Genomic DNA, 144,179 nt, shown 5'->3' with positions numbered 1-144,179 from the left:
CGCCATGCCCCTCACGGAATACCTTTGGGTGTCTTCTTTCCAAAATGGGGTCACTTGTGGGGTAGTTATACTGCCCTGGCATTCTAGGGGCCCAAATGTGTGGTAAGTAGGTAAATGACCTGTGAAATCCAAAAGGTGCTCTTTGGAATGTGGGCCCCTTTGCCCACCTAGGCTGCAAAAAAGTGCCACACATGTGGTATCTCCGTATTAAGGAGAAGTTGGGAAATGTGTTTTGGGGTGTCATTTTACATATACCCATGCTGGGTGAGAGAAATATCTTGGCAAAAGACAACTTTTCCCATTTTTTTTATACAAAGTTGGCATTTGACCAAGATATTTATCTCACCCAGCATGGGTATATGTAAAATGACACCCCAAAACACATTCCCCAACTTCTCCTGAATACGGAGATACCACATGTGTGACACTTTTTTGCAGCCTAGGTGGGCAAAGGGGCCCAAATTCCTTTTAGGAGGGCATTTTTAGACATTTGGATACCAGACTTCTTCTCACGCTTTGGGGCCCCTAAAATGCCAGGGCAGTATAAATACCCCACATGTGACCCCATTTTGGAAAGAAGACACCCCAAGGTATTCAATGAGGGGCATGGTGAGTTCATAGAAAAAAAAAAATTTGGCACAAGTTAGCGGAAATTGATTTTTTTGATTTTTTTATCACAAAGTCTCCCTTTCCGCTAACTTGGGACAAAAATTTCAATCTTTCATGGACTCAATATGCCCCTCAGCGAATACCTTGGGGTGTCTTCTTTCCAAAATGGTGTTATTTGTGGGGTGTTTGTACTGCCCGGGCATTTGAGGGTCTCCGCAATCATTACATGTATGCCCAGCATTAGGAGTTTCTGCTATTCTCCTTATATTGAGCATACGGGTAATGAGATTTTTTTTTTCCGTTCAGCCTCTGGACTGAAAGAAAAAAAATGAACGGCACAGATTTCTTCATTCGCATCGATCAATGTGGATGAAAAAATCTCTGCCAAAAAAAGAAAAAGGAGGGGAAAGGCATCTTCCAGGACATAGGAGCTCCGCCCAACATCCATACCCACTTAGCTCGTATGCCCTGACAAACCAGATTTCTCCATTCACATCAATCGATGTGGATGAATAAATCATTGCCGGGATTTTTTTTTTTTATATATATACAAAGTGTTTGCCAAAGTATATGAACACCGCCACCTCCTCAGCTCATATGCCTCGGCAAACGTATCTTTTACTGCAGAGGAGAAATCTCGTCTTGCAGCGCCGCATACACCGACTTGTGTGTAATCTGACAGCAGCGCAATGCTTCTGTCAGAATGCACATCAGTGCTGCAGCTAGTCGATCGGTTGGTCCACCTGGAAGGTAAAAAAAACAAAACAAAAAAGAAAAAACCAGGCCGCAACGCAATAAATTTATTAACTTTAGAACAGAACATATTAACTTTTTTTTAACTTTTTTAACTTTTTTACTTACCGGTAATTTTTTTTTTGTTTAGTTTTTTTTACCTTTATAGAACAAACCTCTCCTTCCCCATGGGACAATGTGCAAAGCGCAAATCGCCCAAAGATGTGGCGAAGTACGTTATGCACTTTATCCCAGGTGAAAGGAGAGGTTTGCAGCAGCTGTGAGTAAAAGGGCCCTAATAGCCCTGTGTGCCTGTCCTGTGAGATGCAATCCCTATGCTAGGTGTACCTGTGTGTGGTACTTCCGGAAACACTCTCCTAAGCATAGGGCAGGGTGGTCAGGACAGTCAGGACAGAAATAGCGGGTGTCACGCCTTATTCCACTCCTGCTACAGACACGACATTTTTTTCGGGGTGGCGGTTGGGTTGAGGTACCAGCAACGACACTGGGGAAATGTCGCTCGTGTAGACGGCTAACTACACTGGTGGATGGGGCCACGGAACCTTCTGGATACAGGAGGTTCTTGATCTCTTCCTGGAATTTGAGGAAGGATCGTGTTCTCCCAGCCTTACTGTAGAGAACAAAACTATTATACAGAGCCAATTGAATTAAATATACAGACACCTTCTTATACCAGCGTCTGGTTCTGCGGGAAACTAAATAGGGAGCCAACATCTGGTCATTGAAGTCCACCCCTCCCATGAGCGCATTATAGTCGTGGACTGAGAGGGGCTTTTCAATGACACGGGTTGCCCTTTCAATTTGGATTGTCGTGTCTGCGTGAATGGAGGAGAGCATGTAAATGTCACGCTTGTCTCTCCATTTCACCGCGAGCAGTTCTTCATTACACAAGGCAGCCCTCTCCCCCCTTGCAAGACGGGTGGTAACGAGCCGTTGGGGGAAGCCCACGCGACTAGTTCGCGCGGTGCCACAGGCGCAAATCCGTTCTAGAAACAAATGCCTAAAGAGGGCCACACTTGTGTAAAAATTGTCCACATAAAGATGGTACCCCTTGCCGAATAAGGGTGACACCAAGTCCCAGACTGTCTTCCCACTGCTCCCCAGGTAGTCAGGGCAACCGACCGGCTCCAGGGTCTGATCTTTTCCCTCATAGATCCGAAATTTGTGGGTATAGCCTGTGGCCCTTTCACAGAGCTTATACAATTTGACCCCATACCGGGCACGCTTGCTTGGGATGTATTGTTTGAAGCCAAGGCGCCCGGTAAAATGTATTAGGGACTCGTCTACGCAGATGTTTTGCTCAGGGGAATACAAATCTGCAAATTTGTGGAGCCAGTCAAAAGCTGGGTGGCCTCTGGGACGGGAGGTGGTGTTGTCGCTAAAATGCAGAAAACGCAGGATGGTCTCAAATCGTGTCCTGGACATAGCAGCAGAGAACATGGGCATGTGATGAATTGGGTTCATGGACCAATATGACCGCAATTCATGCTTTTTAGTTAGACCCATGTTGAGGAGAAGGCCCAGAAAAATTTTAAGTTCGGAAACTTGGACTGGTTTCCACCGGAAAGGCTGGGCATAAATAGCTTCCCGGGTTTGCGGTTATAAATTGTGTGGCATACCGGTTTGTCTCTGCCACGACTAAGTCCAAGAGCTCCGCAGTCAAGAACAGCTCAAAAAATCCCAGGGCCGAACCGATCTGAGCTGTCTCAACCCGAACTCCAGACTAGGCGGTGAAAGGGGGAACTACTGGTGCGGCTGAAGTTGGTGACTGCCAATCAGGGTTTGCCAGCACCTCAGGGGCTCTACGGGCCTGTTTGTGCGGTGGCTGCGACGGGGTAACTACTGCACGTGCCACCTTCAACTGCTCGCTACTTCACCATGTTGTACGGCAGTGCTGGTACTAGGTCCAGGAAGGGCTGCGCTGCTGGTGTATGCCTCACCACGTGATCCGGCAGCGACAGCCCCACTCTGCTGCTCTTGAAGCGGATCCTGCGCAACCTGTGGTCTAGCGACACGGGGCCGGGTACGCCTGGTTCTATCAGGGACCTCCACCTCCTCGTCCGAACTTTGGGTCAGAGAGCCACTGCTTTCTACAGGTTCATATTCTGACCCGCTAGATTCGTCAGATGAGGGTTCCCATTCCTCATCCGACTGGGTCAGAATCCTGTAGGCCTCTTCAGAAGAATACCCCCTGTTTGACATTTTGGACTACTAAATTTAGGGGTAATCCCTGAGACTACCCAAGAAAAAAAAGCAAGCCTGTCTTAAAAAAGGGGAGGCTGGCGAAGTACCGGAGGCCGCTGCGGTTGATAAAAAATATCAAAACTGATTTTTTTATCGCCGCAGTGCGTGTAAAGTGAATGTGCAGTGATAAAAAAAAAAAAATTTTGTCACTGCGGTGGGGCGGGCGTGGGTGAACGCACGTGTGGGCGACCGATCAGGCCTGATCGGGCAAACACTGCGTTTTGGGTGGAGGGCGAGCTAAGGTGACACTAATACAATTATAGATCTGACCGTGATCAGTTTTGATCACTTACAGATACTATAAAAGTACAAATGCTGATTAGCGATACGCTAATCAGCGAATAAAAGTGACTGCGGTGCGGTGGGCTGGGCGCTAACTGACGCTAACTACCTAACCAAGGGGCCTAAACTATCCCTAAAACCTAACAGCCAATACTAGTGGAAAAAAAAAAAGTGACAGTTTACACTGATCACTTTTTGTCTTTCACTAGTGATTGACAGGGGCGATCAAAGGGTTAATTGGGGTGCAGGGGGGTGATCTGGGGCTAAGGTGTAGTGTTGGTGCTACTCACTGAAGTCTGCTCCTCTGCTGGATCCAACCGACGAAAAGGACCAGCAGAGGAGCAGAGAAGCCATATAACAGATCATATTTACTAATATGATCTGTTATATGGCTTGAGATTCGATTTTTTAAAAATCAGCAACCTGCCAGCGACGATCATTGGTTGGCAGGTTGCTGATGCAATTCTCCTCGAACTTTTGCCGGCCCGCGATGCGCATGCGCGGGCCGGCTGTGACCGAAATCTCGCGTCTCGCGAGAGGACGCGCCGGCGCGTCCAGGCGGAATGAAACAACCACCTCCAGGACGAGTCGCTGCGTTCGGCGGTCCGGAGGTGGTTAAAGGGCTTCTGTCACCCCACTAAACAGTTTTTTTTTTTTTTTGGTTACTTATAATCCCTATACTGCGATTTATGCATACATACTGTAATTAATCATTTTGGTTCAGCAGATTCTGTTAAAAACGTACTTTTAAAATATGCAAATTACCTTGCTACCAGCAAGTAGGCCGGCTACTTGCTGGTAGCAGCCGCATCCTCCTATCCTAAAGACGCCCCCTCCGCATGTTGATTGACAGGGCCAGCGGACGGGATCGTCCTCTGGCTGGTCCTGTCTGCTATCAAGATCTCGTGCCTGCGCCGTAACGGTATTCAGTCGGCGCAGGCGCACTGAGAGGCGGACGCTCCTTCGGCCGCTCCATCCTCAATGCGCCGATGACGTCACATCTACACTCGGCGCAGGCGCATTGAGGAAGGAGCGGCCGAGCGAGCGTCCTCCTCTCAGTGCGCCTGCGCCGACTGAAGACAGGTACGGCGCAGGTGCCAGATTTTGAATGCAAACAGGGCCAGCAGAGAAAGATCCCGTCCGCTAGCCCTGTCAATCAACATGCGGAGGGGGAGTCTTTAGGATAGGAGGATGCGGCTGCTACCATTAAGTAGCCGCCCTACTTGCTGGTAGCAAGGTAATTTGCATATTTTAAAATTACGTTTTTAACAGAATCTGCTGAACCAAAATGATTAATTACAGTATGTATGCAAAGTAAGTAAGACCATTATATTTTCATATATCGCAGTATAAGGAATTTAACTAGCCCAAAAAAAAAAAAATGACTTTAGTGGGGTGACAGAAGCCCTTTAAGTTTTATATAGCCTTTATTTTTGAAATGTTTCTGTTGGGATTAAAACTCACAACCATGTACATTAAAGGGCAAAAACCTTAACCACTGAGCTATAGACCTTAATGTTAAAGTGCTGTAGAAAAAAAAATCATGTATCAGGCTACTTTCACACTAGCATTTTGGCTTTCCGTTTCTGAGATCCGTCATAAGCTCTCAGAAGCGGTCCAAAACGGAGCAGTTTTGCCCTAATGCATTCTGAATGGAAAAGGATCCGCTCACAATGCATCAATTTGCCTCCGTTCAGTCACCATTCCGCTCTGGAGGCAGACACCAAAGCGCTGCCTGCAGCGTTTTTCTGTCCGCCATGTGGTGTGGAGCAAGACGGATCCGTCCTGACACACAATGTAAGTCAATAGGGATGGATCCGTTTTCTGACACAATAGAAAACGGATCCGTTCCTCATGGACTTTCAATGGTGTTCATGATAGATCCATCATGGCTATAGAAGACATAATACAACTGGATCCATTCGTGACAGAAGCATGCGGTTGTATTATTGTAACGGAAGCGTTTTTGCAGATCCATGACAAATCCTCAAAAAACGCTAATGTGGAAGTAGCCTTAGTTATTTATATACAACAGAAGTATCATTTTATATATTTTTTCGTAATTACATATTTATTTTGTGCCATACTTTTTTTTTTTTTTTTTTACAATTTGTAAAAGTATGGCACAAAATAAATATGTAATTACGAAAAAATATATAAAATGATACTTCTGCTATATATTAATATAGTACATGGGAAACTACTACTGAGGTTTTTAGCCATAATATATTTGCACCAGTTTAACATTGAGCTCTATAGCTCAGTTGTTAAGGTTTTTGCCTTTAATGTAGATGCCTACGAATTTCGAATCCTGGCAGAAACAGTTCAAAAATAGAGGCCAAATAACACCCATGTTAAGCTCCGCCAACCTTTATAACTTGTGTAAACTTGGCCGGTATTTTTTGTTGGGAAAGGTGGCAACCCTAACAGCACCTCTGCTTATGACCTCTATAGGCCCCCTCACTGCAGCAAGTCCAGCCTTAGTCGGTGCTTAATACATCAGGACGCTAGCGTCAGGACGTTCTGTGAGGTGCGCGACCCTAGTGTCACCTCCTCCTTCTTACCACACTGCTGCACAAGGGTAGAAACTAGAAAGGATTTGTTATAGGGAGGTTAGTGACGTCACTAGTCACATGCTCTTTAACCCTTTCCTGTCATGGCAATTTTTGCGTTGTAATTTTTTGCTCCCTGCCTTCCCAGAGCCATAACTTTTTTTAATTTTTCTGTTCACATAGCCATATAAGGGCTTGTTTTTTTGCAGGATAAGTTGTACTTTTTAATGCCACCATTTAACATATGATTTATTTATTTTACATAGGATGTAGTGGGAAGCGGGGGAAAAAAAATTCCAAATGGGGTGGAATTGTAAAAATCCCTGCAACTCTGCTACATTTTAATTATTATTATTATTATTTTTTTTACAGTGTTTCCTATGTGGTAAAACTTGGGCTCTTCATTCTCCAGGACAGTACGAATCTGGAGAGAACATAAATGTATAGTTTTTCTTGCATTTTAATACTGAAAAAAAAACTTTGAAAAAAAAAACTTTTTTTATCACTATATTCTGACCCCCATAACCTTTTTATGGTTATGTCTATAGATATGTTTTTATTCAATTTTCTTGAGAGATAAAGTGATGAAAAACGGCAAGTCATCCTTTTTTTTTTTCTGTTACGCGATTCACTATATGGGCTAACTTTTTATATTTTAATAATATGTGCATTTTTGCATGCAGAGATGCCCATGATGTTATTTTTTTGCTTATTTGTTTTTATTTTCATTTTGGGGAAAGGGGGGTGATTTGAATTTGAATTTTTTTTTTTCATTACTTTTTTTTATTTATTTTTACTTTTTGTTAAGTTCCCAAGTGGACTACAACTTGCTATCAGATTGCAACTGAGAAAGACTAATGGAAATTGCTCCATTATTCTATATAGAAATCACTATATCACAGTTCAGTGCTGCCACCTAGTGGCATGAATTGGGATATACTAATCATGATCCTGGAAGCCTAGAACAGGCTGCGGCTTTCCCCGATCTCCTCCAGGAGAAAGCACGCCTGAACAGGAAGCGTACGCTTTTGGTTTTCAACACATTGACAGTATCTGAGTGGTTAAATGTCCACAGTCAGCATTACCGCAGATCGCGGACATTGGCCACGGTTGCTATGGCACCATCTTTAAAAACATTAAAACATTATTACAAGATTTGGGACCCCACTTTTGATTCTGCTCAGGGCCATATTTTGTCTAAAACCAGCCCTGACCACAAGTGGTGGTAATACACAGTACAAGCTGCAGTAAATAAGGTAGGTGAGCGTCAAAACTCATGAGCAGTATGTTGTTGCTTGACATGTAGGGAATTGCTCTGAATGGACTTGATTACCTCCTACCAGGGGCGGACACAGACAGCAGAGGGCCCCTGTGCAAAGAATGTGCCCCCCCCCCCCCCAAGCCAAATTCTCAACATAACCTATTCCGTCCTAACATTACTTATTCCCCATGGTGCCTGACAATGTGCCAGTATAAAATGCCCCCATAATGTGTGCCAGTATATAAGATCGGGTCACCAGTAGATGCCCCCATAGTGCTCCCAATGTGTGCTAGCATATAAGATAGGGCCCCCATGTCTGCCAATATATAAGATAGAGCCCCAGAAGATGCCCTCATAGTGCTCCTTTCCCCCCCTTCTCCATAGTGCCCCCCCATGTGTGCCAGTATATAAGATAAGGTCCCCATAGTGCTCCTCCCCCTCCATAGTACCCCCATGTGTGCCAATAACTAAGATAGGGCCCCACATAGTGCTCCTCCCCCTCTATAGTGCCTCCCATGTGTGCCAGTATATAAAATAGGGCCCCAATAGTACTCCCCCCCTCTATGCCAGTATATAAAATAGGGCCCCAATAGTACTCCCCCCCTCTATAGTGCCCCCATGTGTGCCAGTATATAAAATAGGGCCCCAATAGTACTCCCCCCCCTCTATAGTGCCCCCCATGTGTGCCAGTATATAAAATAGGGCCCCAATAGTACTCCCCCCCTCCATAGTGCCCCCCATGTGTGTCAGTATTTAAAATAGGGCCCCCATAGTGCTCCTCCTCGTGTGCCAGTAACTAAGATAGGGCCCCACATAGTGCTCCTCCCCCTCTATATACAGGTGTGCCAGTATATAAAATAGGGCCCCAATAATACTCCCCCCTCTATAGTGCCCCCCATGTGTGCAAGTATATAAAATAGGGCCCCAATAGTACTCCCCCCCTCTATAGTCAACCAATATTAACCGGACAGAATAATATCAAAAACATCGGACCCCCAAGGAGTCATGATAATCACCAAAAAAAAAAAATGAATAAAACTAACTTACATATGTATGAAGATCCAAAAAAACTTTATTGTAAGTATATATAAACATATAAACAATACATACATATATAATAAAACAGGCAGCACAAGGCGGGACACACAGATGAGTAGCAGGACCCAAGGAGAGGCCGGGAGATCAGTGCACGAAATAACAGGGAAAAAAGAATACTAGCTGAAAAAGCATATCTCAAAACCTCATAGCAGTAACGCCCCAAACAAAGTGCAAAGGAGGCAATTGTGGAGATTGAGGGTGGAATGAAAAGGACAAAGTATAAACATACCCTGACTGGTGCAAAGACCTCTCGGCCGACTCCTGACCCAACGCCATTTTGCCAGTAGATCTGGCTTTTTCCGGGGATACGGAAACACATAAAAACATCTCCCCTATATAAAGCCCACACAGGTGAGTGGAGGAAAATTAAAATTGCAGGACCTGAATGACATCAGCACCAATGGAATTGGAGCCCCAGTACCTAAGGGCCAATCAATAGAACCAAAAGCACCTAATGGAGGCAGGACTAAGCTGACAGAGCGAGCATGTGAGCAAGCACATGACCACAGTGTCAGAGGTGCATCATACGACACACTCTGACCATCCCAGAAAAAACAATCAGTAGCCCATGTAGTCATACGGAGGAGGAGCCGAGGGCAGTGCAGTAGGTGCGGCCAAACATCTGAATGACAGCAGCATCAACAGAAAATGAGTCCTCAGACTCCAAGGGGCTGAGGACTAGTTATGCGGCAATCACATGACAGCACGTGACCGCAATGTCACGAGCGTCGCTGAGTCTACGCCCCCACTGCAGCGCCATAAGCAGTGGTGGACGCCCCACCCCAGCAACGCAGGCAAGCCTTAGTGACGGAGCGGTCACGCGATGCGCCACATGACCGCGGCGGCACATTTGAGGCTGCTCCCACGCCCGCGCTCAGAGCGGATCCGTCTAGTGGATGCACAGACGGATCCGCTCCCACAATGCAGACATAGGGATCCTCTCAAAGACAGATCCATCTGCACCATGGTTCAGAGGAGTTCCAAGTGTGCAAATTAACCAGACGGACCCGTCCAGACCCCACACCGAAAAGCCAGCGGGAGACGGACCCGCTCGAAATCGTGCCACATTGTGTCAACTTCAAACGGATCCGCGCCCACAGACCCACACTGCAGGCCCGGACGGATCCGTCTGGCTCCGCGCAACCAGGCGGACACCCGAACGCTAAAAATTGCGCCCGGGCGTCCGCCTGCCGAGCGGAATGGAGGCCAGGCGGAGCCAAACCGCTGCACTCCGAGCGGATCCGTATCCACCCAGAATAAACCGGGGGTCCACAGATCCGCTCGGGGCCGCCCGCGAAAGCCCCAAAAGCAAAACTCACAAGCGGAACCCCGAACGCCAGTGCGAAAGCAGCCCAAATGCGGATACACATACCAGCCCACAGACTCGTCTAAAAATGGGCAGATGGTCAGAATGCATAGAAACTTGTTAAATATAGGTCAGGGTAAAAAGCACCAGGTCAGTGGCTGGGAACTGGACATGACATAAGAGATATAGAATACGACAACACACAGTTAACTCCTCTTAATCCAAATGGACGGCAGATAACTACATTGCGCTGTGGACAGGTGTATTACACCCCACCACACCGCGATGTTGTATTAAGAGACCATGTTCAGACTCATTATCATCGCACCGTGTACAGTATAAAAAGTGCGTACCATATATAATAGAGAGGAATAATGGCAAAAATGTCAGTATTCCAGGACAACAGCTGACTTAGTTTGACATAAAGTGCTAATGCATAAACCAGAACTAATATATATATACATATACATAAATATTGACAGGAGCATCCAACCTGGGGGGCTGAATTATTACAATACACTGCGTTGCTGGGGTGGGGCGTCCACCACTGGTTGTGGCGCTGCAGTGGGGGCGTTGCCTCAGCGACGCTCGTGACATTGCGGTCGCGTGCTGTCATGTGATCGCCGCATAACTAGTCCTCCGCCCCTTGGAGTCTGAGGCCTCATTTTCTGTTGATGCTGCTGTCATTCAGATGTTTGGCCGCACCTACTGCACTTGCAGCGTACTCAAGTTAGGTGTAATAGTGTTCCTGGGTGTTGTAGTGCAATAGACACTAACCTGAGACGGCTGACTCTCTGCAAGGGCAGGTGATGATGAGAAATGTTCGTGACGCCAGTGCCAATTAAACGGTGGCACGCCGTTTGCTGATAGCAGGAATAATTGAGGAACCACGTGATGTTAAAGCAGAACTCAAACTTTAGTAGTCATCATATAGGGACATTAATGGAAACGCAGTTCCTTTGCAGACAGTTGATTTTCAATACAGTTGATGCAGGCAATATATGTATAGCAAGGTGACTTCAGAGTGTTAAACACAGGACTTGCAGTACAGGCAGCTTGCACTCTATTCCTGACTGATCCTGGAACATAGAAAATCTTCTCCAAGGCCCAATACCCTAGCTCTGGCGTATATCCTTGGTTTTATCTTTATCAAGTACCTCCTCTGTTGTCTTGAGTACCTCTTGCTTTTCTGAGCTTTGCCTCTGTCTCTCTCTCAGCTTCCTCAGGCTCTTTAACTGAGGTGTTCCTGCTTCTGCATAGGTGAACTCAGGAGGGGAACCTTCTCTTTGAATCTGGAACCCGGTTACAGGGACAGCAATACCCTCTCCTGGTCTGCAGGCTTCCGGCCTGGACTTGACTCTGACATAGTCTAAACTCCAACTGCTGTAGACTGGCTTTAGACTCCCACTACAGACTGACTTTAGACTAGACTGCCTTTCCTTTCCCTCACTGGGCCTTATATAAACTAGGGCTCCCTAGCTCCCTCTAGTGACTAAGAGCTGGAATGACACCCCTAGCAGGCCTGAACATGCAAGTTTCACAGTAACAGGGAAATACATAGCATTACAGTTTATAAAGATGACTTATACCAACTTCCCCATAAATAAGGGGGGGCGACAGCACACAAGTGACCCTTCTGTAGTGACGGGCATTACAGTCCCCGTACACTACATACCCCACTGCTTTAAGCTGAGTACGACCTCGTACTCCATCAGGGCTCGCCCAACTGGAATCTTTACCTGAAACAGAAAAAGAGACATGCAGGCATACATATATGTAATTCATCTGCATTTACATTCATCTCAGGTCCAATTGGCAAAAGTGAAGGTTGGTGACAAGGGGCGTCGCTCTCTTCTTCTCAGGATAGTGAATGGAACTGGGGCGCTGACCTGGCACAGCGGACTTGGGGTGAACCAGGTTAGTCCATTTGTCTTTGATGGCAGTATAATAACAGAACTACCCAGGGGTTTCCTGTGGGTGTATCACAGGCAAGGGCTCACGTGGAGGAGTCCATTCTTGCGCACAAATGTCCAGCAAGGTATTACCAGTAGCAACTGTTTGGGAGGAGACACCACCAGAATAGTCAAAGTCTCCTAAACGGACTGGCGGGCGTCCCCTGGTCATCCGGGTGGACCTTCTCAATACAGGGGTCTCCTCTTCCCTTAGCAACGAGGTAGAAGAAAGAGGAGCAACAGGAGGGTCTCCATCAGTGAGACCTTGGTCAGGAACAACAGGAACAACTGGAACAACAGGAACAACTAGATCCACTAGAGGGGGAACTGGACCCAGGGCATCTTGAACCGGCTCTTCTGGAGGTGAAGCTACAGTAGGTGCCGGAGCAGGCACCAGCAAGTTCAACCATGGTGTCAGAAGCCAATGCATGGGATCAGCGTCATACCTTAGATTACTGACAGCCTGCATAGGATCCTCGGGCTGTATTGCTGACTCTGACACAGGATATTCAGATCCAGAACTCTCGGCACTAGGTTCTGGTGTCAGGCAGAGCTTCAACCGGTTTCGGTGTACAATTTGGGATCCCTTGTCTTCCCGGGTGATCTCATAAGTGTGAGTTCCAACATTTGGGATTGCAGTGACAACATAGGGACTTCGCTCCCATTTACTGTCCAGTTTACTGGTACGGCGGTTATTCTTTAACCATACCACGGCCCCTATTGTCAAGGGTTCTGCATGGGCTGCTTGATCATAGTCTCTCTGCTGTCGGTCTCTAACATTGTCCATCCGTTCCTGAACAATGGCTTTGGCTGCATTCAATCGCCTTTGGTGCTCAGCAACCCAGTCGGTATTAGGTAATGGGTTGATGCAATCAGGTACATGTATGTCCAATGAATGATCAGCAGGCAATGTCCCTTGGCGTCCCAAACATCAAGTAAAAAGGGGTATACCCGATGGAACAATGTATGGTATGATTGTATGTGAACATGAGCTGTGGCAACAGATTAGGCCAATCTCCTCTGTTTTCAGGAGGCACGGCCCTCAGCATCTCTATCAAGGTCTGATTCATTTTTTCACATAATCCATTACCTTGAGGATGGTAGGCCGTTGTCCGGATCTTCTTACAGTTGTGTAAGCGGCACAGTTCATGGAACAGATGGGACTCAAAAGCAGGTCCTTGATCGGTGAGGATCTTTTCTGGACATCCGTAGGGCAGGAGGAAGTGCTTCCAGAACAGTTCGGCTGTAGTCTTGGCTGTCTGGTCTCTCACAGGCACCGCTACAACAAACTTAGTGAAATGGTCAATAATAGTCATGGCATAAGTATACCCTGAGCGACTAGGCTCCAGTTTCACATGGTCGATGGCGACAAGTTCAAGAGGACGAGTACTTACAATGGGTCTCAGTGGTGCCCTCTGATCATGGTGCTCACTTCGTTTTAAGGCACAGGCTACACACTCCCGACACCACTTCTCCATGTCTTCTCTCATGCCCACCCAGTAAAACCGCTGGCGGATAGTAGCCTCAGTCTTTTGGACCCCAAAGTGACCGGATTGATTGTGGTACATCTCCAACACCATACCTGCATCTCGTCGGGGTATGAGAATCTGGTGCACTCTCTCGTTGGACACTGGGTCTAGGCTTCTCCGTAGCAATAGGCCCTTTTGTATGAAGAGTTGATGGCGCTGTCTCCACAGTTTGATGAGCTCAGGATCTGCACTCTTACGCCGAATCCTCTCAGGGGCTCTGCCACTAGTAATGAAGTCCAACAACTCACCCAGCACTCTACTGTCAGACTGTAGTTTCACCCACCTTTCTTCTTTAGGATCAGGCCTACTGGAGCGTGAAGGAACTGCAGCTCTGTCATTGGTAGCTCGAGCCTGATCCTGTTGAGCAAATTTGTTATAGAAAGCCGGCATCTCTACATCTTCCCAAGCATCTCGCACATCATCAGGAGCTGTCTCTGTGGGAAGCCTGGATAAAGCATCAGCATTATCATTAGCACGATATTTTACAGAGAAATCATAGTTGGCGAGGCGAGAGGCCCATCTCTGCTCCAAGGCCCCTAATTTAGCTGTATTTAGATGTGCCAGAGGGTTATTGTCAGTGAATGCAATGAACGGGGTGGCGGCTAGATAATCCTTGAATTTTTCTGTCACTGCCCACACTAATGCCAGGAACTCTAGTTTGAAGGAACTATAATTCTGGTCATTTTTCTCAGCTCCTTTCAGGGAGCGGCTTGCATAAGCTATCACTCTTTCTTTTCCCTCTTGGATCTGGGCTAACACAGCTCCCAGGCCTCGCTTGCTAGCATTAGTATACAGATGGAAGGGCTTGCTGTAGTCTGGATAACCTAACACAGGAGGCTCGGTCAGTTTCTTTTTTAACAATTGGAACGCGATCTCTCTTTCCTCATTCCACTCAATGGGCACAGGAGTTCTAGGACTTTTCTTGGGTTGCCCCCTCAAGAGCTCCTGGATAGGATCAGCTATTTGAGCAAAATGGGGGATAAAACGTCTATAGTAGCCGGCAAAACCAAGGAAACCCCTCACTTTCTTGACGGTAGTAGGAACCGGCCAATTACGGACAGCCGCTAGCTTATCAGGGTCAGGTTGCACGCCCTCTCCGCTGACCACATGCCCCAGGTATCTTACTGCAGGTTTGAGCAGGTGACACTTGGATGGCTTTACCTTCAAGCCAAATTTGATAAGGATTTCAAATACTTCTGCCAAATGTTTCAGATGGTCTTCATATGTTTTTGAGTACACAATGACGTCATCTAGATACAGCAGCACTGTTTCGAAGTTTTTGTGACCCAAACACCGTTCCATTAGTCTCTGGAAAGTTCCTGGGGCATTACATAGCCCGAACCGTATACAATTGAATTCGAACAGGCCCATGGGAGTAGTGAAAGCAGTCTTTTCCCTATCTGCAGGGGCCATGGGTACTTGCCAGTAGCCACTTGTCAAGTCCAATGTGGAGAAATAGGCAGAGGAGCCCAGAGCAGTTAGTGACTCCTCAATGCGGGGCAGTGGGTATGCATCTTTGTGGGTTATTTGATTAATTTTCCTATAATCCACACAGAAACGGATACCACCATCCTTTTTCTTTACAAGGACCAGGGGTGCAGCCCACGGACTACGGCTGTCCCGGATTACATTAGAGTCTTTCATCTCTTGGATCATTTCTTTTACAGTCTGATATGAAGTAGGTGGTAAAGGTCTGTATCTCTCCTTGATAGGAGGATGAGAGCCAGTAGGTATGGTGTGTTGTATGGCACTCACCTCTCCATAATCAGTAGCATGCTTACTGAAGGCCTGGTGGTACTCTTTGACAAGCTGTATAATCCCTTCTTGTTGTTGTTGGGGGGTAGTCTCGTCCCCCACATGGAGCTCTTCCCACCAGGGCACTTGTGGCTGGGTAACCGACGGACGTCCGCTGACTGCAGCTGGCGGCTTTTCTGTCACTGGAAGACGAATGACGTCTTGGAAGGACACCTGGGACAGCTGGGCAACACGGCAATGCTTAGTAAGCGCAACAGGATGATCACTCAGGTTAATCAGACGGACAGGTACTTTACCTTGGGAGACGGTCACCAGGCACTTGGCAGCTCTCACATAAGGGTAATCCTCCATCTGGATTGGTTCTACCAGGGCTGGATAATCTCGGCCTTGGACTCCCAGGACAGCACGACACCATAAAAGAGTTTGAGAATTAGGAGGCAAAGTCACAGGCTTAATATCACTAATCCTGGCAGTACAAATTTCTCCTTTCCCATTAGCAAACCTCTGCTGGGCACTTAACACCGTAATAGTCTTTTGAATCACCCTCTTGGATGCAGAGGAAGCAGTGCGCAAAGTCTGGTGTAATACGGCAAGTATTTCTGAATAACAGTTTTTGAAGACATTGGTGCCTAGAATGACAGGATGTCCTCCTCTGTCGCCGGCCTGTACTACTATCACCCCCTGTTGTGGTAAGGTTACTTCTCCTACCTGCAGGGTGGGTTCCCAGTATCCATGAATCTTTACTGGTTTGCCATTGCTGGCGATAATTTCCACCCAGGATTCAGGCGGCTGGGTCAATTGGTTGGTGTCCCAGAATCTTTCAAAGGCAGGCAGCTGAATAGTAGTGACCTGAGACCCAGTATCTAATAGGGCTTCAAAGGGGACCCCGTTGATCTCTATATTGATTTTAGAATGGGATCCTACATAACGTGGCATCCAATTTGGATCCTCTGGACCTAGTGTTCTACCTCCCGAGGGGTGGTCCTCAGCCTCAGGGGTTGCCCGTTTAACTGCCAGCACGTGGATTCTGTGTGTCCCAGCTTTTTGCAGTATGTACACATGGGCCTCTTGCGACCTCTATTACGCCTCCCAGGATCCCTGGGGTGAGTCTCTTGGTAAGGAGGTGGGAACGGCCTAGGAGGTGACAGGAATTCTTCTTCTGTCATTATGGGTTTTTCCCATTCCTCTATTTTACTGCACACTTTCTCTAGACTTTTAGTGAGGTGATTTACTTGCTCTGTCAGCATGGCAATAGTATCGGTAGCTGACACTTGAACAGCTTGACCGGCCTGAGCTTGGTTAGAGATAAGCGGTTTCACCCTGCAGGCTGATGACTCAGGTGGGGTGCTCAACTCTGTAGATACTGCTGACCCCAGAATTTTTATAGCCAGTTCTTTAAAGTCCAGAAAGGCACTGTTAGGGTGCTGGGCGGACAGCATCTTTAGTTGGGTCCTTATTTGCTCACTAGACACCCCGTTGATAAATTGTTCCCTCAAGGTCTGGTCCTGATTATCAGCCTCTTTGGGATCTATCTGAATTACAGCCCCTAAAGCCTCCTGAAGTGATAGGGCATAGTCACGGAGGGACTCACCGGGCTTCTGTTTCTTGCCAAAGAAGTGCATCTTTATCTCTGAGGCAGTCCTGGTTTCAAAAGTGGCCCTGAGGCGGGTGAATATCTGTTCTAGAGTACTCCGCTCAGTAGCAGGCCAGGATAATACCTCCCTGCGGGCAGCTCCCTCCAGTTGCGCTAGCAGGATTTCCATTTGCTGATCGGCATTTATGGGGTACAGTTTGAATAATGCCAGCAACTTTTCTTTAAAGTCTCTTAGGGTATGGGTCTCTCCTTTAAAGCGGGGAAACCATGGGGCCCCGACATAGTAAGGCATGGTAAAGGGCATCATGCTGGGGGCTATAGAATGATTAGGAGCCGCAAGCTCTCCCGGGGCCGGCTGCTCGGGAACTCCCGGTTCTGACATGTTAGCTTATTGCGATGTGGCCGCTGGTGACTAAAGGGGCCGGAACAATCCCCTTCCCTCCGGTTACAAGTTCTTACCGGTATCGCCGGGCTTGCGCAGGCCAAGTCTCGAGAGATTCCGGACGTCCTGCGTACGCGATGACGTAGAAGAAGCAGGGCCGCGGCGGTGCGATGATGAAGAGGGGCGGGATTCTCTGTGTCTTTGAAGGGATCCGCCCACGAAGGTCCTCAGCAGCGCGGGAAACTTTACTCCAGGCGGCCGGTGGCCATCTTTTAGCAAAATCCGCTGTCTATTCACTGACACAAGCAGGATGATAAAAAGTCCATAAAACCACACTCCGGTGTGGCGATTTCTTTCCTCTTGATAGCGCAACACTGCACAGCGCTTTTTGGAGGTTTTAGGCACACTTTGGGTATGTTTTTCAGTCCACAAAATCCACTTTAATAAAACAGGCAATTTGTCACTTTGGTCACAGGGCAACTGTATAAGGCACAAAGTTCACGCTTCTTGCACTAGAAAGCGTGCGTATCCTGTTCGTGACGCCAAAAGAGAGGTGCAGCGTACTCAAGTTAGGTGTAATAGTGTTCCTGGGTGTTGTAGTGCAATAGACACTAACCTGAGACGGCTGACTCTCTGCAAGGGCAGGTGATGATGAGAAATGTTCGTGACGCCAGTGCCAATTAAACGGTGGCACGCCGTTTGCTGATAGCAGGAATAATTGAGGAACCACGTGATGTTAAAGCAGAACTCAAACTTTAGTAGTCATCATATAGGGACATTAACGGAAACGCAGTTCCTTTGCAGACAGTTGATTTTCAATACAGTTGATGCAGGCAATATATGTATAGCAAGGTGACTTCAGAGTGTTAAACACAGGACTTGCAGTACAGGCAGCTTGCACTCTATTCCTGACTGATCCTGGAACATAGAAAATCTTCTCCAAGGCCCAATACCCTAGCTCTGGCGTATATCCTTGGTTTTATCTTTATCAAGTACCTCCTCTGTTGTCTTGAGTACCTCTTGCTTTTCTGAGCTTTGCCTCTGTCTCTCTCTCAGCTTCCTCAGGCTCTTTAACTGAGGTGTTCCTGCTTCTGCATAGGTGAACTCAGGAGGGGAACCTTCTCTTTGAATCTGGAACCCGGTTACAGGGACAGCAATACCCTCTCCTGGTCTGCAGGCTTCCGGCCTGGACTTGACTCTGACATAGTCTAAACTCCAACTGCTGTAGACTGGCTTTAGACTCCCACTACAGACTGACTTTAGACTAGACTGCCTTTCCTTTCCCTCACTGGGCCTTATATAAACTAGGGCTCCCTAGCTCCCTCTAGTGACTAAGAGCTGGAATGACACCCCTAGCAGGCCTGTACATGCAAGTTTCACAGTAACAGGGAAATACATAGCATTACAGTTTATAAAGATGACTTATACCAACTTCCCCATAAATAAGGGGGGGGGGGGCGACAGCACACAAGTGACCCTTCTGTAGTGACGGGCATTACAGTCCCCGTACACTACACACTGCCCTCGGCTCCTCCTCCGTATGACTACATGGGCTACTGATTGGTTTTTCTGGGATGGTCAGAGTGTGTCGTATGATGCACCTCTGACACTGCGGTCATGTGCTTGCTCACATGCTCACTCTGTCATCTTAGTCCTGCCTCCATTAGGTGCTTTTGGTTCTATTGATTGGCCCTTAGGTACTGGGGCTCCAATTCCATTGGTGCTGATGTCATTCAGGTCCTGCAATTTTAATTTTCCTCCACACACCTGTGTGGGCACTATATAGGGGAGATGTTTTTTTTTATGTGTTTCCGTATCCCCGGAAGAAGCCAGATCTACTGGCGAAACGGCGTTGGGTCAGGAGTCGGCCGAGAGATCTTTGCACCAGTCAGGGTATGTTTATACTTTGTCCTTTTTATTTCAACCTCAATCTCCACAATTGCCTCCTTTGCACTTTGTTTGGGGCGTTGCTGCTATGAGGTTTTGAGATATGCTTTTTCAGCTAGCATTCTTTTTTCCCTGTTATTTCGTGCACTGATCTCCCGGCCTCTCCTTGGGTCCTGCTACTCATCTGTGTGTCCCGCCTTGTGCTGCCTGTTTTATTATATATGTATGTATTGTTTATATATACTTACAATAAAGTTTTTTGGATCTTCATACATATGTAAGTTAGTTTTATTCATTTTTTTGGGTGATTATTCCCCCCCCCTCTATAGTGCCCCCCATGTGTGCCAGTATATAAAATAGGGCCCCAATAGTACTCCCCCCCCCCCCTCCATAGTGCCCCCCCCCTCCATAGTGCCCCCCATGTGTGTCAGTATTTAAAATAGGGCCCCCATAGTGCTCCTCCTCCTCCATAGTGTAAATAAAATAAAGTGTAAATAAAAAAATAATAAACTCACATTCTTACCTCCTTGCCGCTTTCAGCGATGCGATGCAGGCCTCTTCCGGCCTGTGTCCTGTGCTGTATAGCTCAGGTGGCGTGATGACGTCATCGCGCCGCCTGCGCCGTCCTCTGATAGGTTGCAGGCCTAGTGCCTGTAGCCTATGAGAGGACTAGGGAAGGGAGACGCACATCTATCTGTATCACATCTATCTGTATCGCCGTCCTAAGGACAGTGATACAGATGAATAGAGATGAGCGCTTCCACAATGGAAGTGCTCCTCTCCCCCTGCTGCCGATAAGAAGGCGCCCCCTCCTGCTCTGGGCCCCTGTGCAGCCGTACCGGCTGCACAGGCGGTATGTCCGCCCCTGCCTCCTACAAACATGTTTATGTCCATACAAGAAAAACTGAAGGGCACTTTTATGTGCTTTTCTTCCCTAAAACAATTAGTCAACAGAGATCTATACAATACTCCTGAGGCTACTTTCACACCAGCATTTTTGCTGGATCTGTCATAGATCAGCAAAAACGTTTCCGTCACGATAACTGTCTGCATCTGTTATGAACACCATTGAAAGTCAATGGGGGACGGATGCGTTTTCTATTGTGTGAGAGAAAACGGATCCGTCCCCATTGACTTACATTGTGAGTCATGACGTTATTCTGTCTGCGATGGGGAAGCAACCAAACCGAAACGGAATGCATTCTGGTGCACTCTGTTTCATTCAGTTCAGTTTTGTCTCCATTGACAATGAATGGGGACAATACAGAAGCGATTTCATCTGCTATTGAGATCCTATGACGGATCTTAATAGTGGAAAGGGGAAGCGCAGATGTTAAAGTAGCCTGAGATTTGTATTATTTCCATTGCCAGGAGAAAACCAATCTTAAATGTAGAGTGTTTAATAACCTGCTGGAAAAATAAAATGTTGCATATAATGGTAACCTTACTACAATGACGTCACTCCCCTTTTCATCTTGATGAATTGATTGATCAATCATACTGAGAATGAGAAAAATGACTTCCTCTGCACGAATCTGCATGTTTTACTGTTAGTTTATAGATAACCAAACAGATTTAATAATTTAGGGGACAAAGCTTGTTCTCAAGCAAATCTGATAACCAGACGCCACCTATTGGTTGAAGTTAACAGTCTAAGACTTTCTAAGCTGCTTTATAAGCAAAAAGGGTATACTTGTAGTAGTTAGTTGCATGAAATGGAAAATTATTTTGAGTATGACAGACATCATTATGACTACAGATAAGCAAATTTTTCAAAAATTTGATTTGGCCGGTTAGCCAAATTTTCCCCAAAAATTTGGTTCGATACAAATTTATTCACGGCGAATTGCATTAAAAACAGCTATTTCCTGGCTGTAAAGAGCCTTTATAGTGGTGTAGAACACTGTGCCTTGCAGTAACACGCATAGGGAGTCTGCTGTGGTAGTGAAATAATACTTTGAGTCAGTATGACATGCAGATGACAGGTGTCGCACTTAGAATCACTGCACACGTCACTTATTTGGGCAGTCACGAACGAAAACTGACCAAATAACTCAAGTATGAACTCAGCCTTAGGCCTCTTTCACACGACCGTTGTGTGCACCCGTGGCCGTTGTGCCGTTTTTCCTTTTTTTTTCGCGGACCCCATGACTTTCAATGGGTCCGTGGAAAAAACGGAAAATGCACCGTTTTGCAGCCGCATCCGAGATCCGTGTTTCCTGGCCGTGAAAAAAATATGACCTGTCCTATTTTTTTCACGGCCAACGGTTCACGGACCCATTCAAGTCAATGGGTCCGTGAAAGAACACGGATGCACACAAGATTGGCATCCGTGTCCGTGATCCGTGGCCGTAGGTTACTTTTTATACAGACGGATCCGAAGATCCGTCTGCATAAAAGCTTTTTCATAGCTGAGTTTTCACTTCGTGAAAACTCAGAACCGACAGTATATTCTAACACAGAAGCGTTCCCATGGTGATGGGGACGCTTCTAGTTAGAATACACTACAAACTGTGTACAAGACTGCCCCCTGCTGCCTGGCAGCACCCGATCTCTTACAGGGGGCCGTGATCAGCACAATTAACCCCTTCAGGTGCGGCACCTGAATGGGTTAATTGTACTATCATATCCCCCTGTAAGAGATCAGGGCTGCCAGGCAGCAGGGGGCAGACCCTCCCCCCCTCCCCAGTTTGAATATCATTGGTGGCCAGTGCGACCCCCCCCCCCTCTATTGTAATAATAGGTTGGTGGCCAGTGCGGCCCCCCCCCCCTCCCTCTATTGTAATTATTCGTTGGTGGCACAGTGTGCGCCCCCCCCCCTCCCTCCCTCTATTGTAATAATTTGTTGGTGGCACAGTGTGCGCCCTCCATCGGCCCCCCCTCCCTCTATAGCATTAACAACATTGTTAGCCAGTGTGCGGCCTCCCATCTCCCCCCCCCCCCATCATTGGTGGCAGCGGAGTTCCGATCGGAGTCCCAGTTTAATCGCTGGGGCTCCGATCGGTAACCATGGCAACCAGGACGCTACTACAGTCCTGGTTGCCATGGTTACTTAGCAATAGTACAATAGTAGAAGATTCATACTTACCTGCTGCTGGCTGCTGCTGCGATGTTCGTGTCCGGCCGGGAGCTCCACCTACTGGTAAGTGACAGGGTCTGTGCGGCGCACACCAATGATCGGGGGGGGGGGGGGATGGGAGGCTGCACACTGGCCACCAATGTTGTTAATGCTATAGAGGGAGGGGGGGCCGATGGGGGGCGCACACTGTGCCACCAACGATTTATTACAATAGAGGGAGGAAGGGGGAGCGGGGGCGCACACTGTGCCACCAACGATTTATTACAATAGAGGGAGGAAGGGGAGGGGGCGCACACTGTGCCACCAACGATTTATTACAATAGAGGGAGGAAGGGGGGGGGCGCACACTGTGCCACCAACGAATTATTACAATAGAGGGAGGAAGGGGGGGGGCCGCACTGGCCACCAATGATATTCAAACTGGGGAGGGGGGGGTCTGCCCCCTGCTGCCTGGCAGCCCTGATCTCTTACAGGGGGATATGATAGTACAATTAACCCCTTCAGGTGCGGCACCTGAGGGGTTAATTGTGCTGATCACGGCCCCCTGTAAGAGATCGGATACTGCTAGGCAGCAGGGGGCAGTCATGTACACAGTTTGTAGTATATTCTAACTAGAAGCGTCCCCATCACCATGGGAACGCCTCTGTGTTAGAATATACTGTCGGAAATGAGGTTTCACGATCTAACTCATATCCGACAGTATATTCTAACATAGAGGCGTTCCCATGGTGATGGGGACGCTTCAAGTTAAAATATACCATCGGATTGGAGAAAACTCCGATCCGATGGTATAAAAGGGACTCCAGACTTTACATTGAAAGTCAATGGGGACGGATACGTTTGAAATGGCACCATATTGTGTCAACGTCAAACGGATCCGTCCCCATTGACTTGCATTGTAATTCAGGACGGATCCGTTTGGCTCCGCACGGCCAGGCGGACACCAAAACGACTTTTTTTTTCATGTCCGAGGATCCTCCAAAAATCAAGGAAGACCCACGGACGAAAAAACGGTCACGGATCACGGAAAAACCGGACCCCGTTTTGCGGACCGTGAAAATATACTGTCGTGTGCAATAAGCCTTACAGGTTGATGTTAGCGCCAAGAAGAAGCGCACTCATTTTACAACATCGTCAGCTGATTCCACATAGATGTCTACAGAACCTGTTCTATTATTTTGCCCTTCCTCTGTGATTATTTTGCCCTTCCTCTGATCCTTCAGAACAATAACCCCCCAAAAAAGGATCCTGTCTGTTGAGCATCCGCCTTCACTCGGTCAGCATTTGCTCAGTAATCCATCAGTATTACTAATGCCAAAAAAAACAAAACAGGAGAGGATCCAAAACAGAGATGACACATGAATGGAATATTTGCATGTCTTCTGTGTTTTGTACGCACTCCTGCTTTTGGCTACGAAATCACAATTCTGATGGGACCATACAGGCCTTACAGCTGATACAGACAGGATTCGTTGTGTGTCTCATTTTTCCTTTCTTCTGACAGATCAGAAGGGTCAAATAAATAATGATGTCAGCCGGCCTGAAAGGCAAAATAGTGGCCCAGTCATGAAGTGGGGAGGGTGAGAACAGCATGAGAAGTCCGCAGAGTGGCCCTATGACATAGTGGTGAGGTGAAAGCAGCATGAGGAGACCACAGAGTGGCCCAATGACAAAGTCTGGAGATGGCGGCAGCATTAGGAGGAGGCCACAGAGTGACACAATGACAGTGTGGAGGTGGCGGCAGCATCATCAGGAGGCCACAGAGTGGCACAATGACAGAGTGTGGAGGTGGCGGCAGCAGCAGCATTAGGAGAAGGCCAAAGAGTGACCCAGTGACAGAGTGGGGAGGTGGCAGCAGCATCAGGAGACCACAGGGTGGCAAGGTGACATAGTGTGGAGGTGACAGCAGCATCAGGAGACCAGAGTGGCAAAGTGACATAGTGTGGAGGTGACAGCAGCATCCGTAGACCACAGAGTGGCAAGGTGACATAGTGAGGAGGTGGCAGCAGCATCAGGAGACTGCAGAGTGACCCGGTGACAGAGTGGGGAGGTAGGTGGCAATACGAGTACCAGTTGAAGAAGGTGGGTGAAAGAAGGAGCACTTGGCATCAAATTTGTGGCATCAGTTGGGTGGCAGCATCAGAAGAGAAGTTGAGGCAGGTAGCCAGAAGAAACCGGTCTCTTTTGTCAAAGTGTTGGTGTGGCACCATGGATGATCTAGTCTGATGCATCAGGAATTGGTGGGTGGAAATCCTGGCTGATCCACGCCTGATTCATTTTGACAAAGGTCAGTCTCTCCACATTTTTGGTGGACAGGAGAGTTCTTCTTGGGGTAACTATGGCCCCCGGCACACTAAACACCCACTCTGAGGCCACACTACTTGCCGGGCAGGACAGCTTTTCCAATGCAAACTCTGCTAGTTGTGGCCACAAATCCAGTTTGGCTGCCCAGTAGTCCAGCGGATCTTCAATGTGCGGTTGCAGGGTACTGTCCAAGTATGCCACCAATTGCTGGTTCAGGTCCTGCTCCAGGTCTAGCTGCTGCTTCTGGTTAGTAGTTAATTCTCTAGGTGGGTGAAGAAAGCTGCTCATCAGTGACTCTAGACTCAAGTTGCTACTGATGGAGCTGGAACTGCTCCTACCTCCCCACTCTGCCACAGCAGCCATGGCAGAGGAACGTGAGTGCATAGGGCCCCCCGGTCAGACCTGCGAGAGAATGGACGATGGCGCAGATAGGCAGTGGCCAACTGACTACATAGGATGTCTCTATAGTAGTTCAGTTTGTCCTCCCTTTTAGGGGGTGTAAAAAAGGCCCCCATTTTGGACCGGTAGCGAGGGTCGAACAAGGTAGAGAGCCAGAAGTCACCCCTCTGCCAAATGGTGTCACAATTCGGCTGTCACTACGTGTGGCGAAACCAACCTCGCCACTGGGTGCTGAAGAAGCCTGGTTGCCAGCCTCTTGCCCCAGGATTATGGGCCCTCTATCAGCCCATGCTAAACTTAAACCCCATGGTGATTTGACTGTGTTTGTGCATCTGAGCGCTGTTTGGATATATTGAGCGCTCAGATCCAAGCCATCTGGGGATATGTTAAATGTCTATATTTACTTTAATGGTTGGGATGTTGTATATTTGAATAGTGATGTCTGTCCTATTGTCCCCACGTGTTTATTGGCGATTTCCCTTTGTCCTGAGAGATAATTGAATTACTCCTAGGTTGTCTCCAGGACAGAAGACATTGTTTACTATGTATCCTCCTGCCTGTGATAATTACATCAACCCATTGTGTAAGGTAATTGTATCACAGGCAGAGGGGAGGATTTTTGTATGGGAGTGTTTAAACTGTAAAGCTGTAAAGGATTGGCTGCCATGTCATGTCCTCAGTTCCCAACCAGGTCCACGGGGTGGTAACCTTGTTGGAAAATGTGTATAAGTCAATGCTTGTGTGTTCAATAAAGAGTTCCTGTTTTACATTCAACATAGAGCCTCGTCTCATGTGTATGGGGATTGCTATACGCTGTATACTCCTCTGGCTATAACTACTAGCTCTTGTAAGAGCTGTTCCTGCTCTCTGGATTTTCACCCACTGGAGCCTGGAGCCTCGTTGTAGGTCCAGGGTGGGTAGGAGACGTCGAGACCTCAACCAAGCTTTGGCGGTTCGTGGGGTCTGCAGTGCTTACGGTGTCAAGTGGAGTGCTTGGAGTCCTCGGGAAGCACTAGGAGCACCTATCGACGGAGGTACCCGGTCGGGGTGCCAGGAGATCCGTTACACTACGCAAGCAAGTGAGCATGCATCGGGCCATTTGTGCAAGTGACTCGGAGGGACTCCCTGCCTCCATCTCCACTGCATACTGCCATGGTATGTCTGGGTGCTCTGCCTCGTCTGCCTCATCACCCTGTAGCTCCTCTGGCTGCTCCTGCTCCTCCTCTCCTGTCACCTGTGTGTAAAAACCACCCATTTTGCTACAGATTGCTTGTGCTCCAATGTCCTCCTACTCCAGTTCAGCCCCCACAGGGCTCATGTGGCCGTGAGACCTAGGTGCCACGTCTCCAGTACCCTGACCAGCCAGATTTAGCAGCATCTGTTCCAGGACATGAAGCAGTGGAATTATGTTGTTCATTCCATAGTCCTGGCAACTGACAAATAACGTGGCCTCCTCAAAGGGCCTGAGCAAATGGCAGGTGTCATGCATGAGCTGGCACTGGCTGACATCGGAGTTACAGAGAGAAGTACTCCTGTCCAATTGGATCATCAAGAAATCGTTTATGGCCTTTCTCTGTTCGTATATTTGGTCCAACATATGGAGGGTGGAATTCCAATGGGTGGAAACGTTGCATATGTTGGGGATGCCATTCTGCTGCTGCAGCTGAAGGAGGGTTTGCTTTGCGGTGTACAAGTGGATGAAGTGCATGCAAAGGTTCCTGGCCATTTTTAGGATGTCTTGCAGATGGGTGGAAGACTTCAGGAACCGATTGACAACTAGATTGAACATGTGTACCATGCAGGGCGCATGGCTCAGCCCTCCTTGATGCAACGTCAACACCATCCTTCCCATCAACACATTCTTCCCGTTGTCGGTCACCATGTTTCCGATTTTGAGTTGTCAAGGAGAAGATTTGATTTCTTGATGAAGGACACAGAGCAGTTCCTCCCCTGTGTGACTCCGTTCGCCTAGGCAAATGCGGTGCTGAACAGTGTGACACTGCCGTGCCCTGCACATGTGGTATGCTGGAGGAGCACTGTGAATTGTCCCTGCAGTGGAGGCTGAGGACATGGTGGAGGATGAGGAGGCAGAGGTCGGACATTGTCGCAGGACCAGTGACGTGACAATGTAGAGGTGGAAGCGCCGTCACCTGGCCAAGTTGCTGGTGTGGCTGTGCAGGAACCACATTCACCCAGTGGGCCATAAAGGACATGTATTGTCCCTGACCATTGTTAAAGCTCCACACGTCGGCGCTGCCGTGCACTTTGGCAGACACCAACAGGCTCAAGGACTGGCCCACCTTTTGTTCTACATGTGTGTGCAGGGCTGGTACTGCCTTTTTGGCAAAGAAATGACGGCTTGGGACTCTCCACCTCGGCTCGGCACAAGCCATCAGTTCTCTGAAAGGTGTAGAGTCCACCACTTTGAAAGGGAGGGACTGCTGCACCAGCAACTTAGACAGGAGCACATTCAGCTTCTGCACCGATGGATGAGTTCATGCATACTGTTGTCTCTTGGCAAACACTTAGGTGATCGATTGCTGCCGGAATGACTGACGAGAAGTAGGAGGAGGAGCAGGAGCATCAGGACCAGCAGTTGATGGGAAGGACAGACAGCTCCCTTAGGTTGAGGTGGTGGAGCCTTGACTGCCTGCGACCGGGTGCGTGCCACTGGGTGATGCAGCGGTTGCTGCGGCAGGCTGAACCACCACATCGGAGCCACGGTTCTCCCAGGCCACTTTATGGTGACGCTGTATATGTTGATGCAGGGCCGTGGTGCCAACATTGGCACCCTGACCACGCTTTACCTTCTGCCCACAGATTCTACATATGGCCATGTTCACCTCCTCCTGCGGCTTAACAAAAAACTGCCACACCGCCGAGTAGGTGATTTTACCCCCAACACTATGCACTGATTGACTGCTACCACCACTGCTTCCGTGAACCCGTGCACCTCTACTTTCCAGGCATGTAGGCTCCTGAGAAGCAGGTGGTCTACCTCAGGCACGTTTGGCTACCGACCTCCCACTGCTGCCACCCTGCCGACTCCCGGCCACGCTAGCAACTTGCTGGCTCCACCGCTGCCTCACGGGCAAGTTACCACCCTCTTCATGATGATGAAGCCCCTAATTCACCTGGTTCCCAAGTGTGATCAGCTACATTATCATCATCGAGTACTGTCTGCGCGTCACTGATGTCCTCCTCAACGGTCTCTGGGTCAGGAGCCTCGCAACACCAGCTCCCACACCACTCTCCTCATCACTACTTGCCCACCTAGCAGAGGAAGCGGTGAATGTCTCCTCCACATCTTGGCTGCCCAGTAGCTGCTGACTGTCCTCTAGTGGCTCGTCCTCACTGTATAGTGGGCTGAGCACACAGCATATAATACTTCTCTGGCTGGAACAGAAAAGGACAGAGTCAGGTTGAGGACAGGTGAAGGCACAGGGCCTGCTCCCGGGCCGTGCCAACTAAGGGTTGTGTCTGACGAACCCACCGACTCTTGGCTGGGGGTGTCTGATGTCACTTGGGACAAAGTGGATGACTGATTCAACCATTCAAGAAACGCTGGGTTGCTGGTCAAGACACGACCGCTAGATGACACCGGGAGCTCAGGCCTCTCGCCGTGACTCCTGATGCCACGCCCCCTTAGGCCTCTGCCACTCCCCTGTGCAGGGCCTGGCACTTCTGTCTGACATACTGTTAGATCAAATAAATAAATAAAAAAGAAATTAAAACACCTCAAAAAAGTCTGTAATTTTCTCACTTCACCACACAACGGCTAATGAGCCCTTTTTTCCCCCCACTAATACATGCCAAAAAGGGCTGTAATTTTCTCACTTCACCACACAATGGCAAATACTTTTTTTGTGCCACTAATACACGCAAAAAAGGGCTTTAGAACATATAACTGCACCGCTGAACGGCAAATAGGCCCTTATTTTTTTCCACTTATACAAGACACAAAAGGCTTTAGAATATATAACTGGACCGCTGAATGGCAAATATATTTTTCTTTTTTCCACTAATACACGACAAAAAGGGTTTTAAAACATATAACTGCACTGCTGAACGGCAAGTATATTTTTCTTTTGCCACTAATACACGACAAAAAGTTATTTAGAACATATAACTGCACCGCTGAACGGTAAATCATTTTTTTTGTGCCACTAATAGACGTCAAAAAGGGCTGTAATTTTTGCACTTCACTACACAATAAGCCCTTTTTTTCCCACTAATACAAGCCAAAAAATTCTATAGAACATATACAGTCAGGTCCATAAATATTAGGACATCTACACAATTCTAACATTTTTGGCTCTATACACCACCACAATGGATTTGAAGTGAAACTAACAAGATGTGCTTTAACTGCAGACTGTCAGCTTTAATTTGAGGGTATTTACATCCAAATCAGGTGAACGGTGTAGGAATTACAACAGTTTGCCTATGTGCCTCCCACTTGTTAAGGAACCAAAAATAATGGGACAGAATAATAATCATAAATCAAACTTTCACTTTTTAATACTTGGTTGCAAATCCTTTGCAGTCAATAACAGCCTGAAGTCTGGAACGCATAGACATCACCAGACGCTGGGTTTCATCCCTGGTGATGCTCTGCCAGGCCTCTACTGCAACTGTCTTCAGTTCCTACTTGTTCTTGGGGCATTTTCCCTTTAGGTTTGTCTTCAGCAAGTGAAATGCATGCTCAATCGGATTCAGGTCAGGTGATTGACTTGGCCATTGCATAACATTCCACTTCTTTCCTTTAAAAAAACTCTTTAGTTGCTTTTGCAGTATGCTTTGGGTCATTGTCCATCTGCACTGTGAAGCGCTGTCCAATGAGTTCTGAAGCATTTGGCTGAATATGAGCAGATAATATTGCCCGAAACACTTCAGAATTCATCCTGCTGCTTTTGTCAGGAGTCACATCATCAATAAATACAAGAGAACCAGTTCCATTGGCAGCCATACATGCCCACGCCATGACAATACCACCACCATGCTTCACTGATGAGGTGGTATGCTTAGGATCATGAGCAGTTCTTTTCCTTCTTTATACTCTTCTCTTCCCATCACTCTGGCACACGATGATCTTGGTCTCATCTGTCCATAGGATGTTGTTCCAGAACTGTGAAGGCTTTTTTAGATGTCGTTTGGCAAACTCTAATCTGGCCTTCCTGTTTTTGAGGCTCACCAATGGTTTACATCTTGTGGTGAACCCTCTGTATTCACTCTGGTGAAGTCTTCTCTTGATTGTTGACATTGATACACATACACCTACCTCCTGAAGAGTGTTCTTGATCTGGCCAACTGTTGTGAAGGGTGTTTTCTTCACCAGGGAAAGAATTCTTCGGTCATGCACCACAGTTGTTTTCCGTGGTCTTCCGGGTCTTTTGGTGTTGCTGAGCTCACCGCTGTGTTCCTTCTTTTTAAGAATGTTCCAAACAGTTGTTTTGGCCACACCTAATGTTTTTGTTTTTTCAGCCTAATGATGTCTTCCTTAACTGATAGTGACAGCTCTTTAGATCTCATCTTGAGAGTTGACAGCAACAGATTCCAAATGCAAATAGCACACTTGAAATGAACTCTGGACCTTTTATCTGCTCATTGTAATTGGGATAATGAGGGAATAACACACACCTGGCCATGGAACAGCTGAGAAGCCAATTGTCTCATTAATTTTGGTCCCTTAACAAGTTGGAGGCACATATGCAAACTGTTGTAATTCCTGCACCGTTCAACTGATTTGTGGTGGTGTATAGAGCCAAACCTTTTAGAATTGTGTCGATGTCCCAATATTTATGGACCTGACTGTACCTGCACCGCACAAGGGCAAATAAGACGTAGAAATATTTCCTTGTAATAATCCCTAATGGCTGTATCAAACAAGATTGGTTTGCTGGAATTACAGACTGTATAATGGCAATTTGGATCCCCAGTCAGAGCAGCAAGGTGTAATCGGATTGTTCCTATTACCCAGGCTGTAAGCTCCCCTACTGAACCCTGTTCTACATAAATGCTGTGGAATGAATTCACCCTATTAGGGTTGAGCGAACCCGAACTGCAAAGTTTGGGTTCGTACCGAACTTTGCGAGTTCCGGTACCCGGACTCGAACCCAGACTTTTTCACTGAAGTTCGGGTTCGGTGTTCAGGTGATTTTATTATTTTCCATTATAACATGGTTATAACGGAAAATAATAGCATTCTTAAGACAGAATACTAAATAAAATGGCCATTTAGGGGTTAAAAATAATAAAAAAAAAAAAATCACCTCATCCACTTGATCGTGCAGCCGGTATCCTCTTCTTTTTTCAGGACCTGCAAAAGGACCTGCGATGACGACACCGCGCTCACCAGATGGTGAGCACGGTGGCATCATCGCAGGTCCTGCTGAATGAAGATAGAAAGACCTGTGGTGACGTCACCGCGCTCACCACGTGGTAAGCGCGGTGACGTCATCGCAGGTCCTTTTGCAGGTCCTGCAGAAAGAAGAGGATACCTGCTGCGCGATCAAGTGGATGAGGTGAGTTTTTAAAATTATTTTTAACCCCTCAATGGCCATTTTATTTAGCATTCTGTCTTATTTTCCGTTATAACCATGTTATAATGGAAAGTAATAAAGTGAAGTTCGGGTCCCCATTGACTTTATTGGGGTCTGGGTTAGGGGTCAAGTTTGAGTGGGTCATCTAGAAGACCCGTATATGGATCAGTCTTTATACATGATCAAACTCAATTTCATATTTCTATATTCACTGATAGTCCATAACTTTTTCCCTTGTATCTTCATGTAGCCACATGACCCATTATCTCACACATTCATTTTTTATTTTCCAATTCTTATCTCTATCTTGTGTTTCATCTGCGTCTTACTATACATACTATTTCATTTTAATATAATTTACTTTGCTGCATGTATATTATTATATATATTTTACTGTCCCTTCTATGTATAGCATAATCCAAATTTTTGTACACATCACCATGCGGTTTTTATGCATTTTTTTTTTTTGGTTATCGGTTAACCTCTATATATACATACAGCTAAAGAGTATGAGGGGATATCAAATTGAGGGACTATTTTGTTGGAATATACAAAATAAAATGTAGACCCCAAACAAAATTTTGATTCCAGATAAAAACTGATCCATATATGGGTCTTTAAATAATTCCACTTTTACAAAATGATGTAGCCTAGCTTTGGGCTTGTTTCAAATAGAAAAGAAAATAATGGCACATTTGAAAAAGAAATTTGTTGATATATTTATTTGGAGTTTTAAGAATATTATATGTTAATTTGAATGTGAACACACATTTTTAATAACAGATAACAAAAAGAGAAGAAAAAATGCATGAAAACCGCAGTGGTGATATGTGTACAAAAATTTGGATTATGATGCTATACATAGAAGGGACAGTAAAATATATATATATATATATATATATATACTGTAAATAATATACATGCAGCAAAGTAAATTATATTAAAATGAAATAGTATGTATAATAAAATGCAGATGAGCCGCAAGATAGAGATAAGAATTGGAAACTAAAAAATGAATGTGTGAGATAATGGGTCATGTCGCTACATAAAGATACAAGGGAATAAGTTGTAGACTAAGTTGTAGACTATCGGTGAATATAGAAATACAAAATTGAGTTTGATTATGTATAAAGACTGATCTATATATGGGTCTTATAGAATAGATGACCCACTCGCAAGTTGATCCAATCCTGCCCGGTCAGTTCGAATAAAAGCCCGCAAAAAAGAAAGCAAAGCCATAACTAATATGTAATCTACTGAAGAACGAGCCGGTGCTCCGAAACGCGTTTGGTAAATATTTACTTATTTTATATATTTTTAAACCTCTTTATATACGGTTAGGACCGAAAGAGAAACTACGGTATACAGAGATGCCGATCATGGAGGGAACCTACTGCCATGGGACTGTTTGAAGCGAAAAGCAAAAAGATACAGTGCTGCAGTCTGAAGTAGTAAAACTATCTGGAAAGAAACAGCAGCTGAATCGCAACATACCAACTGACTGCGATATAAGCCCTTGGAAGGAACAACTTGTTCAGTGCTGAGGCAGAAGGGGGAGGGGTAAGTGCACAATCCCATGCATCTCAGGAACGCGCGTCTCTCAGAGTAAGTGAACAATCTTTTTGTTACCTCATTGGTGTTATGAACCCTCAATGAATCAATAGAAGGAGTAAGTGCCTATTGGGGACTGACATCTATTTGTATGTGGAACGCTGACTGTAGCATTGATATTAATATATGGATTATCAATATACTTGAGGTGAGAGTCCGCAGCTTGGACATAATACAATCATGAATTATTGGGACAAAATTGGAACTGGAATATTTTTCACCAAATACCAGAAACTATTAATTGAGATATAAATCATGTGGATAGATTTTTAAATATTCATTTTGACTGTATATATACTTTTTTAACATGCTTTTTTATTTTATACATTTTTATAATTTTAAGATTATTTTATTATGTGTGATTAATAAATATGTGGTCCTACATTCAGTACTAGAATGAGGAGTGCACACCTATTCTTTTTTCCTTTATTCTACTACATACTGGGACTGGGTGACTCAGTAAGGAAGTGAACCCCCACTATTCAATTTACCTCTGGTAATAGCCCCTAATCTTAATTTACGTTGAGTTTCTTTTATTATTTTTAACCCCTCAATGGCAATTTTATTTAGCATGTTATAACGGAAAATAATAAAGTGAAGTTTGGGTCCCCATTGACTTTAATGGGATTCGGGGTCAAGGTCGGGTCCCGAATCTGAACTTTGACCTGAAGTTCGGCCGAAACCTGGCGAACCCGAACTTCCACGGGTTCGTTCTTCCCTACTCCCTATCCTTTCCCTACACCTGAACTTGAACTTGTAAATCATTTTTTTTAGCACAATGAAGTCTTTCCTAGCACTGTCCCTAGTCCCTGCTGACATCTCTCCCTGCACTAAGTACACTGGAAAATGGCAGAATCCAATATGGCTGAGGCTATTTATAGGGCTGTGACATCACAGGGCTGGCTGGCTGCTAATTGGCTGCATGCCTGGCATTGTGGGTGATCCCATAGTTCCTTGCTCCATGTCCTCAGACGTGCAGCAGCCATTTTAGGAAAAAATTTGATTTGTTACCACAAAGCATGAGGAAATTCGGATTCGGTGCGAATAAATTTTTTCCTAAAATTCGGATGGAATTCCACTTTGTCAACTTCGATTCGCTCATCTCTAATTAAAACCCTCACTGGCTGTGATGGTGACATATGATTTAGGCCTCACGCGACCTTATCTGAAAATTGCAGATCAGCAAAATATGAATGCTGTCCGTGTGTCGTATCCTTCTTCTTTTTTTTTTGCAGACCCATTGACTTCATATAGAAAAACTGTGCACATATGATTTAGGCCTCACGCGACCTTATCTGAAAATTGCGGATCAGCAAAATATGAATGCTGTCCGTGTGTCGTATCCTTCTTTTTTTTTTTGCAGACCCATTGACTTCATATAGAAAAACTGTGCCGTATGTATTAAAGGGCGGTCTAATATATCACGTTCTGCATCTTATTGAACTGCAGACACATTTGCAGTTACAGTGGGATGCGAAAGTTTAGGCAACCTTGTTAATCGTCATGATTTTCCTGTATAAATCGTTGGTTGTTACGATAAAAAAATGTCAGTTAAATATATCATATAGGAGACACACACAGTGATATCTGAGAAGTGAAATGAAGTTTATTGGGTTTACAGAAAGTGTGCTATAATTGTTTAAACAAAATTAGGCAGGTGCATAAATTTGGGCACCACAAAAAAGAAATGAAATCAATATTTAGTAGAGCCACCTTTTGCAGAAATTACAGCCTCTAAACGCTTCCTGTAGGTTCCAATGAGAGTCTGGATTCTGGTTGAAGGTATTTTGGACCATTCCTCTTTACAAAACATCTTTAGTTCATTCAGGTTTGATGGCTTCCGAGCATGGACAGCTCTCTTAAAGTCACACTACAGATTTTCAATTATATTCAGGTCTGGGGACTGAGATGGCCATTCCAGAACGTTGTACTTGTTCCTCTGCATAAATGCCTTAGTGGATTTTGAGCAGTGTTTAGGGTCGTTGTCTTGTTGAAAGATCCAGCCCCGGCGCAGCTTCAGCTTTGTCACTGATTCCTGGACATTGGTCTCCAGAATCTGCTGATACTGAGTGGAATCCATGCGTCCCTCAACTTTGACAAGATTCCCAGTCCCTGCACTGGCCACACAGCCCCACAGCATGATGGAACCACCACCATATTTTACTGTAGGTAGCAGGTGTTTTTCTTGGAATGCTGTGTTATTTTTCCTCCATGCATAACGCCCCTTGTTATGGCCAAACAACTCAATTTTAGTTTCATCAGTCCACAGCACCTTATTCCAAAATGAAGCTGGCTTGTCCAAATGTGCTTTAGCCCACCTCAAGCGGCACTTTTTGTGCTGTGGGAGGAGAAAAGGCTTCCTCTGCATCACTCTCGCATACAGCATCTCCTTGTGTAAAGTGCGCCGAATGGTTGAACGATGCACAGTGACTCCATCTGCAGCAAGATGATGTTGTAGGTCTTTGGTGCTGGTCTGTGGGTTGACTCTGACTGTTCTCACCATTCGTCGCTTCCGTCTAGCCGAGATTTTCTTGGTCTGCCACTTCGAGCCTTAACTTGAACCGAGCCTGTGGTCTTCCATTTCCTCAATATGATCCTAACTGTGGAAACAGACAGCTGAAATCTCTGAGACAGCTTTCTGTATCCTTCCCCTAAACCATGATGGTGAACAATCTTTGTCTTCAGGTCATTTGAGAGTTGTTTTGAGACACCCATATTGCTACTCTTCAGAGAAAATTAAGAGGAGGGAAACTTACAATTGACCCCCTTAAATACTCTTTCTCATAATTGGATTCACCTGTGTATGTAGGTCAGGGGTCACTGAGCTTACCAAGCCAATTTGAGTTCCAATAATTAGTTCTAAAGGATTTGGAATCAATAAAATGACAACAGTGCCCAAATTTATGCACCTGCCTAATTTTGTTTAAACAATTATAGCACACTTTCTGTAAATCCAATAAACTTCATTTCACTTCTCAAATATCACTGTGTGTGTCTCCTATATGATATATTTAACTGACATTTTTTTATCGTAACAACCAACGATGTATACAGGAAAATCATGACGATTAACAAGGATGCCCAAACTTTCGCATCCCACTGTAGTCTATTATTTTATACATATAGAATTACTGTGCTGCAGTATTAAAGGGAGTTCTAATATATCGCGGTCTGCATCTTATTGAACTGCAGACACATTTGCAGTTAATCTCTTATTTTATATATAGAATTACTGTGCCTTAGTATTAAAGGGCAGTCTAATATAAAGCCATGTGCTGATACAATCCAGACATCTAACGACATCACAGAACTCAATAGAAATATAGGCTGGCTCACAGTATTTTTGCATTAAAAAGTTTTATTAATACACTAAATCAAATGACTTGTATCATCATACAACATACATACATACATGAATACATGTGTAAATATAGGTATATAAGTATACACATGTATTCATATAGGTATACACATGTATTCATGTATGTATGTTGTATGATGATACAAGTCATTTGATTTAGTGTATTAATAAAACTTTTTAATGCAAAAATACTGTGAGCCAGCCTATATTTCTATTGATTTAATCCTTTTTTCAGCTGGTAACTGAAAGGCTGAGCTCCAGTAGTTTGCTGGTGGAGCCTTTTCTAATTATTTGATAATAGCTTGACATCACAGAACTGTTTTTGCTGAAAGCCACTGGTACTTCGAAGATGGTGGACGCAGACCTCTTGGGGTAAAAAAAAACTCTTAGCATGGAGGAGTGTCATTGGTTATTTGAATGAACCACACAAATTGCTCCACCAACTCAGCCCAAATTCATTGTAGCTAATACGTTCTATTAGCAAATTTTTTATCTGCGTTGTTATTGCAATCATTTATGGTTAGAACTGCAACGGTATTGCTAGACAATACCCTCCACCAAATTTTTAATGTCAAAAGTTGCCATGTGAACATACCCAAAAGGAATAATACCATGAGACCTACCACAATGACCCTCCACACACTGTCCAACTCTGGATACACATTATTAGGGCTCATGCACACAAACATTTTTGTTCCGCACCCAATTTTTTGAGGGCCAGATGTGGACCCATTCATTTCAATGGGCCTGCAAAAGATGCGGACAGCACATCCGTGTGCCGTCTGCAACCGCATGTCCGTTCTGCAGCCCCACAAAAAAATAGAACATCCTATTTTTGTCTATTTTACGGACACAGATAGAACAGTTCTATAGAGGGCAGGAAGTTCCGTTACTCAAAATGCAGAACACAGACACGGCCGGTACCCGTGTTTTGTGGATCCACAATTTGCGAGATGCAAAAATGGCAATAGTCATGTGCATGAACCCATATTGAAATCCTCTAGGATCTGAACGGGATGCTGAGATCTTCCTTTTATTAACAAATTAATTTCTTTTAGAAAATCAGAAGAGTACCATATGGTGTATGTGTGTGTGTGTGTATGGCATAAACTGCTAATTTTTAACGCAGTTGGCCTATCTTATACATCAGGGCATATTGTTAGGATATGCCCCAAATGTCTGATGGGTACGGGGCCCACCTCTTAGCGAGTAAATTAGTCTTTTAGTCTGCTGCAGTATTACAGTCATGGACCCCTATGATGAACTACGTTGAGTGAGTAACCAGCACCTGACACTCCTGCTGCCGCCACCATCCCCACTTTGTCATAGGGCCACTTTTATCATGGTTACTTCCACCCTCCCCACTGTATCATGAGGCCGCTGCTGCCACTGTCCCCACTCTGTCATGGGGCCACTACTTGAATCTTGGGGCACTGCACGGTTAAGTCCACAGCAATAAATTAGACCTGACGCTTTGACCTGTAATACTGACGAACAGTAAGTCTACAGCTAACAGAAGGGATTAGTTCTGAATCTTGGTGCTCTGCACAGTGATGTAGGCGGCGATAAATTACAACTACCTGTAATACTGACAGCACAGTACCTACCGAATAGATTAACTATGAATGTGGGTGCACTTGAACGTAGAGCGCACAGCGATACCCTCTCCCTGCACTCTCCATGCAGTTTAAGTTCCAAGCCTTCACACTGAGCTTGGGCCAGCAAGTGGGATGCATATGATTAGGCAGAGTGGCCTGGGTATAACATATTTATCGCGATCCATGATGAATTAATTCGGAATGAATGGGATTTCTTGAAGAATTTCAGTGAATTGTCGAAATCGAATTTTTCTAAACTTCGGTCATCTCTATTAGTAGTCATCTGCATACACAGAAATTCATGGAGGACACAAATTATTTCCTCCCAGTATACTTCTTTTCCCTATCAGACTGTTTGAAGCGTGCAATGTCACAGGTTTCCATCACAATGGCCTAAATGTGGGAAGGAAGCTTCTACATTGAGCATCACTTCATCACTTTGAGCACTACACTGCGTGCAGAATTATTAGGCAAATGAGTATTTTGACCACATCATCCTCTTTATGCATGTTGTCTTACTCCAAGCTGTATAGGCTCGAAAGCCTACTACCAATTAAGCATATTAGGTGATGTGCATCTCTGTAATGAGAAGGGGTGTGGTCTAATGACATCAACACCCTATATCAGGTGTGCATAATTATTAGGCAACTTCCTTTCCTTTGGCAAAATGGGTCAAAAGAAGGACTTGACAGGCTCAGAAAAGTCAAAAATAGTGAGATATCTTGCAGAGGGATGCAGCACTCTTAAAATTGCAAAGCTTCTGAAGCGTGATCATCGAACAATCAAGCGTTTCATTCAAAATAGTCAACAGGGTCGCAAGAAGCGTGTGGAAAAACCAAGGCGCAAAATAACTGCCCATGAACTGAGAAAAGTCAAGCGTGCAGCTGCCAAGATGCCACTTGCCACCAGTTTGGCCATATTTCAGAGCTGCAACATCACTGGAGTGCCCAAAAGCACAAGGTGTGCAATACTCAGAGACATGGCCAAGGAAAGAAAGGCTGAAAGACGACCACCACTGAACAAGACACACAAGCTGAAACGTCAAGACTGGGCAAAGAAATATCTCAAGACTGATTTTTCTAAGGTTTTATGGACTGATGAAATGAGAGTGAGTCTTGATGGGCCAGATGGATGGGCCCGTGGCTGGATTGGTAAAGGGCAGAGAGCTCCAGTCCGACTCAGACGCCAGCAAGGTGGAGGTGGAGTACTGGTTTGGGCTGGTATCATCAAAGATGAGCTTGTGGGGCCTTTTCGGGTTGAGGATGGAGTCAAGCTCAACTCCCAGTCCTACTGCCAGTTTCTGGAAGACACCTTCTTCAAGCAGTGGTACAGGAAGAAGTCTGCATCCTTCAAGAAAAACATGATTTTCATGCAGGACAATGCTCCATCACACGCGTCCAAGTACTCCACAGCGTGGCTGGCAAGAAAGGGTATAAAAGAAGAAAATCTAATGACATGGCCTCCTTGTTCACCTGATCTGAACCCCATTGAGAACCTCTGGTCCATCATCAAATGTGACATTTACAAGGAGGGAAAACAGTACACCTCTCTGAACAGTGTCTGGGAGGCTGTGGTTGCTGCTGCACGCAATGTTGATGGTGAACAGATCAAAACACTGACAGAATCCATGGATGGCAGGCTTTTGAGTGTCCTTGCAAAGAAAGGTGGCTACATTGGTCACTGATTTGTTTTTGTTTTGTTTTTGAATGTCAGAAATGTATATTTGTGAATGTTGAGATGTTATATTGGTTTCACTGGTAAAAATAAATAATTGAAATGGGTATATATTTGTTTTTTGTTAAGTTGCCTAATAATTATGCACAGTAATAGTCACCTGCGCACACAGATATCCCCCTAAAATAGCTAAAACTAAAAACAAACTAAAAACTACTTCCAAAAATATTCAGCTTTGATATTAATGAGTTTTTTGGGTTCATTGAGAACATGGTTGTTGTTCAATAATAAAATTAATCCTCAAAAATACAACTTGCCTAATAATTCTGCACTCCCTGTATGTTAACATAGTTGTGAAAGGAAGCTGATCATTTCTACTGTCACTTTAGTAGAATTGGACTTCTATGGTCTCAGCCAGATCTCTTTAATGGCAAAGCACTATGCAGCATGATCTGCCATGGTATCTGTAGATATCCTATATCAGGGATGGTACTCTGGTTGTTCAGAAACTACAATTCTCAGAATCATTGTTTCACTTCTATGGGAGTTATAGGAATAGTGTGCATGCTGGGAGTTGTAGATTCACAGCAGCTGGAGTGCCGAAGGTTGCTGATCCCTGCCCTATATTGGGGATTTAAGACACTTTCCTGTTTCGCGGTCCACTGGGGCACCCAGGAATTCTCGTGGGACTCGGCCTGTGGGGGACCCCATTAGAGAAGTGGGACAGGTCACGCATGTGCCTGCGGAATGTTCGGTTCTGACTCCTTTGCGGGCGGACACTGTACCGGCGCCCGTGCCAACGCTATTGTGTATCCATGCTGGGCCGCTTGAGTGTTTGCGTGCACGTTTGAGAGGAGATTCGCAAAGGGTTACGCGGCCGAACGTATGCGCATCTTATTCGCTATGCCGGCCGCTGACGGTGAATATACCTATACATAAACTCTAGTAGATTAGAGGGCAGGAATGGGTTAAGTGATCAATGACCAGCCAAGGCCGCACAAGTGTCAGGGATTAGGATAATCATATGGCCTATGAGGAATAGACACATGGCACTCTGTCATTGGCTAGCGGGTGTTTAAGAAGTGATCTCCCTGGCTGGTCAGTGCCCGCTGTTGTGTTGACAACCCGGGTGTATGTTGCTGTTCACATTCTTCCAGACTACCTGTGCATGACCTCTGACTTCCTCAATCCATCTCTAGAGGCTGCCTGTGGGAAACTTCTATGCGGAACAGTTTGTCTCGTGTTGGACCTCGGATCAGACCCTGGAAATGTCTCGTCCCTAGGTACTACGTTACACGGACTATTTCTGTGCATATGAACTTTGGCCTGGTCTGGCTGTCCCTTGTGAGCTTTCCTGCACAAGTCATTATTTGGATTGATTACCTGCATATGATTTCTGGTCTGGACTGTACTGCCGTCATTTAATAAATCTACCATTGTTTAAACTGTCTGGTTGTTTGGGGTTCTGCACCATTACATGGGATATCTAGAGGTTAAAAGCATGGAGTTTGTGTGTGGTTGATTTCATTAGTTAAATCCTTTTTAGTTAATCCTTTAAAGGGTTGCATGGTGACATTAAGGCCACAGGCACCACACTGGTGATTTTGATTTTATAATGTGTGCCTGGTTGTGCCGGGTGTGCCTAGGCACACCCTAATCAAGCCTTATGGCCAGTGAATACTAATGAAGCGCTTCCATTTTGGAAAAGCTCATTAGTACCGGAGGACCAGGAAGCTGTGAATACTCTTTGCTTACCGCTTCCTGGTCCTTGACTGTCGGCTGTGCAGGGCTGCGCACAGCGTGAAGCGCTTTGTGATGTCACGCTGTGCGCACCAGTTCAGAGTGCACAGCCTAGAGCCGACATCAGGAGGAAGAAAATCGCAGGCAGTGACGAGCGGCGGCGTCCAGGAGCAGAGAGGTAAGTGTTTTTTTTATTTTATAAAAAATGAGGCTGCTGGGGGCATAATGGGGGCTAATGAGAGGCATAATGGAGGCTAATGAGAGGCATAATGGGGGCTAATAAGAGGCATAATGGGGGCTAATGAGGAATATGGGGACTAATGAGGCATAAGGGCTGATGATGGGGGCTAATGAGGCATAAGGGCTGATGATGGGGGCTAATGAGGCATAAGGGCTGATGATGGGGGCTAGTGAGGCATAAGGGCTGATGATGGGGGCTAATGAGGCATAATGGGGGCTAATGAGGCATAATGGGGGGCTAATGAGGCATAAGGGCTGATGATGGGGGCTAATGAGGCATAAGGGCTGATGATGGGGGCTAATGGCTATATATATATATATATATATATATATATATAGCCATTACTCACCTAAAGAATTATTAGGAACACCTGTTCTATTTCTCATTAATGCAATTATCTAGTCAACCAATCACATGGCAGTTGCTTCAATGCATTTACAGGTGTGGTCCTGGTCAAGACAATCTACTGAACTCCAAACTGAATGTCAGAATGGGAAAGAAAGGTGATTTAAGCAATTTTGAGCGTGGCATGGTTGTTGGTTCCAGACGGGCCGGTCTGAGTATTTCACAAGTTGCTCAGTTACTGGGATTTTCACGCACAACCATTTCTAGGGTTTACAAAGAATGGTGTGAAAAGGGAAAAACATCCAGTATGCGGCAGTCCTGTGTGCAAAAATGCCTTGTGGATGCTAGAGGTCAGAGGAGAATGGGCTGACTGATTCAAGCTGGTAGAAGAGCAACGTTGACTGAAATAACCACTCGTTACAACCGAGTTATGCAGCAAAGCATTTGTGAAGCCACAACACGCACAACCTTGAGGCGGATGGGCTACAACAGCAGAAGACCCCACCGGGTACCACTCATCTCCACTACAAATAGGAAAAAGAGGCTACAATTTGCACGAGCTCACCAAAATTGGACTGTTGAAGACTGGAAAAATGTTGCCTGGTCTGATGAGTCTCGATTTCTGTTGAGACATTCAAATGGTAGAGTCCGAATTTGGCGTAAACAGAATGAGAACATGTATCCATCCTCTGATGGCTACTTCCAGCAGGATAATGCACCATGCAACAAAGCTCGAATCATTTCAAATTGGTTTCTTGAACATGACAATGAGTTCACTGTACTAAAATGGCTCCCACAGTCACCAGATCTCAACCCAATAGAGCATCTTTGGGATGTAGTGGAACGGGAGCTTCGTGCCCTGGATGTGCATCCCTCAAATCTCCAACTGCAAGATGCTATCCTATCAATATGGGCTAACATTTCTAAAGAATGCTATCAGCACCTTGTTGAATCAATGCCACGTAGAATTAAGGCAGTTCTGAAGGCAAAAGGGTGTTTGGTGTATGGTGTTCCTAATAATTCTTTAGGTGAGTGTGTGTGTGTGTGTGTGTGTGTGTATATGTGTGTGTATATATATATATATACATACATACATACATACATGCATGCATACATACATACATACATACATGTGTGTTTGTGCTTTAGGGTGCACATATATGTGTATATGTGTGTGTATATATATATATATATATATACATACATACATACATACATACATACATGCATACATACATACATGCATACATACATGTGTGTTTGTGCTTTAGGGTGCACACCCTAATGCAATAGGCTGCGCACGTCTATGGATGTGAACATGTTGCATTGATGGTAAAAGTAACTTGTAGCTTTCTATTTTGTGCCAGTCATAAAGGATTTTAAAAAATTATGCATATGGTCATGTTTAGATGACTGTCCTTTTAATCCCCTATCAGCATTCTCCCCTCCATATATTTAATTCTCATTTACTTTATATAATTTTTTTCTATCTCAGTTCCACTGAGACTCTTGGTTTAATGTTGGTAGAAGGTCAGATATGGTTTATTTTGTGAGTAATATTGTAGAATATTGTTCACAGAGGAAACATTGTAGCTTCAACACAGACGTCATATAAAACCGTCTCATTGAACAAGTGTCTTTGATGCCTAGTGTCACTAATAACAATACAGGTTGTATGTTCTAAATGGCATTGGAGATATAAACTGTGACTGGTTACTTCAGTCGGTAAAGTCATTGTTCTTGTGAGGCAGGTTTGAAATTGGACACAAGTGGGATTTATGAATCATAATAAAGAATGTCATATTCTAAGCAATCATTTGTGTGCCTGCTATGTAAAAAAATAAAATAAAATATTATCTGACATGAACACTACCAGCATATTGCCAGTGAGAGAAGTCCACTATGTATACAGTTAGGTCCATACATATTTGGACACTGACACAAATTTTGTTTTTATTACCTGTTTACTAAAACATATTCAAGTCATAGTTATATAATGGACATGGACAGAAAGTCTAGACTTTTAGCTTTCACTTGAGGGTATCCACATTAAAATTAGATGAAGGGTTTAGGAGCTTTAGCTCGTTTACATGTGGCACCCTGTTTTTAAAGGGGCTAAAAGTAATTGGACAATTGACTCAAAGGCTGCTTCATGGCCAGGTGTGGGCAATTCCTTCATTATTTCATTATCAATTAAGCACATAAAAGGCCTGGAGTTCATTTGAAGTATGGTGCTTGGATTCTGAAGATTTTGCTAAGAAGTCAACATGCGGTAAAAGGAACTCTCCATGCAGGTGAAACAAGCCATCCTTCCTCTGCAGAAACAGAAAACCCATCCAAGAAATTGCTACACTATTAGGAGTGGCAAAATCTACAGTTTGGTACATCCTGAGAAAGAAAGCACTCAACAATTCAAAAAGACCTGGATGCCCACGGAAGACAACAGTGGTGGATGATCGCAGAATAATTACCATGGTGAAGAGAAACCCCTTCACAACAGCCAACCAAGTGAACAACACTCTCCAGGATATAGGCCTATCAATATCCAAATCTACCATAAAGAGAAGACTGCATAAAGGAAATACAGAGGGTTCACTGCATGGTGCAAGCCACTCATAAGCCTCAAGAATAGGAAGGCTAGATTGGACTTTGCTAAAAAAAAAAACATCTTAAAAAACCAGCACACTTCTGGTAGAACATTCTTTGGACAGATGAAACCAAGATCAACCTCTACCAGAATGATGGAAAGAAAAAAGTATGGCAAAGGCATGGTACAGTTCATGATCCAAAGCATACCACATCATCTGTAAAACACGGCGGAGGCAGTGTGATGGCTTTGGCATGCATGGCTGCCAGTGGCACTGGGTCCCTAGTGTTTATTGATGATGTGACACAGGAAGCAGCCGGATGAATTCTGGGGTTTTCAGAGACATACTGTGTGCTCAAATCCAGGCAAATGCAGCCATGATGGACAATGACCCAAAACATAAAGCCAAAGCAACCTAGGAGTTTATTAAAGCAAAGAAGTGGAATATTGAATATTAAATGGCCAATTCAGTCACCTGATCTAAACCCAATAGAGCATTTCACTTGTTAAAGCCTAAACTTCAGACAGAAAGTCCCACAAACAAACAGCAACTGAAAACTGCTGCAGTAAAGGCCTGGCAGAGCATTAAAAAGGAGGAAACACAGCATCTGGTGATGTCCATGATTTCAGGCAGTCATTGCCAACAAATGGTTTTCAACCAAGTGTTAGAAATGAACATTTTATTTACAATTATTTAATTTGTCTAATTACTTTTGAGCCCCTGAAATGAAGGGATTGAGTTTAAAAAATGCTTTAGTTCCTCACATTTTTATGCAATCATTTTGTTCAACCCACTGAATTAAAGGAAAAGTCTGAACTTCAACTGCATCTGAATTGTTTTATTCAAAATCTATTGTGGTAATATACAGAACAAAAATTAGAAAAACGGCATCTCTGTCCAAATATATATATAGACCTAACTGTACAAAAGTACCTATTGTAGATGGGTGGGGGGTCACAAAGAAGGCAGTAACCCTAGTCAGAGGCAAGAATTGTATAATGGCAGTGGGTGTAGAACAACTGTGTCAACCAACAGATTTGGCTTTGGGCTACTCCTAAAGGCCTTATCCTGGCAGTCCCATGGACTTCACCCTTTAAAGAGGACCTTTCATGGGTAGAGACATTATGAAATAACTATTATAGCAGCATATGTAGGGCATAGTGCAGAGATGTAATATCGTTTACTAGTTTGTCTGGGCTCCGCTCCGTTCGCTCACTATGCTCCCGTTCACTTGTCCCGCCTTGCATGCTAATGAATAGGATCGATACAAGAAGGAGGAGACTACCCCATTAATCAATGGGCGTCTCCTTCTTTCTGGCTGTAGCGCTGTCCAATCGCAGCGGAGAGCATCACAGCCAGGGAGAAAAAAAACTCACTTTCTCCCTGGCTGTGACGCTCTCTGCTGTGATTGGAACCGCGCTACAGCCAGGGAGAAGAAGACGTCCATTGAGAAACAGGACAGTCTCTTCCTCCCTGTACCAATGCTATTAATTAGCATACCAGGCGGAAAAATTAAACTGGGGGCATTGCGGGCGAACGGAGCGGCGCCCAGACAAACTAGTAAGCGATATTACATCCCTGCACTATAGCATACTAGTTATTTCATAATGTTTGGACCCATGAAAGGTCATCTTTACCCTCTGTACAGGGATTTGGACTTTGCTGCAGGGGAACCACCAGGCATTTACTTCACCCCCTATATAAGAGTTGGCAGAATATTCCAAAAAGCAGTGAGTGGATTCCAGTCTAGAGAACAGAATCACAAGTATGTAGCTGACAGCCAGCTCATCCTGGACCTAGCACCACCTAAAGCTAGAACATCACCAAGGCGGACCAGATGCAAGAGAGATGTAGGGAAGAAAGACCTGTAGAGGTGATCAGACTTACAAATGACTTATTTGACTCTGCCTGAGCACATTACACATAGTTTGGACCACCTGTGTACATCTCCATATTTCAAGCAGGGTTGCCAACTATTCACAAATTTCTGGACAGTCCATAAAAATAGCTGACTTTTTTTACTGTGTCCCTGAAAAAAATAGATGTGTCTGTGATTTTTTTTTTGAGGCTGGTGGTACTTGACTAGATTATTTTGGTGGTAATTATTATTTCACAGCTGGTAATGAGTTCAGTATATTGAGCTATAGACATGTATTACTTACTTACAATCTTTATAATTCATTATGGTTTTCCAATTTGTCCTTAAAAATGTTAGCTGTCCTTGATTTTGGGATAAGTTGTCCAGAAAAAAGAAAAATTCTGGTTGGCAACCCTGACCTCAAGGTGGAAGAGTGGATTACCAACCTGTACAAATAATGCAGCAGAAGTGTATGCCTGCCATGGAGGGGAACGCCCTTACTGGTTGCAAGATATTGCTTAAAGAGGTTCTCCGGGAATTAATAAAATTAAAATACTTAAATATTACCTTATAAATATATTCCCAAATACCTTTCATTATTTATAATGGCTTGTTTTGTCTGGGGAGCATCAGGGGAAACAAAATGGCTGCTGTCCAATCAGTTCACACAAAACCTGTCCTGATAACACATGAGGGCAAGTTACTTTACAACACTGAGGTAAAGAGCTGCCTCATCCTCCTCTCTGCTCTACTTGTCAGGGATTATGATCCTGAATAGAGATGGCCTTGCGGTTTGCCCGGCGGTCTTTTCGCGACAAATTTTGCTTGTTCACTATTCGCCGAACATGTGTACATATGGCGATGTTCGCATGCGCCATATTCTTTTGCATTGCGCCAAACTTTGACCCATGACACATCCATCAGGTGGGACAGGACAGCCAATTGAGAGGTTTCAGCACATGGATACACCCCCACCCTATAACAGAACCCGTTCTGGCGGCCATTTTACATTGTGTGTTTTGCCAGTGTAGGGAGAGGTTGCTTTGTGGAGCAGGGACAGACTGTTAGGGACACCAAACGCTAGCTAATATGGCCACAAAATTCATTTTAAGGACTGGTATAGGTGTGCTATCGATAGGTATGACATACTGAGGGGTGTGATATACAGTACTTATAATATACTTTCTAATATAGAAAGTATATTATAGTGCATTTGTATTGTGCAGCAGTTGTGCGGTTCTGCTGCGATACCGCAGCTATATAGAAGGACAAGCATTATTAAAACAACTATTTGCAACGGGTGTGATATACCTGTTGCCCCCAAAAAAACTGATTGAGGGGTGCGATATATCCCTGCTTCCACAAAATATTAATTCAGGTGTTCTATATACCTGTTTCCAAAATACTGATTTGAGGGGTGGGATATACCTGCTTCTACAAAATACAGATTGACGGGTTCTATATACCTGTTTCCAGAAAATACTGATTAAGGGGTTTGATATACCTGCTTCCACAAAATACAGATTGAGGGGTGCGATATACCTGCTTCCACAAAATACTGATTGAGGGGTGAGATATACCTGCTTCCACCAAATATTGATTCAGGTGTTCTATATACCTGTTTCCACAAAATACTGATTGAGGGGTTGGATATACCTGCTTCTACAAAATACTGATTAACGGGTTCTATATACCTTCTTCCACAAAATACTTATTGAGGGGTGTGATATATCTGCTTACACCAAATATTGATTGAGGCCTGCGATATACCTGCTTCCACAAATACTGCTCTTCTCTAGGGACTTTGGCACAGGGTCATTTTGAAAATGACAGGCAGAGGAAGAAGCAGGCCGTTCCGCAGGGGTGGTAGGGGTCGGCAGGTGCACCAGGCCGGAGCCTAAGTGGGAAGTTGGAGAAGGTGCGTGCGATTACGTCAAAAGACGCACCAGAGTTGGTTGAGTGGCTCACTCAGCCTTCTGCTTCTGCACCCTCCTCATCCTTTGTATCAGCACCCTCCTCACTCTCTGCTGTGTGCACCCCCAAAGACACCACCACCACGCAGTGTGGGCTGTTTTTTTAAAGTGTCAGCTGCTGACAATAGTGTTGCCATCTACAGCGTGTGCTGTCAACGCATAAGTCGTGGTAAGCCCAACACTCACCTAGAGACAACCGCCTCAAGAAGGCACCTGGCCTCCCATCACCGAGCCAAGTGGGAGCAACACCGTCATAACCCACAAAGCCACACTCCCAGCACTCCGCGTCCTGCCTCTGCTCCTTCTCTTCTCTCCTCCCATTTGTCCTCCACTCCACCTTCCACTGTGCCGTCATCGCGTTCATCTGGCAGAAGGCAGGCTTCTGTGGCCCAGGCTTCTGTGGCCCAATGAGCGTAAAATATTTATGACGCCGGATAACCCTCTTGTCAAACGGCTGAGCACTGGCTTGTCGGAACTGCTAGCCCTCCAACTACTGCCATATAAAGTGGTGGACTCGGAAGCCTTTAGAAAATTTGTGGCCATTGGCACACCGCAATGGAAGGTCCCCGGAAGGAAATATTTCTCCCAGAAGGGCATCCCAGAGCTATATGGCCACGTTCAGCGGCAAGTAAATATATCTCTGGCACACAGTGTCGGTGCCAAGATACATCTGACCGCAGACACGTGGTCTAGCAAACACGGCAGGGAAGGTGCATAACTTACTGCCCACTGGGTGAACCTTCTGACGGCCGTCAAGCATGTAACCCGTGGCAGCTGTGTGGATTTGGTGTTACCGCCACGGATTGCATGCAGGCCTGCCTCTTCTTCTTCTTCTTCTTCTCCTCCTCCTACTCCATCCTCTGTCTCCTCCTCGGCTGGCTCCTTTTTTTCCACTGCTACCGCCTCTTCCGCTGCACCCCCCAACCTATTCGATGTGCCAGGTGAGACGTTGCCATGCTGTGCTGCGGCTGTTGTGCCTGGAAGTCAAGAGCCACAATGGTCCTGCACTGCTTTCAGCTCTGTGGTCACAGGCCGATCAGTGGCTAACCCCGCTCAATTTCACAGTTGGTAAAGTGGTGTGCGGCAACGATGCCAATCTGCTGAGCACGCTGAAACAGGGCAAAATGACACACGTGCCGTGCATGGCACACGTCCTGAACATTGCCTAATACCCCGGGTCCAGGACATCTTGCAGCAGGCCAGGAAAATCTTTCGCCATTTTAGAAGATCGTGTCATTTATAAAGCCGTCGATGAGCAGGAGCTGGAAGATGAGGAAGTTGCAATGCTGAATGAATTCCCAGAAGGGGGGCTACTCCTTCTGAGACAAGTCAGTAGGAGTCTGAAGAGGTGTTAGAGGAGGGAGGAGGAGGAGGAGCAAGAAGAGCAGGCTTTGAGGGGGACTTTAAACTTTTCGTGGATCCCTGGTGTTGTCTGTGGATGGGGGGAGGAGACGGAGGACGACATCCTCCTGGGCGATGAGCAGGAGCCAGGGCGCTCCATCGCTTCCAATTTAGTGCAAATGGGGGCCTTTATGCTCCAGTGTTTGAAGAGGGACCCCTTTGTAAAAAGCATAAAGGGCAAGGACCAGTACTGGGTGGCAACGTACTTAGACCCCCGGTACAAACACAAAATGGCAGGCATGTTACCAGCATCACAGAGGGCTGTCAGAAAGCAGCATTTCCAGGCCTTGCTGCAAGAGATGCTGCATTATGCTGTTGCGGGCTCTGACAGAGGAATTTCCACCCACAGCAAAACAGGTGTGGGTACCAATCCTACCGCGCCTGCAAGAAGAGGGCGGGTTAAAGATGTGTTGGTCACTTCGCATATGAGATCACTCTTGCAAACAACCCATCGACAGCCGCCCTCCGGATCCAGCCTCAGGGAACGCCTAGACCAACAGGTGTCTGACTACATCGGGCTAACAGCCGATGTGGACGCTCTGAGAATCGAGGAACACCTGGACTACTGGGTGTGCAGGCTTGACCTGTGGCCAGAGCTGGCACAATTTGCCATGGAAATCTTGGCTTGCCCCTTGTCGATTGTCCTGTCCGAAAGGACATTCAGCGCAGCACCGATTAGTGCACTCGCCTAGCTCAAGACAGTGTGGACTACCTCACATTTCTAAAAATGAATGAGGCATGGATCTCGGAGGAATTCAACACCTGTGACGACCACGTGTAATTGAATTTCCTCATGCCAACCCACACATATCCACCACCACACAGAACAAAGAATGGTCCTTGTCTTATGTATATACAGCAGCATAAAAGGCCTTTTCTGTCAGGTGAATGCCTAATGTTTGGGGCCTATATTCCACTGGCCAGCAGTAAAATTGTTATCCACTGACAGTCTAATATACCTCCAGCCATATAATCACTTGTTCTTTTCTGTCTAGTGAATGCATAATTTTTGGTGCCTATATTCCACTGGCCTATAGTAAAATTGTTATCCACTGACCGCCTAATATATTGTACCTCCAGCCACATAATCACTTGTTCTTTTCTGTCCAGTGAATGCATAATTTTTGGGGCCTGTACTCCACTGGCCTGCAGTAACATTGTTATCCACTGACCGTCTAATATACCTCCAGCCACATAATCAATTGTTCTTTTCTGTCCAATGAATGCATAATGTTTGGTGCCTATACTCCACTGGCCTACATTCAAATTTTTATGCACTGACCTGCTAATATTCAGGTGAATGCCTAATTTTTGGGCCCTATACTCCACTGGCCCACAGTAAAATTGTTATCCACTGACCGTGTAATATACCTCCAGTCACATAATCGTTTGTTCTTTTCTGTCAGGTGAATACCTAATTTTTGGGGCCTGTACTCCCGTGGCGTAAAATATTTTTCTTCTAGGCTCCAGCAGGGCACATTTTTGAGAGTTTCCCTTTAAGACGCATGAAAATGGCCCCTGATTAAAATACGTATTTTTTTGTGGGAATTTTTGCCATTGTTCCCCCTCTAGTATGTCACTGTCCATTTTGTGGGACTATTTGTGCACTTCTAGTAAGTATTTGGTGGCTGCAAATAGGACCTGAAGGTTTTTCAGGTTCGCCTGCCATTAAAATGAATGGGGCCCGCCGTGAACACCACTGGTGGTCATGCTTGCACACTATAGGAAAAAGCGCCGGCCTGTCTGGTGACAGGGACCATGGGATTGCACATAGGCTAGTGCTTTTTCGTATAGTGTGCAAGCAGGACCACCACTGCTGGTTTGCAGGGTGGTCGTAACCATGGAAACAAGCAGTGTAAAATGTGATGGAAAAATGAATCCAGCCAGCAAAGGAAGCAATATCGACAATCACAATACATTAGTAAGTGGCTTGTATTAACTTTATCTACATAATAAATGCTATTTCCTGAAGTGAGACAACCCATTTAAGTTCAATAGAAGTGAATTGGAGCTACGGGAACAGTGTAGTACAGCAAGATATGCTGTTTCTTTAACTCAGGAGAAGTTATGTGAGTGATATATACAAATCAAATTCATTCCAACAGCAGCGAGGAGCTGGCCCCCCTAGACTCCCTCCGTGATTGACAGGAGCAGACATCTCGCCTGGCCCTGTCAATCTCACACCTGAGCCAGAAAGACTCTGCTGCTGCCACCTGAGCAGCTCAGATGCCAACCGTACATTCACTGCGCACTTCTGGATGTACCCAGACATGAGTGGTGCATACATAGTCAGTATCTGCGCTGCTCAGGAGGCAGCATCAGATCCTCTGGGCTTGTCCCTCTACTCAGAGCAATGATGCAGAAGCATGATAGACGGGGCCAGGCAACTCTGGCCTTGTCAATCAAGGGGGAGAGGGGAGTCTCTTGAGCAGTGGGAGAGCCCCTTGCTGCTCAAGGAGGCTGAATTTTGAATGAATTTGATTTGTATGAATTGATATGCTCATCACTACTCAGGAGTTACTGAAACAGCGTAGCTTGCTGTACTATGCTGTTTTCTGTGGAAGTTACAGAAACATTATAGCATGGCTTCTTGGCTAAGCTCGACCACCTGTGACTACCGCAAAGGATGTGTATTCTGAGACCCAGCCATGAATGGCTGAGATGAGAATGACCCTTGAATTAAGTTAGTTAGGAAATTGAAGAAATTAACTTGCAATTACCAAAGATTGTAGTGCTGAAAATGTTTGCATTTAATAGTGAAAGCTTGATTACACATAGTATACAGAATAAACAGAATAAAGCCTCCTGCACACGACTGTATGGTTTTACGGTCCGTTTTAAACTGATCCATTTTTTTGTTTCAGTAGTGTTTCCGTTTCTGTTCCGTTTTGCCGTTCGGTTTTTCCACTTGGTTTCCGTTTGTGATCCGTTTTTTGCGGATCGGAAACGGAAGCAGACAATAATGTTTAAACAGTGAGTACATAAAAAAATTGGGCTGGGCATAACATTTTCAATAGATGGTTCCGCAAAAATGGAACGGATACGGAAGACATATGTATGCATTCCGTATGCATTCCGTATTTTTTTGCGTAACCATTGACTTGAATTTTCGGGCAATAATAGGACATGTTCTATCTTTGAACAGAACATATGGAAATAGAAGGCATACGGAGTACCTTCCGTTTTTTTTTTGCGGATCTATTGAAATGAATGGTTCCGTATACGGAATGAACATACACAAATCACTGCAAAAAATGCACCAAAATGATATGCAACTGACAATACTAGCTAATTCCTCATGCCGATGTTAAAAGCTGAGAAATTTGCCAATATCTTCCAGTCAGGAACATATGGGAGCCCCTCATGCACCACGTCACGGTGTCTCAGCACGCATGGGGTCCTACCACTAAAACGCCTGTGGTGTGTGAACAGGGTCTAAACAATGCTAGAAACCAACTCACAGCCAGGCTCTCACATGCCTCCATAGTGGTATCACCAATGCACTGTGAGGTAGAATAAAGCTGTGAGCCGCACCCACAACAGACCATGTGACACAGAAGCTACCAGGTGCAAAAGAAAGTTACCACCACAATGAAGTGGCACATTCCATACACATAAAGACAAAAACTCACTGAAAAAAGTGGCCTAAACGGGTGGAAATGCTCCAAACCCAGACACTGTAGCGTGTCTATAACCGGGGGAGCAATTCCTCTGCATGCGGTCCGCAGATAACGGCAATCCCCAGCAAAAAATGCGTACAATGGAGGATGCCGGGGCGGACCGCATGCACCACAAGGACATCTTACACAAAATGATACATTGTGCAGATGAAAAAATATACATACAAAAATCACTGCAAAAAATGCACAAAAATGATACGCAACTGACAATACTGGCTAATTCCTCAAGCCGATGTTAAAAGCTGTATACGGAATGCAAAAAACGGAACATAAACGAGAAATAAAAACATTCGTGTGCAGGAGGCCTAAGATGGTGGATTATGTAGGGTACACTTAAATTCTCCTTGTTGGGTCATGAAATTACACATATCTAAGTAGGAAAGTATAAAGTTAGATTTGTTGAATATTTTTACAAATTAAATTTGTTCCAATTGCCCTGAAAATTGGTATATAAAACCCTCTACTCTCCTATGATAAATGTTTGCATTTTCTCTCCCACCTCTTCCCTTTTAGGCTGCGTTCACACGGGCGAGATTTCCGCGCGGGTGCAATGCGGTAGGTGAACGCATTGCACCCGCACTGAATCTGGACCCATTCATTTCTATGGGGCTGTTCAGATGAGCGATGATTTTCACGCATCACTTATGCGTTGCGTGAAAATCGCAGCATGCTCTATATTCTGCGTTTTTCACGCAACGCAGGCCCCATAGAAGTGAATGGGGTTGCGTGAAAATCGCAAGCATCCGCAAGCAAGTGCGGATGCGGTGCGATTTTCACGCATGGTTGCTAGGTGACAGTCTATAAACTGTATTACTTTCCCTTATAACATGGTTATAAGGGAAAATAATAGCATTCTGAATACAGAATGCATAGTACAATAGGTGATGGACCATGTGATTGGAGCATGAGATCTGACGTCACCAAAGGTCCTTTAGCCCACAACTCATCAGTAAACTCAACTCAAAGGTCCTTTAGCCCACAACTCAAGTAAAGAAGAGACCGGGAACTTCGAGATCAAGAGGAGAAGGTGAGTTAATGAGTTTATTTTTTTAAACCCCTCCAGCCCTATTGTACTATGCATTCTGTATTCAGAATGCTATTATTTTCCCTTATAACCATGTTATAAGGGAAAGTAATACAATCTACACTACAACTAACCCAAACCTGAACTTCTGTGAAGAAGTTCGGGTCTGGGTACCAGTGTCGGTTTTTTATCACGCGCGTGCAAAAAACATTGCACCCGCGCGATAAAAACTGAACATCGGAACGCAATTGCAGTCAAAACTGACTGCAATTGCATTCCTACTCGCGCGGTTTTGCCGCAACACATCGGGACGCATCCGGACCTAATCCGGACACGCTCGTGTGAACCCAGCCTTAAGCTCTTAAATGCATTGACAGCAATAGCAAATAATGTCAGAGTGACATTGACACATACAGTTGCAAGAAAAAGTATGTGAACCCTTTGGAATGATATGGATTTCTGCACAAATTGGTCATAAAATGTGATCTGATTGTCAACTAAGTCACAACAATAGACAATCACAGTCTGCTTAAACTAATAACACACAAAGAATTAAATGTTACCATGTTTTTATTGAATACACCATGTAAACATTCACAGTGCAGGTGGAAAAAGTATGTGAACCCTTGGATTTAATAACTGGTCGAACCTCCTTTGGCATCAGTAACTTCAACCAAACGTTTCCTGTAGTTGCAGATCAGACGTGCACAACGGTCAGGAGTAATTCTTGACCATTCCTCCTTACGGAACTGTTTCAGTTCAGCAATATTCTTGGGATGTCTGGTGTGAATCACTTTCTTGAGGTCATGCCACAGCATCTCAATCGGGTTGAGGTCAGGACTCTGACTGGGCCACTCCAGAAGGCGCATTTTCTTCTGGTTAAGCCATTCTGTTGTTGACTGACTTCTATGCTTTGGGTCGTTGTCCTGTTGCAACACCCATCTTCTGTTAAGCTTCAGCTGGTGGACAGATGGCCTTACGTTCTCCTGCAAAATGTCTTGATTAACTTGGGAATTCATTTTTCCTTCGATGATAGCAATCTGTCCAGGCCCTGACGCACAGTTGGGATGAGGTTTTGATGTTGGTGTGCTGTGCTTTCTTTTTCTCCACACATAGTGTTGTGTGTTTCTTCCAAACAACTCAACTTTGGTTTCATCTGTTTACAGAATATTTTGCCAGTACTGCTGTGGAACATCCAGGTGCTCTTGTGCAAACTGTAAATGTGCAGCAATGTTTTTTTTGGACAGCAGTGGCTTCCTTTGTGGTATCCTCCCATTAAATCCATTCTTGTTTAGTGTTTTACATATCGTAGATTCGCTAACAGTGATGTTAGCATATGCCAGAGACTTTTGTAAGTCTTTAGCTGACACTCTAGGATTTTTCTTCACCTCATTGAGCAGTCTGTGCTGTGCTCTTGCAGTCATCTTTACAGGATGGCCACTCCTAGGGAGAGTAGCAGCAGTGCTGAACTTTCTCCATTTACAGGGAGTGCAGAATTATTAGGCAAGTTGTATTTTTGAGGATTAATTTTATTATTGAACAACAACCATGTTCTCAATGAACCCAAAAAACTCATTAATATCAAAGCTGAATATTTTTGGAAATAGGTTTTTAGTTTGTTTTTAGTTTTAGCTATTTTAGGGGGATATCTGTGTTTGCAGGTGACTATTACTGTGCATAATTATTAGGAAACTTAACAAAAAACAAATATATACCCATTTCAATTATTTATTTTTACCAGTGAAACCAATATAACATCTCAACATTCACAAATATACATTTCTGACATTCAAAAACAAAACAAAAACAAATCAGTGACCAATATAGCCACCTTTCTTTGCAAGGACACTCAAAAGCCTGCCATCCATGGATTCTGTCAGTGTTTTGATCTGTTCACCATCAACATTGCGTGCAGCAGCAACCACAGCCTCCCAGACACTGTTCAGAGAGGTGTACTGTTTTCCCTCCTTGTAAATCTCACATTTGATGATGGACCCCAGGTTCTCAATGGGGTTCAGATCAGGTGAACAAGGAGGCCATGTCATTAGATTTTCTTCTTTTATACCCTTTCTTGCCAGCCACGCTGTGGAGTACTTGGACGCGTGTGATGGAGCATTGTCCTGCATGAAAATCATGTTTTTCTTGAAGGATGCAGACTTCTTCCTGTACCACTGCTTGAAGAAGGTGTCTTCCAGAAACTGGCAGTAGGACTGGGAGTTGAGCTTGACTCCATCCTCAACCCGAAAAGGCCCCACAAGCTCATCTTTGATGATACCAGCCCAAACCAGTACTCCACCTCCACCTTGCTGGCGTCTGAGTCGGACTGGAGCTCTCTGCCCTTTACCAATCCAGCCACGGGCCCATCCATCTGGCCCATCAAGACTCACTCTCATTTCATCAGTCCATAAAACCTTAGAAAAATCAGTCTTGAGATATTTCTTGGCCCAGTCTTGACGTTTCAGCTTGTGTGTCTTGTTCAGTGGTGGTCGTCTTTCAGCCTTTCTTACCTTGGCCATGTCTCTGAGTATTGCACACCTTGTGCTTTTGGGCACTCCAGTGATGTTGCAGCTCTAAAATATGGCCAAACTGGTGGCAAGTGGCATCTTGGCAGCTGCACGCTTGACTTTTCTCAGTTCATGGGCAGTTATTTTGCGCCTTGGTTTTTCCACACGCTTCTTGCGACCCTGTTGACTATTTTGAATGAAACGCTTGATTGTTCGATGATCACGCTTCAGAAGCTTTGCAATTTTAAAAGTGCTGCATCCCTCTGCAAGATATCTCACTATTTTTGACTTTTCTGAGCCTGTCAAGTCCCTTTGACCCATTTTGCCAAAGGAAAGGAAGTTGCCTAATAATTATGCACACCTGATATAGGGTGTTGATGTCATTAGACCACACCCCTTCTCATTACAGAGATGCACATCACCTAATATGCTTAATTGGTAGTAGGCTTTCGAGCCTATACAGCTTGGAGTAAGACAACATGCATAAAGAGGATGATGTGGTCAAAATACTAATTTGCCTAATAATTCTGCACACAGTGTATAGACAATTTGTCTTACCGTGGACTGATGAACAGCAAGGCTTTTGGAGATACTTTTATAACCCTTTCCAGCTTTATGAAAGTCAACAATTCTTAATCGTAGGTCTTCACAGAGCTCTTTTGTGTGAGGCATCAGTCACATCAGGCAATGCTTCTTGCGAAAAGCAAACCCAGAACTTGTGTGTGTTTTGTATAGGGCAGGGCAGCTGTAACCAACACCTCGAATCTCATCTCATTGATTGGACTCCAGTTGGCTGAGACCTTACTCCAATTAGCTCTTGGAGATGTCATTAGTCTAGGGGTTCACATACTTTTTCCACCTGCACTGTGAATGTTCACATGAAGTGTTCAATAAAAACATAGTAACATTTAATTCTTTGTGTGTTATTAGTTTAAGCAGACTGTGATTGTCTATTGTTGTGACTTAGATGAAGATCAGATCACATTTTATGACCAATTTGTGCAGAAATCCATATATTTCCAAAGGGTTCACATACTTTTTCTTGCAACTGTAGCTATGGGTAAACATATGTTTGACGGTCATATTCCAAAGCTTCCAAAATTTGTCTCTTATCGGGTGCAGATATTGTTTAAACACACACAGTGTTATGGGGGAAAAAAGTGGCTTGTTGGGACCAAGTGTGAGAGCCTGCCTTCTGCTCTAATGGCCTGGGACCTGCAGAAATGCCGATCCAGGCTGTTTAAACCCTTAGATTCTGTGGTCAATAGTGCCCATGGCTTGTAAGCGGTTACATAAGGAGTGGACTACCATCGACACCCCACAAATGAGTTCTCGGGGTGCTGATGTCTGTGCACGCAGGCTGTGGCCTAATTAAAGCCCCAGGCCTGACTCCAGCGTGTTTGAGCAGACCACGCCTCTCTAGCGAAGCCTGCTAGTGGATGTCAGTATAGCACTGCATGAACAGTACAATGTATTTTAGAAGCGAACAAAAGATTGGCTATTATAGTAGGACTATTAAAGAGTTAAAAAAGTAAATAAAAAAATTCCAAGTTAAAAAATACACATTCTTTCCACTGAAAAATGCTTTTCGATGGGGAAAAAAAGCAAAAATAAAATCTAATAGAATAATTTTGATATTGAGAGGCTCACACTATATCGTGATGGACACAGAGGGTTCACTAACTACGACAGGCTGAATGCAAGGACAGTCTCCTGGACATTGCCAGCACCTCTGCAAACCAGTGTACTTTTTCAAAAAGCATTGCACAACTAGATTTATCACATGCGCCATGTAGGGAGCATGTGTTATTTACCCTAAATGCAGCACACCAACGATGTTCCTCCCATTGTCACTGAACACCTTGCCCAGTTAGAGTTGGTGGAGAACAGCAAGCGGGGTGTTTGCTGCTTGATACACTTTAGCAAGTGATCAGCTGTGTGGCTACTCTCACCCAGGCCAATGAACTCTAACATGGCATGCCATTGCTTCAATTTACACGTATGATAGGAGGGAGGAGGAGTGGGAACTATGCTCTGCCCTGCTGCTGTTGGGGACAGGAGGATGTCCACGTAGGAGGAGGTGGAGAAGATAGCCACTAGTGATGAGCGGCAGGGGTCATATTCAAATTTGCGAATATTTTGTAGAATATTCGTTGAATATTCGCAAATTCGAATATTTGTTAGGAGTAGTGTTGATTGCGAATTTTCGTAATGCAAATCTTTATAATGAGAATTTTTGTAATGCGAATTTTCATAATGAGAATCAATGAGATCGTGAAAACTCAGATCCGATGGTATATTCTAACCCCCAGGCATTCCCATGGTGACGGGCACGCTTGTCGGATAGGAGTATGCCAAAGTGGAACAACTGTACAGATAAAAAAAAAAAAAAGACGAATATTCTAGAAAACAAATTAATACATTTTTTAGAATATTCGCAATATTCAAAAATAAGAATATATAGCAATATAGCGAATATTCGAAAAAAAAAAAAAATATAGAGCAATTTAGCTATTATAGTGCTATAATCTTCTTTGTCTAATAGTTGTAATTTTTTTCTCATCTGAAGTTCAGATTGGAAAAAAATTACAACTATAAAAAAAAAGATTATAGCACTATATTAGCTAAATTGTTCTACATTCGTTTTTTTTTTTCGAATATTCGCTATATTGCTATATATTCTTGTTTTAGAATATTACGAATATTCGAAAAAACTAATATATAGCACTATATCGAACATTCGTCTTTTTTTCCATCTGAAGTCATGATTCCTCCCTGCTTAAGTTACTGCTGGCGAACACTGCGAACTTGCCATCACTGATGAGCAGCATCACCAGTTCCCGTGCTGACCATAATAGAAGCAGATCTGGCCCTGGCAGTTTTTGGGGAGTTTTTGCCTGTATGATGCCTCTGCTCTTTATTGCTTCATTGCTGTCACCACCCTCCTCCGCTGATGTTACCTCCTCCTCAGCACCCTGATCTTGTTCCCAGATCCTGTACAACACAGAGTCATCATCATAGTCCTCACCCTCCCTGCCACTTTTATCAGACTGTGATATGTCATCATGGGCTCCTTCGTCCCCTCCCGATTCATAGCTCTGTATTTGTCTTGAGTTCCACTGTTATTACCACTGCCCCTACTGCCACCACCTTGGCTAGATGTGCCACTATTACTACCATCACCACCAACACAGCTATGCATGGGGTCCCCTGCCTCCTCCTGAACCACCTCCTCATGACTGTCCTAACAATGACTGTTCTGATACAACTCATCAACAGTTAGACTCTCTTCACCATCTTCCATTGTGTGTGGTGTGGTTTTGTTGCCTCTTTTTTTAGGAAAAAAGAAGGTGTCCTACTAGGTGGGGACAGTGAAGACAGAGAGGATGCAACTGAAAAGCTTCTTTGTGGTTGCAAGGAGGAGGAGCCAAAGGAATGCTGGTTCCAATGCACAGTGTTAGACTCAGTCCACAATCTTATCCTTTTGGGGGGGGGGGGGAATTACAGCTGCCTTTTCAGCAGAATGCTATTAGGGTGCTTTACTGGCATTGAACCCATGTAGAAACTTTTATTATAAAATTAATATAATATTTTTATAATATTTTTATAATATTTTAATAATAATATGTTTCTCTGCTCATATAAAAAAAAGTTAGTTTTTTCTTGCAGGAGGTTGGTTTTTGTAATGTAAAATGGCTAGGCTGAATTATAGCAACTCTAAGCACAGTGACAAGCCCCTGTGACCAACTCTCAATCTTTCCCTCACCTTTCCCTGATCCCTATAATTTACACTATTATGTTTCTATTCTTTCCCTATAGTCTCCCTGTATTGTCTGTAATCACACTACAATTGTTGCTTGTGGCTCTGTGCACTGTGATCTATTTTATTTTATTTTTTATTTTTTTTGGGGGGGGGGCACAAACTTCAGACAAACACCTTCCTAGTCAGTAGCTGAATACACTATGTATACCAATATTTGTGAAATTGGTAATAAATCTGATTGATTTAGAAGCATCCTTATATTAAATACTTCACAAGTCTGTGATGGGTCTTATTGTTCTTCAACAATATCGTACTTCATATACTTAGGCTCGTTACAAACAGGGTATGAGCACCTTCTTCAATTGACCAGCAGCTTGATATACACATGAGAAACTCCTCAAAAGCACACGTGTCTTTGAAGTCTTTTTAAGATTTCTCATGCATGAAGCAGAACCACAAATGCCCAGTTTCTTTGAACATACTTATCTGACAAAAGATGACTGTAAAGCAAGGCCTCAAGGATTAACCACCCTTTCAATTAAAATCAGTATGAGAATTAATTTGCACTGCAAGAAATTCTTATTTTATATGCTTGTTTTGTCTCTACCAGTGTTATGTTTCATTCATATTTATTGACATTTTATATCTAACAATGGGAAGTATGAATAAGGGACATCCAAATGCATAGTGTTAAAGCCCACTGATTGACCTCTAAGGCCTACTTCACATGAGCAATACAAAATGTATTGGGGCTGGGGTCTGTTCAGTTAAAAACTCATGAGTTTAATCAGTTTTGTCTGATATTGCGTTCAGTGTTTCATCTTTTCCGTCAGGATCGCATCTGTTTTACATCCGTTTTTCACGAGTGTGAAGAAAAACTAAAGAATGACACACATGTCCTAGCAACCATCAGTGAAAAACTCATCCGGATGCATTTTGTTTTTTTAATGCAAGCCCCATTCATTTCTGTGGGGCCAGTGCACAACATAGAACATGCTGAGATTTTTCCTCAATGCAAAGATGATGCATGAAAAACGACACTTATGTACACAGACCTATTAAAATGAATGGGTCAGGAGTAGGACCCCTATTCTTCAGTATTTCTTTACTCGTATAAAAGACGCATCAGGAACTGATTGCATCCAAACAGAAACAATGCAAGCTCTCAATAGATCTGCAGAAAACACTGAAGCAAATTTAGTGAAAGACAGGTTCTGCATCACTTGTGTGAAGGAGGCCTAAGATTCATGCAGGTCCTTAGACGGTAAGGAGGCTGCAGGTATGTGAGATTGAAAAACAGCTCCCATTGCTTGAATACTGTTTGTGTGTGGATTAAATTAAATGTTCTGGACTGACGCTCTGCTGTTTGGCCACAAGATGCTGCTGTTTCCTAGGCACAGCTTACTGACAGCATATACATTTCCCTATTCATAAGAGGTGTGTTTTTATCAGCATGGAGAAGGAGCAGCCATTTTAGAATCAAGCTGAGAGCTGTGTGTGAGCAGAGAAGCTAAGGGATCCAGGAGTGAGAGGACCTCCTCTATGACCACAGCTGCAGCTGAGTGAAGTTGATCGTTGTCCAAGACTCAGATCCTGTCTGGGGAAAGAAGGATTGTCTCCAGGAAGGCTGACAAGAGCTAAGGAACAAGCTGCATACCCTGTGGGACCTCATGTTTGCTGGAGAGACTGGTTGTTCGGTTCAGAGACATCAGTGGATAAAGAGCAGACCCGGGTCGGTAAGATCGTGCACGCATCACACTGCAGTGTTGGCACCTAGAGACTTAGACCAGGCCTGTAGCTAGATAGTTAGGGTCTCTGCTTTGTGTTAGGCCTAAAGTGTTGCTACTGCACTACAAGGACTCCATTGCTAAAAGGGACATTGCACATTTGGGAGCTGATAAACACCCTAACAAACTCTATTCAGTTCAGCGTTTTGCTCAGGAGAAATAATCTGGAACGTGCTACCGGGCTAGTTATGGGAGGGGGAATAATATAGAGCACGGTAAGCTTGTGAACTGTTGTGTTGCACCGCAGGCCAGCCCGGACTAAGCACCCAACTAATTGTTTGTGTTTGTTTCAGGATAATAATAGGTACGGCGAGGCAGTTTTAGTTGTGCCCACCAGTAGGTAAATTACCGTGAAATTTCCGCTGGCATCCATCAAGGGGCGCCGTGCTTTGTGGGCTGGGTGTATGTAAACATATTTTATGTTCTCAGCATTTCTGGTTGTGTTTATTATTATCACATGTTAGTAAAATTCAGTTTTTGCAAAAGCTGGTGTCAGAGTTGCTTTCCTCGTTCGTGACTTTGCTGTATCCTGGGGAGCCCACCCTGGTACACGGCTTACAGGTATGTCAAAGTTTTAGAATTTTTAGTATAGTTACAAGATGTATTTATTTATATAGCACCAACATATTCTGCAGCACTTGACAGACATTGTCATCAGCATGTCTTTGGAGGAAACCAACACAAAGACAGGGAGAACATACAAACTCTACGCAGATGTGGCCCTTGGTTGAATTCAAACTTAGGACACCAATGCACCAGTTTTAACCACTAAACCACCGCACTTATAGATGTCTAAAAGCTTTACTTTTATTATGATCCAAATTTATAGTCTATCTCTTAATGAGCTTAAAAATCAGCATATGTTGTCCTTGGTCGGATTTGAATTTAGGACCCCAGTGCTGTAAGGCAGCAGTGCTAACCACTGAGCCACCGTGCTGCCCCAGACAAACAATCGCTATTAGGGCTCATGCACATGATTGTTGCCGTTTTTGCGGTCCGCAAATTGCGGATCCACAAAACACGGATACCGGCCATGTGTGTTCTTCATATTGCGGAATGGAACGTCCTACCGTCTATAGAACTGTCCTATCCTTGGTTTCTATGAACAACTGAGACAGTTTTCCTTTACATTAGTTTTGATACATCTCCCTCATACAGCTGACTTACAGTGTAATCTAATCTTGCTCTTTTGCAGTTTATCGATAATAGACACAGAAACTGTGGGGCAGACGTATTAATTTATTACAACATTGTGCTGGTGCAAATACACGGAGAAATATGAAACATGGCGTTGATGAAGCTTCTGCGCAATTCTTTTTTGTCAGAAAATGTGGGCAGCACTTCAGGGTAACATCAAGCACAATTAATTTTTTAATGCTTTCTACCACTGTGACATTAGTGTTAAACATCTCAAAAAAAAAGGGCTAGTGCCACCAAAAATATTCTACATTTTCAAACCAGCACCTAGATCTGTCACATACTTGTTTGCCCTCCGGGGACAAGTCCGGGCAAAATATGACGGCATAGCAGGCATCGCTCTGTAGCTATGGCAACTAGCCCGGCCGAGAGTGGGGCTGCTCGACCTATAAGGGAGCCAGGAGGACAGACCAATCAGGCTCTGTGCCAGTGTTACATGCATCCTGAGGCGGGCTATTTCAATGGTTTCTACCACCTCGTTTTGTCATATTTAGCTGTCAGACACTAGCGATCCGCTAGTGTCTGCTCTACCAAACAATGCTATTATAATAGCTTTTTGTGCAGCCGTTTGCCTAAAAAACGAACTTTTATTGATATGCTAATGAGCCTCTAGGTGCTATGCGGGCGTCTTTTCAGCACCTAGAGGCTCGGTCTACTCACCTAAAATGCCGCCCAGCACGTCCCTCCAGCCCGCCCATCTCCTCTGGAATGCGATCCTCCCTCTGAGCCAGCGGACGAATTCTCGCGCCTGCGCCGTGCGCGTCTGTATTCGGCAGACATCTCCACTGCGCCTGCGCCGATGACCGAGATGTCTGTGCAGGCAGCGGTCAGACATTCACTGCGCCTGCGCCGAATACAGACGCGCACGGCGCAGGCGCGAGAATTTGTCCGCTGACTCAGAGGGAGGATCGCATTCCAGAGGAAAGGGGCGGGCTGGAGGGATGCGCTGGGCGGAATTTTGGGTGAGTAGACCGAGCCTCTAGGTGCTGAAAAGACGCCCGCATAGCACCTAGAGGCTCATTAGCATATCAATAGAAGTTCGTTTTTTAGGCAAACGGTTGCACAAAAAGCTATTATAATAGCATTGTTTGGTAGAGCAGACACTAGCGGATCGCTAGTGTCTGACAGCTAAATATGACAAAACGAGGTGGTAGAAACCATTTAAGCAGGGAGCTGCTGCCCACAGGTGCCTGCGAATGGTTTTCTATGCTTTACTAGCTAGCTGTGTGTTTGTTCCTCTGGATTACTGACCTTTGCCTGCTGACTTGGACGCTGCCTCTGATTACTGATTCTGCCTCTGACGTGACCTCCTGGTATTTGACTCTGCTAGTTTGTGACCTCGTCTCTACCTGCTGACCTTGTCTCTGATGTTTTCTCCTGCTGTGTGTTTGTATCTGATTTTGAATCCTGATCCAGTCCTGGTTTTGCCTGTCTGGTTTTCACCTCTTTCTGTCTTACTATTTTCCCATTTTGGTTTAGGCCCTTGCACTTAGCTAAGAAGGGATTGTCATCCACTTCTGGGGCGTCGGTTAGGATGAATGGTGCAACTAGGTAGGGATTGTGGGGTAGGTGGAGTACAGGGCTGCACTGTTCCCTACCCTTTCATGACAATCTGATTACTTTTGTAATTGCATGTACCATATTTTTTGCCCTATAAGACACACCTAGGTTTTAGAGGAGAACAATAATAAATAAATATTTTCCATTACACCTCAGGTCAGACCAGCAATCAGACCCCCAAAGTTATTCAGACCTCAGATCAGACCCCCAATGTCAATCAGACCTCAGATCAGACCCCCAATGTCAATCAGACTTCAGATCAGACCCCCCAATGCATCAGATCAACCCCCCCCAACCTTCAGCCATCTATCAGCACCCATATGTCAGCCATTAGCCCCATATATTCAGCCATCAGCCATATATTCAGCCATCAGCCCCCATATGTCAGCCATCAGCCCCCATATGTCAGCCATCAGCCCCATATATCAACCCCTATATGTCAGCCATCAGCCCCCAGTGCAAATAAAATGAAAAAACTCACTTACCTCTCCTGCTCCTGGACGCCACCGCTCCTCACCATCGCAATGACATGTTTGCTGATGCCATAAATGCATGTCTATGTCGTAAAGAAACAATTTCCTTTAGGGTCCATTCACACGTCCCCAGTCCCCAGTTTTGCGGATCCGCAAAACACCGGGCCGGCACCCCAATAGAAATGCCTATTCTTGTCCGCGGCTGCGGACAAGAATAGGACATATTTCATTTTTTTGCGGAGCCGCAGACCGGCGGTTTGGGGCCGCAGACCGGAAATGCGGATGCGGACAGCACACTGTGTGCTGTCTGCATTTTTTCTGTCCCCATTGAAAATGCATGGGTCTGCACCCGTTCCGCATAATTGGGGGACGGATCCGGACCCAAAGTGTGGACGTGTGAATGGACCCTTAGGCCTCATGCACACGACCGTATTTTTTCACGGTCCGCAAAACGGGGTTCCGTTGGTCTGTGATCCGTGACCGTTTTTTCGTCCGTGGGTCTTCCTTGATTTTTGGAGGATCCACGGACATGAAAAAAAAGTCATTTTGGTGTCCGCCTGGCCGTGCGGAGTCAAACGGATCCGTCCTGACTTACAATGCAAGTCAATGGGGACGGATCCGTTTAACGTTGACACAATATGGTGCAATTTCAAACGGATCCGTCCCCCATTGACTTTCAATGTAAAGTCAGGAGTCCCTATTATACCATCGGATCGGAGTTTTCTCCAATCCGATGGTATATTTTAACTTGAAGCGTCCCCATCACCATGGGAATGCCTCTATGTTAGAATATACTGTCGGATATGAGTTAGATCGTGAAACTCATATCCGACAGTATATTCTAACACAGAGGCGTTCCCATAGTGATGGGGACGCTTCTAGTTACAATATACTACGAACTGTGTACATGACTGCTGCCTGGCAGCACCCGATCTCTTACAGGGGGCTGTGATCCGCACAATTAACCCCTCAGGTGCTGCACCTAAGGGGTTAATTGTGCATATCATAGCCCCCTGTAAGAGATCAGGGGCTGCCAGGCAGCAGGGGGCAGACCCCCCTCCCCAGTTTGAATGTCATTGGTGGCCAGTGTGCGGCCCCCACCCCCGGCCCCCCCTCCCTCCCTCTATTGTATTATCATTGGTGGCCAGTGTGCGGCACCCCCCCGCCCCCCTCCCTCCCTTTATTGTATTATCATTGGTGACGAGTGTCCCAGTTAAATCGCTGGGGCTCCGATCGGTAACCATGGCAACCAGGACGCTACTGCAGGCCTGGTTGCCACGGTTACTTAGCAATATTACAATATTAGAAGCATCATACTTAGCTGCTGCGCTGTCTGTGACCGGCCGGGAGCTCGTCCTACTGGTAAGTGACAGGTCTGTGCAGCGCATTGCTTAATGATCTGTCACTTACCAGTAGGAGGAGCTCCCAGCCGGTCACAGACAGCGCAGCAGGTAAGTATGATGCTTCTAATATTGTAATATTGCTAAGTAACCATGGCAACCAGGCCTGCAGTAGCGTCCTGGTTGCCATGGTTACCGATCAGAGCCCCAGAGCGATTAAACTGGGACTCCGATCGGAACTCTACGCTGCCACCAATGATCGGGGGGGGGGGAGGCCGCACACTGGCCACCAATGATATTAATACAATAGAGGGGGGGCCGGGGGGGGTTCCGCACACTGGCCACCAATGATAATACAATAGAGGGAGGGAGGTGGGGGGGCGGGGGAGGCCGCACACTGGCCACCAATGATAATACAATAGAGGGAGGGAGGGGGGGCGCACACTGGCCACCAATGATAATACAATAAAGGGAGGGAGGGGGGGCCGGGGGAGGCCGCACACTGGCCACCAATGATATTACAATAGAGGGAGGGGGGGGCCGGGGAGGGCCGCACTGACCACCAATGAAATTAAAACTGGGGAGGGAGGGGGGTCTGCCCCCTGCTGCCTGGCAGCCCCTGATCTCTTATAGGGGGCTATGATATGCACAATTAACCCCTCAGGTGCAGCACCTGAGGGGTTAATTGTGCGAATCACAGCCCCCTGTAAGAGATCGGGTGCTGCCAGGCAGCAGGGGGCAGTCATGTACACAGTTCGTAGTATATTCTAACTAGAAGCGTCCCCATCACTATGGGAACGCCTCTGTGTTAGAATATACTGTCAGATATGAGTTTTCACGAAGTGAAAACTCATCTCTGAAAAAGCTTTTATGCAGACGAATCTTCGGATCCGTCTGTATGAAAGTAACCTACGGCCACGGACGCGGATGCCAATATTGTGTGTATCCGTGTTCTTTCATGGACCCATTGACTTGAATGGGTCCTTGAACCGTTGTCCGTCAAAAAAAATAGGACAGGTCATATTTTTTTGACGGACAGGAAACACGGATCACGGATGCGGCTGCAAAACGGTGCATTTTCCGATTTTTCCACGGACCCATTGAAAGTCAATGGGTCCGCGAAAAAAAACTGAAAACGGCACAACGGCCACGGATGCACACAACGGTCGTGTGCATGAGGCCTTAGTGTGTACCCAGTCAAATAAAATGTTCACTTAAACCTGCTCAGGTCCACAACAATTTGTATTTATTATTGCTACAGGCAGGCAAAATATATGTTTCACTAAAGAAGCAGGTTACTGACAATACTGTAGCTTTTTATTGTAGATTTTTAATTTATCTTAAGTAAATATTGTTAGTGCACAACTCCAGGGACACAATTGCATTTTTAACCCCTTAGTGACATGACTAATTTTAGCCTTAAGGACCGTTAACATTTCCCCACTCTGTGTTCCAGCAGTCATAACTTTTAAATTTTTTCTTCTAAAATGAATTCTTGATTTTGTGTTAGGAGTTGTACTTTTTTTAGGAACCATTTTGGGGTAACTTATTATTTTATTTGTAGAGGGAAAGATAAAAAAAAACAGCATGTTAACATTATTTTGTGGAATTCATTCATGGTATTCACTGTGGTATACATAACATAATAACTTTAGGGTCCATTCACACGTCCGTTTTTTCTTTCCTGATCTGTTCCGTTTTTTCTGGAACAGATCTGGACCAGATCTGGACCCATTCATTTTCAATGGGTCCTGGAAAAAAACGGACAGCACAATGTGTGCTGTCCGTTTCCGTTGTTCCGTTCCGCATGTCCGTTTAAATATAAAACATGTCCTATTCTTTTCCTGAAAAATCGGATCCTGGTACAATACAAAGTCAATGGATCCGCAAAAAACGGAAGACATACGGATGTCCGTTCCTGGAAATTACATTTTAATTTTTTTTTATTTTTTTTTTCCAAGAAATCCAAACAACTTTATTTGCTTATTGAAATTTATACATGCTTCCGTTTTTTGCGGATCTGCAAAAAACGAATGACATACGGAAACATTTTCAGGAACAACGGATCCGCAAAAAACGGACAGAAAATCGGATTATAGAAAAATACTGACGTGTGAATGTAGCCTTAGGCCTCATGCACACGACCGTTGTGTGCACCCGTGGCCGTTGTGCCGTTTTTCGTTTTTTTTCGCGGACCCATTGACTTTCAATGGGTCCGTGGAAAAATCGGAAAATGCACCGTTTTGCAGCCGCATCCGTGATCCGTGTTTCCTGGCCGTGAAAAAAATATGACCTGTCCTATTTTTTTCACGGCCAACGGTTCACGGACCCATTCAAGTCAATGGGTCCGTGAAAGAACACGGATGCACACAAGATTGGCATCCGTGTCCGTGATCCGTGGCCGTAGGTTAGTTTTTATACAGACGGATCCGAAGATCCGTCTGCATAAAGCTTTTTCAAAGCTGAGTTTTCACGTGAAAACTCAGAACCGACAGTATATTCTAGCACAGAAGCGTTCCCATGGTGATGGGGACGCTTCTAGTTAGAATACACTACAAACTTTGTACAAGACTGCCCCCTGCTGCCTGGCAGCACCCGATCTCTTACAGGGGGCCGTGATCAGCACAATTAACCCCTTCAGGTGTGGCACCTGAAGGGGTTAATTTTGCTGATCATGGCCCCCTGTAAGAGATCAGGGCTGCCAGGCAGCAGGGGGCAGACCCTCCCCCCCCTCCCCAGTTTAAATATCATTGGTGGCCAGTGCGGCCCCCCCCCCCTCCCTCTATTGTAATTATTCGTTGGTGGCACAGTGTGCGCCCCCCCCTCCCTCCCTCTATTGTAATAATTCGTTGGTGGCACAGTGTGCGCCCCCCATCGGCCCCCCCTCCCTCTATAGCATTAACAACATTGGTGGCCAGTGTGCGGCCTCCCATCTCCCCCCCCCCCATTATTGGTGGCAGCGGAGTTCCGATCGGAGTCCCAGTTTAATCGCTGGGGCTCCGATTGGTAACCATGGCAACCAGGACGCTGGTTGCCATGGTTACTTAGCAATAGTAGAAGATTCATACTTACCGGCTGCTGCGATGTTCGTGTCCGGCCGGGAGCTCCACCTACTGGTAAGTGTCATTGCTAAATGAACTGTCACTTACCAGTAGGAGGAGCTCCCGGCCGGAAGCAGACATCGCAGCTCCCAGGTAAGTATGAATCTTTTACTATTGTACTATTGCTAGTAACCCGCTGCCACCAATGATCGGGGGGGGGGGGGGGGGTAGATGGGAGGCCGCACACTGGCCACCAATGTTGTTAATGCTATAGAGGGAGGGGGGCCAATGGGGGGCGCACACTGTGCCACCAATGAATTATTACAATAGAGGGAGGAAGGGGGGGGGCGCACACTGTGCCACCAAGGAATTATTACAATAGAGGGAGGAAGGGGGGGGGGCCGCACTGGCCACCAATGATATTCAAACTGGGGAGGGGGGAGGGGGGGGGGGGGGGGGTCTGCCCCCTGCTGCCTGGCAGCCCTGATCTCTTACAGGGGGATATGATAGCACAATTAACCCCTTCAGGTGCGGCACCTGAAGGGTTAATTGTGCTGATCACAGCCCCCTGTAAGAGATCGGATGCTGCTAGGCAGCAGGGGGCAGTCATGTACACAGTTTGTAGTATATTCTAACTAGAAGCGTCCCCATCACCATGGGAACGCCTCTGTGTTAGAATATACTGTCGGAAATGAGGTTTCACGATCTAACTCATATCCGACAGTATATTCTAACATAGAGGCGTTCCCATGGTGATGGGGACGCTTCAAGTTAAAATATACCATCGGATTGGAGAAAACTCCGATCCGATGGTATATTAACTCCAGACTTTACATTGAAAGTCAATGGGGACGGATCCGTTTGAAATGGCACCATATTGTGTCAACGTCAAACGGATCCGTCCCCATTGACTTGCATTGTAATTCAGGACGGATCCGTTTGGCTCCGCACGGCCAGGCGGACACCAAAACGACTTTTTTTTTCATGTCCGTGGATCCTCCAAAAATCAAGGAAGACCCACGGACGAAAAAACGGTCACGGATCACGGAAAAACGGGACCCGTTTTTGCGGACCGCAAAAAAATACGTTTGTGTGCAGGAGGCCTTATTCTGTGGATCACTACAAATATGATAATGCCAAAAAAATATTAAATATTTAATTTGTAGAGGGGAGGGCTACTTTAATGCCTTATATCCAGGGATTGGTAGCAGCTAGAGATATATGTTTTAAAACTGGCATTCCAAGCTTTCAAACAAGACCAGAATCACAGTATTATCTCCGCTACATCAGAAGATATAACTGTTTTAAATCAGGTTGACAGTGAGTGCAGCTGAAAGTGAAAGTATTAGTATTATTGAATCTTTTTATGCGTTCTTTACGACATAAGCAATAATGATGCAAGCAGGTTAGGCTACTTTCACACTAGCGTTCGGGTGTCCGCTCGTGCGCTCCGTTTGAAGGGGCTCACGAGCGGTCCCGAACGCATCCGTCTGGCCCCAATGCATTCTCAGTGGAGGCGGATCCACTGAGAATGCATCCGCCTGCCAGCGCTCAGCCTCCGCTCCGCTCAGTGAGCGGACACCTGAACGCTGCTTGCAGCGTTCGGGTGTCCGCCTGGCCGTGCGGAGGCGAGCGGATCCGTCCAGACTTACAATGGAAGTCAATGGGGACGGATCCGCTTGAAGATGACACAATATGGCTCAATCTTCAAGCGGATCTGTTCCCCATTGACTTTCAATGTAAAGTCTGAACGGATCCGCTCAGACAACTTTCACACTTAGAAAATTTTCTAAGTTTTAATGCAGACGCATCCGTTCTGAACGGATGCGAACGTCTGCATTATCGGAGCGGATCCGTCTGATGAAACATCAGACGGATCCGCTCCGAACGCAAGTGTGAAAGTAGCCTAAAACATATGTTTCTCTCAAGAATCAGGCTACTCATAATACTGTAGCTTTCCTTTGGAATGTTTCATTCTCTGCATAATATCACAAATCGATATAAATGTATTCCTAAAATGTTGCATGACTAGGGTTACCGTTATTGGAAACCTCAGTGTGTATACCGACTTGTGATGTTATGCAATGACTGAAAAGAAATGGAAAAATTCCAAAGCAAAGCTACAGTATTGTCAGTAACCTGCTTCTTTAGTGAAACATATTTTTTTGCCTGCCTGTAGCAATAATAAATACAAATTGAAGGAGTTGTGGACCTGAGCAGGTTTAAGTGAACATTTTATTTGACTGGGTACACACTAAGGGTCCATTCACACGTCCAAGCTTTGGGTCCGGATCCGTTCCCCAATTATGCGGAACGGGTGCAGACCCATTCATTTTCAATGGGGACAGAAAAGATGCAGACAGCACACAGTCTGCTGTCCGCATCCGCATTTCCGGTCCGCGGCCCCAAACCGCCGATCTGCGGCTCCGCAAAAAAATGGAACATGTCCTATTCTTGTCCGCAGCTGCGGACAAGAATAGGCATTTCTATTGGGGTGCCGGCCCGGTGTTTTGCGGATCCGCAAAACACTGGGGACGTGTGAATGGACCCTAAAGGAAATTGTTTCTTTACGACATAGACATATGCATTTATGGCATCAGCAAACATGTCATAACTACTACAGGGGTTTATTACCAATGCATGTGTCATTCATTATGAAGTCACCCTCAGTGATCTTTAATAAGTGCAATATCCCTTACTACAGGGTACTAAATGGACACGTCAACATACATTAAAATTTGCCCAATTAAATATACCAGTGACTCTAGACAATTGGTAGAGACTGAAACTTAACACCATTTGGATTGCCTTGGTTCCTTAATTTGCATATCTCTAACCAAAAGTTACAGCTTCAGGTCCAGGGTATTTTGGGCCTACAGGACCCGACAGTGTATAAAACCTTTAGAGCATGTCCTATTCTGAACAGTCTCGCATCAGACTAGTGGCCCAGCGGTGGGCAACCTGCAGCACTCCAGTTGTTGTGAAACTACAACTCCCAGCGTGCATACTTGCTCTTCTCAGAACTCTCATAGAAATAAATGGAGCATGCTGGGAATTTTAGTTTCACAACAGCTGGAGTGCCGCAGGTTGCCCACCCCTGGTGCAGCCCAAGATTTCCTCAGACTGCACTCATAGAGCTCAAAGCTGCTGGCGTATAATTTATTATAGTTTGTGGATGAACCACTGCCGATAAAACATATGGCTGTCTAGTCTACATACAGGCTAGTGTATGTCTAAGATTAATTATGCCAGGTAAAAATATTGTGTTGAAGTCAAGTAAAATCTTGTTTAGACTCATTCACTTGCTAACGTCATGTTATTACTGTATGCTACACATAGGTTTACTAACTAGGTGACTTACATAGGAGGGGCTATTGGCTATTGTGCCCTACATGGCCAATAAGTCCAGTATATGCTCATACTTAGCTAAATAATTGAGGGTATGAAATTGTGCAATGGCCCACTTTACCCATGCTGCGTATACCTCTGATACACCTAGTGTTATGTTCACTGTGGAATTTGCAGCAGATATCCAAGACAAATCCTTTTTGTAGTTTTGAATGCTGCAGATACGACCACAGATTAGCTCTATTCAGTAGTACCTAACCCCTATGAAGACACGGAACACAATTCCTGCACAGTTTCTACACGGAAACTGCACCAAGAAAGGACATGTTGTTTCTTGATAAGGCTTTGAAATCCATGTGGAAAAAAGTCTGTGGCCGCATGAATACTAGCCTAGATCCCCACTGAGGAACATGGGACACGGATCTGCTGTGGTTTTCTTGTGGACTTACACAACAAAATGTGTTAAAAGCCAGTGAGAACATACCTATACAGTTTTTAGCCTTATCACCCACTTCATAATAAATATTGCACCTATAACTTTGCTGAAACCACATAGGTGCAGCAGGGTTTCTCAGAACCTTTGGATTAAATCAACTCTGCTAGTTTTTTCCAGTATGCAGAGTATGAATCCCAAATTAGTGCGGATCCATAGAAAGTATTTGAGATTCATACTCTACATTGTTGTGCATTTTCATACGTATACAATATTATCTAATGACATTATAATCAAAATGAATGCTCATCTCATTGCCGTTAAGAATAAAATCAGCCTGAACCAAAGGTTTGTTATGTGGCTGAATTCATGGCAAGTTCAGTTTATATCAAAAAATTATAATTGTGAACATAAACGGACATTGTATTTCAAAGTTATTGCTAAAGATATGAGACCATCTGTAAGAAGTAAGTCAACTCCCTAAGACGTCTGTCTGGAGGGAACAAGGTTACTTGATAAGGAACTCATATCCTTGAGGCACACCTGCTGTATGAGGTTCAATTTATACATTCATAATTATATTATATATATATATCTGCATGGTATATTTAGTTTACAACATATGTTAATCAATAATTCACATAATGTGTTATCTATGTGTAACAATGTATCGATTTTATATATATGTCATACCATGTATTTACCATTTAGAAGGTATTGTAGAAGATACAGTAACAAGTAAGTTTATGTTAATTGGGTTTCTGGGAAAAGTAGATGCCATTTCAAAATAATAGTTATTCATGGATGAAGATAAGTGAAATGTACAAGTTCCGATACCAAGCATCAAAGCCGATATATAAAATTTTCATCAAGTCAACCTATATTTCAAAAAGATAGGAGAAGACAGTCAACTCCAACAAGTCCAGGATATAGGTAATTAAAAGTGTCAGGAAAAGACCTTCCTCAATAATTTATGGTAAGGAAGGTCAACAAGTTCATGTGAACATATTATTAGATATTTAATTTTAATGCTTAAAAGTTATGTTCATCTACAATACCGCAGTGCCATCTGGAGGTAGATGGACGACATTATATTATTTCATTATTTGTTCTATACCATATTAGGAATTGATACAACGTCATGATGTTATTAGCATGCGAATACACCCACCCTACCTGATTGGGAATCCCTAATTTAAAGGGGATGATTCTTAGATAAGGGGGGGAATAATTACTCGTGTGCGGAGTAGCATGAAAAGCTAGCAAGAGAAAAAAAACGAGAGCTGGAGATTAAAAAAGGAAAAGAGAGAAGTGGAGCTCTCTAGAGGGGTCTATCGAGATGAAAGCCATAATGAGATGCGCTATGATGGACCACCCAGCTTTCCCAGGAGCAGAAGTGAGATTCCTACTAGGAATTGGTAAGAGATACAGAAAATGATATTTCATTTTATTAAGACTAATTTGATAGTGTGGGTGAAATTATACCATCTAGATTGGCGAATAAATAAATGATTAAATAAATTGAGCATCTCCATATTGAGATGTAGTCTTAGGATATTGTGAGGCTTCATTCTACCTGCAGAAGAATCTAGACTCAATCTAGCAAAGCATTAAATAATTGCTTATATATATATATTGATAGAACATTCTTCGCCAAGCTAAGTGATGGATTCCCACAGGAAAGATTTATTTCAAATCCTTTCCATTTAAGATCCTAGATCCCTGTTATTTGTCTTAATAGTCTTACCAAAGTTATATATATGAAAATAGTCCAGGATGGGGCAGAAGGATACAGTTATCTCTTCTAAGTTATATCCTTGGGTGGAAGTGCCCATCTTGAAGCCATGTGATGTGTAGTTGGTTAGAGGGGGGTGGAATGTATTTAGCATTCTATAATGATGTCTAGGATTAGACATGCCCATCCTGATATCATGAGGTTTTCTCTGAACAGAAGTAATGTATATAACTTATGTTCCTACTTTGATATCCTAACCTAATAATAGCTTGGTTATAATGTGACAAGTTATTTCCACTCACATGTATTGTTAAGCTTGTAATGCTTTATATTAACGCTATATATATATATATATATATATATATATATATATTCATTTGCATGTATCATTGTGTTTATTTACTTATATATGTTTATAATCTTGTAACCAATAAATCTGCATATTTTTTATAATACCTGTGTATTATTGTATAATGCAGAACTACATGTTTATCATTAACATCATCTCACGTCAAAAAGAACTTATTTATCTGAGGAAATAGTCGGACTCAGATGTGAATTGTATCAATTAGGTTGTCTACAATTCACCAGGTCATGATTTTAAGAATTTATGACAAATTTTATAAATTTAATTTTTTTTATGGTTAATTATTTTTATGACCATAATTAATAATTCTTAATTGAATTATTACCCCCCGACAACATGCTGGAAAAGCTGAGCAGAGCAAATTAAACTTGGAGGTGCAGAGTACTCTGAGAACTGCTGCTACACCTTTGTGGTTTCAGCAAAGTTTTAGGTCCCCTTTAAAAGAGATCAGTTTGTAGGGCTAGCTTAGCTGAATGTAATAATGCCTTTCACTTAGGCCTCTTTCACACGGGCGTTGCGGGAAAAGGTGCGGTTGCGTTGCGGAAACATGCACAATTTTTCTGCGAGAGTGCAAAACATTGTAATGCGTCTTGCACGCGCGTGATAAAAATCGGCATGTTTGGTACCCAAACCCGAACTTCTTCACAGAAGTTCGGGCTTGGGATCGGTGTTCTGTAGATTGCTATTATTTTCCCTTATAACATGGTTATAAGGGAAAATAATAGCATTCTGAATACAGAATGCATAGTACAATAGCGCTGGAGGGGTTAAAAAAAAAATAAAAAAAGAATTTAACTCACCTTAATCCACTTGATCGCGCAGCCCGGCTTCTCTTCTGTCTTTTTCTTTGCTGTGTGCAGGAAAAAGACCTGTGGTGAGGTCATCACATGGTCCGTCACATGATCTTTTACCATGGTGATGGATCATGTGATGACCGGAGTGACGTCACCACAGGTCCTTTTCCTGTACACAGCAAAGAAGAGAAGCCGGGCTGCGCGAGCAAGTGGATTAAGGTGAGTTAAATTATTTTTATTTATTTTTTAGCCCCTCCAGCGCTATTTTACTATGCATTCTGTATTCAGAATGCTATTATTTTCCCTTATAACCATGTTATAAGGGAAAATAATAATGATCGGGTCTCCATCCCGATTGTCTCCTAGCAACCGTGCGTGAACATCGCACCGCATCCGCACTTGCTTGCGGATGCTTGAGATTTTCACGCAGCCCCATTAACTTCTATGGGGCCTGCATTGCGTGGAAAATGCACAATATAGAGCATGCTGCGATTTTCACGCAACGCACAAGTGATGCGTGAAAATCACTGCTCGTGTGCACAGCCCCATAGAAATGAATGGGTCCGGATTCAGTGCGGGTGCAATGCGTTCACATCACGCATTGCACCCGCGCGGAATACTCGCCCGTATGAAAGGGGCCTTAGCGATCTGTTGCTCCATTCTGTAGAAAATGTATTGTTAATCTATATGCAAATGCACAGTTAAGTGCACCAAAGGTAAACCCAAGTCACTATGTGCACCCTTGCTCCTCCTGCTTCCTCTGCCAGCCCCTACCTCTCCTTTCTAATTGACAGGGCCAGGCGAGTTGACTATGCAGGAACCTGACCCTGCGAATCAAAAAGAAGAGGGAGGGTTGGCAGAGGAAACAGGAACGTGCACAGAGTGGCTTGGGTCCACCATCAGTGCACTTAACATTTGTATGTGGATTACGTACTCTTTCTCTAGAATTAAGCTACTAGCTCTACAAACCACTGTGAAAGGTCTAACTGTGATCTTCCTGGTGACAGACTACCTTTAAACATAGCACATCAGTTATTTTTTATTTTTTTGCTGTAGCATGGGATATATATATATTTTTTTGTATTACTAATATTTTTAGGGAATTGGAGGTAGACACTCCTTCCATGCAATTATATTAGGATATAATAAAGATTTAACAATGTAAGCCAGGTCACTTCTGTGTTCTCTAAGTGCAAATTGAGATTATGCTTTCCTCTATGAGAGCTTACTTGAATTCTATCTCCTGCTTTAGTATAGTGCTATATATATTTCTAAAATGCAGTCCCTGTGGTAAAGCAGTAAGATGAGGGCCCTGAGAAAAAAACACTGGTTGATGAACATGATTGTTTTTTGCTGGGTGAAAAATAATGTTACTTCTGGGAAAGATATACTGGGAAAATGGTGCCTGCTTTGCTAGAATAAACTGAGCACATTACAAACCAATATGATGCATAGGAATGAGGACAAAATAAAATACCACTAAAACCAGAGCATCACATGGCCTCTTCTAAAGAGTTTTCTTGGTCTGAGGATTTTGGAGAATAATTGCTGGCTAGACAGTACCTAATCGTATGTCCAGTACTCCTACAAACATTATTAGAAATGCATAGAAATGCATAATGTAAGTCCGGTGTCTGCTTTTCTTTCAAGAAACCCAGTGGTTAGCTAATTAATTGCACTGCTTGATTTAGTACTGCTTGACATGAATGGAATTCTAGATGCTCTCAACACTGATAAGTAATTATTACAATAAATTGAATATTTGTTTGCATTGTCTAATGTTAGGCTGTGTATTATATTTGTACATTTAACCACTTAAGGACCACAGGTTTATACCCCCCTAAAGACCAGGCCCTTTTTTACAAATCGGCACTCCACAACTTTAGCGGTTTATTGCTCGGTCATGCAACTTACCACCCAAATGAATTTTACCTCCTTTTCTTCTCACTAATAGAGCTTTCATTTGGTGGTATTTCATTGCTGCTGACATTTTTACTTTTTTTGTTATTAATTGAAATTTAACTATTTTTTTGCAAAACAATGACATTTTTCACTTTCAGTTGTAAAATTTTGCAAAAAAAACGAGATCCATATATAAATTTTGCTCTAAATTTATTGTTCTACATGTCTTTGATAAAAAAAAGTTTGGGTAAAAAAAAAATGGTTTGGGTAAAAGTTATAGCGTTTACAATCTATGGTACAAAAATGTGAATTTCCGCTTTTTGAAGCAGCTCTGACTTTCTGAGCACCTGTCATGTTTCCTGAGGTTCTACAATGCCCAGCCAGTAGAAAAACCCCACAAATGACCCCATTTCGGAAAGTAGACACCCTAAGGTATTCGCTGATGGGCATAGTGAGTTCATAGAACTTTTTATTTTTTGTCACAAGTTAGCGGAAAATGATGATTTTTTTTATTTTATTTTTTTTCCTTACAAAGTCTCATATTCCACTAACTTCTGACAAAAAAATAAAAGCTTCCATGAACTCACTATGCCCATCAGCGAATACCTTGGGATGTCTTCTTTCCAAAATGGGGTCACTTGTGGGGTAGTTATACTGCCCTGGCATTCTAGGGGCCCAAATGTGTGGTAAGGAGTTTGAAATCAAATTCTGTAAAAAATGGCTGGTGAAATCCGAAAGGTGCTCTTTGGAATGTGGGCCCCTTTGCCAGTGGCGTACCTACCATATAGGCAGACCACGCAGCTGCTATGGGGCCCGTGAGGAAGAGGGGCCCGCAGTGGAGGAAAGGCCCCGCCCCCTCATTTCTCCTGTCTATCGTTCTAAAGCTAAAGGACCTTTGATGATGTCATCACAGGTCCTGTAAGGGAACTGCACAGTGTAAAGTGTAGTTCCCAGGTTAGAACAGTGCATCTGCCAGGACCTGTGATGACATCATCTTCAGCATCACAGGTCCTGCAGGATCTAGCAAAGGAACTGCACCAATGATGGTGTAGTTCCTAGGTTTGAAAGGTACATCTGCCAGGACCTGTGATGACATCATCACAGGTCCTTCAACCCCTAACAGCAAGTATTAGAAGTTCACAATCAACTCTGCATTGATCCATACAGACTGGAATGGAGTGGTAAGAGGAGGTCCTCCACTTTTTATCATTTACCCCCCTCCCCCCATGCCCTGTTTTACTCATTGCTCACTCATGTATAATACTTCAGACAGTTACAGTGACCACTACCTCATGAACCTCACACACAGTGACCATAATGTATAACTGACCACATATTTCTGTAAACACTGCATCTACAGTATTATACCTTGTATGCCTCACATCAATACACTGTTCTGTATGCATATATTACACAGTATTAGAGATGCAATATGTACAGATACTGTATATAGTATATACAGCAGTGTACTGATATGTGAGGTACGAGGTATAATAGATGCAGTGTGTACAGATATATAGTATATACAGCAGTGTACTTATATGTGAGATACGAGGTATAATATATGCAGTGTGTATAGATATATAGTATATACAGAAGTGTACTTATATGTTAGGTACGAGGTATAATAGATGAAGTGTGTACAGGTATATTGTATATACAGCAGTGGATTGATATGTGAGGTACGAGCTGTAATTTATACCTCATACCTCACATGTCAGTAGCTGCTATATATACACAATATATCTGTACACACTGCATCTATTATACCTCGTACCTCACATATTACACTACTGTATATACTATATATCTGTACAGACTGCATATAATATACCCTGTACTGCACATATCAATACACTGCTGTATATACTATATACCTGTACACACTGCATATATTATACCCTGTACCTCACATATTAATACACTGCTGTATATACTATATACCTGTACACACTGCATCTATTATACCTCTTTTGTGTGCCAGGGCTGTTTGGTAATCCCAATCCGGCCCTGATGGCATAAATTATAAAACGCAGCAGCAAGCATAGTTCATGGAACAAAGAGAGAGGCCTGGAATGGGTAGTGGGAGGGGCTATAAAAGGGGAATGGGGGCCCAATTTAGATTCTTGCTATGGGGCCCAGTGCTTTCTATGTACGCCCCTGCCCTTTGCCCACCTAGGCTGCAAAAAAGTGTCACACATGTGGTATCTCCGTATTCAGGAGAAGTTGGGAAATGTGTTTTGGGGTGTCATTTTACATATACCCATGCTGGGTGAGAGAAATATCTTGGCAAAAGACAACTTTGTATAAAAAAATGGTAAAAGTTGTCTTTTGCCAAGATATTTCTCTCACCCAGCATGGGTATATGTAAAATGACACCCCAAAACACATTCCCCAACTTCTCCTGAATACGGAGATACCAGATGTGTGACACTTTTTTGCAGCCTAGGTGGGCAAAGGTGCCCAAATTCCTTTTAGGAGGGCATTTTTAGACATTTGGATACCAGACTTCTTCTCACGCTTTGGGGCCCCTAGAATGCCAGGGCAGTATAAATACCCCACATGTGACCCCATTTTGGAAAGAAGACACCCCAAGGTATTCAATAAGGGGCATGGCGAGTTCATAGAATTTTTTTTTTTTTGGCACAAGTTAGCGGAAATTGATATTTTTTATTTTTTTCTCACAAAGTCTCCCTTTCCGCTAACTTGGGACAAAAATTTCAATCTTTCATGGACTCAATATGCCCCTCACGGGGCATACTGATGTCGTTTTTTGCGGACCCATTAAAATGAATGGGTCCGCATCCTATCCGCAAAAAAAAAAAAAATGGAACGGACACAGAAACAAAATACGGTCGTGTGCATGAGGCCTATGTTTAAAGCCTTTAGCTCCTGAAGTTAAAAGAAGCCTGACAATTGGTTTGGTGCCACTAAACCACAAGCAAGTAGCTATGCAGCGGGGGGTTAGCTTTCCAAACCTCTCCATTGCTAAAGTGACTGTAGAGATGAAGGTAAAGACAGTACACCTTGCTTCAATGTGCATGCCGACATCTAACAACCAATATCCGACAGAGGCAGACAATGCTGCTGCTATAGGGCCTTTTAGAGAGGGGACACAAGTTTGGTTGGACCAATTTCCTTTACTATAGGGTGGCGAGAACTTATGCAGATCCTTAGGAGAGTTCTGCACTTTTAATTACAAAGGGGATGAGATTTGGCCCAAGAGTCAAAGGTGTGGGAAAAAATGTGTGGAAACTCTGCACCATATTGGGGACCATTTTGCTCTTTGCAATGGTGCCTCCTCTTTTCTATGTACACCACTGCTTGTATATTTTATTTGTATCAATGCATTCTTTAACTCCATATCAACCAGAGTATTCAGTCCTAAATGACCAGCATAACAACTTTGGCTGTGCGGAAGACCATAGAACCTATAGAAGTCCTAATAATGGCCCTTGGAGCTCACATACTGTATATTCAGGAATTATAGTATAAGCAGGATATTGCTGCATTTGTGGGAGGGGAGGCTGAGTACAAGGCTATTCATACGCACCTGTGGGCCCTGGCTGGCTGATTACTAGGCTATTTATAGGCACCTGTGGGTCCAGGCTGACGCCGATTCAGCTGATTTCACTACCTCTGAGTCAGCTCTAGGATACAGCAGCATGGTGTGGAGGCTCCTTACGGCTGGGCGACGGCAGAATGTCTCAGGAGGGCGCTGGTATTCATGGTAGGATCGGAGTTGTTTGCACGGGACCCACGCTGCGGTCTGCGACATGTAGCGCTCTGGGTTGAAGCAGAGTTTGGGCGCTAATGGTCAAACCATGGTTGTTAGTATTGTTTGTCTGGCTATTCAGAGGCCTGGTGGGGCCATTGCGTACAGTTATTGGGGTAGCATGTGCTTAGAGTGGGCATGGTTGTGTGTTTTCCGATACCTGGTTTACATGCGGGACGCGTGTCTGCAGTTGGCTCAAGCTATGCACACTGTGTTAAGTGATGGTAAATATGGATCAATGGTCGATTTAAAAAAAAACAAAAAAAAAACTGCAGCATTGTGTGGCAGCTCGTTCACATCTGGGTAAACAGCAAAAGGTGCCCTGTGAATGCTGGCGCTCACAGTAGCATCGACCTTGCTGCACAGGACTCGCACTGCGGTCCGCGATTTGCAGTGTTCTGGGACGTAGGGGGTTTGCGCTAATGGTCGAATGATTGTGGTTAGGGTTGGTACCTTCAAAACTACGTCTGTGTGTCTGCATTTACATTTTGTCCTATACACCATCCACTACTAGAGCTGCGTTCATATGTCCGCTGTTGCGTTAATACTCTGCTCACTTCAGATTGCTTTCATACGGCTGCATTATACCATGCTCTTCATGCTCGTACTCAGAGCTGTGCCCATACCATGTTTTAGACCCCACTCACTTCCAGAGCTGCATTCACCCACTTGTTCTTACATTACGTGTTATACTCTGCTTCCACTTGAAGCTGCATTTCTTTTCATTTCTACATCATGGTTACTTACTATTCTTACTAGGGCAAACAGCACACCGCTCTGATACTACTCTTCTGATAAACATAGCTGCTTTCTTTTCAGGCTTACGTTTCTTTCCTTGGTGGTTTGTTACATTCCATAGGTCTACTTTTTCTGTTCACTTCAAAAAAAAAAAAATAATTTGTGGTGTTCTTTACTCCTGGTTTGAATTCACTAAGACTGGTCTCCTGACTTCTGGTTCGTATTCACTCAGATTGGTATCCTGCCCCAGTTAACCAAATGGCTCCCCAGCGGTCAGTGGGCCAATAGGAGTAAGGCCCTACTATATTTTCACAGTAGTTCATTCATTTTGTCACGATAAGGGTCTTCTCTTAGCGAATTGCAATGCCTCTGGCTCTTGTTTTTCTCCCATCTGTTTCAGTATTGCGGTTGGTTTAATGGTTCATGGCCTTGGGGGCCCGATGACCGTTCATGTTCGTTAGGTGTACAATATGGTTGTAGGCTGGTTAGCGTCCTAGGTTTATTATCGGAGAGGGTCATTGGTTATGTGAGTCCACAAGTCATACTGGTGCTGCATAAGTGGTTTATATTTTATAAAAAAAAAAAAATTAGAGTCTCATGCATGGCTTCTCCGTCTTTAGTCTCACGCATGGCTTCTCCGTTTTTAGTCTCACGCATGGCTTCTCCGTTTTTAGTCTCACGCATGGCTTCTCCGTTTTTAGTCTCACGCATGGCTTCTCCGTTTTTAGTCTCACGCATGGCTTCTCCGTTTTTAGTCTCACGCATGGCTTCTCCGTTTTTAGTCTCACGCATGGCTTCTCCGTTTTTAGTCTCACGCATGGCTTCTCCGTTTTTAGTCTCACGCATGGCTTCTCCGTTTTTAGTCTCACGCATGGCTTCTCCGTTTTTAGTCTCACGCATGGCTTCTCCCGTTTTTAGTCTCACGCATGGCTTCTCCCGTTTTTAGTCTCACGCATGGCTTCTCCCGTTTTTAGTCTCACGCATGGCTTCTCCCGTTTTTAGTCTCACGCATGGCTTCTCCCGTTTTTAGTCTCACGCATGGCTTCTCCCGTTTTTAGTCTCACGCATGGCTTCTCCCGTTTTTAGTCTCACGCATGGCTTCTCCCGTTTTTAGTCTCACGCATGGCTTCTCCCGTTTTTAGTCTCGCGCATGGCTTCTCCCGTTTTTAGTCTCACGCATGGCTTCTCCCGTTTTTAGTCTCACGCATGGCTTCTCCCGCCTTTAGTCTCACGCATGGCTTCTCCCGCCTTTAGTCTCACGCATGGCTTCTCCCGTTTTTAGTCTCACGCATGGCTTCTCCTGTTTTTAGTCTCACGCATGGCTTACTCCGCCATTAGTCCCTAACGGGTGACTCCGCCATTAGTCCCTCTCGCGCATGGCTTCTCCGTTTTAGGTTTACACATACGGCTCAGCCATTAGAGTCTGCCGCGCATGGCTCAGCCATTAGTCTGCCGCGCATGGCTTCTCCATTTAGATTTTACACACAAACTCCTCCATTCGAGGCCGGCTGCGTGGTCCCACCACAAGTAGGTTCCATGTCTTTTCTGCCTTCAGACCCGCTCGCATGGCTCTGTCATCTGTGGCTCGCAATACAATTTCTTGTGGTGGCTCGTGTCATTAGAGCCTCACTCACATTATTGTTTTCTCTAACTTTTAATTTCTAGGTTGTTAGGTATAAAAGGAAATCGTTGTTTTCTTTATAAGCCGTCATCCCGAGCCTGCCTTTGCGGACATTACCTTCTCCCAGGCAGACTTCATCTACAAACTCGGGCTGAGGGTGTTGGTGTCCGGCCTAAGTCCTGGGTATCGGTCTGTGTTCCAGTAGGAGGTACAGTGATAAGGCGCAAATTACGAAGTCTACCACGTCTACAGACACGACAATGCATATCACGACTACAGGCACAGTATACATAGTTTATCACGACCTTAAGCTTATTTTCTGTTACAACCGCAGGCATGGTGTACGTCTGTCCTTATTACAGGCAACATTAGCTCGTTAATCAAAATAGGCATGTATTCCTGTTTGTGGTTCCCCAGGCCTGGTGAGTTTACACATTTCTATTAATCTACTACTAGAGTAAGACGGCGTACGCCATGTTCTAATTTTTGGCTCCTTTTATATAAAAAAAAAAAAAAAAAAAAAAGAATAAAAGTGTGGCCTGGGGAATAAGTAGCGGTGAAGTATTTTGCCACCAGGAACAGTTGGTGTCCTATCAGGGCCCTTGGTGAATGTTGGAGTTAATTTAGGCCCTTCCAACAGATTCACCATTGTTTGTTTCAGTCTGCAGCTCTCAGGATTCAGTCCTTCTCGTTGTGTGGTCACGTGTTAGTGTACATAGGAGTAAATCATTTCTGGTTACCGGCCACTCGTTCAATCACGTCAGCATTAACCATCTCCAAGAACGATGTGCCGATGCACAAGACAAAGAGGTAAGGTAGATGGAAGTCACTGTTATATACGGTCTATTCCGCACCTTCATCGTGAAAGGTCTTTTCGTTCAAAGTGGGTGTCGTAACGGTATATATATATATTTACTCTAAACTAAGGTCTGCTCTTTTTGGCCACTTTAGGCTGCCCTTCCACAGCAGTTATGGCATAATTCTACTGCTCGTTGTAGATAGGGTTAGATAGGTTAGGTCCACCTTTCTGATAGCTGATCCGACCACAAGTATAAGCAGGATATTGCTGCATTTGTGGGAGGGGAGGCTGATTACAAGGCTATTCATACGTACCTGTGGGCCCAGGCTGGCTGATTACTAGGCTATTTATAGGCACCTGTGGGTCCAGGCTGACGCCGATTCAGCTGATTTCACCCACCCACCCACACCATCTTACAGTCACTTCACATTAGGGGATGCCCACTTTAGGCTGTCCTTCCACAGCAGTTATGGCATAATTCTACTGCTCGTTGTAGATGGGGTTAGATAGGTTAGGTCCACCTTTCTGATAGCCGATCCGACCACAACTATGGCTTAAAGAGAATCTGTCAATTCCGAAACATTTTACAAACTAGAGGAAGTCATGTATAGTGTCACTGACGCTGAGTCCAATTATGTAATTTTTATCTTCATACTCATTTGCATTCTGACTCTTTGCTCCTACAAACCAGCAGCAAAATGCTTGGGCACATAATGGAGAGTACTCAAGGAGGAGTCCTCTCAATGCATTTTTACTGCTTGGAGCACAGTGTTGGAAACCAGGTGGGTATGAAGATAAAAATTACATAATCGGACAGCACACTTACACTATATACAGCATAGTCTAGTTTGTGGCTGACAGATTCCCTTCAATTGCACAACAACCCGACGGTTGCAAAAACAACTTATATTAAGCACGTATCAACCAGTGGCGGATCCAGAGCCTGGTCTCAGGAGGGGCACTTCCAGATTATGTTCTGTCCACCTCCACAAAACAATGGTGCTTATAGAACAGATTACACAGTGTACAGGTAGACTGTACATTGTGTGGCACAGTGTAGAGGTATACTGTACATTGTGTGGCACAGTGTAGAGGTATACTGTATATTGTGTGGCACAGTGTATTCTATATGTGTATAACATAAACGTATTTCACATGAAAACTTACAATTACTTGGCTTGGCCCTTGGGGATCTCGGACACCACTTCAACACTTTGGCCAGGGGGCTCGGTGGAGCTGATGTTGTGTTTCTATCCTAAAGAGAAAGATTTCATAATAAGGATTTGGAGACGGGGCAGAGGGATAGCACAGCAGGGAGAGGCTGGTGCTGCTGCTAGAGGGTCATACCATGTGGGAGTAATAAAGTCCACCATAATGCCCCCCCAATAGAAATAATTCTTCTTATGAGCTAATATCCCCATAGTGCCCCCATAATGTGCCAGTATAAAATACCTCTATATAGTGCCCCCAGTAAATGCCCCTATAGTGCTCCTCTACCCCCTTCATCCTAGTGTCCTCCATAATGTACCAGTATAAAATGCCCCATATATAGTGCCCCAGTAGATGCCCAGTGTCCCCCATAATTTGCAAGTATAAAATACCCCTTCTTAGTGTCCCCGTAGATGACCCCATAGTACTCCTCTCCCCCCTTCTCCATAGTACCCACCATAATGTGTCCCAGTATAAAATGCTACTGTTCAGAGCCCCCCATATAAAATACCCCTTCTTTGCGGCCTCAGTAGATGCCCTTATAGTGACCACCAATAATGTGCCAGTAATAAGTGCAGCCAGTAATAAGTGCCCCCAATAATATGGCAGTAAAATGTGCCCCCATAGATGCCCCCATCATGTGCCAGTAACAAGAGCACCCCCCATCATGTGCCAGTAATAAGAGCCCCCCCTATCATGTGCCAGTAATAAGAGCCCCCTCCCCCAATGTGCCAGTAAAAGTATTATACATATATATAAAAAATAAAAAAAAACACTTATACTTACCTCCATGTTAGCGATGCAGGCCTCTTCCAGCTTGTGTCCCGCGCTGTGGAACTGCAAATCCCAGAATGCACAGATAATACATTAGAGTAGAACTACAAGTCCCACACTACAGGAGAAAGTGCAAAATATCTGTAAGGGAAAGCATCTGGCAAGAGTTGTACCTGAAAAAATAATGGTGTAAGGCCTGGTTATTATAACAGTGGCTGCTGTGTGCCACTGTTCTCCTGCTTACCGCCGTGGTCCTGGGTGCAGTGTTCAGTGGTGATCTGCTGCCTGTGCTTCCCCATTCCCTGCTGCAGTCCTTGGGTCTGTCCATGTAGGTACTGTTCTGGGATCCACTCCACAGTTTCTTCTCAGCCGTGGCTACACATGCTTGCTGCCTCTTCCCTACAGCACTTCCTTAAGGTCCGATGCGCGTCACTTCCTGTGCTTCATGGGTTAGATCATGTGACCTTGCTGACCAATCCTAGCCCTCCTGCATATACAGTCGTGGCCAAAAGTTTTGAGAATTACATAAATATTGGAAAAGTTGCTGCTTAAGTTTTTATAATAGCAATTTGCATATACTCCAGAATGTTATGAAGAGTGATCAGATGAATTGCATAGTCCTTCTTTCCCATGAAAATTAACTTAATCCCAAAAAAAACTTTCCACTGCATTTCATTGCTGTCATTAAAGGACCTGCTGAGATCATTTCAGTAATCGTCTTGTTAACTCAGGTGAGAATGTTGACGAGCACAAGGCTGGAGATCATTATGTCAGGCTGATTGGGTTAAAATGGCAGACTTGACATGTTAAAATGAGGGTGATGCTTGAAATCTTTGTTCTTCCATTGTTAACCATGGTGACCTGCAAAGAACTGCGTGCAGCCATCATTGCGTTGCATAAAAATGGCTTCACAGGCAAGGATATTGTGGCTACTAAGATTGCACCTCAATCAACAATTTATAGGATCATCAAGAACTTCAAGGAAAGAGGTTCAATACTTAAGAAGGCTTCAGGGCATCCAAGAAAGTCCAGCAAGCGCCAGGATCGTCTCCTAAAGAGGATTCAGCTGCGGGATCGGAGTGCCACCAGTGCAGAGCTTGCTCAGGAATGGCAGCAGGCAGGTGTGAGCGCATCTGCACGCACAGTGAGGCGAAGACTTTTGGAAGATGGCCTGGTGTCAAGAAGGGCAGCAAAGAAGCCACTTCTCTCCAAAAAAAAACATCAGGGACAGATTGATCTTCTGCAGAAAGTATGGTGAATGGACTGCTGAGGACTGGGGCAAAGTCATATTCTCCGATGAAGCCTCTTTCCGATTATTTGGGGCATCTGGAAAAAGGCTTGTCCGGAGAAGAAAAGGTGATCGCTACATCAGTCCTGTGTCATGCCAACAGTAAAGCATCCTGAGACCATTCATGTGTGGGGTTGCTTCTCATCCAAGGGAGTGGGCTCACTCACAATTTTGCCCAAAAACACAGCCATGAATAAAGAATGGTACCAAAACACCCTCCAACAGCAACTTCTTCCAACAATTCAACAACAGTTTGGTGAACAATGCATTTTCCAGCACGATGGAGCACCGTGCCATAAGGCAAAAGTGATAACTAAGTGGCTCGGGGAAGCAAAACGTTGACATTTTGGGTCCATGGCCTGGAAACTCCCCAGATCTTAATCCCATTGAGAACCTGTGGTCACTCCTCAAGAGGCAGGTGGACAAATAAAAACCCACTAATTCTGACAAACTCCAAGAAGTGATTATGAAAGAATGGGTTGCTATCAGTCAGGAATTGGCCCAGAAGTTGATTGAGAGCATGCCCAGTCGAATTGCAGTGGTCCTGAAAAAGAAGGGCAAATACTGACTCTTTGCATAAATGTCACGTAATTGTCGATAAAAGCCTTTGAAACATATGAAGTGCGTGTAATTATATTTCACTACATCACAGAAACAACTGAAACGAAGATCTAAAAGCAGTTTAGCAGCAAACTTTGTAAAAACTTATATTTTTGTCATTCTCAAAACTTTTGGCCACGACTGTATATAAGTGTCTCAGCCCCTTTCCCAGATGCCTGAGTGTCAAGGTCCTGCAAAGGTTGCTGTTGTCTGTGCATGTGCCCCTGTGTACTTAACCCGTGCTTGTGTTTCTGGACTTCTCTACCTGTTTGATCCCTGCCTGCTTGCCTTGACTCTCCTATTGCTGATCCGGACTGCCTGACCTGTACCTGTGCTGCCTGCCCTGACCTATTGCTTGTTTGACTTCACCTCTGCCTCATCCTCCAGTCCTGCACAGTTGCTCCTGGTTACGACTCGGCCTGCTGACTACTTCTGTACCTCTGGTACCTTGCTCAGATACCTCTTGGTCCACCTGGACCAGTTGACTCATGTGCCAATCCTCCTCAAGAGGTAGAGATCTAGTGTTACCCTCAAGAAAGTCTATCCCCACCCCCAGGGGTACTGTGAAGAATGAGGGGTTTACTTAGACAACGCCCTTAGAGGAGGTAGTATGTGGGGTACAGTGAGTTCACACCCACTGGTTCATGACAGATATACAAGTGCCTTGCAAAAGTATTCACCCCCTTGACTTTTTTCTTATTTTGTTAATTACAGCCTTAAGTTCAATGTTTTGTTAATCAGAATTTTGTGATGGATCAGAACACAATTGTCTAAGTTGGTGAAGTGAAATGAGAAGCCTATATAAATAAAACTATTGTTTAGAAATAGAAAACAGAAAATTTTCATGTGCGTATCTATTCACCCCCTTTGTTAGGAAGCCCATAAAAAGCTCTGGTGCAGCCAATTGCCTTCAGAAGTCACATAATTAGTGAAATGATGTCCACCTGTGTGCAATCTAAGTGTCACATGATCTGCCATTACATATACACACCTTTTTTGAAAGGCCCCAGAGGCTGCAACAACTAAGCAAGAGGCATCACTAACTAAACACTGCCATGAAGACAAAGAAACTCTCCAAACAAGTAAGGGACAATGTTGTTGAGAAGTATAAGCCAGGGTTAGTGTAAGGAAATATCCTTATCTTCCCCTTAATGTGTACCCCAGGTACAAGACTTCGGTATTCAGCTTGATTTGATCCTTATTTATCTGACGTCAGTGATAATGAAGCAAGACACAGTGCTGTGCAATTTCAAAATGACTCTGTATTTTATTACCCTTTTAGACATACACTGCGTGCAGAATTATTAGGCAAATGAGTATTTTGACCACATCATCCTCTTTATGCATGTTGTCTTACTCCAAGCTGTATAGGCTCGAAAGCCCACTACCAATTAAGCATATTAGGTGATGTGCATCTCTGTAATGAGAATGGGTGTGGTCTAATGACATCAACACACTATTAGGTGTGCATAATTATTAGGCAACTTCCTTTCCTTTGGCAAAATGGGTCAAAAGAAGGACTTGACAGGCTCAGAAAAGTCAAAAATAGTGAGATATCTTGCAGAGGGATGCAGCACTCTTAAAATTGCAAAGCTTCTGAAGCGTGATCATCGAACAATCAAGCGTTTCATTCAAAATAGTCAACAGGGTCGCAAGAAGCGTGTGGAAAAACCAAGGCGCAAAATAACTGCCCATGAACTGAGAAAAGTCAAGCGTGCAGCTGCCAAGATGCCACTTGCCACCAGTTTGGCCATATTTCAGAGCTGCAACATCACTGGAGTGCTCAAAAGCACAAGGTGTGCAATACTCAGAGACATGGCCAAGGTAAGAAAGGCTGAAAGACGACCACCACTGAACAAGACACACAAGCTGAAACGTCAAGACTGGGCCAAGAAATATCTCTAGACTGATTTTTCTAAGGTTTTATGGACTGATGAAATGAGAGTGAGTCTTGATGGGCCAGATGGATGGGCCCGTGGCTGGATTGGTAAAGGGCAGAGAGCTCCAGTCCGACTCAGACGCCAGCAAGGTGGAGGTGGAGTACTGGTTTGGGCTGGTATCATCAAAGATGAGCTTGTGGGGCCTTTTCGGGTTGAGGATGGAGTCAAGCTCAACTCCCAGTCCTACTGCCAGTTTCTGGAAGACACCTTCTTCAAGCAGTGGTACAGGAAGAAGTCTGCATCCTTCAAGAAAAACATGATTTTCATGCAGGACAATGCTCCATTACACGCGTCCAAGTACTCCACAGCGTGGCTGGCAAGAAAGGGTTTAAAAGAAGAAAATCTAATGACATGGCCTCCTTGTTCACCTGATCTGAACCCCATTGAGAACCTCTGGTCCATCATCAAATGTGAGATTTACAAGGAGGGAAAACAGTACACCTCTCTGAACAGTGTCTGGGAGGCTGTGGTTGCTGCTGCACGCAATGTTGATGGTGAACAGATCAAAACACTGACAGAATCCATGGATGGCAGGCTTTTGAGTGTCCTTGCAAAGAAAGATGGCTATATTGGTCACTGATTTGTGTTTGTTTTGTTTTTGAATGTCAGAAATGTATATTTGTGAATGTTGAGATGTTATATTGGTTTCACTGGTAAAAATAAATAATTGAAATGGGTATATATTTGTTTTTTGTTAAGTTGCCTAATAATTATGCACAGTAATAGTCACCTGCACACACAGATATCCCCCTAAAATAGCTAAAACTAAAAACAAACTAAACTACTTCCAAAAATATTCAGCTTTGATATTAATGAGTTTTTTGGGTTCATTGAGAACATGGTTGTTGTTCAATAATAAAATTAATCCTCAAAAATACAACTTGCCTAATAATTCTGCACTCCCTGTGTGTGTGTGTGTATGTGTGTGTGTGTGTGTGTGTGTATATATATATATATATATATATAAAAAGAAAGTCCAACGGGAGCACCAACCTGACAAGCGGGTGCAATGTCCAAAAGGGGCAACGGCAATCCCCAATAGTATAATCAAATAGAAAGCAGGACTGCACTCCAAAATGGCTTGAGAAAGGCTCGCAAGAGCTGAAACGTCGCAAACTTTGCCATAACATGGGTGAATAAACAGCTTTGATTTTTTCATCACATTTTGGAGTGCAGTCCTGCTTTCTATTTGATTATATATATATATATATATATATATACTTATATACTGTGTGTATGTATGTATGTATGTATGTATGTGTATATATATATATATATATATATATATATATATATATATATATATATACTCAATGACGTGATGTTTAAGTTAAACAGTAACAACACATGTTTTTAGCCAGATAATTATCTTATCTTCTACCAGAGTCCAAGGCTATTCATACATACGAGAAAAACCTCTTAGTAATAGCTATCATATGGACTTTAACCTGCTACGTGTCCATGCTTGCGTAATATATTAATGTATGGAACATGATGTAATATAAGCTTATATAAAAAAATATATGATTTGGACTGAAATAGAACCCTTCAATCCTCTTTAAAACCCATTTACATATTTCTATATAATGTGAGTTTTTCATTTTGTTCCTTTCTAGTTTTTTCCTTAGTTTGCTTGTAAGCCTTTAGGTATTCCATGTACCCTTCAGGAGTATAATCCTGAGGCTTTGTTGGGGTTGTTTGCCTCTTCTACCTCTACCGGAGTATAGAGGGATGTTGAGTGTATTCTTCTTTCGGCCACCTTTTGACATACGGACAGAAGGGAGGGCACACACTGCAGACAACAACAGAGACACACTATTGCAGCGACCACGGCGAGTGCCACTCCTAAAACATATCTTATTTGACCAAAGTCAGGTATCCAGCCAAAAAGCCAGTCCCACCAACCTTGGTCAACATCTTGTTTTATATGTTTTATCATCTCTTCTACTTGGCCTATTTTATCTTATATTCCACGGGAGTGATCTGTTAAATTGGAACAACACATCCCTGGCACGCTGAGCATCCTATACCATGTTAAAGCAATAAATAGTCAATAGTTGCCCTATTCTGCAAGATAGCCTTTTTATATGATTGTATATCCAGCAGCATATCTTGCAGAACTGCACTAGTGACATCTATCTGTTTTACCATACAACAGGCAAGTTTTGATATTGTCCTGTGGCTATATATGGCCAACCCTGGTACTCCTATCAAAGATACCCCTTAACTTATGTATTCTGCTCTAGAGAGGAGATTCACATTATAATCACAATTTTCTGGTAACTGTAGGGAAGTGTCTCTCGTGTGTCGTGTCTGCATTGCTGGGAATAGAGGTATCATTGCTAATGTCAACCTGGCTATTGTACAGGGTCTCTCTGTAATATTGGCCGGTATATATGTGTGACTAGTATTTCCATATATATATTAGTGTATACTATCTTTTTACAACTTTCTGGATTTCTATCATATTACTTTGCAGAGTCTCATATGTAGAACAGTTATAACAAGCATGATAAGGATTTACATATCCATATTTAACATCATGATCCTGCAAATCTGTGTCATTTGATTGGGAACGTAGGAGCCCTGTCCATACAGCTACTGGGGTGGGGACTGCAATTATCAAGGCACTACATTTCAGCCATCTCAAGGAATTTCCCGACTGCGTCATCTCGTTGGGGGTCAAGGCTGTCTGCCTCCGTTAGTACCCCTTCTGTATCTTCTTCGAGGTCAAGGCTGTCTGCCTCCGTTAGTACCTCTGGGCCTCGTTGGAGGTCAGGGCTGTCTGCCTCCGTTAGTACTTCCTGTCCTTCAAGACCAAGGCTGTCTGCCTCCCGTTCCTGCCTCCTCTCTTTCTCTCACAAGCTTCACTCGGGTGGCGTGGATTCAAATTGGAGATTGTTCAGTCAGCACAGCTGTTCTGGTTACTGCAACGACGGTAGTAGGTGGGCCATATACGAAATCACCTTGAGCTCTTCCTTTCTTCAGTGTTTCGACCACCATCTCATCCCCCACCCTGTATGGGTGGGTGGGTTCCTGTGGAAAAGAGGGAGATTTACAAGCAACTTTGTCCTCAGTTTTGTTAAGTACCTGTATCAATTTGGTGACATAGTCTTCCCTAATCTGGTCTATGTCGCCTTCCTGTACCACTAGGGGGTGACTTGCCCAAGGAGTTGGAAAGGGCCTACCCATAAGGATTTCAATGCTGTTATGTCCTACTCCGTAGAAATGTGCTATTAAGATGGAAGCACTGTATTGGGGGAATGCATAACTTCCCCTCTTTGCAGACAAATTCTAATCTTGTCTTAGGATTTTTCTGCAATACTGGATAATACCAGTCTTACTGTTCCTGTTCAGTGGCATACCACTGAAGATCCGTAAGCATTTGCAACATCTCAGGGGTTGGAGGTGCCAAGCATGGCATCTCCCAATGGTTACACAAACCTGTGAGGTTGCTTTTGGCCACTCATTTCGCCACCTTATCTGCCAGCGCATTGCCCTGTGAGACATGATCCTTACCATCTGCTTCTGTGAATCCTCTCCTCTGCCAGATCATACCATGGTCCCACACTACCCCATGTGCGTACCTATTCTCAGTATAAATGGTGACAGGTCTATCAGTATGTAGAATACATGCTCTAGTGAGTGCAATGAGCTCAGCTGCCTGCTGTGAGTGTGGATGCCCTTGAGTAGGCCTACAACATCATGAGTGGTGTGCAAAATGGTGTAATGTCACATTGTGAAAGGAGTTGCCAACTCTACCATCATAGCACAGGCTGCAAGAGAACAGACATGCCGGCATCCCTTGAACAGAGGTGGGCATTACCTTTGAGAAAAATACACAAGGACGCAACTTGCCTCTGTTTTCTTGTGTCAGTACACCCGCCATGGTTTAACAATTTTGGCGTGCAAACATGTGGAAGGGCATATTATAGTCAGGGAGGCCCAGCCCTGGACTCGACATGAGTAAACATTTCAGATAATCAAATGCATTGTACATTTCAGAAGACCATTTAATCAAATATGGATTTCCATCCAGAGTGGCTTGCCTCAAAACATTGTCAATAGTGGGAGCAATCAGGAATCCATTGTCTACAGTAATTTATCATACCAAGGAAAGATAACAACATTTCTTTCTTGGTGTGCGGGGCGACCAAACCCGCAATAGACTGGACTCTTTCTGCGCTGATTCTCCGTTCACCTTTTGTGAGGACAAAGCCCAAGTATTCAACCTGCATTTTACACCATTGCATTTTCTTAAGTGTCACTTTGTGACCATATCCTGACAATCATTATAACAGTGATAAACCATCCTGAATGCTGGCCTCCGCTGACATGCTACACAGTAACAGATCATCGACATATTGCAGCAGCACAGAACCTTGGGGGGGTGTACCATGGCTCTAACATCGCTTGGAGGACTATGCTGTACACTACAGGTGAATCAGCATATCCCTGGGGTCTGCACCAGGTCAGTTGGCGTCCGTCAAAGCAAAAAGTTGTCTGGTTATCTTATCAACTATGATAGAAAAGAATGCATTTTTCAGATCTATCACACTGAACCAAACAGCGTCTGCTGGAATGGCAGATAATAATTAAGTGACATCAGGTACAACAGGGGCTATAGGCACAGCAATGATTTTGTTGATGGGCCCCTAAATCCTGTACAAAGCGGGTAGCACCATCTGCCTTTGTCACTGGATTCACAGGCGTGCTGTAGGGTGAAATCACCTCTTCCAGGATTCCCTTTTGTAGGAATTCTTTTATCATTGGCCTAAGTCCGTCAAGTTTCTCTTTTGACAGCGGGTATTGTTTCTGGAACACTGAGATGACACCTGGTTTTGCAGTAGCTGTGTAAAGTGTGCAATCTATGAATCCTGTGTCATATTCATTTGAAGACCATAATGCAGGGTTAATGTTATTAAGTTCTGGGTGGTCCTGTATGTTTGCAAGAATCAGTGGCACTGGTGTAGAGACTGGAATGAGATCTGAGTGTACTCTTATGCCCTGATTCTTTGCTGATACCTGCAAGTCAAGCTTAATGAACAAATCTCTCCCTAACAGGCTGACTGGGCAATCTGGTATAATGCTGAATACATGATCTGTGACGTATTCACTGTCCATGGTCTCGAGTGGTAGTGAGTCCGTTTTAAAAGGTTTTGTCAAAACCCCATTAATTCACATAGAAGGCTCACACTTCCTTCCTCCCACTCTTAGTCATCTAAGTCCACCCCTTTTCAGTCGGACGCTGTGGTCCTCCTTTTTGTCTGTCATTAGTATCCTAGCTGTCCAAAAGAACAGAGCTCTGATGTTTAGCACAACATGTAACTTCAAATATTGAAACAAACAGATCTGACAATACAGACATGAACACACAAAGGGCCCATAAAAACTTTTCATTGACTTTAATAAAAAAATGTACAGCTTGATCAATGCTGTTGGCACCAATAAAAACCAAAAACTTCCAAAAAATAAATAAATAAAATTAAATGCGCATATTATATAAAAACAAATACTGTATTCCATACACATTCACATACATTTTCATGTACTCATTTCACAAACTGCTCATAACCTCGCCCTCGTACATAAAAACTGAATTGCACCCACAGCTCTCAGGCTTCTTACATTTTTTAACTCCACTACAACTCAAAGCCATACCCATTCACATTCCACTGAATCATGTATCTTCCGACACAGTCAAACAATTTCTTTGTTTCATTCCAGAACTCGCAACACAGACAAACACAGCTTTCCTGGAAACAGATAGCCACACCACACACAGTTTATTTGCTGCGTTTTCCAATGTCTTCTGGTTTTCCCTCTGTGGTTAATCAACTCTTATAAGAAGACAATATACATGTTATAATCAGTCATTTTGTTAAAAGCTGGATTCCCTGGGGAAGAAAATGACCGAACAATTCTTCATCTTGTATAATATATTACACATTACTTACTCTGCCCGCTTCCCTTATCTCAGGAATGTGTTTGTGTGAAGGCGGGGGAAGTGGATTTCTATAGCTCACACTAGAACTAGATACATACAATTCTTATCCATTAACTGATGCTGTCGGAAGTCTACGTGGAGACGTTCTTTTTTATGGTAAGCATTAGTCTATCAGATTGTTAATAAATGTGGAAATAATTAGACTGTCATTCTGGAGAACCAGTAGCCCTGCCTCCAATTTCCAGCAATCCCCACATCTCCAGAAATTAATAACGCTTTCTGAGTGTTTTTGCTTACATGCTACGGCTACTGGGAGTGAAGACTTTTGTTTAAATTCCTCTATCTCCTTTCTGCATATAATCGATATCTCATGAAGGGTCAGGTTCAAAATACGGTCAGGCGGCAGTGTCGCCTAAGCATAGACCCTTGACCATGTCCATGTGATATATGCTATTGTCTTCTTCCCTGGGAAAGGGGTCTACTGCTTCCATTGCCTCTGTCCACCCTGCCAAATTATCTACCCATGAGTTAACAAGGTAATACTTTGAAGAACTGACTCGGGCAACATATTGTTTACATGTTTCTTCTGGTTTAGGGTATTCTATCTTAGATTTTTGACTACCCATTATTAAAACTTATTTTCTTACAAAAATAATTCAAAACACAAAATGTTAGTCTTGGGACGACAGCTGTACACTTACGACCCAGCTTGTCACTTCCTCTTATATAACTATTAGACAAAACAAGTTATCATGCAAAACTTCTACAATTATCTTAAGAATCAAATCAAGCTGTTAAACCTTCTGTTTCCTAAACAGATCTTTTACGGGACTCCCGGAGCCCACTGAAGTGCACTTTCCTTGTTACTGGATTCCCTGAATCCTAAGGCAAAAACTCCCTGAGTTATGATTACTGTATCCCTGACACAGTACTTCGAAGTCTATCTAAGGGTCCCTTATGTACTTACTTGAATCGAGATGTGGTCAGTGCCCCTGGAATGGCCTAAAGGACAAAAAATCAGTGTCTCTTCACAAACATCAGGGATGACCTTCCGGACGAAAGCCCCCAAATGTAAGGAAATATCGGTATTCAGCTTGATTTGATCCTTATATCTGACGTCAGAGAGAGTGATAATGAAGCAAGACACAGTGCTGTGCAATTTCAAAATGACTCTGAATTTTATTACCCTTTTAGACATTATATATATATATATATATATATATATATATATAGCAAGAAAAGACACCGCAGCACATCCGTTGGTGAAAAGTAGTGGATCTTTATTCACCCTTGCGACGTTTCAGTCCACTTGCTGGGACTATTATCAAGCCTTGATAATAGTCCCAGCAAGTGGACTGAAACGTCGCAAGGGTGAATAAAGATCCACTACTTTTCACCAACGGATGTGCTGCGGTGTCTTTTCTTGCTTTATATCGCACACCTTGGTAAGGTGTTTACACCGCTGGCACCCATCGGTTTGTTACAAGGAGTGCTGCCCTGATTCTACACAGTGTATATGTAATATATATATATATATATATAGTATGTGTGTATATATATATATATATATATATATATATATATATATATATATATATATTAGTACTCAATGACATGATGTTTAAGTTAAACAGTAACACATGTTTTTAGCCAGATAATTATCCTATCTTCTACCAGAGTCCAAGGCTATTCATACATACGAGAAAAACCTCTTAGTAATAGCTATCATATGGACTTTAACCTGCTACGTGTCCATGCTCGCGTAATATATTAATGTATGGAACATGATGTAATATAAGCTTATATAAAAAATATATGATTTGGACTGAAATAGAACCCTTCAGTTAGGTTATAAAAAAAATATCCAAATCTTTGATGATCCCCAGGAGCACCGTCAAATCTATCATAACCAAATGGAAAGAACATGGCACAACAGCAAACCTGTCAAGAGATGGCCACCCACCAAAACTCACGGGCAAGGAGGGCATTAATCAGAGAGGCAGCACAGAGACCTAAGGTAACCCTGGAGCAGCTGCAAAGTTCCACAGCAGAGACTGGAGTATCTGTACATAGGACGACAATAAGCCGTACGCTCCATAGAGTTAGGCTTTATGGCAGAGTGGCCAGAAGTAAGCCATTACTTTCAGCAAAAAACAAAAAGGCATGTGGGAGACTCCCAAAATGTATGGAGGAAGGAGCGATGTCTGGCGCAAACCCAAAACATCACATCACCCAAAGAACACCATCCCCACAGTGAAACAAAGTGGTGGCAGCATCATGCTGTGGGGATGCTTTTCAGCAGCCGGTACTGGGAAACTGGTCAGAATTGAGGGAAAGATGGATGGTGCTAAATACAGGGATATTCTGGAGCAAAACCTGTACCACTCTGTGCGTGATTTGAGGCTAGGATGGAGGACCACCTTCCAGCAGGACAATGACCCCAAAACACACTGCTAAAGCAACACATGAGTGGTTTAAGGGGAAACATGTAAATGTGTTGGAATGACCTAGTCAAAGCCCAGATCTCAATCCAATAGAAAATCTGTGGTCAGACTTAAAGGGTTTCTGTCACCCCAATTTTCGCTATTAACCACCTCAGCCCCCAGTGCTTAAACACCCTGAAAGACCAGGCCACTTTTTACACTTCTGACCTACACTACTTTCACCGTTTATTGCTCGGTCATGCAACTTACCACCCAAATGAATTTTACCTCCTTTTCTTCTCACTAATAGAGCTTTCATTTGGTGGTATTTCATTGCTGCTGACATTTTAACTTTTTTTGTTATTAATCGAAATTTAACGATTTTTTTGCAAAAAAATGACATTTTTCACTTTCAGTTGTAAAATTTTGCAAAAAAAACGACATCCATATATAAATTTTGCTCTAAATTTATTGTTCTACATGTCTTTGATAAAAAAAAAATGTTTGGGTAAAAAAAAAATGCTTTGGGTAAAAGTTATAGCGTTTACAAACTATGGTACAAAAATGTGAATTTCCGCTTTTTGAAGCAGCTCTGACTGTCTGAGCACCTGTCATGTTTCCTGAGGTTCTACAATGCCCAGACAGTACAAACACCCCACAAATGACCCCATTTCGGAAAGTACACACCCTAAGGTATTCGCTGATGGGCATAGTGAGTTCATAGAACTTTTTATTTTTTGTCACAAGTTAGCGGAAAATGATGATTTTTTTTTTTTTTTTTCTTACAAAGTCTCATATTCCACTAACTTGTGACAAAAAATAAAAACTTCTATGAACTCACTATGCCCATCACGAAATACCTTGGGGTCTCTTCTTTACAAAATGGGGTCACTTGTGGGGTGGTTATACTGCCCTGGCATTCTAGGGGCCCAAATGTGTGGTAAGGAGTTTGAAATCAAATTCTGTAAAAAATGACCTGTGAAATCCGAAAGGTGCTCTTTGGAATATGGGCCCCTTTGCCCACCTAGGCTGCAAAAAAGTGTCACACATCTGGTATCTCCGTACCCAGGAGAAGGTGGGGAATGTGTTTTGGGGTGTCATTTTATATATACCCATGCTGGGTGAGAGAAATATCTTGGTCAAATGCCAACTTTGTATAAAAAAAATGGGAAAAGTTGTCTGTTGCCAAGATATTTCTCTCACCCAGCATGGGTATATGTAAAATGACACCCCAAAACACATTCCTTAACTTCTCCTGAGTACGGAGATACCAGATGTGTGACACTTTTTTGCAGCCTAGGTGGGCAAAGGGGCCCATATTCCAAAGAGCACCTTTCGGATTTCACAGGTCATTTTTTACAGAATTTGATTTCAAACTCCTTACCACACATTTGGGCCCCTAGAATGCCAGGGCAGTATAACCACCCCACAAGTGACCCCATTTTGGAAAGAAGAGACCCCAAGGTATTCGCTGATGGCCATAGTGAGTTCATGGAAGTTTTTATTTTTTGTCACAAGTTAGTGGAATATGAGACTTTGTATGAAAAAAAAAAAAAAAAATCAGCATTTTCCACTAACTTGTGACAAAAAATAAAAAATTCTAGGAACTCGCCATGCCCCTCACGGAATACCTTGGCGTGTCTTCTTTCCAAAATGGGGTCACTTGTGGGGTAGTTATACTGCCCTGGCATTTTCCAGGGGCCCTAATGTGTGGTAAGTAGGTAAATGATCTGTGAAATCCTAAAGGTGCTCTTTGGAATATAGGCCCCTTTGCCCACCTAGGCTGCAAAAAAGTGTCACACATGTGGTATCTCCGTATTCAGGAGAAGTTGGGGAATGTGTTTTGGGGTGTCATTTTACATATACCCTTGCTGGGTGAGAGAAATATCTTGACAAAAGACAACTTTTCCCATTTTTTTTATACAAAGTTGGCATTTGACCAAGATATTTCTCTCACCCAGCATGGGTATATGTAAAATGACACCCCAAAACACATTCCCCAACTTCTCCTGAGTACGGCGATACCAGATGTGTGACACTTTTTTGCAGCCTAGATGCGCAAAGGTGCCCAAATTCCTTTTAGGAGGGCATTTTTAGACATTTGGATACCAGACTTCTCACGCTTTGGGGCCCCTAGAATGCCAGGGCAGTATAAATACCCCACATGTGACCCCATTTTGGAAAGACACCCCAAGGTATTCAATGAGGGGCATGGCAAGTTCATAGAATTTTTTTTTTTTTGGCACAAGTTAGCGGAAATTGATATTTTTAAAATTTTTTCTCACAAAGTCTCCCGTTCCGCTAACTTGGGACAAAAATTTCAATCTTTCATGGACTCAATATGCCCCTCACGGAATACCTGGGGGTGTCTTCTTTCCGAAATGGGGTCACATGTGGGGTATTTATACTGCCCTGGCATTCTAGGGGCCCTAAAGCGTGAGAAGAAGTCTGGAATATAAATGTCTAAAAAATTTTACGCATTTGGATTCCGTGAGGGGTATGGTGAGTTCATGTGAGATTTTATTTTTTGACACAAGTTAGTGGAATATGAGACTTTGTAAGAAAAAAAAAATAATAATTCCGCTAACTTGGGCCAAAAAAATGTCTGAATGGAGCCTTACAGAGGGGTGATCAATGACAGGGGTGTGATCAATGACAGGGGGGTGATCAGGGAGTCTATATGGGGTGATCACCACAGTCATTGATCATGCCCCTGTAAGGCTTCATTCAGACGTCCGGATGCGTTTTGCGGATCCGATCCATCTATCAGTGCATCCGTAAAAATCATGCGGACATCTGAATGGAGCTTTACAGGGGGGTGATCAATGACAGGGGTGTAATCAATGACAGGGGGGTGATCAGGGAGTCTATATGGGGTGATCACCACAGTCAGTGATCACGCCCCTGTAAGGCTTCATTCAGACGTCCGGATGCGTTTTGCGGATCCGATCCATCTATCAGTGGATCCGTAAAAATCATGCGGACGTCTGAATGGAGCTTTACAGGGGGGTGATCAATGACAGGGGGGAAATCAATGACAGGGGGGTGATCAGGGAGTCTATATGGGGTGATCAGGGGTGATCAGGGGCTAATAAGGGCTTAATAAGTGACGGGGGGGGGTGTAGTGTAGTGTAGTGGTGCTTGGTGCTACTTTACTGAGCTACCTGTGTCCTCTGGTGGTCGATCCAAACAAAGGGGACCACCAGAGGACCAGGTAGCAGGTATATTAGACGCTGTTATCAAAACAGCGTCTAATATACCTGTTAGGGGTTAAAAAAAAACACATCTCCAGCCTGCCAGCGAACGATCGCCGCTGGCAGGCTGGAGATCAACTCTCTTACCTTCCGTTCCTGTGAGCGCGCGTTCACAGGAAATCTCGCGTCTCGCGAGATGACGCGTATATGCGTCCAGGCGGAATGAATCAACCACCTCCAGGACGCGTCTGTGCGTACAGCGGTCCGGAGGTGGTTAAACAGGCTGACATTATAGATGTGAAAATGTCACCTGAATTTAACTCGGCATTTCTTTTATTTAAAGGGGTTATCTGACTTAAATAAATCTATTCTAATTGCATTTATTGTAGACCAGTGAAAGGTTATGAAAGCGATTTTAAGAATCTATCTATTACTATTTGGCCAGTTCAGTTCTGGGTCATGTGACCCCCGACGTCAGCAAGCCTGCTCTGCTGATGTTTAGTTTACAGGCTTTTCCCTGCTTGAGGGAGTGTCCAGGCTCTGTAAACGAAACGTCAGAGCCTCTGGTGCCCTCCCCCCTCCAGCTCTTCTAACACTGCCTCGGCTCAGAGCCTCTGGTGCCCGCCCCTCTCCAGCTCTTCTCACACTGCCTCGGCTCTGGTATGCGATCGCTCATGTGCAGTACATACCAGAGCCGAGGCGATATCTTCTCCGGCAGCAGGGAAGGGGGGCATTAGTATAGCATGTAGCAGAGCGGTGTGTGTGTACAGGGTGTGTAGTATAGCATGTAGCAGAGCTGTGTGTGTACAGGGTGTGTAGTGTAGCAGAGCTGTGTGTGTGTGTGTGTACAGGGTGTGTAGTATAGCAGAGCTGTGTGTGTACAGGATGTGTAGTATAGCATGTAGCAGAGCTGTGTGTGTACAGGGTGCATGCAGCAGTGTAGCATAGCAGGAAGTCTGGTAGGGACTCGGTGACACGATTCTTTTAACTAATAAACTCTCAGACAATTCTCTGAGTCCCTGCAATAACTATAGCCACTACATCAGTCTGCTCCACTGCATTCACTGCAGCAGAGCTGTGTTTGCCAGGAGCGAGTCCCTCCAGACCTTCGGTTCACTTGAGAGCCGACTCAGCAAGTGAACCAAAGATTCGATGAGCTGAGCATGCGCATTGATCTTCAGTTCACTTGCTTCTGCCGGCTCAGGAAGTGAACCGAAGATCCGATTCATGAAAAAGATCCGAACTTTCCATCTCTAGCTGCAATGTGACAGGAAGATCTTCTGCCAGTGTAAGCTAGAAGATCATGTTTGTTTTTGTTTTTTTGCAAAGTGCAGAGCAGGGTGAAGGAAAGGTCAGGTTGTTCATGCCCAGAAATATTCATGAGGCAGAGCTCAGGCATTGTTATACACCCCCTCAGCATGTACTTCAGCATGTAAACAAAGCAATGACAGAACCATGAAAAGGTGTAAATATGGGTTTTAACTTGATGAAATCTAGCTTAACCAAATTATATGTATATCCTGATGGATTTTAAGTTTTTTTATTTTTTTTTTATTAACTCGGATAACCCCTTTAAGTATGCCCCTGCAGGAGATTGACAGGGCCAGGCCAGCGTTGGTTCAATACAGAAGGGTGTGGAAATTAGGTGGGCAAAAGGAGCCTTTAGGAGCAGGTGCAAGGCCCCCCCCCCCTGTTCCTAGAGGGTCATTTGCATATAATCAAAGTTAAAATTAAATGAAAACGGGGGCATACTTAAATAAAATAAATTCATGTGACATTTTCACATCTATAATGTCAGCCTGTTTAATAGCGAAAATTGGGGTGACAGAAACCCTTTAAAGATTGCTGTTCACAAGTGCAAACCATCGAACTTGAAGGAGCTGGAGCAGTTTTGCAAGGAGGAATGGGCAAAAATCCCAGTGGTAAGATGTGGGAAGCTCATAGAGACTTATCCAAAGCGACTTGGAGCTGTGATTGCCACAAAAGGTGGCTCTACAAAGTATTGACTTTAGGGGGGGGGGGGAATAGTTATGCATATTGACTTTTTCTGTTATTTTGTCCTATTTGTTGTTTGCTTCATAATAAAAAAAATAACTAACATCTTCAAAGTTGTTGACATGTTCTGTAAATTAAATGATGCAAATCCTCAAACAATCCATGTTAATTCCAGGTTTGGAGGCACCAAAATACGAAAAAAGTCAAGGGGGGTTGAATACTTTTGCAAGGCACCGTATAAAGGTTCAGCAATGAGCAATTACATACCAATTTACCAGGCAAATCTAGGCAGTAACCAAACCAAGAGTCGGATACAAGGCAGTTGTATAGTGACTGCCCAAAGTTAGTAAATAGGGGAACATGAAGTAACAGACAATGTTTATTTGTTTGGCTTTCAGATTTAATTTTGCTCCACATTTTCATGACAGATAGGGCTTTTTTTTTGTTTTATTAAGGGTAAAGTACAAAATGTGACACTAAAACAGTTTTAAAGTGGGTGTTCAATCTTGTTTTGGTAACTGATATGTAAGATGTATAGTTTTGGTTGAGCAAGTTGATGTGGACAATCTGCCCAATGTGTCCAATATGACTTTGCTGAGTAATATCAAGCTGAGACACAAGAAATAGCAGAGTCAGTCTGAAACGCAGGCTATAGACAGACTGGTATACAAAATGGTACTGACATACTTGAAACACAGAATAGCCAACCTTGGCAAATAAAATAGCAGTAGTGGTGGAAACCTGCTGGGAGAAGTTTGGGAAGCCTACATTTGAAAAGATGGGACCAGGCCTGACTTGGAGGCAAAAGACCAGAAGAGCTAGCACCAGGTACTTCAGATTTGACCAGGACCACACTTGACCAGGAAGTTAGTAGACAGGCACTATGTCAGTGAAAGAGGAAGAAAGGAGGGTATATATAGTGGGTTAACACATTACAAACAGCCTTGCAGCTGAACACAGCATCAAATAAGAGTTCCACCATTGCACTGTTTCTGGAATGAGGTGAGGTTCAGTGAAAAAAGCTAGAGTACTGTACATTCACCAATGGACCAGTATCCTAACGGATGTGCTTATCCCATAAGAGCAAAGCATGCCTTCCACAGTGTAACGAAAGATGCAGTAGTTATTTTGAAGTTTTGTACTATTGCAGGGGAAAAGAAACTCCTGTCATGACATTAGTCATTGGTAGTTCTGATCTGTGTCTGAGAAGACCCAATAGGTATGCTGGGAACACCCGTCAATCACTTGATCATTGGTTTCTGACAGAGGCAACAACATTGCTGCCGCCTCTTTTTACTAGAAAGCGCTCATTGAGCAGTTTGTATTCTGGAAAAGAGAAGACACATGCAGCAATACATAGTCTTTGCCATCTTTTCAGTGTCCTCGACTGTCTCAGAAATCCATACACTGGTACGACTCTGGTGGACGTGACTTAAGGACCAGCGATGTACATGTACGGCGAGCTGATCGGGTGGGTGCAGTAGCTGTGCCCGCCCGATCAGCGGCACGGACCCGGCAGTCACTGACAGCCAGGTCCCTGCTGCATACGCTGGCATCGGTGAAAACACAGATGCCGGCATGTTAACCCCTTGTATGCCGCAGTCAAAGCTGAACACGGCATGCAGAGGGTTCGCACAGGGTATGGGTGCCCTCTGCTTCCCCATCGGGTCCCAGCACTGCAGTGGCGGGGACCGATGGCAGAGAACGCAAGCCCGATGCCTTCCATAGGAATCAGAGCTTGCCTTCTACGGAAGCCTTTGAGATCCAGCCCTTAGGCTGGGTCTCACAGGCACGCTATCAGCGTAATGCATTCATCAGACCCCAGAAGTTGAAGTCCTGGAGTGGGACAAAAATAAAAAGTGTTTTTCATAATAAATAAAAAAATCCCAATCTAAAACACATACAATTGTGAAAAAAAAAGAAAACCAGACATATTGGGTATTGCCACATCTGTAACGACCGACTCTACAAAAATATCACATGATACACCCCCCTCACCTGAACACCGAAGAAAAAATTAAATAAAAACTGTGCTAAAACAATCATTTGTTTGTCACCTTACATCACAAAAACTGCAACACCAAGTGATCAAAAAGGCTTATGCCCCTCAAAATAGTACCAATCAAACCATCCAGTGGCGTAGGGATTGGGGCCCTACGCCACTGGGGGCCCGCCCGGGCAGCCTTCTGTTTTGTTTTTTTATTTTATTTACATACACTTGACTAGTGCCGTCCGTGGGCGGTCTGCGGCCGGGGCCGGCTTGGGCCTGGCTGGGGAGAAGGAGTCAGGAGCAGAGAGCAGGGCACGGGGCCAGGCAGTAGATGAGAGAGGCCGCGGTGGAGCGGGCCGGAGTCACGGGGTGTACTACCTGGAGTCTAGGTGGGAGTGGTCCCGACTCCCGCCGCGGCACTAGTCAGATTCCCGCCGCAGCAGTGTCTGACTGAGACTGACTGAGTGTGTCTCACTCATTCTCACTGCTGCCAGCCTGTGCCTCAGCCTGCCTGCGCTGTGGGACCGGTCCGAGTCCGACCCTTCTCCAGTCTGCTCGGTACCGGCCGGTGCTCCTGCCTCCTCCTCAACTGGTCTCCACTCCGGCGTGCGGTGTCCACTGTCTACAGTCCTGCCTCTGTGCCTGCCCAGTGTCTGCTGTAACAGCTGTTGCTGTTCTGACTGCCTCAGCCTCTGAAAGTAAGTGAAAAGAATTGTGAGAAGAACTAAGAAGATTATGATGAGAATGATACTGAGTGATGATGTTGATAATGATGATCTGAATTCTGAAGTTAAAAAAAGCTGCCTGAAGTGAAGGCGGGGGCCCCTGCCTTCTTCCTTCTCTTATGGGGCCCCCAAGAGAAGCAAGGGGGCAGGGGCCCCCGCGCCCTCCTTATCATTGCAGGTATGCAGGCAGCTCTTTTTAACTTCAGAATTCAGATCATCAGACTCTCACTAATTACAAATTTACAGCACACACACCCCTGTAGTGTCCACCATCAGACAGGGAAGGGAAGAAACCCCAGAACTAGAGTGTGCCCCCCAAAAGAAGGAAGGGGTGCCCTCCTTATCACTGCTGGCATCTCTTTTACTTCAGATCATCAGACTCTCACTTACTAATTACAGCACACACCTCTGTAGTGTCCACCATCAGACAGGGGAGGGAAGAAACCCCAGAACTAGAGTGTGCCCCCCAACTGGGGTTTCTTCCCTCTCCTGTATGATGGTGGACACTACAAAGGTGTGTGCTGTAATTACGCGCTCCTTCCTTTTGGGGGGCACACTCTAGTTCTGGGGTTTCTTTCCCCCCCCCTTATATGACAGACTAAGGGTACTTTTACACTTGCGGCAGGACGGATCTGGCAGGCTGTTCAGCCTGTCGGCTCCATCCTGCCGCTATTTCGCTGGACCTCTGCTCCGTCCCCATTGACCATAATGGGGATAGGGGCGGAGCTCCGGCGCAGCATGGCACTGCGCAGTGAGAGGCTACTGGACAGAAAAGTCGGACTTGCAGTACTTTTCATCCGCCAGCCTTTCACCGCACACTGCCGTGCTGCACCGAAGCTCCGTCCCCATCCCCATTAGTCAATGGGGATGGAGCGGCGGCACGGCAAAATAGCGGCAGGACGGATCCGACAGGCTGAACAGTTACTCACATATTTTTTTTTTAAAAACTATGGCTCTCAGAATATGCAGACAGTAAAACATGATTTTTTTGTTTAAAAAATGATTTTATTGTGTTAAAAGTGAATTTTTTTTAAAAAAGTAGACATAATAGGTATCGCCGTGTCCGTAACAACCAGGTCTAAATATCAAATGAACTAACCCCTCAGGTGAACACTGTAAAAAAGAATTAAATAAAAAACGGTGTAAAAAAAAGCTATTTTTTGTCACCTTACATCACAAAAAGTGCAATACCAAGCGCACCTCAAAATCGTACCAAGCAAACCGTCATCTCATCCTGCAAAAAATGAGAACCTACCTAGGACAATCGGCCCAAAAAAGTTTAAAAAATGCTGTTATTGTGTAAAACTTAAATAAATAAAATAAGTAGACCTATTAGGCATTGCCGCGTCCGTAAGAACCTGCTGTATAAGTATATCACATGAACTAACAGGTGAACACCGTAAAAAAAAAGCCATTTTGTATCACCTTACATCACAAAAAGTGTAATACCAAGCGATCACAAAGTCATATGCACCCTAAAATAGTACCAATCAAACCGTCATCTCATACCGAAAAAAATTAGCCCCTACATACTATGGCTTTCAGAATATGGAGACACAAAAAAATATTTTTTAAATGCTTTATTATGTAAAACTGAAACAAACAGCCAAAAAAAGGAGTAATATTTGGTATTGTCGCGTCCGTAACAAACTGTTCTATAAAAATAGCACATGATCTATTCTGTCAGATGAACATTGTAAAAAACAAAAAATAAAAACTGCCAAAACAGCTATTTTTTGTTACCTTGTTTCACAAAAAGTTTAATATAGAGCAACCAAAAATCATATGTACCCTAAAATAGTACCAACAAAACTGCCACCTTATCCCGTAGTTTCCAAAATGGGGTAACTTTTTGGGACTTTCTACTCTAGGGGTGCATATGACATGGCAACTTAAAATTATCCCATTAAAATCTGCTGGGATATGGCATCTAAAAACCATGTGGAGTTCCTTTTCTTCTGCGCCCTGCCGTGTGCCCATACAGCAGTTTAGGACCACATGTGGGGTGTTTCTGTAAACCGCAGAATCTGGGTAATAAATATTGAGTTTTGTTTGGCTGTTAACCATCGATGTGTTAAAGAAAAAAATTGATTAAAATGGAAAATCTGCCAAAAAAGTGAAATTTAAAAATTTGATCTCCATTTTCCTTTAATTCTTGTGGAACGCCTAAAGGGTTAACAAAGTTTGTAAAATCGGTTTTGAATACCTTGAGGGGTGTAGTTTCTACAATGGGGTCATTTACGGGGGTATCCACTATGTAGGCCCCACAAAGTGACTTAAGACCTGAACTGGTCCTTAAAAGTGGGTTTTGGCAATTTTCTTATAAATTTGAAGAATTGCTTCTAAACTTCTAAGCCTTCTAACGTCCTAAAAAAATAAAATGACATTTCCAAAATGATGCCAACATAAAGTAGACATATGGGGAATGTTAAATAATAAATATTTTATGAGGTATCACTTTCTGTTTTAAAAGCAGAGAAATTGAAATTTAGAAAATTGCGAATTTTTCAAATTTTTGGGTAAATTTGGGATTTTTTTCATAAATAAAGGTGAAATATTTTGACTCAAATTTATGACTATCATGAAGTACAATGTGTCACGAGAAAACAATCTCTGAATGACTTGGATAAATAAAGGCGTTCCAAAGTTATTACCACATAAAGTGAGATATGTCAGTTTTGCAAAATTTGGCCTGGTCAGGAAGGGGGCAAATGGCCCAGATGGCAAGTGTTTAAAGTGAAAAATGGCAGGGTCCTGAAGGGGTTAAAATGTATGACCTCTGGCAAAGTGAAATTCATCATCACTAAAGTCTCGCAAGACTTTGATTTTTAAACTTGAAAACCATTTTGAAACAGGAATCCGAAGTCATATTCGGTACCTGTTGGTACCTCAGTACTGAAGCTGACTTTGACTCAAAGTTTTAAAGTTCTAAAATCGAAGTCCGAAGTTATTCACTGTAGCCCATATACAGTATTTGAATGCTGTACAGAGACAAATCTCCTTACAGCATTTGAGCAAATTTACTTAGGAACTTTGCAGCAAAAAGCATCTGTGTTGGCCCTATGTTTATATGTGCCCACATTGGTAAAAAAAATAATGAACTTTAATATATGCAAATGAGCCTCTAGGAGCTCAGCTCTCTCTACAACTGCCATGTCCTCCTTACTTTGACACCTAGTCCTGATCTCCTAAAGTCTATCAAGATGCATAGGTTGCAGCAGTTGCAGAGAGAGCAGAGCCTCTAGGTGTAACGGTAACACCCCCATTGCTCCTAGAGGTTCATTTGCATATATCAAACTTTTCATTTTTCTCTGCAATGCAGGCACATATGAACATGGGATCAACACAGAGGCCTTCAGATACAGTACCAAGAGCACATGCAACAGGTCAGACAGTTTCATATGTACAAATCTGATGACAGATGCCATTTGAAGGATAACTGGAGTACATATCCTTGGGTCCTGATTTATCAAACTGGTTTTGTCTTTTGGAGTAAATTATGACTTTTCTGTTTTACTTCTAAAACAAACTGATCAATAACGTATGGCAGGCCAGAAGTCTAGCTGCTTGTGAGCGTTCCTGTGGAGTAAGGCCCCTTTCACACGGGCGAGTATTCCGTGTGGGTGCAATGCGTGAGGTGAACGCAATGCACCCGCACTGAATCCGGTTATAAGGGAAAATAATAGCATTCTTTAATACAGAATGTTTAGTAGAAGGTCAATTGAGGGTTAAAAAATAAAAAAAATTAACTCACCTCCTCCTCTTGATCGCGTAGTTGCCAATCTCTTCTTACTTTTTAATCATGAGCTGCCGGCTAAAGGACCTGTGGTGACCTCACATCACACGGTCCATCACCGTGGTGATGGACCATGTGATGAGCTCAGTGACGTCATCACAGGTCCTTTGACAGGTCCTGAAGAAAGAACAGGAGAGCGGCAGCTACGCGATCAATTGGAGGAGGTGAGTTAAATTTTTTTAAAATGTTTTTTTACCCTCAATTGACCTTGTACTAAGCATTCTGTATTAAAGAATGCTATTATTTTCCCTTATAACCATGTTATAAGGGAAAATAATTACATCTACACAACACCGAACCCAAACCTGAACTTCAGTGAAGAAGTTCGGGTCTGGGTACCACATTCAGTTTTTTTATCACGCGTGTGCAAAACGCATTGCACACGCGCGATAAAAACTGAACAACGGAACGCAATCGCAGTCAAAACTGACTGCAATTGCGTACCTACTCGCGCGGGTTTGCCGCAATGCACCTGGGACGCATCCGGACCTAATCCGGACACGCTCGTCTGCAAGGGGCCGAAGGGGTTTTTGGCCTTATTCATTACAAAAACACAAGTCTCAAAAGATGGTCTCAACTTCAATCCACTCCTGACCTGCTGTGGCAGGTGAAAATAAGTCAGAATGTGATAGTTTGTCTGTTCTAAATTCCACAAGTGCTGTGCGCCACTTTTACGCATACAGCTGGAACATAAGGATAGCAGCCCCATTGTTTGGTTAATGTGAAACACTGAAAATCTATTATGTTTAGGGACAGTGTGACTGTTCCAATGTTTACATTCAGGAAAAGAAGCATCATGTACTGTATGTTGGATTTCAACATGCCCGATCCTATCTTTCCTAAACAGATGTGGCTTTGTGTGAAAGGGAACTTACCAGCATGATCTTGGTGACAGGTTCCCTTTTAAATGTATATTTTGTTCTTTGTCAAGAAAACAATTACATTATATACAGTATGATCTTTTGAATATTTAAATGTTTAGTTTAACAAATGCCTAAATAATTATTTATCACTAGGGGTGCACTTCAGAACTATGAAATTCATTAACATTTATCTACTAATTACTACTACAATTATATCTTTTCAACATTCTAATTTCTGTTTTTGAGTTTTAATAAAGGAGCATAGTGGTTTATTTTATGATTTGAGGAAAAATAATTTACTGTAGAGTCTTGGCTAAAATGTGGAAAAGCACTTAATACATAATCTGCTTGATATTGCTTGTTCCCATCAAAAATATAATTATAAGGCTTTCTATAAGATTTTGGAGTGCAATTGTAGGACATTTTGTCCTTTCATTCAGCAAAGCATTTATGAAGTCAGACACTCCTGTTTGATGAAAGAGCCTGGCTTGCAATCTCCAACCTAGTTAATTCCAAATTTGTTCAGTAGGGTGGAAATTAGGGCTCTGTGAGGGCCGCTAAGTACTCTCACACCAGTCCCACATCTGCGTTTTTAATTCAGTTTTTGAGATACAGCAGAGGATCTCAAAACCTGAATTTTTAGGGCCCATTCACACGTCCGCAAATGGGTCCGCATCCATTCCACAATTTTGCAGAACGGGTGCGGACCCATTAATTCTCAATGGGGACAGAAAAGATGTGGACAGCAGTATCTGGTTGTATTAAATCAAAATTGAACAAACCTGATCAGGCATGAAAATTATTTTAAGTAAACGGGCGCCTGATCCATTTTTTTCTGTAACAAAAACAGTTCAGGCACCATTGACTTAGGCTATTTTCACACTTGCGGTAACCTTTTCCGGCAGGCTGTTTCGGTGGGGGGAACAGCCTGCCGGATCCATGCTACCGCTAGTCCACCGCACTGCCGGAAGTCCGCTCTGGCCCCAGTCACTATAATGGGGACGGACCGGAGGTCTGGCTGCAGCATGGCAAACATGCCGAGAGGCGGCTGGAATAAAACTGCAGCATTCTATTGTGTCAGATTGTGTCAGAAAAAAAGGATCCGTCCCCATTGACTTGCATTGTGGGTCATGACGGATCAGTCTTGTTCCGCATCGGTATGGGAACGCAACCAAATGGAACGGAATGCATTTTGGAGCTACGTTTACGCTTTGTCCCCATTGATAATGAATGGGGACAAAACGGAAGCGTTTTTTTTCCGGTTTTTAGATCCCCTGATGGATATCAATACCGGAAAATAGAAATTCTAGCGTGAAAGTAGCATTAGGCTACTTTCACACTAGCATTTTTGCTGGATCCGGCAGAGTTCAGCAAAAACGCTTCTGTTACTGATAATACAACCATCTGCATCCGTTATGAACAGATCCGGTTGTATTATCTGTAACATAGCCAAGACGGATCCGTCGTGAACTCCATTGAAAGTCAATGGGGGACAGATCCGTTTTCTATTGTGTCAGATTGTGTCAGAGAAAACGGATCCGTCCCCATTGACTTGCATTTTGGGTCATGACGGATCCGTCTTGCTCCGCATCCCAGGACAGAAAGCAAACTGCAGCATGCTGCGGTTTTCTCTCCGGTATGAGAACGGAATGCATTTTGGAGCATTCCGTTCTGTTCAGTTACGTTTGCCCCCATTGACAATAAATGGGGGCAAAACAGAAGCGTTTTTTTCCGGTATTAAGACCCTATGACGGATCTCAATACCGGAAAATATTAATGTAAGTGTGAAAGTAACCTTACATTGATTTTCATGCCTGATCAGGTTTGTTCAGTTTTGCAAACCGGACACACAAGCGCTGCTTGCAGCGGTTTTGTGTCCGGCTCTAAAACGCAACTGAACTGAACTGATGCATCCTGATCTATTTTGTTCCCACTGACAATGACTTGTGACAAAACTGATCAGTTTACATCGGGTTTTGAGATCCTCTGCCGGACCTCAAAACCTGAATTAAAAACACAGAAAGTAGCATAACTAAACCATGCCTTTAGTTCATGGACCTTGGTTTGCGCAGTGGGGAACAGTTATGGTAGAACAGGAAAAGTTGGAAGACAGTATGTTGAACCATTAACATTTCTCTTTCCTACAACTATGGGACTGGGCCAACCCCTGAAAAAACAACCCTAGAGCTTCATTCCTCCACCACCAAAGGTTACAGTTGGCACAAAGCAGTCAAGCAGGTAACATTCACCTGGCATTTGCCAAACCTTTACTTGTACATCAAGATCCCAGATAGAGAAGAATGATTTCTCATTCCACAGAACGTTTCCACTGCTCCAGAGTCCAGTGGTGACGTGGTTTACACCACTCCATCTGACATTGAGCAGAATATTGCTTGGTGATTGAAAGCTTGCATGCAACTGCTCAGCCATGGAAAGCCATGCCATGAAGCTCTTGGCACACAGTTTTTGTGCTGATCTTAACGACAGAGGAGGCAGTTATTGAGTCAGCAGAGTGTTGGTGACTTTTATGTACTGTGTGTAACTTTACGTGGTCTACCACTTTGTGACTTAGTTGCTGTAGTTCCTAGATGCTTTGGGCCAGATTTATCATTAGCTCAAGTCAGAATAATGGAGTGAAAAAGTAAAAAAAAAATGCGCAAACGCTAAAACTTTTTTTTCTGCTCTGCACTATGCTCGACAGTTTTCTGAAAGTGGGCGTGTTTTCTTATGTAAATGAATCTCTAGACAGATTTACTATTGGGACTATTTAAAAAGTCGCTAAAAAGTCGCAAAAAAATGCGCAATTTCACTCCATTGAGGACCATGCTCATCTTATGAGACTTTTTAATAGAACATGTGACTTTTTCGTAAAGACGTGCGACTTTTGTAAAGCTGCTTACTGACGAATAAACTGCTACCGTCAAACCACATTTATTACAGTCTTAAAGGGCCGATCATAAATCTGACTTGGCTAAAACTGACTTTAGCCATATGTGAAAGTGGAGTGAGCTGTCAGAGTCATGATAAATCTGGCCCTTTGACTTTTCAATAATGCTATGCACACTTTTTTGTAGTTATGTGTACGGGGCTGTGTGAGGGCTAATTTTTTGCGGGACGATCTGTTCTTTTCATTGATACCAATTTGAAGTGTGTGTGACTTTTTGATCACTTTTTATGGTCACATGACGAAATGTGGGAAGTGCTGACAAACCCCGACTGCAGCAGCTTGTGGAACCAGGAGGGGCTGTGTGTGCCTGCAAGCAATCCAGTGAGGTAGGATGTGCTGCAGTCCTGGAGTACACAGAGCTTCATGGGGAGCAGGTGAGGGCAGCATATGGAGCTCATATATGAGGGGGCAGGTGGAGCACTCAGGGGCAGTGGGGTTCAGGTGGAGTGGAATCTAGGGCAAATAAGGGGGTTTATAGTACAGATCTGGGTGTATTCTGCCATGATGTGTGTGTGTGTGTCTGAGGGCCATGATGTGTGTGTGTGTGTCTGTCCCTTGGTGTGTCTGTCCCTGTGTGTGTCCATCCCTGTGTGTGTGTGTCTGCGTCCCTGTGTGTGTGTGTGTCTGCGTCCCTGTGTGTGTGTGTGTCTGCGTCCCTGTGTGTGTGTGTGTCTGCGTCCCTGTGTGTGTGTGTGTCTGCGTCCCTGTGTGTGTGTGTGTCTGCGTCCCTGTGTGTGTGTGTCTGCGTCCCTGTGTGTGTGTGTCTGCGTCCCTGTGTGTGTGTGTCTGCGTCCCTGTGTGTGTGTGTCTGCGTCCCTGTGTGTGTGTGTCTGCGTCCCTGTGTGTGTGTGTCTGCGTCCCTGTGTGTGTGTGTCTGCGTCCCTGTGTGTGTGTGTCTCCGTCCCTGTGTGTGTGTCTCCGTCCCTGTGTGTGTGTGTCCGTCCCTGTGTGTGTGTCCGTCCCTGTGTGTGTGTCCCTGTGTGTGTGTGTGTCCGTCCCTGTGTGTGTGTGTGTGTGTGTGTGTGTGTCCGTCCCTGTGTGTGTGTGTGTCCGTCGCTGTGTGTGTGTGTCCGTCCCTGTGTGTGTGTGTGTGTGTGTGTCCCTGTCCCTGTGTGTGTGTGTCTCTGTCCCTGTGTGTGTGTGTGTGTGTGTCCGTCCCTGTGTGTGTGTGTGTGTGTCCCTGTCCCTGTGTGTGTGTGTCTCTGTCCCTGTGTGTGTGTGTGTGTGTGTGTGTGTGTGTGTGTGTGTCAGTCCCTGTGTGTGTGTGTCTCCGTCCCTGTGTGTCTCCTCCTCCCGCTGGCCCCTTCTGCTGGTGAATTCCTGCGCCGTAACATTCCTCGATCAGCGCAGACGTCCTGAGTGAAGGACGCGCGCTTGCCATCTCCTTCCTCAGTGCGCCTGCGCCGATTACGTCACACTACACCCGGAAGAGAAGACTTTTTAGCCAAAAATAAGTTAAATACAATGATAAAAAAAAAATTCTCCAAAGGTGTACATAGCTTTTAACCCCCTAAGGACTTAGGACGTACCGGTACGGCATGTTTCCCGAGTCCTTAAGTACCCATGACGTACCGGTACGTCATGTGTTGTTCCGATCGGAACCCGGTGCCTGCTCAAATCATTGAGCAGGCACCTTGGCTAAATGCGCGGGGGGGACCCGTGACCCCCCCCCACCGTGTCGGCGATCGCCACAAATTGCAGGTCAATTCAGACCTGCGGTTTGCGGCTTTACCTGCGGTTTGCGGCGGCGTGTTGCGGTGCCATCGGGACCCCATGCGGCTGTAGGGGGGACCCGATGGCATGGAAGGCAGCGCGATGCCTAAGAAAGGCATCGCGCTGCCTTCCGGTGATGGAAGCTGTATGAGTAATACACACAGTATTACTCATACAGCCAATGCATTCCAATACAGAAGTATTGGAATGCATTGTAAAGGATTAGACCCCAAAAGTTCAAGTCCCAAAGTGGGACAAAAAATAAAGTGAAAAAAAAGTTGAAAAAATAAAGTTTCAAGTAAAAATAACCAAAAACTTCATTTTCCCCAAATAAAGTTAAAAAAAATTGTTAAAAAATAGGGAAAGAAAGAAAAGTATACATATTAGGTATTGCCGCGTCCATATCGACCTGCTCTATAAACATATCACATGACATAACCCCTCAGATAAACACTGTAAAAAATAAAAAATAAAAACTGTGCTAAATAAACCATTTTATTGTCACCTTACATCACAAAAAGTACAACAGCAAGTGATCAAAAAGGCGTTTTCCCACCAAAATAGTACCAATCTAACCGTCACCTCATCTCGCAAAAGATGAGCCCCTACCTGAGACAATCGCCCAAAAAATAAAAAAACTATGGCTCAGAATATGGAGACACTAAAACATCATTTTTTTTGTTTAAAAAAAGCTGTTATTGTGTAAAACTTACATAAATTTAAAAAAAGTATACATATTTGGTATCGCCACATTCATATTAAAATATAAAAATATAAAAATATCACATGACCTAACCCCTCAGATGAACACCGTAAAATAAAAACTGTGCTAAATAAACAATTTTTTGTCACCTTACATCACAAAAGGTATAATAGCAAGCAATAAAAACGTCACACGCACCCCAAAATAGTGCCAATAAAACCATCATCTCATCCCGCAAAAATCATACCCTACCCAAGGTAATCGCCCAAAAACTGAAAAAATTATGGCTCTCAGACTATGGAAACACTAAAACATGAATTTTTTTGCTTCAAAAATGAAATCATTGTGTACAACTTACATAAATAAAAACAAAAGTATACATATTAGGTATTGCAGCGTCCGTAATAACTTTCTCTATAAAAATATCACATGACCTAACCCTTCAGGTGAATACCGTAAAAATTTAAAATAAAAACGGTGTAAAAAAAGCAATTTTTTCACCTTGCATCACAAAAAGTGTAATAGCAAGCGATCAAAAAGTCACACGCACCCCAAAATAGTGCCAATAAAACCATCATCTCATCCCGCAAAAATCATACCCTACCCAAGGTATTCGCCCAAAAACTGAAAAAGTTATGACTCTCAGACTATGGAAACACTAAAACATGATTTTTTTTCCTTCAAAAAAGAAATCATTGTGTAAAACTTACATAAATAAAAAAAAGTATACATATTAGGTATCGCCGCATCCGTGACAACCTGGTCTATAAAAATATCACATGATCTAACCTGTCAGATGAATGTTGTAAATAACAAAAAATTAAAACGGTGCCAAATACAGCTATTTATTGTTATCTTGCCTCACAAAAAGTGAAATATAGAGCGACCAAAAATCATATGTACCCTAAACTAGTACCAACAATACTGCCACAATATCCCATAGTTTCTAAAATGGGGCCACTTTTTTGGAGTTTCTACTCTAGGAGTGCATCAGGGGTCTTCAAATGGGACATGGTGTCAAAAAAAATAGTCCAGCAAAATCTGCCTTCCAAAAACTGTATCCCATTCCTTTCCTTCTGCGCCCTGCCTTGTGCCCGTACAGCGGTTTATGACCACATATGGGGTGTTTCTGTAAACTACAGAATCAGGGCCATAAATATTGAGTTTGGTTTGGCTGTTAACAATTGCTTTGTAAAAATTATTAAAATGGAAAATCTGCCAAAAAAGTGAAATTTTGAAATTGTATCTCTATTTTCCATTAATTCTTGTGGAACACCTAAAGGGTTAACAAAGTTTGTAAAATCTGTTTTGAATACCTTGAGGGGTGTGGTTTATAGAATGGGGTCATTTTTGTGTGGTTTCTATTATGTAAGCCTCGCAAAGTGACTTCAGACCTGAACATGTTCCTTAAAAATTGGGTTTTTAAATTTTTTTAAAAAAATTCAAGATTTGCTTCTAAACTTCTAAGCCTTGTAACATCCCCAAAAAATAAAATATCATTCCCAAAATGATCCGAACACGAAGTAGACATATGGGGAATGTAAAGTAATAACTATTTTTGGAGGTATTACTATGTATTATAGAAGTAGAGAAATTGAAACTTGGAAATTTGCATTTTTTTTAATTTTTTGGGTAAATTTGGTATTTTTTTATAAATAAAAATAATTTTTTTGGACTTCATTTTACCAATGGCCTGGATAAGTCAAAGCGTTTTAAAGTTATCACCACTTAAAGTGACACTGGTCAGATTTGCAAAAAATGGCCGGGTCTTTAAGGTGAAATAGGGCTTAAGGGGTTAATATAAAGCACATTATATTGTGATTGTCTATTTTGCCTCCTTTGTTGCCTTAATTCACTTTTTAGTTGCATTATACACTGCTCATTTTCAGCAGTTATGACCACCCTGCTATCCAGCAGCAGTGACCGTGCTTGCACACTATAGTAAAAAGCGTCGTCCTCTATGTTCGCCGGGACTGTGGGAGCACGCCTAGGGACACATATGAAGCAGCTCGTGTTCCAACCACCTTGTGTCTGTGCTACAACAGTGGTGGTAACCCCTAGAAATGATTTGGACATTCACAATACATTAGTGTTTTTTATTAACTTTATCTACATGATAAATGCCACTTGCTGAAGTGAGACAATCCCTTTAAAAAGCACAATGCGCTATATATACAAACAGAGGGATTAACACCATGATATGTGCTGTCCCTGAGTAACTCCCATGCAGGTCCCTACAGAGAGAGAAAACAATATAGACCAGCTAAGCCTTAAGGGTAACAACAATATTAAAGATTAAAGGGGTATTCTAGAGATGAGCGAAATTTTTCTAATAGAACCGGATTTGATCCAAATTTTACATAAATTTGTCCGCCAAATGAATGCAAAGCTTTTCTGATTCGCTTCAGATGAATCACAAAAAAATGCCACCCAGCACCATTTTACTGTTCATGTTGGCAGGCAAAACCACGAGGGAAGAAGGATGGTCACATGAAACTGGAAGGAAGTGCAGGGAGGGCTTACCCTGATTGGCCATTCTGCATTGTAGTTGCAACCTGGAAGGATGTTGTACTGTGGCTCTGTCTGCCAAAACACAATTGCAAACATTAGCCACTAATATAATGTAATAGGGACAGTATAGGAAGATTATATGGAGATAATAGGAGATATATTTCAGAATTTTGGGTGTATTAAGGAGTGTGATCAGGGAAAGAGAGTGAGGGAGTGATGGACTGGTCTGGTTACTATCAGGTGTATTTGCTGGCAGGCCACTGTCAGCTCAGCTTCTAGCAACTAGTTCTACATTACAGAACATTTTTTTAAGTTCCTTTCTACATTTCATAGACTTATTGCCATACAAATTACAATATTGCAATGCTGAGAAATTGCCAATTTCTCCTAGAAACCAGTTTCTATTTACCATTTTTAGTTGGGCATCTCAGTGCCTTCATAGCCGTGTTACTGAATGCGTTGTACATTGCTGCAAGATAAAGGATAGATATAGCAAACACATTTTACATCAGTAACGCAAATTATAACCATGTTACTGAAGGCATTACTGCATCAGACAGTCACACCTGTGTTTTAGTGATAGCATGTTATTACAGGGAAAAAAATTCAATTTACCGCAATAATATGGCAATCATGACACCATTATCATAGTCGTGTTACTGAATGCATTGCACATTGCTAAAATAATCACAAAACACAGTATGTGGTGGTCAAACTGACAATGTCTGATATTGGTAAATAGAACAAAAAATCCCTATCCAGGAGCATGCCACTGCTGAAAGACCAATATTCATTAAAACTTAACTTTTATTCATCTTCAATTATGATCAAACTCCAAAAATATAAAAACAGAAACCCATAGTGGCATATAAAAACCGTGCATGAGATGAAAAAGGGAATGGTCTTACTGGAGACTATAGAATCTGGCCACATGAATTGTAATCATCTCCACAGGGGTTATGAAGGGATATAAGCTCACTTCGTAATAATCACTACTTACCCTAAACTTTTCTATTTTTCCAGATAATGGTGTATCCGCCATATCTGAGTACACCCTCTGGAGTTTCCCTGTCAGCTACCTACAGCAGAACCCTGGATGCCACCGTAACTTGCTATTATTAATACCAGTATGAGTTTATTTTTATATTTTTGAAGAATTGTCTTAATTAAGGAAGAATAAAAGCTAAGTTTTAATGAATATTGTTTTTTTAGCTGTGAAATGCTCATGGATAGTTATTTGTTATACATTGCTGCAAGATAACGGGTAGATACAGCAAATGCATTTTACATCAGTAATGCAAATTATACCCATGTTATTGAAGGCATTGCTGGATCAGAGCATGTAGTTCAAAGATGTTTCACTGCAAAAATTGCAGTCACACAAGTGTTTTAGTGAAGGGCTGGTATTACTGTATCTGACTGTGTAGTCCAAACAAGTTTCACTACAAAAATCTATTGCATTATTAGCATTGTAAATTGTCAATACCAGTGTGCAGTGTGGTTGTGGAAGAGTAGGGTTTCAGGAAATTTAAATGTAACAAAGCTGTTGTTTAATAATCTGTTTACCAAACTGGCCTCATAATACAATATCTGGAAAATGGAATAGTGTAAAAGGAAAGACCCATGACTTGTCTTCTTAGAGTCAGAATGTGGGTAGCAGTAGTAGTAGTAGTAGTAGTAGTAGTAGTAGTAGTAGTAGGCCACAGTTCTCCTTGGCTTATGAAAGGTGTAACTTTATTATTGAGGACAAAGAGGATGAGATTATGGACTGGATGGCTCTCTCCTCTTCTCAGTCACAGCAGGATGATGTGGAGATCACTTCTGAGTCTGACACTGTGACTTGGAGTCAGGGGTTACAGCTAGAGATGAGCGAATTTTTCAAACATTCGATTTGCCGGTTTGCAGAATTTTTGGGAAAATAATTCTGTTTGATCCGAATATATTCGCGGCGAATTACTTAAAAAAAAAAACGTCTATTTCCTGGCTGCAGTAGAACAACAAATCCCAGCAGCTGTGTCTTATGCAGGTAAGTTTCTTTTATTTCATTCCAGAAAATGTCCTATAACCAGGACGCATTTCGGCATGCAAGCCTTTCTCAACAGGTACATCCAACAGAAAATCACAAACTATATATAGGTCTAGTACCACCCACAGGGACGTCCTCACCCTGGTGGGTAGTGGTTATCAATATGTCAATCAAACAAACAAAAGCAGTAACAAATAAACATTTGGTAGAGATTGTTTCTACCTTGTTGCAGAATCTAAACATCTTTCCATCACGAGGCAGAGGTCTAAAAGGGATACATAAGAGAATATCAGATATATGTATATGTATAGACATAATAAATGCATAACTTCATAGTCTCTATTCAGGCCCCTTGGGTGCAGCGTATCAAGGGTGTGTATCCAAAAGGCCTCTCGTTTAAGGAGAAGCCTCTTGATGTCACCCCCTCTCCTTGGTCTCTTCACCTGCTCCAATACTTAAAACCGTAATTGTGAAACAGTATGTTTTAATTTGTCAAAATGGTTGGGAACTGGCAACATCAGTTTTTTTGTTCTAATATCGGACTTATGCCTACTAATCCGGTCCCTCACTGCCTGCATTGTCTCACCCACATATAGTAGGCCAGAAGGGCATTTGATGAGATATATTACATGTATTCTTATATAAATTTATCCTTATTAAGGAGGGGTCAACGGGTTCACGGAAGCAGCGGCGGTAGCAGTCAGTTAGTGCATAGTGTTTTCGGTAAAATCACCTACTCTGCGCTGTGGCAGTTTTAAGTACAGCCTCCGGAGGAGGTGAACATGGCCATATGTAGAATCTGTGGGCAGAAGGTGAGAAGTGGCCAGTGTGCCAATGTTGGCACCAAGGCCCTGCGTCATCATATGCAGCGTCACCATAAAGTGGCCTGGGAGAACTGTGGCTCTAATGTGGTGGTCCATCCTGCCACAGCAACCGCTGCATCACCCAGTGGCACGCCATACCCGATTTCAGGCAGTCAAGGCTCCACCACCTCAGGCGAAGGGAGCTGTCTGTAGTTCCCATCGTCTGCTGGTCCTGATGCTCCTGCTCCTCCTACTCCTCGTCAGTCATTCCGTCAGCAATCGATCACCGAAGTGATTGCCAAGAGACAACCGAAGCTGAACGTGCTGCTGTTTAAGTTGCTGTTGCTGTAGTTCTCTCCAATGCAACAATGTAGAAGAAATCACTGAGAGAGTATGCGGCACTCACCGAAGTATCAAAAGTGTTGCTCTTTATTATTCCTTCATTCAGGACAGAGTAGGTGGGGTGCTGGGGCGGACAGGCTCCTGCAGATGATTAGCGGCTACGGCCGTTTCGCGCAAAACACTCTTTGAGAGAATACGAGAACATGTCAATTCCGTTCGTTCAGGTAGAGGATGTCCCCGCCTGATTGAGCACATCAGGGCCGCGCATGGCGGCCGTCCGCGTTGTCTTTCCTTTGCAGGGGTGGAACAGGTTCGATCCATCCCTAGGGGAGGGGATCGTCACCGGCTGCTCCTGCAGAGGGAAGCAAGGTGGATTCTTCTCACCAAAGCCACTGGCGCGGCAGGGCTGAACGATAGGAATGACATGTCCGTGTTCCTTTAAGAGTGGGATGCCAGGAAATCCATTTTTTGGTGTGAGCCTGTTTTTGGATAATAGGCCTCAGGTCCCTTTAAGAGATTAACCCCCTCGCGCCTAGCTTTCATTTTATGGCGCTGCATAAACTAAGAATGTCACTATATAGAAGCAAAACATTGCATGTGGAATGATTGAATTGCTAATGCGATTAATCCAACCTTTGGTGCTTATTTGTATATTTGTTTTTTCTTTTCTCCCGTCACATGTATGTTTTTAACGTCATTCACTGGCAGCGCACAGCTGTTGCACATGATACCAGCTGTGTGGCGTCACCTTTATAATGCGCAGTATTGCGCGATGACGAGCAGAGCGGCCAGAAGAAGCGCAATACACCGTGCGAAATGGCCGTAGCCGCTAATCTGCAGGAGCCTGTCCGCCCCAGCACCCCACCTACTCTGTCCTGAATGAAGGAATAATAAAGAGCAACACTTTTGATACTTCGGTGAGTGCCTACTCTCTGTGATTTCTTCTACATTGTTGCATTTGATCCTGCCTCTCCTTTTCATGCTGAGCACCACGTATGAAGTATATGTTTACTGCATTGCTGACATTTGAGCCAGCACACGGGGCCGATTTGATTTACCTGATATATGCAGTGCCGCCATATTCTACTCTTATTCGTATTGCTGTAGTTCTCTCCCTGTGCCCTCTATCATATATGTAAAGTGATGCATTTCTATGCAGTGTTAATGCTAGTGAGCCTGGGTGAGAGTAGCCACACAGGAGATCAGTTGCTTAAGTACATCAAGCAGCAAACATCCCACCGGCTGTCTCCCAGTTCAACTGGGCAAGGTGGTCAGTGACAATGACAGGAACATTGTGGCTGCTCTGCATTTTGGGGAAATAAAACATGGTCCCTGAATGGCATATGTGATAAATTTAGTCATGCAATGCTTTTTGAAAAAGTACATTGGCTTACAGAGGGGACTGGCCATGTCCTGTAGACTGTCCTCAGCATTTCAGCCATTTCTATGTGGAAAGTAATGCCCTACTAAACTTGCAGCGACACAACGGTATACTGTTACACCGTTTGATCCATGTAATTTCAACTCACTGGAATTCCACCTTGCAAATGCTAAAGCATCTGTACTGAAGCTGTAAATGATTTTGTTATGCACCAGACCACCTCAGCAGGTGTAGTGCTATGGAGCCGGGGTACTGTAAGTCTGGACATTTGCCCCTGTTTCCCCTATGCAAAGTTATAAACTTCTTACTTTATTTCACTTAAAAGGGTTAACTTGCACTGTTTAATACTGTTTAACTGCATTTTATATGTATGTTGTGATATATATCCTGTTCATTTACACTGTATTTGAAAGGCTCTGTGGAAGGGGTTAATGAATACTGAGAGACTTTTGGGACTTTGAATAAGAAGCTACCATAGGGTTTAAGGAAGAGCATGTTTTGGAGGGAAAATCCAAACTTGTTTGCCACCAAAACCAGACAGATTGGCCTTTTGAATGTCTGGTTTTAGCTATGTTATGTCTGGAAACTTGTTTTTGTCTGGAAAAACTGCTGTGTCATTGCCATTGAGTATCATTGAAACTCTAATGTAAGTCTATGCCAGATGGGAGTGGTAACTTTGTAATTGTTTGTGCTGGGTTTCTCCACTCCACCCCTCCCACTAGAAGCTTGCAGTCTAGCTAGAGCTAGCAACACGTGGAGGCAATTTGACAGTGTCGAGGGGACCCAACGTGTTGTTGGGGCCACCCCAAACCCATGTGTTTAGGAGCATGTGTTGTTTTGGCTGAGGCCAATAAATAGATCTGCTCATGTTAATGGTGCCCCATCATGCCTCTGCAGCTATCTTCCTGCTTGCCATCATGTTCTGTGCCATATTGCTGCTGCTGCCACCACGTGCCACCTCCTCTAACTGCCTACTTACCATCATATTCTGTATCATATGGCTGCTGCTGCTGCTGCTACTGCCATCATGCCACTGCTGTTGCCTGCCTGCCCACCATCATGTTCGCTACTATATGGCTGCTGCTGCCATTAAGTCACTGTCGCTATCTATCTGCCTACCTGCCATCATGTTCTGTACTGTATGGCTTCTGCTACCACCATCATGCCACTAACGTCTGCCTGTTTACCTTTATGTTCTGTACCATATGACTGCTGCTTCCACTGATGCCACCACTGCAGCTGCTATTCCCTGCTGCTAATACCCTACTGCAACTTCCATTACCCCTACTGCTACTACCATTATTGCTACACAGTCACCACTACTACACTACTACTACAACAACTACTACTACCCCTAAACAGCTGCACACGCATCTACTGCCTTGGCTATTTCATGCTATGCTGCTACTGCTGCTGCTTCTATTGCGGCTACATGCCACTATTACCCTAACCTTTTCCTGTCCACATTGTACTGCTGCCGCTCCCAATTAAAGGGAGAATTTTTCCATGTTCGTTCAGAAAAAGCCATTCACTTTGAGAGGGGCTGCTGCACACAAGCCGATCGCCAAACGGGGGAGCCAGTGCATTACCATAAACATGCGCTTACGGTATTTAGCATTCTCAGATTCCGTGGTCAGGTTTGACCACGGCATCTGAGAGGTTAAATCTCCGGAAACTGCATTATCTCCAGTCGCAAACATTAGCCGCTCAGGAACGGGCGCCTTCTTTAAAGACCAGTCATGTGACATAATAGTACGTCACATCTCGGGAAAGGGTTACATATAGATATGGAAAATTTTAAATAAAATCATCAGAAATACTTAAAAAATATGATTAACATAAAAATGTTTAACATAAAAACATAAATAACAGGTCATTTTCTGACACATTCCCTTTAAGACCGTCAAATGTGTTTACGCATAGCTATATATATGTCAGTGTCACTTAATTCATAAAAAATGAAAAAAAAAATAACATCTTTTTATTACAAAATTCTGTAGTCTTTCACTGAGAAGACCAGAGGGTGTTATATACCAATTTTCTGTTCAATTAGAGCAACTTTAAATCATGATTTTCTGGTTCAGCTATTTTTGGAAGTCCCATGGCAGTCAATGGAGAGCAAGCTGTGCAAGCATGGCCAACTCTCCATTCAACAATACGGGACTGCTAGAAATAGCCAAGCCAGCTCGGCTGTTTTTGGAACTCCCACAATGGTGAATAGAGGGTGGGTGCGCTCCCTTCACTTCGAGGGCCTCTTCTGAAGATAGGAGTGGGTGACAGAGATGGGACTCATACCTACCTGACATTTGTGGCATATCCTAGTGATGTGTCACAAATGTTGATGGGAATCCCATTTTAACAGCAGAAGGTAAAACAGGAATTAGGTTTTTGCAGGTGTCTAGCACATTATTAGAGTATATTGGTAGTTTTCTACCCCCATAGTTATAGCATGCACCTGGTGGCACTACCACATCCTTCTATCATGGTGTCAGTGAACAAAATTTTCAGTGAAGAGATCACCATTCAAATCAATAAAAGACAAAATAGTTTTAGAAAAGAGTCAATGCTTTTTCTCTGAACAGTGATACATTGCAAGGAAAATGAAAATATCACCTCAAGACTAAAATAAATTCTATTTGGAGAAAATGACATACTGGAAGCATTTACTTCAATTCAGTTCATCTTCTCTATATCAAGTGAAGAGATCTGAGGATGAAAGGAAAAGTCTATTTAATTCTATATTGGCTTTGTTGTGAAATTGCTTCATGCTATAAATTCTTATACTAGGATTGTGTTTAGAGAAAATATTGATCTTCCTCTTATGTTCAATATGACATTGAAAAAGGCATCTCAGGGTCAGTATGGTTAGAAGGTGTCTCTTTAGTAAATAGAGTTAAAGGTAACCTGTCTCACTAAATATGTCTGAGCTGATGTCTGAGCAGGTATTTAAATAAATGAAATCCAACTTATTCTGAATCTTTTCCCACAAAACTATACATCAATCTGCCTAGCTCTTTCTGCTCTATAACATATAGAGCAGAAAGAGCTAGGCAGATTGATGTATAGTTTTGTGGGAAAAGATTCAGAATACGTTGGATTTCATTTATTTAAATACCTGCTCATTTTGGGCTTTGAAGTCAGGGAGGAGGTCCTATCAGTTATTGACAGCCTTCCCTCTGACTGCCTCGACTTCAAAGCCCAGAATGAGCAGAGATTTAAATGAATGAAATAAAACTTTTACTGAAACCATCCCCACAAAACTACATATCAATCTGCTCTGCATCTCCTGCTGTATAACATGCTGTCTCTGCACCGTGCAGGCAAATGTGTCAACTCTGCTTTCTCTCTCTGCTGTGCTAAACTTGGCTTGGGTCTGGTTACTGGAATTTCGGTCGGTTCTGGTATCCCTGGATTGGGGTGCCTTCTGTTGTTGTCCCCTTCCTGACAGTAAGTAAATTAGCAAGGAGTCATAGTGCTCTATGAGCTGCTTCCATTTTGAGAGACTCCTGCCGCAGCAGAACTTTTTCCGCTTGCTGCTATATCTTCTGCACATCTGCCTTCATTGCAAGCTTAGCTTAGACTGCACTGGCCGCTAAATGTTAGGCACGTCTGGCTTTGACGATGCCCAGGCTTAGACTGCTCTAAACTAGAACTGAAACCCCTCCCTCTGGTAGGAAGCAGAATTGGCCTACTTCTGCCCAAAGGGGGGGGAATAGAATGGTGAGTTCCATTCTGTCTAGAGATCTCTCCCTGCCAGATACACACCACCACCTGCTGGTAAACCAGGCATATTACATGTACAAACCAGTTGCATAACAATAATATCAATGCACAATGGTGAAGGACCTGGAAATAAATGCAAAGGTGATATTCATGTAAACCATTCAAGACAGTAACGTAGTGCAGAAATGGTAATACCATTCTGGGGCTTTACACCTCCAGATTGTTTTTAATTTTTATGGTGACAGGTTCCCTTTAAATTATTTACTTTTAAGTAAGCGAATATCATGTAAAATGAGAGTAGAAAGTTTTTACAAAAACAACTCTCATAACTTGGTTTGGCAGTACCTTCCCTTATTCGATTATAGCAAAAACAATTAGCACTCAAGGTATATTAAATCTGGCAATATTTATTGTTAAAAAAAATAAAATAAAAACACTGTTGACCAATGGTAGAGCCAAATAACTCATAATATAAAATAAGAAATCAGAAAAGGCACATGTTACCTTAAATATGAAATGCTATTTCAATATATACTGTCACAATAGACAGTGTATACCATAGTACTATTGATGTTAATTAAATTCCCAGTTAGTGGACTTGGTTCATCATTCTTTCAGGAAGGAGCCCAGAGGGGCGTCACTCTTGCAGGAAGGAGCCCAGATACGCCTCCTGTCACAATGAGTCCACCCACCCCTCCTACATCACATTCAAGCTATAACTCTGCCCCCCTTCCCCCTGCTCCCAGCATGAGGGCGGGCTTGGGCTCCTTCCTGCAAGAGTGACGCCCCTCTGGGCACCTTACTGGCTCATTGGCATACCAAATAAACTGGATTTTTGGAAGACAGAAAACATCTATTGCTGGAACAAAGGCACATCTAGAAATCAGGTACTAAGTGCTATTAGGCCATGGCGTTACTTCAATAGCGATTATCCTGGTGACAGATTTCCTTTAAAGGGGCAGGGCACTGTGGATGACACTGTTAAGGAGTGCTGTGGAGGTCACGGTTCAGGGGGCAGGTAGGGTGGCCATCCAGGCCACCCTCAAAAGAAGGACTTAAAAAAAAATGCCCCCAGGTCCTGCTAAGTCACGCCCTGACCTGGTTAGGTCACCCCCCTCCCACTTTGCAGACAGCGGTGATTGAAAAAATGAAGGTAAAAATCTATTCTGTCAGCTGCAGGGGTGGGAGGGAGGGTGACTTTCTCCCTGCAGCTCACAATCAGACAGCACAGTGCTGCTATCGGAGAGTGAGCTGTTCAAAAGGACATCCCTGTGTCCATCCAGGCCCTGTGCCGGACAGAGGACGGAGTCTGAAAGCCAGACTGTCCTGCCTAAAACCGGACCTCTGGCCACCCTAGGGGCAGGCTGCTGTGGACGTCACAATTAACGGGACCGTCCGCTATGGAGGTCAGTGTTAAGGGGCAGATTGCTGTAGAGGCCACTGGTAAGGAGGGGGGAGGGTGTTGAAATCACTGTTAATAAGACGGGGTACTGTGGAGGTCACTAATAAAGGGGCGGCTGCTGTGGATGTCACTGTTAAAGGGGATGGCACTGTGGATGTTACTGTAAAAGGGGCAGTCGCTGTGGAGGTCTGTTAAGGGGTCCGGGAATGGTGGAGGTCACAGTTAAGGGGACTGTAACCTATAGTCAGTGTTAAGGGGCTAGTGCTGGAGAGGTCACTGTTAAGGGGGTGGGCCCTTGTGAAGGTCACTGTCAAGGTAGTGGAGTGCTGTGGAACTCACTGTTAAAGGGGCAGGCTGCTGTGAAGGTCAAAGTTAGGGGGGTGGGCTGCTGTGGACTTCCCATTTTAAGGAGACACGGCACTGTGGGGGGGGGGGTCAGTGTTAAGGAGGGGTCTGTGGGGCAGGGTACTGTAGATGTCACTGTTATAGTGGATACTGTCTATCTTAACAACACACACAAACATCAAATTAACCCCTTAAGGACCCAGCCATTTTTCCCCTTGAGGACCAGGCCATTTTTGGCAAATCTGACATATGTCACTTTATGTGGTAATAACTTTAAAACTCTTTTACTTATGCAGGCCATTCTGAGATTGTTTTGTCGTCACATATTGTACTTTATTACAGTGGTAAAATTGAATCAAAGAATTAAATTTTTATTTATAAAAAAAATACCAAATTTACCAAAAATTTTGAAAAATATGTAAATTTCCAAATTTCAATTTCTCTACTTTTATAATAGATAGTAATAATTCCAAAAATAGATATTAATTTACATTCCCCATATGTCTACTTCATGTTTGAATCATTTTGTAAATTCCATTTTATTTTTTGGGGATGTTAGAAGGCTTAGAAGTTTAGAAGCAAATCTTGATTTTTTTCAGAAAATTTCCAAAACCCACTTTTTAAGGACCAGTTCAGGTCTGAAGTCACTTTGTGAGGATTACATAATAGAAACCACGCACAAATTACCCTATTTTAGAAACTACACCCCTCAAGGTATTCAAAACTTTGTTAACTCTTTAGGTGTTCCACAAGAATTAATGGAGAATGGAGATGAAATTTCAGAATTTCACTTTTTTGGCAGATTTTCCATTGTAATGCATTTTTAACAAAGCAAGGGTTAACAAGCCAAACAAAACTCAATATTTATTGCCCATATGGACTGCTTACATCCAGCCGGCACATCATTGCAGCTATCAAGCTCTATAGCTATCAAGCTTATTGTATCGTTTTTATCCCCTGATGAATCTGTCCTCTACTTTGTTGTCGCAAATTATACGACTCACTTCTTCTTCTTTTGTGTGGCTCCAAATCAGTTAGGATTATAAGTATGAGCTCATACAACTTTCTCAATGAGACCAATACAGGCTGGTATCATGGAAAATATGCATTACTTTATTCCAGTCACATACACTTATATAGGCAATATGAGGTAGACAAAAAGGGTGGTCCTAAATGAAAGTTTATTGGCTCTGTGACAAAAAGGGAGTAGTTTACTAACTTTATTGCTGAGTTTCATTGGCACATTTGAAACTAGCAGCTTAACTCCTCCTTTTGCCCCAAAATATCTTACAACAAAGAAAAATGTACACAAGGCTCTTAATTGATTTTTGCCATCTAGTGGAGAAAAATGTGTACTACAGGAGAGAGAGAAATAAATAAAGTCCTGTGTCTCAGAAATCCCTCCTTTTTGCGGTAAATAGATACAAGATGAATAAGCAAAGTGAGGTACTCTTCCAACGCCTTAAACGGCGAAGAGCTGGACTTTCCTTATTGCTTCACCAGGTCCCCCCAACTCCCTTTCGGGTTTGCTTTCATCTGGTTCTATTTATTCCGCAACTATCAGCAAGATTTTATTTGTCTTAGGACGGAATCGCGTTCCTCAAAGAGGTGCTCAAAATAATCTTCGGTTTTGTCAGTGTTTCAATGCATGTACATGGTGTTTGCAGGCATGGTTGAATTGAACATTTTAAAAACATTTTTTCTAAAACAAGGAACTACACAACACCCTATTAATGGTCATGGGCAGTGTTGTTCGGAATAAAGGTGCAGCAGGAACTTCCAATCATCTTGCAGATGCCTCCTTTTTCCGCTAGGATCATGTCGAAGGCCAGTCGTTTCTGTAACGCCATCACCGATGAAGAGCTCAGTTGTTCCGCTATTCCTTTTACCGCATCTCGGGTATAATTTACGAATCTCTGTTGATTATAATACAAATAATACAAATAGTTAATCCAGCCTACATTTTTATTTACGCCAATTATGGGAAATATTGATTCTAAACCAGCAGCTATCTGGTTTCTAGCCTTGAATTCATCAGGAACTCCTCTAGGGACTCCTATAGCATCTATGTATACATGAGAGTCAAAAGATGTAAGGAGTGACCTCCTTAGCTGTGACCGGACACTGGTTTGCTTATTGACTTGATCCCACTCAAGAGTCGAAAATAGTACATTGGCCAATCCATTCCATTCGTATCCTGGGTCGGAGTTTCAGGTCTCTACGCAACCACCAGATATCCGAATGTTGATAATCTTGGTGGACAAACCATTTGTCAGGGTATACGTCAGATTCACTACTTGTCTCATTTAGATAGATGTTATAGGAATAATATCCTGGAGGGAAAACACCAATGTCTTTGCCTGTACCATTGCGATGGAAACAGGTATAATTTCCAGGGTAAGGCGTTATACCGAAACCCATATGGTCTTTCTCATGAACAATAGGATAAAGTAATTTTAATGTCCTGCAGCGGGAGGTGTCATTACTTGGAATAGTTTCAGTATATATCTTAAGGATGCACTTGAAACCCTCAGGATCGGTAACCTCATTCAAAGGGAAAGGTACCGTACCCAAATGAGGTCGAGCTACAGCACATGCTATGCAGTTGGATCGCTTCTGGGAAAGAACTGTATAGCGGATCCACTCTAGCCATACATTTGTATCTGAAAACCCTGTCTCTAAGGCCATTTTGTCAATCATGGGTGAAGCTGTAGGAGATACAAATGCAATTACACTCTGATTCCCTTGTATTAGTATTGCTATAAATACGGAATCTGGGACTTTATCTGACTGTGCCTTTTCCCCTGTACAATATAGAATGAACATTAAGGCATGCAAAAATATTACGGCCCTTGCAGTCATTCCAGCACTTGAGGTTCTGATACTTTTTTTTGCAATGAGATGCGTGGACCCAATTAGGCTTTCCTTCCAACTTGACAACAGTGGCGGTGGTTAACAGTACTTGATGTGGACCCTCAAAACGTGGTTCTAGGACTTTCTGCATGTGCCATTTCACCACTACCCAATCTCCTGGTTGTAGAGAATGAGTTGCCTCTATGCTGTCTGGATCTGGAAGAGAAGCAAAAACTTGGGAATACACATTAGACAGTCTGTTTGTAAGACAGATAACGTACTTTGAAAGACTACTATGCTGCATCTGGAGTTGTTGTGGAAAATAGAGCCCTAATCTAGGGGCATTCCCAAAGAGTAGTTCATATGGACTCAGGCCTGTCTTCCAGTTAGGTGTATACCGGATGGAGAAGAGTGCCAAAGGGAGACACTCTGTCCATGGCTTATTCAGTTCAGCTATAGCCTTCTGTATTTTTGATTTAATTGTGCCATTGAGTTGCTCTACTCTACCGCTGCTTTGTGGGTGATATGCAGTATGGAAGGCTTGTTCAATACCCAGGGCTCCCATAATTTCACGCATGACCTTCCCTGTAAAGTGAGAACCTCGGTCACTCTCAATTGTCTCTGGGAACCCATACCGGCAAACTATCTCATTCAGAAGTTTCTTGGCTGTGTTTTGTGCAGTGGCTTTGGCCACAGGATAGGCTTCTGGCCACCCTGAAAACAGATCTACACATACCAAGACTTATTCTAGGGTCCCTACTTTGAGTAGTTGGATGTAATCTATTTGCAGTCTTTGGAAGGGGAAATCAGGCCTGGGAGTGTGCCTCAAAGGTGTTTTTACCGTCATTCCTATGTTGTGATGGGCACAAATCATACAAGCCTGAGAGAATTTGGCTGCAGCTACACTGAATCCTGGGGCATACCAATGATTATGAACAAGAGCAGTCATCGCAGTTTTGGACAGGTGAGAATTCCCATGAGTGGCCTGGGCTGTGACTGGGAACAAGGCACGGGGCAAACACAGCTTTCCTCTAAATTCCCATGTTCCTTTTGGGGTCATCACAGCTCCTTTCTCTAGCCATACTGCCCTTTTCTCTTTGGTTGCTTGAGACTGTAAGGCTTTGAATGTTTCATAGTTGACTGGCAGGGAGATTTGCTGTTGTACTGCTGCTATCCCTACAGGATCATCTCTGGGTTTCTGTGCAGCAGCTTTTGCTGCCAGATCAGCTCGATGATTTCCTCGAGCTTCAAGGGTTTTTCCTGACGAATGGCCTTTAATTTTCATAATGGCCACCCTCGTTGGCAACAGCAGAGCATCCATTAGGGCTTTCACCCCTTTGCCATTTTTAATTGGCTTGCCATTTGCTGTAAGGAAGTCTCTAGCCCTCCAAATTGGACTATAATCATGGGTGATCCCAAAAGCATACATAGAATCTGTATAGATGTTTGCAGTTTTTCCCTCCGCATACCTGCAGGCCTCTTCCAAAGCTTTAAGTTCAGCTTCCTGTGCAGACATGTGAGAGGGAAATGCTTTCACTTTGATTGTATCGTGCTGAGTGACAACTGCATACCCAGTATAAAACTTCCCCTGGACACCATACCGCGATCCATCCACAAAGAGCTCTAAATCTGGGTTTTCTAAGGGAGTATCTACCACGTGATCAAACCCTGCTGTCTCTTGGGACATTAATTGGAGACAGTCGTGTTTATCTTCCGGGTCAGGAATATATTCAGCTAGATGACTCATACTACTACTCCCTCCCCCCTCCAGAGGCAGCAGAGTAGCTGGATTCAAAGTTGTGCACCTTTTGATGGTGACATTTGGTGGCATAAGTAGTGCACATTCTAGTCTAAGGTGTCTGGCGGTGGACAGGTATTTAGGCTGTACTTGTGTGAGAATGGCCGAGATGTCATGAGGGACAAAAACTGTGATTGGATAATTGAGCACAATCTCAGGGCTTTTGTCAAGCATGAGTTGTACAGCCACTACCGCACAGACACAAGATGGCGCTCCTCTAGCCACTGGATCAAGTCTGGCAGAGTAATACGCCACTGGACGCTGTTGGCCAGCCCTAGCTTGTGTGAGAACAGCTGAAGCATGGCCAAGACATTCAGTGCAATAAAGTCTGAAATCTTTATAGTAGTCTGGTAGACCCAATGCTGGTGTGGAACTGATGATTAGTTTTAATGTATGAAAGTTCTCCACGGCCTTATCTGTCAATGAAAAAGGAAGAGAGGTGAGACAATCATACAAGGGTTGCAGAAGAGCAGAGGCATTTCTGATCCAAGGCCTACAGTATAAGACTAGACCCAAATAAATTCTCAGAGCCCCCACAGTAGCAGTCATGGGTAAGTCCTCTGGATTGGGGATTCTACTCATCATGGCCAGCATCTCACTAGGGGACCAAGGGCGATACACAGGCTCATCAGGGATGTCATTTGGACCTCTGAGAGGAGCAGCTCCAGGGGTTAGGTGCCTGGGCGTACGATAGGGTAGATTTGGTCGGGGTGGATTTGGCGTAGATGATATAACAGGGGAAACTGGGTGCATCAGATTTCGCATATCCAACAATGATGTTGAAATCCCCACACTTTCCTGTGATAGAAATCCACTCAAGTCTGAAATCAGACTTAAAGTGGGTGCATCCCTAGATTGAGTAGACTGGTCTGGAATATTTCTAGTAGGCATCATAGGGGCAATTACTGCAGGCACATTTTTAACTGTTGGGACATACAATTGGGAAGGGTTATTTGCAGACATCACTGGATATAATCCAGTGCTGGGAACTGATAGGAATCATGCCCTGTCTTTGAGATCTACAAACAGCACACATGTTACTCGTTTCAGCATTTTTGTGTCTGCACACACACTCCCATCCCCCATAAGGAGGGGGGTTGGTGTCATAAAGAGGGAGTTTCGGGGGATGGGGAAGGGATGGAAGGAGCAGAAGGCACAGTGGGAGGTGCTGATAAGCACATTCCAGAACATGGTGTAAAGGAGGGGCTGACAGAAGAAGCAATAGTATTGTTTGATGAACCACAAGACCCAGGATTACTATTGGAAGTTACAGCAGATGTGGTGGGGGAAGGGATGCCACATGGTAGACTCTCCTGTTCTTCGTTCCCTACCACATCCAAATCCTCCATCTTACTATACCAATATTGTCCATTCTTCTCAATTTCTTTCAACTTTCCATCAGTCACATCTGTGGACAACTTCCACCATAACTCTGCTTGCACCAGCCTATTATTATCTCTCAACCAACCTTTCTTTTCCTGCAATATATTTTTCCATAAACTTTTATTTAATCTTCCAGTTTCAGGCATACCAATTGCATGCATGAACTATTTTAACTTAGTTACTGAAACTTTTCCTTCTCTTTCTCTCATCAACTGAGCTGCTGTTAACATCTCCTCACTTTGTCCTGCAACATTAGACTTACCCATTTTATTGTAGGGCACCAACTTAATATCTGGTTGCTATTAAACTCACTAACTTAATAATAGCTCAACAGTATTGATCCCACAATTTCTCTTGTGCAGGGCACCTACTTAATTACCTCCAATTGCTTATTACTACTATGCAATTGGTGTTAATCCTGCACACTCATGAGGACCCCTGGTCACTACTCATGAATCTCCAAACACTCTCGTTAGAGCTTGGTTGGGATCCAATTCTACGTCACAGGATATCCGACTCAGCTGTTTAACAACTTCCGTTTAGTTCCAGCATGTCCTACCACACAAAAAAGGAATATTTCAACAGGTTCTTTCGCTATAATAGACAGATCACCTATAATTTGAACCCTTCTATCACGATAACATCAATTTAACTCTTGAGAATCCACTTGGGCAAAAGACTCAGAGGAGGTGACATCAACTTCGACAGAGGAAACGCGTCGGGATGGTATACCTGGAAAGTAGTATGGTTACCGCTTGGGAGCAATACATTTAGGAAGGGAAAGTTATTGCTAGGGTCAGCCACCGATAAGTGGGGCCGCTCCCTTTGGGGCGATTCTTCTGCATCTAGGCGGGAGACTCCTCCGCTTTAAGTCAGGGCTTGTAGGGATTTATCTACCACTACCCAGCCAAAGCCCCTGATTAAGAAGTGACACGTGGACTTGGAGATCCAGGGGGTAAAATATTGTTGTATCTAAAACCTCTGGACCTACCCTACAGTGTCTGATCCAGCAATAAAGCGGAAGAGACAAGGTGAAAACCATAAACTGAGTCACCCACAAAGACGACTTTCCCTCCAACCCTAAAGTTCAGAGCCACCACATTATCCTGGATTCAACCAGCATCAAAACCGTGGGTATGAATGTAGCATAAAGAATTGCATTTGCCATTCATTTAATGCAGCTTTTCCTCTCTATGTGACTTTCCAGAATACCTTTGCAGTCAATTTTATGAATTATTTTTGTGGGACTTATTTTAAGAAGTAAATATAAAAGTTACGGTTTAAGTAGGTTAACTTTTTTCCAGTGATAAAAACACTCCATATGTGGTTGTAAACTGCTGTAGAGGCACACGGCATTGCACAGAAGGCAAGGAACGCCATATGGTTTATGGAAAGCAGATTTCACTTGGATAATTTTAATCTGCCATGTCACATGGCAGAACCGCTGATAAACCCCTAGAGTTGAAAAAAAAAACAATTTTGGAAACTACGGGATAAGGTTGCAGTTTTGTTGGTACTATTTTAGGGTACATATCATTTTTGGTTCCTATATATTACACTTTTTGTGAGGCGAGGTAACAAAAAATAGCTGTTTTGGCACCGTTTTTATTTTTTGTTATTTACAATGTTCATCTGACAGGTTAGATGATATGGTATTTTTATAGAGCAGGTTGTTACGGACGCGACAATACCAAATATGACAACTTTTTTTTGTTGTTTCAGTTTTACATAATAAAGCATTTAAAAAAGTTAAATTTTTTTTGTGTCTCCATATTCTGAAAGCCATAGTTTTTTTTTTAATTTTTGGGCAACTGTCTTATGTAGGGGCTAATTTTTTTTGGTATGAGATGACTGTTTAAGTGGTATTATTTTGGGGTGCATGTGACTTTTTGATCGCTTGGTATTACACTTTTTGTAATGTAAGGTGACAAAAAATGGCTTTTTTGACACCCTTTTTATTTTTACTTATTTACGGTGTTAACCTGAAGGTTTAGATCATGTAATATTTTTATACAGCAGGTTCTTACGGATGCGGCAATACCTAATATGTATACTTTCTTAAAATTTATTTATGTTTTACACAGTAACAGCATTTTTTTATAAAAAAAATCATGTTTTAGTGTCTCCATATTCTGAGAGCCATAGTTTTTTTTTATGTGATTGTCTTAGGTAGGGTATCATTTTTGCAGGATGAGATGATGGTTTGGTACAATTTTGGGGTGCGTATGACTTTTTGATCGCTTGGTATTACACTTTTTGTGATGTAAGGTGACCAAAAAATGGCTTTTTTGACACCATTTTTATTTTTTGCGGTGTTCATCTGAGGGTTTAGATCATGTGATATTTTTATAGAGAAGGTTGTTTCGGACGTGGCAATATCTAATATTTATGGTTTCTTTTATTTATTTAAGTTTTACACAATATCATTTTTGAAACAAACAAAAAAATCATGTTTTAGTGTCTCCATAGTCTTAGAGCCATAGTTTTTTTTATATTTTGGGCGATTGTCTTAGGTAGGGGCAAATTTTTTGTGGGATGAGATGATGATTTGATTGGCACTATTTTAGGGTGCGTATGACTTTTTGATTGCTTGCTATTACACTTTTTGTGATGTAAGGTGACAAAAAATTGGCTTTTTTTACACCATTTATTTTATTTTTTTACGGTGTTCATCTGAGGGGTTAGGTCATGTGGTATTTTTATAGAGCAGGTTGTTATGGATGCGTCGATACCTAATATGTCTATTTTTTTATTTTATTTACATTTAACACAATAAAAGCATTTTTGAAACAAAAAAAAATCATGTTTTAGTGTCTCCATAGTCTGAGAGCCATATTTTTTTTATTTTTTGGGGAGATTGTCTTAGGTAGGGGCGCATTTTTTGCGGGATGAGGTGATGGTTAGATTGGTACTATTTTGGGGGGCATACGCCTTTTTGATCGCTCGGTATTGCACTTTTAGTGATGTAGGGTAACAAAAAAATATTTTTTAGCACAGTTTTTATTTTATTTTATTTTTTTGACTGTGTTCATCTGAGGGGTTAAGTCATGTGACTTTCTTTTCTCTATTTTTAAAGACAATTTTTTTTACTTTATTTTGGGAAAAGGATGCTTTTTCTTTTACTTGAAACTTTGAATTTTTTTTATTATAAAAAACACATTTTTTTCACTTTTTATATTTGTCCCACTGTGGGACTTTACATTTAAAGGGTTTGATCACTGTTTCAATTCAGTACAATAGGAGAAAAGAAAAAAAAGAGGTTGAGTGGTTCCACCAGGGCTAAAGGCCCTGGGAAAAAGGCACCAGAAGGGTGGAGAGGATAATAGTGAGGATAGAATAGAATAAAATAAAGAAGCACCACAATCTAAGTGCCGTTCAGTAGAGATTGAGGGAAGGCAGCACAAGTGTTATGGGGAGATGAAAAAAATACTTTTCATTCCCAATGGGAAGATGCAAGTAGTAGGTGAACTAGGTCTGGTGGTACCAGAGTAAATGGATCCAACCGTGACCTAATTCAAAAAGAAAACACTATAGACGGTGCCACTCCCAAGAGTGTGGAAGAGGTGGATGTAGTAAGTAATGCCCCCTTGTCTCCGGAGGGTGGTGGTAATACAGAATATTCTCCAAAGGAGATGTTGTAATTCTGAAAGTTTGACTACTCACTTCACAGGGGGGGGTAGTCACAGGATAAAGCTAAAGACACCCGTGACTAGCTGCCCCCCTCGCCAGGATCGCATATCAGATGGTACCAATTGATGGCAGCAAACACCAAGGCTTCTGATCAATGTAGTTTATTACAGTAAAAAAATGGCCCAACGCGTTTCGGAGGTCTCACAACCCTCCTTCAGGGGTATTAAGAAAAGAACAAGACATAATAATAATTATATATACAATATAAATATATAACATACAGAAATAAAGGAGAGATTATTCTGATTAAAAGTATGTTTAAAAAAAAATAATATACTGTAGTGCAGGGACAACTAAAATATGAGTATACACTACAGTTCAATTAGAAGACAAACTATCATGCAGTCAACTTAACAGTACTGTATACTATTTATAATATAGATATATGTTTCTATATTTTCTAAAGGATTTCTATAGGTTTTTTTTTTTTGTTCTAAGGGGATCCCTCAAGACAGGTCATCACCAAGAGCAGGGTTAGTTTCTAATTTGAAAAATAGATGGGGTATAATATAAGATCCAAAATCTACCTTCAGGGTCTTTTTACAAGGTCTCTAGTCCTTTAGGAGAAGATGCTCCTTCTATATGTGCTTCCCCTTTAATGGACACTTAAATAAGATATTGGGAATGCACATGGGGGTGGCGTCCATGGGGAGGAGGGCCCGAAACTGGAAGTAGATGCTATCCAGTGACAAGTCGATAAAATTCCCTAATATAGATCAAAATAAAATTTACTGAATGGACTCAGGGAATAGGTGAACATACCTCCACCGGGGGTCCTGGGGTAAAACTAAGGGTGAGGGCCAAGAAACCAGCACCCATTCGCCGACAAACCGATGTGCGCTCCAGTGTGGAACGCACACTGACTTCCGGTCCACGGCCCGCAGTGCAACTTCCTGCGCGTTCCACGGTGGAACGCACAGCGCCTTCCGGTGGGGATCGTGGCGCTGTCATGCGTTCCACTGTGGGAAGCACAGCAACCTCCGCCCAGGATCGCATCATTATCACCCAGGACCGTGGCACAAAGGCTGGATCCCAGGACTAAAAAAGATTTGAACATCCAACATGTATATGGGTAGTATAGTAGAAAAAAATGTATGTATATATATATACGTGACATATCAATATAATCCTCTATAGGGGAAGAGAGTGGGATAAAAATGATAATAATCGATGGGGTTAACTAAACTATTAAAACAGATAACTACTAGTAAAAAGATTATTATATATTAGTGAAATGTATATGTGACATAAAAAAATCTTATACCCATATAAAAATATACATAAAAAATATATATAAAAAAATATACACTGCTCAAAAAAATAAAGGGAACACAAAAATAACACATCCTAGATCTGAATTAATTAAATATTCTTCTGAAATACTTTGTTCTTTACATAGTTGAATGTGCTGACAACAAAATCACACAAAAATAAAAAAAATGGAAATCAATTTTTTTAACCCATGGAGGTCTGAATTTGGAGTCACACTCAAAATTAAAGTGGAAAAACACACTACAGGCTGATCCAACTTTGATGTTATGTCCTTAAAACAAGTCAAAATGAGGCTCAGTAGTGTGTGTGGCCTCCACGTGCCTGTATGACCTCCCTACAACGCCTGTGCATGCTCCTGATGAGGTGGCGGACGGTCTCCTGAGGGATCTCCTCCCAGACCTGGACTAAAGCATCTGCCAACTCCTGGACAGTCTGTGGTGCAACGTGACGTTGGTGGATAGAGCAAGACATGATGTCCCAGATGTGCTCAATTGGATTCAGGTCTGGGGAACGGGCGGGCCAGTCCATAGCATCAATGCCTTCGTCTTGCAGGAACTGCTGACACACTCCAGCCACATGAGGTCTAGCATTGTCTTGCATTAGGAGGAACCCAGGGCCAACCGCACCAGCATATGGTCTCACAAGGGGTCTGAGGATCTCATCTCGGTACCTAATGGCAGTCAGGCTACCTCTGGCGAGCACATGGAGGGCTGTGCGGCCCTCCAAAGAAATGCCACCCCACACCATTACTGACCCAATGCCAAACCGGTCATGCTGGAGGATGTTGCAGGCAGCAGAACGTTCTCCACGGCGTCCCCAGACTCTGTCACGTCTGTCACATGTGCTCAGTGTGAACCTGCTTTCATCTGTGAAGAGCACAGGGCGCCAGTGGCGAATTTGCCAATCTTGGTGTTCTCAGACAAATGCCAAATGTCCTGCACGGTGTTAGGCTGTAAGCACAACCCCCACCTGTGGACGTCGGGCCCTCATATCACCCTCATGGAGTCTGTTTCTGACAGTTTGAGCAGACACATGCACATTTGTGGCCTGCTGGAGGTCATTTTGCAGGGTTCTGGCAGTGCTCCTCCTGTTCCTCCTTGCACAAAGGCGGAGGTAGCGGTCCTGCTGCTGGGTTGTTGCCCTCCTACGGCCTCCTCCACGTCTCCTGATGTACTGGCCTGTCTCCTGGTAGCGCCTCCATGCTCTGGACACTACGCTGACAGACACAGCCAACCTTCTTGCCACAGCTCGCATTGATGTGCCATCCTGGATAAGCTGCACTACCTGAGCCACTTGTGTGGGTTGTAGACTCCGTCTCATGCTACCACTAGAGTTAAAGCACCGCCAGCATTCAAAAGTGACCAAAACATCAGCCAGGAAGCATAGGAACTGAGAAGTGTCTGTGGTCACCACCTGCAGAACCACTCCTTTATTAGGGGTGTCTTGCTAATTGCCTATAATTTGCACCGGTTGTCTATCCCATTTGCACAACAGCATGTGAAATTGATTGTCACTCAGTGTTGCTTCCTAAGTGGACAGTTTGATTTCACAGAAGTGTGATTGACTTGGAGTTACATTGTGTTGTTTAAGTGTTCCCTTTATTTTTTTGAGCAGTGTATATATAAATATGTGACCTATCAGAACTAAAATACATAAATCAGGAAGGATGGGGTATTCTCAGAATGGTTAATGTATAGGAATCTATCAAAAATGAACATATTCAAGGGACTCATTGAGGCCAAAAGGCGTTAGGGTATTTAAACAAAATATCCAATACATTTCTTTTTTGCATAGTGACTGAAAGCAGTGTGTGACGTGTTCGATGGGTGTCACACGTAGACATGCAGGGTCGCCATCATGAGCTTTAGCATAATGTCTAGAGACACTATGAGTGAGTACTTTCTTCGTGATATTTGAGCGATGCTCATTCATCCTTTCACGCAGGGATTGTGTAGTGCGGCCCACGTAAAGGAGTGAACAGGAACATTGGAGGAGATAGATGACGTTCATCGTACCGCAAGCCATATGTTGTTTAAATGTAAATATTTTGCCATTCGAGGAATTTGTGATGCTCCTACTACCATGTGTGATCATGATACAACACTTACACCTACTACTTTTGCATTTAAAGATGCCTGGGGTACTCTTTATAGTTTTTTCCATGTTTGGGGAGTGATGCAGTTTAGGACAGGAGGGGGCCAAAAGATTTTTCAAAGTTTTGGCTCTACGGAAAGTTAGAATGGGAGTAGTAGGGGTGATACCTTTATTCAGAAGGGGATCTTTTAGTAGTATGGACCAGTTTTTTCTTAGAATTTTTCGAATAAGGTTATGTTGAGAACTGTATTTAGTGACCAAACTTAGGCGGCGTATTGAACTGGGATCTTTTGTTCCAGATGTTATATTGCCTGCTTTAGGTTGTAGACTTTCTTGTTGGGATATTTTAGAGATTCTTTTGATTGAATCTTCTAGTAGTTTTTTAGGGTAACCTTTTATCCCTGAATCTCTTCTTTAGGAACCCTATTTGTGTCTTCACGGTGTGGTCATTGGAACAATTTCTCCTAATCCTTTTTAGTTGACTAAAAGGGATGTTTCTAATCCACTTCGAGTGGTGACAACTCGTATACTCCAGATAACTGTTTGTGTCTACGGTTTGCGTAATGATTTTATTGTTTTCTATAGTGAGTTTAAGGACTAAGAAAATAACCGATGTGGTATTATATTCCAAAGTAAAAGATAGATTCTTG

Source organism: Bufo bufo, chromosome 4 (genome assembly GCF_905171765.1).
Source record: "Bufo bufo chromosome 4, aBufBuf1.1, whole genome shotgun sequence".
NCBI lineage: Eukaryota > Metazoa > Chordata > Amphibia > Anura > Bufonidae > Bufo > Bufo bufo.
This window is presented reverse-complemented; position numbering follows the sequence as displayed.